The sequence below is a fragment of the Bos javanicus genome, chromosome 24 (genome assembly GCF_032452875.1).
Source record: "Bos javanicus breed banteng chromosome 24, ARS-OSU_banteng_1.0, whole genome shotgun sequence".
Lineage (NCBI taxonomy): Eukaryota > Metazoa > Chordata > Mammalia > Artiodactyla > Bovidae > Bos > Bos javanicus.
The window spans coordinates 19,244,015-19,388,193 of record NC_083891.1 but is presented as its reverse complement, the minus strand read 5'-3'; the positions used below and the strand labels follow the sequence as shown (position 1 = coordinate 19,388,193).

Below are 144,179 nucleotides of genomic sequence, written 5' to 3'. Positions count from 1 at the left end.
CACTTTGTGATAACTACTGGTTTGTTCTCTGAATCTGTGACTTTGTTTCTGTTTTGTTATATTTGTTTTGTTTTATAGATTCCATATGTAAGTGAAAATAGTTTTCTCTGTCCAACTTATTTCACTAAAGCATAATACCCTCTAGGTCCATCCATGTTGTTGCAAATGGCAAGCTTTCATCCTTCCTTATAGATAAGTAATACTCTATTGTGTTCAGTTCAGTTCAGTCGCTCAGTCATGTCCGACTCTTTGCGACCCCATGAATCACAGCACGCCAGGCCTCCCTGTCCATCACCAACTCCCGGAGTTCACTCAGACTCACATTCATTGAGTCAGTGATGCCATCCAGCCATCTCATCCTCTGTCGTCCCCTTCTCCTCCTGCCCCCAATCCCTCCCAGCATCAGAGTCTTTTCCAATGAGTCAACTCTTCGCATCAGGTGGCCAAAGTACTGGAGTTTAAGCTTTAGCATCATTCCTTCCAAAGAAATCCCAGGGCTGATCTCCTTCAAAATGGACTGGTTGGATCTCCTTGCAGTCCAAGGGACTCTCAAGAGTCTTCTCCAACACCACAGTTCAAAAGCATCAATTCTTCGGCGCTCAGCCTTCTTCACAGTCCAACTCTCACATCCATACATGACCACAGGAAAAACCATAGCCTTGACTAGACGGACCTTTGTTGGCAAAGTAATGTCTCTGCTTTTGAATATGCTATCTAGGTTGGTCATAACTTCCAAGGAGTAAGCGTCTTTTAATTTCATGGCTGCAGTCACCATCTGTAGTGATTTTGGAGCCCCCCAAAATAAAGTCTGACACTGTTTCCACTGTTTCCCCATCTATTTCCCATGAAGTGATGGGACTGGATGCCATGATCTTCGTTTTCTGAATGTTGAGCTTTAAGCCAACTTTTTCACTCTCCACTTTCACTTTCGTCAAGAGGCTTTTTAGTTCCTCTTCACTTTCTGCCATAAGGGTGGTGTCATCTGCGTATATGAGGTTATTGATATTTCTCCTGGCAATCTCGATTCCAGCTTGTGCTTCTTCCAGCCCGGTGTTTCTCATGATGTACTCTGCATAAAAGTTAAATAAGCAGGGTGACAATATACAGCCTTGACATACTCCTTTTCCTATTTGGAACCAGTCTGTTGTTCCATGTCCAGTTCTAACTGTTGCTTCCTGACCTGCATACAGATTTCTCAAGAGGCAGGTCAGGTGGTCTGGTATTCCCATCTCTTTCAGAATTTTCCACAGTTTGTTGTGATCCACACAGTCAAAGGCTTTGGCATAGTCAATAAAGCAGAAATAGATGTTTTTCTGGAACTCTCTTGCTTTTTCCATGATCCAGCGGATGTTGGCAATTTGACCTCTGGTTCCTCTGCCTTTTCTAAAACCGGCTTGAACATCAGGAAGTTCACGGTTCACGTATTGCTGAAGCCTGGCTTGGAGAATTTTGAGCATTACTTTACTAGCATGTGCTGCTACTGCTGTTAAGTCGCTTCAGTCGTGTCTGACTCTACTCGACCCCATAGACCGCAGCCCACGAGGCTCCCCCATCCCTGGGATTCTCCAGGCAAGAACACTGAAGTGGGTTGCCATTTCCTTCTCCAATGCAGGAAAGTGAAAAGTGAAAGTGAAGTCACTGAGTCTTGTCCGACTCTTAGTGACCCCATGGACTGTGGCCCACCAAGCTTCCAGGCAAGAGTACTGGAGTGGGGTGCCATTGCCTTCTCTGAGATGAGTGCAATTGTGTGGTAGTTTGAGCATTCTTTGGCATTGCCTTTCTTTGGGATTGGAATGAAAACTGACCTTTTCCAGTCCTGTGGAGTGTATATAACCACAAATATGCAACATCTTCTTTATCCATTTGGATAAACTCAAAATGGATTAAAAACTTAAGTGTCAGACCTGTAATCATGAAAACTCCTAGAAGAAAACAGATACTACACTCTGTGACATCGGTCTTAGCTATGTATTTATGAATTTGTCTCTTCAGGCAATAGTAACAGAAGCAAAAATGAACTGAAGTCTAACAAAACTAAATAGCTTTGCACAGCAAAGGAAACCATCAAGAAAACGAAAAAGCAACCTGCAGAATGGGAGACAATATTTGCAAACAATAGGTCTAATAAGGGATTAAATCCAAAATATATGAAGAACTCCTATTATACAATTCAATATCAAAGAAAAAATCCAATTAAAGTATGGGCAGAGGACTCAAATAGGCGTTTCTCTAAAGAAGACGTTCAGGTGGTCAATAGGCATAAGAAAAGATCTTAAGACTGCTAACCATCAGGGAAAAACAAGTGAAAACTACCATAAGATATCACCTCACACTTGTCAGATTGGCTATGATCAAAAAGACAACAAATAACAAATGTTGAGGATGAGGAGCAAAGGGAACAATAATGTGGGTGGGAATATAACATGGTGCAGCCACTGTGGAAAACAGTATGGAGGGATCTTAAAAATATAAAAATAGAACTACCTGCGATCCAGCAAATCACTCCTGAGTATTATCTGAAGAAAATGGAAACACTAATTTTAAAAGACGTATGCGCCCTAATGTTCATAGCAATATTATTCACAATAGTCAAGATACGGAATCAACCTAAGTATCCACTGACAGATGAACAGATACATATAATTTTAATTACTTTTGCAGATCTTTTAAAAACATATTTGGATAATGACTTTTTCTGTGTCACAGTGTTGTTAGTCTCTCATGTCCGACTCTTTGTGATCCCGTGGACTGTAGCCTGCCAGGCTCCTCTGTCCACGGTATTTCCCAGGAAAGGATACTGGAGTGGGTTGCCATTTCCTTCTCCAGGGGATCTTCCTGACCCAGGGATCGCACCCAGGTCTCCTGGATTCAGGGAGATTCTTCACCCCCTGAGCCACCAGGGTTATACTTGTAACACCACTGTGCTGTATTTGGTGACGGTATCTTCTCCCATCCATTATTTGCTTTTGGTTTTATATGTATGCTTAATTTAGATTTAGTCCATTTGTATTACCCTGTTCTTTAATGACTTGCTTTTGTGTCCTATTTTTAAGTATACTTTCTCCATCCTCAACATCATAAACACATTTTCCAAAATTTTCTTCTATTTATAAAAAGTATTAAGTTTTTCATCCATCTGGGCTTTCTTTTGTAAATGATGTAAGATCTAATTTTTTGTACTAGGCATTGAGCTAAGAGCTTTATCTGTGTGATCCCAGTCATTCAAACTATCTGAAACATTAGGCATTCTGACAGTCATCTTACAGATGAGGAAAGAAACTGAGAGAGATGCTGTAATTTGCCCAAAGGTCCCAAAGGCCAGTGCAGAGCAGCCGTCTGAAATGACGTCTATCTGTGGGATGACACAGGTCGACTTTGCATGTCCAAATGCCTCCCTGAGAGCTCCCAGCAGGCTGAGCACTGGGTGATCTCACTAAAAGGAGGAATTTGGATCAGGCGGGGAATACCCTCTTTCTTTTAGGACCTGAAATCACCGAGCATCACTGAAGGCCAGGAAGACAAGCACTAAAGGGCAATGGACTTAAAAAGCGTGAAGAATGCCACAGCCTCAGCAATGCTGCTTATGTGAAGCATCTTTGGGGTGCTGTCCTCTAGGATATGGGAGGGTCTCGATGGGCATCCTGCCCAGGCCGGTCCTGTCCCCCATTACCAGGACACTGGTCCAGGCTTTGTCCCTTTCTCCTTACGGCAGAGGGTCTAGGAGGCTGGGGGCACAACCTCTTCTTTGTTACCCACTTCTGTTGTGCCCCTTAAGAGGAAGGGTGAGTATGGGGTGGGGGGCCTAGAGAGGGGCAACAGAAGGAGGAAGGGAAATGCTCTTTCTGGTTTTACCCTGCGAATCTCACCGCCACCATTCACTCACCTGTGTGGGCTGGAAGCCGGGCTCAACTGCTCCATCTCTCCCCAAAGAGCTGTGAACCACACACTTAGCAATGCAGAGAGATGGCTCCAGGCACCCTCAGCATTTATTATAAATCACTGAGACAGGAAAGATATGAGTCCCCACCTGCAGAATCACTGAAGCAGCGACTGTGGGCATATCTTACCTGAAAACGATTTCCCTGCTTTCTTCACAGCACAGGAGGCTTCGGGGGCCAGACCCAGAGGAGCTGTTCCCTGGAGCAGCATTCTCAAGTCCTGGGACAGTTTTCTCCATATGATCCTTACAGCAAAACCCTCCTAAATGCTGGCTTTTCCTGACCTGCTTCAAACTGTCTCCCCTTAAAATACAGCCTCGGAGACCCTCCTCTGGTCCTGTGGTTTCACCTTCAGGCCTGAATTAGGATACATTGTTGTTATCTGCTACCTACTGATAGCTTTTAAACCCCTTAAGGGAAGGAGTGGTCTTCTTTGTGGAAGATCAATGAATGGTATTTAATTTCTTTGTTAAAAAGTACAGGGGGAAAAAAAAAACCCCGCAATCTTCTTTTGTCTAATGAAAAAGCAGCTGATATTCAAATCAGCTGATTTCTTCTCTGTCCCTAGAACACAATACAATCATTCGCCCCTCAAAATCTTTGTCAAAATAGTTGACAAAGCGATGCCCTCTTCTATGCATGCATGTCAGGCTTTTCTGTCCCTGGAATTATCCAGGTAAAAATACTGGAATGGATTGCATGCCTATCCTCCAGGGGATCTTCCTGACCCAGTGATCGAACTTGCATCTCCTGTGCCTCCTGCACTGGCACATGGATTCTTTGCCACTTGAGGCACCTGGGAAGCGGGCCCTCTTCTATGTCTGAGCTCAGTTGTGTTGACCCAGCTGACCTTGATTCATTCCAACCCTAAAGCACATCCTGTAACATGGGCAGTGGGCAGAAGTGACCCTCTCTGTGTGGTTTGCCCTGGCACCTCTCCCTTGGCCCTGGAGCTGACCCTGTGCATCCCAGCTGCAGGGGAGGCTGTGCAGAGCCCTTCACTGGGCAGGTCTGGCCTGTGGTTTGGACCAGCCGGTGCTGCCCTCTGCTATTCAGATCAAATCCCATCATCATCAGGCGAGGACGCCCTCCAGATGGCCCCGCACGTGCACAGATGCTGCTGCGAAGGCGTGCATCAGCCCGTTAGCGCATCGGCCCAGATCAGTTCACCAGACTAACTAGTGCATCTTATTGGCTCTGTCACTTCTTGGTGGGCAGCTTCCTACCCAGTTCCCTTAGCCTCTCTTTCTCAAACCCAGACTCACACAATAGAGAGGGTCCCCCAGTACTTTGGATTTAGCAAAACTTCTTTTAAAAAAAATATTTATTTATTTTGATTGGAGGATAATTACTTTACACTATTATGATTTTTGTCATACATCAATATGTATCAGCCATAGGTATACAAGTGTCTCCTCTGTCCTGGACCCCCTTCCCGTCTCCCTCTCCACCCTAGCCTTCCAGGTTGTCTCAGAGCACCAGCTTTGGGTGCCCTGCTGCATGCCTCAAATTTGCACTGGCCATTTATTTTACATATGGTAACGTATATGTTTCAGTGCTATTCTCTCAAATCATCCCACCCTTTCCTTCTCCCACTGAGACCGAAAGTCTGTTCTTTTTGTCTGTGTCTCCTTTGCTGCCTTGTATGTAGGATCCTCAGTACTGTTCTAGATTGCATATACATATGTTAATGTACGCTATTTGTCTTTCTCTTGTACAGAGTGAAGTAAGTCAGAAAGAGAGAGCCTTCCCTCTTGATGGAGTAGTGGGAGAGATAGCAATTTTCCCTGTACTGAAAATGATTGAATGAAGAAAAAAATTATCATATGACATCCCCCACCTGCCTCAGGGAAGGCAGCTTCCTCTCAGATACATGGCTGCCCTGTGGACTATTGTAGTGTTTATGGTGGAACCTTGAGGTCACAGGTCAAGGTCACACGCTGGATCCCCTTTGCATTCCTGGCACAATAATTTCCCAAGTTGACTGCAGAGAAGTGGACCCTCAGCAGGAAATGGGAACCTTGATGGGAGTCCAGCGGGCAGTCTTTGTCTTGGCCACAGAGCATGTGAAGGTCTCACTGCACTTGACTTTATTGCTGCATTTGGGGAGTTGCGGGCAGCCTCCCAGTCGTGGTCTCGGCTGCCTCCCCCATCAACATCCAGACCGTCCAGGTGCACCACAGCTTATGTCCTTTAAGTGATCTCTGACTCATGGAGTGTTCCCACCTGGGCAGGATGCAGACGAGACTTGTGCTTCCCTCCCTAGGCTGTGGAGATGGTGGGGATGTGAGTTCCTGGAGGACCAGCTGTCTCAGTGGTGGGCGATGGTACACAAGAGCCCTTTTCTCCCTGTGCCCTGGGGGAGAGTTCCCAACTTTGCCAACCCTGGTGGATGTGTTTCATGTCAGAGAGGAAGGTGGTCTCCCTGTCAGTTCCATAGAGGGTGCTTTCAGTGTGGTCTCCCTCGATACAATTAGACTCCATTTATTCCTCAAACTTGAATGAATGATCCTATGGGAAAACGTGGCGGAGACCTTGTTTTGGGAACAAAGTTGGCCAAGGTAATCAAAGAGGACTTTAGGAGACTTCAGGTTTGATTTTGAGTTAGAATTTGCTAACGAGAGAACAAAAAGAGCACTTGGCTTTGATGTTGGAGAGTGGAGAGCCCATAGGCTGTGCATAGAAAAGAGCCCAGCAAGGCTGAGGGTGGTCAGTGGGAGTGGGCTGGGCTGGCTGGGGAACAGGTGGGAGTTGAGGGAAGTGAGAGGCCAGCAGGCTCCAGTGGCATGTGAAGCCTTGAGTGTGACTGGTCAGCGTGCTGAGTCATGTCCGACTGTTTCGTGACTTCATGGACTGTAGTCCGCCAGGCTCCTCTCTGCATGGGAATCTCCAGGCAAGAATACTGGAGTGCATTGCCATTTCCTCTTCCAGGGGATCTTCCTGACCCAGGGATCGAACCTGCGTCTCCTATATTGCAGGCAGATTATTTACAGCTAAGCCACTGGAGAAGTCTTGAGTGTGACCAGGAATCCAGATATTGTCTGTAAAGGAAGAGCACTTCTGAAGACACTGCAGGCTGGCTTGATTTAGAAAAGGCACGTTGCACGTGGCTTTGGGGAACAGAGTTACGCCATACAAACAAATCCAGCTGCACAACCAGAGGGTTACTGCATGTACCTTTAGATCAGACTGAGCTCGTCCCTGAGGGAGGGTCTATAGGCACTGAGGGCCAAGGGCCACTGCTGTCAGATTTCAGAATTGACCCTCATAAAAAGGTCCCTGGGAAGTGGATTATAGCTATGCTTCAAGTCAGGCCAAGTAGAACTTCCGGAGTTCATGGTGAGCCCAGCACACCTTCCTTCCAAGGGCAGAGACCATGAGCCTGCCTGGGATCTCTCCTCTGTGCAGGGGACATAGTCCCAAATCTCCGGCAATTTAACAATCAGGATGGCAGTGTGGGGTTGCCTCAGACTAGCAGGCAGTGCTGGGGGAGGGCAAAATCAGGGATCAGAAGGAAGTTTGACCTCTTAGAGTGGGGAGAATGGGCTAGGACAGGGAGGGGTGAGGTACTGAATGATGGGGAGGACAAAATGCAGTCATCCCTCAAGAGGAAACCATCCAAATCACTTTTGCGAGTGCATCAGCGTGAGTGAACATCTTTATGTGCAAAACCATGCTGGGGGCAGGTCAACACCCAAAGTGAAATAAATGGAGCCCTACTCTTTCAAGACCTACCTTCCATGAAAGACACCATTCATTCATTCATTCATCCCACAAACACTGAACTTCTGGCGTGTACCAGCCCTGTGCTGGTGCTGCGAACATGGCCCCAGTGGGAAGAACACACAGTGAGTCCACTCGAGAAAGGTCCAAACCATCTCAAGAACGCCTTTGAGGTTCTAGAGGGCGGGGATGATGAGGCTGAATTGCGTTGGGCCAAGAAGAAGGCCTCCCCAAGAAGAAGACTGATTGAAAGAAACAAGCAATCAACGTTTATTGGCTCATAGGGCTGGAGGTGGTGCATGGGGTGCCCAGCCAGTAAACACATACTTGTGCCATGATGTGGGTGACAGTCAAGTATGAAAGAGTGCTGAGAACAAGGGATGAGGGAGGGAGATGAAGGCAGGAAGGATCCCACAGGGTCATGGGGAGGAGTCAGTGGTGTGTGTGTCGGAGGGAGCCTCGGGCACCCAGAAGCAGTCCTGTGCCCCCTGTGCTAGGTTCTGTGGTGCTGGTGCTCTGAAGGCACACAGACCACAGAAACGAGAAGGAAGAGCTTCCGCTCTCATTCCTGTGACTTCCCCTGCGTCTTAGAAAAGGCATGTGGAACATGGGGAAACCGCTTTCTGAGGCTGATGCTGCAGAAACGGGCTTCCTGGGGACCCATGTGCTTTCATGCCCTGTTCACAGAGGAAGGGGTGTGAACCGAAGCTCTGAAGAGTTCTCCAGGCCTCTGCTGAGACCCAAACCCCATCCTGCAGGAGTGGACCCAGGAGGGGAACCCTCCCCAGCGTGCAGCCCCTGAAGGCAGAGGGGCAGGTGGGCGGGGACAGAGGGGAGGAAGGGAGATTCTGAGGCCTGGGAATCTGCCTCCCTGAGGGGCCCTGGCTGTCTCAGGTCATGCTTTTTCGTGCGGTTTACACAGCCTGCTTGCAGGGCCATCTTAAATATCCCCAGAGCACACGGCCGTCTGATAGCAGGACTCCCCATCTTTCTTTGCGGCTGTCTGCAGGTCTGCCTCAGGTGCTTTTCTCGTTTGGCTTAAACATTATATCATTTGGGTTAAACATTGCCCTCTTTGGGACCCTCTTTGGGTCTAATATGCCCATTTGTTTTCCCTGGAAGATTTCTGGAGCTTCCCTGCACTGTGCCTGGGGGCTTCTGGCCGCCTTCTGGGGAGCGTGAATATTGCACTGAATGGACTGTTCAGGCTGGGATGCCGCAGCCCTGTGCCTCCCACCTCCATATGTGGTTCTCCTCCCAAGGCACCCAGTGTGTGTGCCCCCGGCTCTGGGACCACTCTGAAGGCTGGCTACTTCTCACCCCAATACTGCTGGCAGTCCTCGGTTGGAGCTGGCTGAAGGCCCCAGGACAGAGAACACATTCAGGTCCAGCTCCGTGGATGGGCTAAGCTCTTTGCCACACTTATTTCCTGATAGGAAGATAGCATGAACACCTGCAAACAAGCTGGATTCTTAAGGACTGGACTGAGTGGGACAGTGATTATGTAGCGTTAGTCGCTCAATCGTGTCTGGCTGTATGCAATCACATGGACGATAGGCCTCCAGGCTCCTCTGTCCCTGCAGTTTTTCAGGCAAGAGTACTGGAGTGGGTAGCCCATTTCCTTCTCCAGAGGATCTTCCCCACCTGGGGATCGAGCCCAGGTCTCCCACACCGCAGGCAGATTCTTTACCAACTGAGCCCCCAGGCCTTAGTCCATTTGGGCTGCTATAATGAAATACCACAGACTGGGTGGCTTATGAGCAGCAGAAGTTTATCATTCACAGTTCCAGAGGCTGGAAATCGAAAATCAAGGCACTGACAGATTGAGTGGCTGGTGAGGGCCTGCTTCCTGGCTCATAGATGGCTGTCTTTGCTGTGTCCTCATAGGGTGGAAGGGACTGGGGAATCTCTGGTTCTCTTTATCAGTGCACTCATCCCATTTATGAGGGCTCCACCCTTGTGACCTAATCACTTGCAAAGGCCTCACCTCTAAATACCAACACAGTAAGAATCAGGGAGAGGGAGCACAAACATAAGAGTGGTGCTGGAATGAATCAGAGAAGAAGCAAGGGCCACCAGTTTCACCAGCTCTTTAATTTTATACCAAGATTCTGTCTCCCAGTAGAGCCGCCATAGTCTCTTGCTGGCAATAAGGGGTTTATATGTAGGGAATGGAGAAATGCCAAAAGGATTTCTCTCCAGGGTCCTTCCCTGTAGACCCATTTGCCCTATAACACAGAGGAGGTCAGCCTTCAAATGGGGTGCTGGCATAGGTGACCCAATTCTCCCCATCTTGGTCAATCAGAGAGATCAACCTTGAAAACTGCAGACATCCAGCCTTGGGGAGAATAGAATATAAATACCTACAGTGGTCTGATTTCAGGGGGAAGAAAGACTCCTTTATGCTATAAAATTCAGCTATGATTTTTGACACATTTGATGAGTATATTAACTCCAAGCTCTTTGAGAAGAAAAGACAATATAAGTTCTTCTTTATGGATCCTCACATCCATTGTAGTGCTTAGTACATGATACATGCTCAGTCAGCAATTTTTGGATGACATGTTTTGTATTCAGTTTTGTTTAATCTGCAGTGACTTAGGTGAGGCCATGGCTAGGGCTTAAAAGGGAGAAGCCTTGGAATTAGATTGGCCCAGTTGCATGAGGCAGACCTGAGGGGTGGGGAGGGATCCAGTGCAGTAGACAGAAAGCTTGGTGCTCAGCGGAGGTGGCTGATGAACAACAGGAATATCCCAGAGGGCAAGCAACCCAAAGTGAGGAGCAGCATATAAGGAAGCAGACAGCTGCCATACCTCCATGTGTCAGGCACCCTTCTTTACACGCCAGCCTGTGAGGCAGGTAACACGGCTCTTCCTCTTATGGATGAGGAAGAAGAGGCAGATAAACCCATAACCTTCTAGGGTAGCTCAACTGATAAACCATCCAGGCTAATTCACTGCAGGTTTCATGCTCTTTACCACCTTACTCTGTGATTCTCAGCAGAGTGGGGGCTTCAGGGTGGGCAGTGCCAAACTGAGGAACCCAGCAGTCAGTCGACTTAGGGAAACTCAGGGATCAAGCATGGGGTTAGTGATCAGCAGGCTGTCCTGTGGGGTCTAGCATGGGTTGAACCACATCCTAGAGGGGCTGGATGTTGGGCTGATGCTGGAGATGGGGATTCATACACAAGAACCAGGCAAGAAGACAGTGGCCAGAATCAGGTAAGGAAGTTCCCTGGCTCAAGAGCTAGTCTACCTTCACTAAAGCCAATAGCACTGAGTCCCAGGATCTTGTGAAACACCTTTGAAACACTCCTTCTCCAGGCTTGTTGTTGGCCAAATGCTAGGGCCAATCCGTCTTAGAGCGTTTTCTTAAAATGGGAATTACCTGAATAGGGGAGGGGGAGAAAGCAGAAGCCACCCAGCCTCATCCGATGCACCTACTCGCTCAATTACTTTTCAGTGAAGACATTACTTTAGGCCCATCCTGTTTTTTTCAGGCCATACAACTGGAGCTGGTGCTGATTTCCAAGGTTGTGTTATATGATGGGGAAAAGTTCTCTGGAGTAAAATTCTGGGGCTCATTAAACAGTGGGTAGAAGAGGAGGAGAGAATGAGGGAAGGAAGTAAAGAGAAAATTATGGCAGGGTTATGTTTTCTTTTCCTGTAGGAAAGGACCTAAAATAATTGCATCTCCTGTTTGGAACATTTTTATTTTCCACACTTCATTCCTGTTTATGCAAAGCAGTGGGTAAGGAGAGTACATTCTTCAGGGAAATTCTCCCTGGGAAATGCCGTACTGTGTTCACAGGACTTTCAGGTCATTGTGGGAATTGTTTAGAAACCAGAATTTACTTACAGAGGAAAATTGACCACAAGTTCCTTCTACCCCCACCCCCCTCCTTGTAATTTAAACATTTTGTACTAATGTTTTTTATTTGGACAAATCAATTGGCCTCCTTTGGAGTGTAACTGGAGAAACTCGGGAATGCTTGTCCAAGTTGGTTTAGTACAAGCCCACGCTGGGAAAGTTCCCTGTGTATTTGTTGGGGTGCCTTCTGAAAAATAAGAAAGGAAATGGTGCTTTCTTTAGAGCGGCAGCCTTTATGGGCAGCAGGCCTTCCGCAAGTTCATCTTTCTTTTCTGTGGCCAATGCCTTAATTTTTTCCTCCAACAACTATTAATCAAACCAGCTCATAGGATACAACCTCATAGCAAATTGACCCTAAAATATAAACAGTATATACTCTGTCTTTCCATCCCTTTGGCACTGATATTAAAGCAAAGGCCTTGACTAATACTCAAGGAAGTTGTGGATGGTTGAATTTCAGACACTGGCCACAGGCTGGCTTTCCTCAAGCTCTTTGAAGAGCACCACCACTCCACATAAAAAATAGCCTTCTCTACAAATGCCCTCTTACTCATCTCCCTCCATGATTTTACTAAGAATGAGCCCAAGGGGCTGGATGTTTTGGAAGGACTTTGACCAACTCTGTCTTCATTGATGGACTGGAAAGAAAGGATAGGAGGATGTCAGGGAACACATCTGCAGAGATTTCAACAATTTTTCACGGGGATGGAAGTTTCCTAAGTTCTGTCGTGTGATAACAGCATTTAAGCCTGGAGGGAAAGGCAACCTTTGAGAGTGTTTACGAACTCTGATCTTGGAGGAAATGGAGAAATAAATTGGAGAAAGAAATTGAGAGAAGGCAGAAGGATTTGGGGTTGAAGTGTGGCTTAAACAACAGAAATTTATTTCCTCCTAGTTCTGGAGGTGGAAAGTCTGAGATCAGGTTGTCCATCGGGTTGTTTTCTTTCAAGGCCTCTTTCCTCAGCTTGTAAATGGCTATCTTCTCCCTGTGTCATCACATGTCTATGTCCTAATTTTCTCTAATAAGGGCGCCAGTGGATGAGATGGTTGGAGGGCATCACCGACTCAATGGACATGAGTTGGAGCAAACTCTGGGAGATAGTGAAGGACAGGGAGGCCTGATGTGCGGCAGTCCATGGGGTCACAAAGAGTCAGACATGACTTAGTGACTGAACAACAACAACATATTGGATTAAGGTCCATTTTAATGATCTCATTGTAACTTAGGCTTCCCTCATAGCTCAGTTGGTAAAGAATCTGCCTGCAATGCAGGAGACCCAGGTTTGATTCCTGGGTTGGGAAGACACCCTGGAGAAGGAAATGGCAACCCATTCCAGTATTCTTGCCTGGAGAATCCCATAGACAGAGGAGCCTGGCAGGCTACAGTTCATGGGGTTGCAAGAGTCGGACACGACTTCGAGACTAAACCACCAACCACCACTGTTGTAACTTAATTGCCTCTTTAAAAGTCTTATCTCCAAATACATTCTGGTACTTGTTCAGAGAAGGCGATGGCACCCTACTCCAGGACTCTTGCCTGGAAAATCCTGTGGATGGAGGAACCTGGTGGGCTGCAGTCCATGGGGTCGCTGAGGGTCGGACACGATTGAGCGACTTCATTTTCACTTTTCACTTTCATGCACTGGAGAAGGACATGACAACCCACTCCAGTGTTCTTGCCTGGAGAATCCCAGGGACGGGGGAGCCTGGTGGGCTGCCGTCTCTGGGGTCGCACAGAATTGGACCTGGTACTTGTTAGACTTTAACAAATAATTTTGAGGGAACACAATGCAGTGCATAAAAGGGATAAATTTGGAGGAGTTTGTGTAGCTAGAAGTCAATTTGGTTCTTCTACACATAGGGGCCAGATCTTGGCTACAGAGCATAGGCAGTGGAAATTAGTATATAGATATTAGAAGTCGATCCAGAAGGGGCCCCAAGGACCATGCATTATCCTTTGGTTCTCCAACTCGACTGCCTATTAAAATCACCAGGAAGTGTTAAAAATAAAACACAACTCTGATGCCTGGGCTCTTACTCTGGTATGTTTGTTCAGCTGGTATGAGGTGGGAACTAGAATTGGGTAATTTTGAAAAACACCTCAGGAGATTTTACTGTGTATGCAGTAGTCATAACCACTGATGTAATCCACATCCATGATTTTTACAAATAAAGAAATAGCTAGAAAGATTTGATGACTTGTCCAAGATCAGAAAACATGTGTGAACTAGCATACAGGGCTCCTGACTTGGGTCCCAGGATACTTCTGCTAGTACATTTCTTTCAGTTCCCTAAATGCCAAACCCCCTTGAGGTTTCTGAGGTTGTAGATCCCCTGTCCAATGCTGAAGGACTCCTCCCCCAGCCGCTGGCAGTGTTGGAAGCCCAGGCTAGCCCTCCTGCAGAGACTGGGGTATAAAGATCGGATATGAGCTCCAGAACTCCCTGCAGTGACTGTCCTGCAGTTCAAGTCCTCCTTCTGCCCAATCCTACTCCTCCCACTGACTCACCAGCGTGGTCCCAAGGACATCTCAATAAACCTGCTGTCGGCCAGTCTTCATCTCAGCATCTGCTTTCTGGAGAATCCAGCCTATAACAAGTCCTCCCTGTGTTCACAGGTTTTTCGTTAGGACTCATTGAGAGCTCACCACATTGTGCTCTGTGTTAGGTACTTGGAAATGAAGAGACATAAGACCTAGATCCTCTTCAAGCTGCTTGGCCATCTACCAGAGGTACCGGTGGTCAATGGCCAGCTCCAGTGCCCTGTTTGAGCTGCTGTAGTAGCCTGTAGTGAATGTGCCATCAGAGCACCCAAGGAGGGGATGCAGATGCTCTGAATGGAGGAAGGGTTTCTCTTGCCACCTTTACAATCTTGCCACTTCTGGATACTCTTTATTATACTTTAGGTGGGTGACAGAGGGGAAGGTGGTGAGCGGAGGAAGGATAAAAGAGTACAAGAACAAGGATAGATAGAATATAGCATGAAGGTCTGGTTGGGTCTCCCATCGGTTCCTGGAGGTCGTGTCCCCTGCAACCATCGTCAACATTAGGCCCCCAGAGCTCTTGTACTTACCCTCTCACTCAAAGAGGCACTAGAATCAGTTACTGACAGGTTAGAGGGAATAATGTCAGAGTCAGCATGTCATCTTCCAAGGGAGACTTGCCCTCTGTGTTTTATCCCCAGTGATGGAAGAGGAAATGATCATTAACCAGCAGATGGGCCAGGCTTTGGAGCATCCAAAGGGTCTTTCTGGTGCTTCTGAAACTGGACCCATGTGGACAGATGGTCATGTAGGCCTGTGTTAGCAGACCTGGTTGGCACAGATGAGACTGGGCCCTCATGTGTGCTGGCTGAGAAGAGGCCTGAAAAGCACACCAGTACTTAGGAGGAGGGGGTCTGTAATGCCTCTGAGCTCAGGCAATCTCATGCCTCCTACAGGGCCCCTGCCATGTCTAGCCCTGACCTGAGCTGGACAGAATACCTGGTGAAATGGAAGTGAAGAGCTCAGTCTTGGAGCAGCCTCCAGCGTAAGTGGGTCAGCAGGCATGGCGTCACCAGGTGTCTCCAGTCTGGTGGAAGACAGTCTGTACCCTTGGGGAGCCCCAGGCCTCCTGGCCTCATTTGAGGGATGTGGTTTCTGCCACAGGCCAGTATTTAGGACATACATGCATATTTAAAAGGCCTAAGAACAGACACAAAGAAGACATTAACATGTGCAAACGGTTACAGATGACTGGCTAGAGCCGGGGAACAGTTCAGGGAGTCAGACTTAGAGCAGAGGTCCAGAACACATGGGGTCAGCCCATCAGCCCCCAGTCAAACCAGGAGACTACGGGGACAGGAAGAGCTCTCCGCAGCACCAGGCGCATCATAGACACCAATTGGTAGGAGACTTGGTCCTCCCTTTTTGAACAAAGGCCAGGTTGAAAATGAACACTGCACAATTGTGTGCATGTGTCTGTAGAAACCTGGACATTATCAAGGGGCGTGTCTGGGGGCTTCTCATAGCACTACTGGAGGGGTTTGTACACTCAAGGTCGTGATTCGTGAACATGACTGTGTGCGTGTAAAGTGTGCATATTTATGTGTGTATGTGTACACACCGGTGGGGCTTCCCTCACTTTGGGATGAGATTGAAGATGCCAATGCACAAATTATCCAATCCACTCGCTCTCTTCTGGGAAGCTTTCCCTCTTATCCAAGGTGGCAACCTCCCCGTGTCCCATGGGGACTGGGTCCTCTCTCTTGTTCATCTCCCTCTCCCTACACTGGCATTTCTGTTTCTCTAAAGCTCCAGGGTTGTGCTTCCTCTGGTCTTGGGCGCTGGCTGCCTCCTGCAGCGGGATGCTCTTCCCCTGCCTCTTCAGGGGCTGCTTCCTTCCGGTCAGGCAGGTCTCAGGTCAGATGTCACGTCCTCCGGGTGGTGCTTCCCACCACGTGTGTAAAGCAGCTCCCTTGTTTTAGTTTCTTCATCTCGCACACCACAACTTGCCGCCGTGTTAATTGTTTACTTGGTTTATTTTGTCTTATGTGTCTCCCACCCCCAGAGCATAGCCTTCATGAGGCCAGAAAGCCTCTGTGACTCACTCCCTGCAGTATCCCAGCTCCCAAACCATGCCTGGCACAGAATAGGTGCTTGGTGAGTCTCGTTAATGACTCAATAATGAATGCACCCCAAAGAGAGAATTTGCAATATTTTGATCTGCAATACTTTGCTTTCCTTGAGAAAGCATCCGACCCTTGAGAATGGGCTCTAGCTGACAATAATTTTTATTTGAAAGGATTCTGTCTGGATATTTTTTCCCAAACAACATACACTGAAGTTCTTGCCCTTTCCCTAATATTTTTGAAATGGCTGTTATTATTAATTATCACTTTTCTGCTGAAGAGAAGGACCATCCGTATTTTGGTGATGGCTCTCAGGCATTTGGAGATCTGTGTCCAGCATGCCCCTTAGGCCTCAGTAGCCTGGTGAAGAGGGGCTATTGTGCCAGAGAAGCAGCACCCCAGGGAGAACCACAGGGTGGGGGACTCCAGACTGACTTTACCACAGATGAGTTACAGCCCAATGGGAAAAGTTACAGATCCAAATCTTGTTTTCTAGCTTATAAAATGAGCTTAATAACTTCAGTCCTACTGGCACCCCACTCCAGTACTCTTGCCTGGAAAATCCCATGGATGGAGGAGCTTGGTAGGCTGCAGTCCATGGAGTCGCTAAGAGTCGAACACAACTGAGCGACTTCACTTTGATTTTCACTTCCATGCATTGGAGAAGGCAATGGCAACCCACTCCAGTGTTCTTGTCTGGAGAATCCCAGGGACAGGGGAGCCTGGTGGGCTGCTGTCTACGGGGTCGAACAGAGTCGGACACGACTGAAGCGACTTAGCAGCAGCAGCACACAGACATAGAGAACAGACTTGTGTTTGAGGTGGGGTGAAAAGGTAGGGTGGAGGGGGATGGATTGGGAGTTTGGGGTTAGCAGATGCAAATGATTATATATAGAAGGGATAGACAACAAGGACCTACTGTGTAGCACAGGGAACTATATTCAATATCCTATGATAATGGATAAGAATATGAAAAAGAAAAAATATATATATATATATACACACAAATAACTGTAACTGAATCACTGCTCTAAAGTAGAATTTAACATAGTATTGTAAATCAACTATATTTCAAATAAAATAAATTAAAATAAGAAAAAACAAGCAAACAAAAAATGGTTGCAGTCTTTCTGGCCTTATGAAACTATTGACAGATGGAGATAGCAAACATATATACTTAAAGGGGAGGTGGCTGTCACTCCTAATTTATATTTTTCACTCTTTCATCCGTCGACTATTTCAGACAAGGAGCCGCATGGCTAAAAGGACAGTGGGATGTGCACTTACATTGCCTCATGCATCTGGTAGGGTTGATGCCCACAGATGGTGGTGGCCGGAAGGGACCAGATTACATCAGAGAGGTGCACCCGGGCTGTGATCTCAGCGAGGATGCTCCTCAGATCAGGGAAGATGACCTTTTGAAGAAGCTGGACCTTACTGAAAGCCCTCCAGGGTCTGCAAGAGAGCCAACCAGCAGTCAGCACAGCCCGGGCAGGCTGCTCGGAGTGAGGTGACCGCTCCCGGCCCAGGCCACCCACCATGACCCTTTCAGAGTCTCTTCAGTGATAAAGCTTGAATTTTCCTGACCAGCAGGTCCTGAGGGTCTGGAGCAAAGATTTCTCTTCTTATAAAGATTTTTAAATTCATGGAGAGATGGAAAAAGGAAAGATACAATCCCTGATTGTCTTATATTTACTGATAATTGATTCATTCGGTGCTCTTTTGGCTTTGCTTCAGTGGGGGTTCAGCTGTGTCTTCTCTGAGGGAGCCGAACTGGAGTCAGACCCTGAGAGTTTCCCAGGGGTCCTTGGGGCTGAGCTTGCCTAGAGCTACTGTTTCCAGTTGGCGAAATCTTTTGCTCCAGTTAGCACCGTCTCTGCCGCAGCCCTGTTCCCTCTGTGCTTGTTTCCCTGACTGAGTAAAGCTCCCCAAGCTTGGGGCAGGCAAGAGCCTGAGTCCAAGGCCCTTCTGGAGTTGCTGGGGGAGAAGCAGCAGGCGGGTGGGGGCGAAGCAGCAGACGGGTCGGGGCTGAGGGGGTTTCTGCCAGTCCCCACTCAGTTCTGTCTTCACGCAGTACCCCCAGAAAGGGAAGGCATCGCCTCATTCCCTCCCTTTCAGGTCCGAAGGACCTGTGACAAGGAGGAAAAAGGCCAGCGTGATGTAAGGACCATGTCCCCTGGAACAAAAAGGAAATGTGAAGAAGCTTGATTTTTTTTTTTTTATTGTTATTTTTCTTTAAAGGACAAGTTCTATTTATTGGGCAAATGGAATGAATGTCATCTGAAATAACATGACTGCTTTTCTTCTCTTTCGCATAAACAAATTTTCATGACACAGTGGGAGGCAGTCAGGGTGAATACCCATCCCCCAGCCCCACACAGCCAGATTCAGCAAATGAACATACAGGGTGTCCAGTTAAATTTGAATTACAGATAAATAAGAAACAGTTTTCAGTATAATCTTTGGGACATACTTATACTACAGAATTTTTCATTATTTATCTGAAATTCACACTGAGCTGGATGCCCTGTGTTTTATGCAGTGACCTGCCTTCCCTTCAATTTGGCCGTGAGCCACCCAGAGTTTGGCTGTAGGGTGGTCTCTTGCCCGGCCCCAGGGACTGGTCCTGCTTTCGCTTCCATTCCAGGGAACCTGCACTTTCTTTCTTCTTCTCTTTTCTTCTCTGGGAGAAGTCTCCTCTTCTTAGGACCTAGGCCAGAGTCCCTGGCTCCTGGTGTCACCTAGGGGAAGATCACTGCTGTGTGTGGTCTTTGACCCAGAAATCCAGTAAATAGTGTTCTCTGTGTCAGCTGCACATTGGAAATGTCTGTGGAGCTTAAAAAATAGTGTTGGAATCCGCAGGGATTCCAGATTACTTGGTCTGGGGCTTTCTGGGTGTCTCAGTGGTAAAAAATCCACCTGCCAATGCAAGAGATGCTGGAGACACATGTTCGATCCCTGGGTTGGGAAGATCCCCTGGAGAAAGAAATGGCAACCCACTCCAGTTCTTGACTGAAACATCCCATGGACAGAGGAGGCTGGTGGGCCTCCTGGGGTTGGTAAGAGTTGGCCACGACTGAACGACTGAGTATGCATGCATGTGGTCTATCTACTGGGAATTTCAAAATCTCCCCAGGTGATTCTAATGAGCTCCCAAGGTTGATATCCAGGCCTCAGAACCATCAATGAGGAAAAGTGCAGGTCTTGCCTGGGGTCTCAGGCGACAGAGACTTTGAGAAAGTCACTTATTCACTGAGCGTGCTCAGGGTTCCAAGAGGAAGAGAAGCCAGGTATATTTCTTATTAATAGTAACATCAGGATCTACTAGTCTTTTTTTTTTTTTTTTTGCTTTTTTTGGTTGTTTTTCCTCTATGTTTGCAATTTCCCTTTTTAAAAAAAATTATTTTTATTTATTTATTTTATTGAAGAGTAGTTGGTTTACAATACTTTGTTAGTTTTGTGAATAGCAAAGTGATTCAGTTTTACATATATTTATATATATGTATATTGAGTTATATATAACCCAACATATATACATAAAAACCCAAATGAAGTTTTTGACCAACCCAATATATACATATATACACACATACATATATTCTTTTTCAGATTCATTTCCAATATAGGTCATTACAAGGCATTGATGGGACCTACCAGTCATTTTTTATGGCCCTCGTCCTCAGACAGGTGTGGCAATTCCAGGAAGTGAGAAAGTGAGATCTGAAATGTCTCTTCTCTATTGTCCAGGTGCTCACTGGGCACCTGGAGAGAGAAGTTTCCTCCTGCCTTCCCAGCACCTCTGAAACATGGCCTCACATGGAGCCCTGAGCATCATGCATGTGCGTGTGTGTGTGTGTGTGTGTGTGTGTGTGTGTGTGTGGTGGGGGGACAGATCAGCACAAGAAGATTCGTATGGGAGTAAGACCAGTGGGTAATGCGGTACTCATCCTCTGGGTGGCTGTGGTTTGCTTCGGTCCCTCCTGTGGGGTGGGGACGGTGCAGGGAGGAAGTGGGTAACTGAGAGTGGGGAATAAGGGGGCCATGTGAATTCACCACTGTGCTCACACCTGTGCATGCTAACAGGCAGGGAGCAGAGTGTAAGCAGAGCAACAAGAGCTGTAACACTATGACCTCATCAAACTGTGATTGTCATTATGACAAACCATATAGTCTTATTTTTGTGATAGAAACTGTGTATGCTAGTAGTTACACTGGCATACAGCTCCTTACCCAAACCCTTGGGACCACGTTTGTTTCAAACCATGACTTTACAGATTTCTGAAAGGGAGAGTGATAAAAATCGTTTAGAAGCAGAATTCTGGTACAATGGGCAGTTAATGGCCCACACTGAGTTCTGCAGCAACACTTACTAATATTGACACCAAACAAGGTAAATAGCACCACAAAAGTCTCAAGTCCAGGTGAAATTGTGAAAATTCTTTTGATTTTTGAATCTTTTTGGATTCTGTGATTAGGAGGGTGTGGGCTTGGACCCACCCACCTCGTTTATGGAATGTGAGGTGTTCTGTGGGCTTTCCAGGTGGCTCAGTGGTAAAGAATCTGCCTGCCAGTTCAGGAGATGCCAGTTCGATCCCTGGGTGGGGAAAAACCCTTGGAGAAAGAAATGGCAACCCATCCAATATTCCTGCCCAGGAAATCCCATGGACAGAGGAGCATGGGGGTGGCTACAGTTCATGGGGTCGCAAAGAGTTGGACACGACTTAGTGACTAAACAACAACAACAGGCAGGGTGCCAAGTACTGAACACTTTAAACGCCTTACCCCGTTGAAACCTCACAGCAGCCCTACCCACATTATTAACCCCATTTTGCAGATGAAGAGGTTAATGAGGTTAGACATGGCTCTGGAGAGGAAATTAGAACCGCAACTCAAGTTCCATTCTGTCTGACTCTGGGCCTGAATGGTGCTGCTTCAGGGGCTGCAGGGGGAGAGGCGGGGAGAGGTGCACCCAGCACTGGGCAGACGGGGGTGGGTGACATTGTCTGTCTGGTTGGGCAGATGTGTGTCCGTGTATATACGGAATGTGCATGGATGTTACTGTGAGAAGCTGCATGTGCATGTATGTGTCCCATCATTTGTGTGTCTTTGTGAGTGCAGAGGGTCTGTTTGGTGTGGAAAATCTCTGGGTGTGTCATCGTGTGCTTTTGTGTGAGTGCTGCCTTTTGTCATCTCCGTATCAGCGGTTCTGGAGCTGGGAGAGTGGCCCTCATCACATCTCTGATCTCACACAGTGTGCAGCCCAGGGGCAGAGGCCCAATTCAATGAATTTCTGTCATTCTCTGGGTAGACTGAGCCTTCAGATGGAGGCCTGGTGAGGGAGACTCTTCCTGCGGGGCCCCAGTGGACCACTGATGCAGAGCGGCCCACAGTCACCCAGTAGCCCAGGGAACCCCCAGGGGCACCTCGGCAGTCAGTGAACTCCATCTGGGTTCATTTATTTTTGAGGAGCTGGTTCTCTGGATAAATGAAAGAAATTCAGAGTTTCCAAAGGTTCCTCAGGGAGGTTGCTTGTTTCCTCGATCGAGTTTTTGATTTGTATGGTTGGTTGGTCCACGTACTGGCAGCCAGTTGCCTGCAGTTTGTGGGGAAGACTGGTGGACAACTGTTTACTCTTCTCCCAGACTAAGCTGTGGGGGTGACTGTGATACCCCGTGCCCAGGAAACAGGGCCAAGCAAGCAATGACCTTGAAGGCTGGGAACGCCATCCAGGTCTTGGGGCAGCTAACCTGCCCATTGTCAGATATTTTTGAGTTCCTATCTTGCCTGGAAAATCCCATGGATGGAGGAACCTGGTGGGCTGCAGTCCATGGAGTCGCTAGGAGTTGGACACAACTGAGCAACTTCACTTTCACTTTTCACTTTCATGCATTGGAGAAGGAAATGGCAACCCACTCCAGTGTTCTTGCCTGGAGAATCCCAGGGACGGGGGAGCCTGATGGGCTGCCATGTATGGGGTTGCACGGAGTCGGACATGACTGAAGCGACTTAGCAGTAGCAATAGCAGCAGTGTAGGATGAAAGAGAAATGATTTTATGGGTGTCACTACTGAACTGAACTGGAAGAAAGGGGAATAGGGAATTCTAAATGAGAGAATTGTTAATAACTGTTAACACCCGATGCACCTCCCCATCACTCTGCCCAAGCTTAACATAAATCTCCTATACCTACAGTTAATGTTGCCTCCAATTATGTGCCTTAAATTTCTCCCCAACAGGCATGCACACACACACACACACACACACACACACACAACTGCTTTCACCTGTGGTTTCCATTTCATTCCTGTTTGGGATTGCAAAAGCATATCAACCTGCTATAATTCAGGACATATCTCTGACACTTTCAATTTTTTCATCAAGTATGTATAAGGGGTTTGGATGTGACTGTGAATAGCTGAGGTCAAGGTCAAGATGATAAATGGGGGAAGGGCCTAACCCTGAGATTTAACCCACTTTCTGCTGGGTGAGATGGACTCCAGAGGGCAGGTCTGGCTCCATGGAGACTGAGTAGAGAGGAAGTCCACCTTGCCCATGTACCCAGGATGGGAATTCATAGCCTTCAAGATGGACCACCTCCTGCCCTTCCTCAGCCTTCTTCTTCTCACTTTGCTCTTTTTTTCCCCCTGGCAATCCCATCCCCTCATAGACTCTAGTTACTAACGTTGTACTGACAATTGAATATATATATGCTCTATTTCAGTTGTCCTGAGTTTAGACTGTGAGTCCTGAATTGCAGGTACCACAAACTCAATTTCTCTAAACCAACCCCTTCTCCCCTCAAAAGGGTCCCCTACATCCTTCTTCACACTCATCCAGCAATGCCTGAGAGAAACTTGGGATCACCCTACAGTCTCCTTGTCTCTTACTTTAACATCTAATTGGTGAAGGCTAAAAAAGAAAAAAAAATTAAATTAGTCCATTTTTATTAAAACACAACAAAAATGCAAAAGGTTTCTACAAGTGTGTAGCATGATGGGATTTTTAAAAAAGTGAATAATCACCGTGCAGATCAAAGAACAGAACTTCACCAGCATAGTAGTCTACCTGCCACTTCCCAGTCACTGCTTCCAGTGGTAACCAGTCCTCTGACTTCTAAGATTGGTGACTAGTCTTGTCTGATTTTGGACTGTATATAATTTGATGCATACAGTGTGCATCTTGTAAGTCTGGTTTTCACTCAACATTATGCTTGTGGGATGCACCTAGGCTGTGACAGGTTATCAGTTTTTATTTCTCGTACCATGGAGTATTCTCACTTCATGGTAAGGGAATTTTGTTGTTAAGTTTGTATTTTCATAAGGACATTTGAAGACGTCGTGACTGAAGTCACATCATGGGAAGTGTCCTTTCATAGTGTATGTCTTTAAAAGCAGAACATATCTATTTGTGATATTCGAAGTAGATCAGTAAGGAAGGTAAGTGACTCTGGACAGGACCAGACAGTCAAGGAGGTAGTAAAAGTAAAAGTGAATTTTTTTCCATCTTCCAGAGTTTGTGCACTTTGTTGTAGTTTTGAAAGAAAAGTCATCCTTCAATTAATAACAGACAACGAAGTCAATATGATGGGAGCAGAGACAATGATGTGATCAAATGCCAAGAAATGACTGACGGCTGAAAAAATATCATGTGAGCCAAAGCAATTTCTCTTGACTTCTAACTTTGTTCATCCAACGAATAACATTTCATCACAGTTTTATCAATGGAACGCAATTCCACCCAGATCATTCTGTCAGTGACAAGAAACAGCATCAAATCATTTTGTCCACACAAATAAATCAATTGTTGATTATTATTTTCTCCCATTTGGGATCCAAGTAAGAGAACCAAATGTCTTGAGTAAAAACGAAGGAAAGAAGAAAAAAAATGATTTCTATGTTGACACATCAAGTTGGGTAAATGCAATTTAAGCCTTTTTTTTTTGACACATGCTGATGTGAGGAGAGATAAGCAGTTTTTAAATTTAGAGCGGAGACAAACTGTAATAATAAACACATGGAAAGAGAAGGCAAACATTCTTTGTTCCCTTTGGATACAATAGCATTTTGAGTTCTTCCTTTTTGCTCGTGCAGTTCTCTTTACTGTGATTTCTCTCTTATTTTTTGAATGGATAACCAAGTTTTGAGAAAAATTAAATTACAAGGTTTTACAAAATCTAAAAGGGGAAGTGTCATCATTAAACGACCAGCTTGTGTGGGGAGCTCCCTGGCTATCCATTAGGCTACGATTCCTAGTCCTGCTATTCAGTCTTGCCGTCCCATCTCCATGCTCCTTCAGAGTCCTTGTCGGTGTCCACTACGGGGTGGGTGAAACACATTTTGTTTTACAAACTGAAGTTCATATTCATGCTATACAAGTTAGGCATCAGGATTTTTCAGTCAATAAAATAGATTGACCATTTCTTTCCCACCAGTGCACCTGCTAAAATCCAAACTTCCAGTGTGAAGGTACTAAGAGGTGGGGTCTTTGGGAGGTAATTAGGTTATGAGGGTGGAGCCCTCATGTATGGGATTAGCACCATCATAAAAGACCCCACGGGCTTCTTAGGTAGCTCAGCTGGTAAAGAATCTGCCTGCCATGCAGGAGATCTGAGTTCAATTCCTGGGTCTGGAAGATCCACTGAAGAAAGAATAGGTTACCCAATCCTGTATTTTTGGGCTTCCCTGGTGGCTCAGTTGGTAAAGAATCCACCTGCAATGGAGGACACATGGGTTCCAACCCTTTGTTGGGAATAGTCCCTGGAGGAGGGCATGGCAATCCACTCCAGTATTCTTGCTTGGAGAATCCCCATGGACAGAGGAGTCTGGTGGGTTACAGTCCATGGGGTCACAAAGAGTCGGATATGACTGAGCGACTAAGCACAGCACAGCAAAAGACCCCAGAGAGCGCTCTCACCCTTTCTACCATGTGAGGATACAAACATAACTCAGTGGGCAGCGGTTGGAAAGATGGCCCTCACCAGAACACGACATGCTAGTGCCCTGATCTTGGACTTCTAGCCTCCAGAATTGTGGGCAATACATTTGTGTTGTTTATAAGCCATCCAGTCTAAGGTATTTTGCTTTAGCACCCTGAGCGGATTAACATATGCATTATATCGTGAACATGTCTGTTAAATTTGCCCAGGGAGGGATGAAGATCCCCACCAGGATCTTGTGTGGAGAAGTGCTTGCTCTTTGGGCCAATCGAATGAAGCTTGACCCTTGTCATAGTTCCCTGGGCCACAGTTCTCTAATTCTACTGGCTCACTCTCATTTCTGACCATCTCCTAAGGCCTTAGCTGTGGTGTCAGAAGGGGTTCTAGCATCTGTAATGCTGTTTCTTCCCCAGCCCCCACCCCAGAACCACCAGGAGGGGAGGAACTTTCTCTTTGTCAGAAGCACAGAAACAGATGGTCTACACACTGCCCTTCCCTGATGATGAACTTTTTTTTTGCCACTGAAAGTGAGTCTTTGTGCCTGTATTGTGATTTATTCTCCTAAGGCACACTAATATTATTTCTAGTCCAGAGAATGAAAAATGAATAGGATAAATACAAGACAGGTTCAATGGGGCATCAAGTTCCACATGCGAGGCCAAACTGGACTTCAAATCCTCAAAGTTGGTGAATTTATTATATAATCTGGGTCTCTAATACGTGAGGCTTCCCCAGTGACTCAGCGTTAAAGAATCTACCTGCAAAGAAGGAGATGAAGGAGACAGGGTTTGATCCCTGGGTCAGAAAGATCCCCTGAAGGAGGAAATGGCAACCCATTCCCGTATTCTTGCTGGGAAAATCCCATGGACAGAGAAGCCTGGCAGGCTACAGTTCATGCGGTCTCAAAGACTTGAACACACCTGAGCAACTGAGAGTGCTCCAGTACCTACTAGCTTCTCTGAATTAAAGAAGGGCTTAACAAAGGTGTTTTTGAGCATGAAGATGGTGATGCTTATTTGTGGGCACAACATTTAAAGCATAAACAGAGTTCAAGGAGATTTGACATAGTCCAACTACTTCCACCTGGTGGCTCAGAGGTTAAAGCGTCTGCCTGGAATGCAGGAGACATGGGTTCGATCCCTGGGTTGGGAAGATCCCCTGGAGAAGGAAATAGCAACCCACTCCACTACTCTTGCTTGGAGAATCCTATGGAGGGAGGAGCCTTGTGGGCTACAGTCCATGGGATCGCAAAGAGTCAGACACGACTGAGTGACTTTACTCACTCAAATACTTCCACCTAAATAAGGGCTCTGATACAAACAATGACTATTTTTAAAACAACCTCCTTTTTATGAAATTCAAAGCAATGCTTATTCATTAAATTAAAAAAAAAGCAAATGGGAAGATGTAAGAAGAAAACATCATGTAAGAAGAACACAGCTATATTCCTACCTCTTTGTTAAGTTTAGTCTCTCTCTCTCTCTCTGCCTCTCTCTGTCTCTCTCATCTACCCTTGTTTTGTTTTACAAATTTAAGTTCATGTTTATTCAATACCTGATAAAGTTACTTAGACTGTTTTTACTCAATCTATTACATAAGTACAATTGTCAGTTGTGGAATGTAAACATATTTTAACAAAGCCCTATTTTGAAGGCATGAAGGTTGTTCTTTGTTAATTTACTAAGTTAAAAATAAAGCATTTGTAGGCACATTTAGACACATATCATGGAGTAAGTCTCAACTTAATTTCCTTAGGAAATATCGTTAAAAGTAAATTAAAAAAATTTAAATCAATTATTGATACTTACTAGTATATTATCTTCCAGAAAGTCTGAACCAATTTAGACCCCCATTAATAATATTTGGAGGGATATGTTTTCTAGTGTAAGCTTGTCAGAATTGAAGAATGGATTTTTAAAAAACAAAAAGTAGTATTTTAGTCTACATAAACTAATGAATATTTTTTCTTGTTGCTTATTTTTTGTTTCCCATTTGAAATTACCTGCTCATATTCTTTGCTCATTTTCTATTGATCTTATTTCTTTAAAGAACTCTGATACATAATACAAATACCTTCCACAAATATATGCTTTTGCTTAAAAATTAGTGATTCCTTCTTTCTCTCAAAAAAAAAGAGGTTTCTGATTCTTATATATTAAAATTTTTTCGTATTTCTTTTAACACTGTTTTTCTTTGTTTTTAGGTTTAGATCATATTTTAAAATGACATGCATTTTCCATGTGGTAGTGTCTATGCTCCCATGCTACTGTCTCCATTCATCTCACCCTCTCCTTCTTATCCCCGCCCTTGTCCAAAAGTCTGTTCTCCATGTCTGTGTCTCCATCACTGCCCTGCAAATAGGTTTATCAGTACCATCTTTCTGGATTTCAAATATATGTATTAATATATGATATTTGTTTTTTTCCTTCTGACTTAACTTTGCTCTGAATAATATGCTCTGGGTTGATCCATCTCATTAGAACTGACTCAAATGCATTCCTTTTTATGGCTGTGTAGTATTCCATTGTATATATGTACCACAGCTTCTTTATCCATTCATCTGTTGATGGACATCTAGGTCATCTCCATGTCCTAGCTATTGTAAATCATGGAGAAGGAAATGGCAACCCACTCCATTGTTCTTGCCTGGAGAATCCCAGGGACGGGGGAGCCTGGTGGGTTTCCGTCTATGGGGTTGCACAGAGTTGGACACGACTGAAGTGACGAAGCAGCAGCAGCAGCAGCAGCTTTGTAAATAGTATTGCAATGAACATGTGTCTTTTTCAGTTTTAGTTTCCTCAGGGTATATGCCCAGAAGTGGGATTGCTGGCTCATATGGTGGTTTTATTCCTAGTTTTTTAAGGAATCTCCATACTGTTTTCCATAGTGACTGTATCAATTTACATTCCCACCAGAAGTGGAAGAGGGGGTCCCTCTTCTCCAGAACTTCTTGTTTGTGGAGGTTTTGATGATGGCCATTCTGACTGGTGTGAGGTGATATTTCGTTGTAGTTTTGATTTTCATTTCTCTAAATAATGAGCAATGTTGAGCATCTTTTCATGTGTTTATTAGCCATGTGTATGTCTTCTTTGGACAAATGTCTGTTTAGGTTTTTTTGCCCACTTTTTGGTTGGGTTTGTTTTTCTGGCATTGAGTTCTATGAGCTACTTGTACATTTTAGAAATTAATCCTTTGTCAGTTGTTTCATTTGCTGTTATTTTCTTCCATTCTGAGGGTTGTCTTTTCACCTTGTTTATAGTTTCCTTTGCTGTACAAAAACTTTTAAGTTTACTTAGGTCTCATTTATTTTTGTTTTTATTTCCATTATTTGAGGAGATGGGTCATAGAGGATATTGCTATGATTCATGTCATACAGTGTTCTGCCTATATTTTCTTCTGAGAGTTTTATAGTTTGTTGTATGACGCAAGGAACTCAAACTGGGGCTCTGTAACAACCTAGAGGGGTGGGAAAAGGTGGGAGGTGGGAGTATGTATATGTATACCTATGGCTAATTCATGTGATGTATGGCAGAAACCAAACCAATATTGTAAAGCAATTATCCTTCAATTAAAAATGAGTAAATTTAAAAAATATACATTTTCTTCTGTTTTATCCCCCTTCCTCCTTACTTCCTTCTCTTCATTTTATAATTAAAGGGTCAGTGCCTCTGGGGTATGGTATAGGACAGAAATTTAACATTTTCTTTTCATATATGTAATCAGTTGCTTAAGAGCTATTTATTGAAAATTCTATTCTTTCTCCCTGATACTGAGTGTGATCTTGGTTGAATACTGAACTTTAATTTGTATTAGAGTCTATTTCTGAGCTTCCTAGGTGGCTCAGTGGTAAAGAATCTGCCTGCCAATGCAGAAGCCACAGGAGATGTGGGTTCTATCCTTCAGTAGTGAAGATCCCCTGGAGGAGGAAATGGCAACCCATGCCAGTATTCTTGCTGGGATAATCCCATGGACAGAGGAGTCTTGTGGGCTACAGGAATCCATGGGGTCACAAAGAGTCGGACACAACTGAGTGACTAAACATGTGTGCACGCTATTTCTGGAATTTCTTCTCTGTGCCTTTGATTCATTTGGCAATGAATTCAGCACCACATTGCTTTAATTACTGAGTTTTATCATATAAAGTGTTAATATATAAATGTTAGTATCTGGTGGTGTTAGTTTCCACTCATTAGTTTCTTTTCATGGGTTTTTTTGTTCATTCTTTGAGATGGATTTTTATACTACCTTTTCAAGGAATTTTGGCATTTGGTTAAAAAGAACTGAAACCAATGGGTTATTTTTGGAGGAAATAATATGCTGAAAATACTATTTCAAAGAAAATATTTCTTTGTTTTCAGAAATACTATTTGTTCTTATTTATTCAAGACTCTTGTATGGCCCTCAGTAAAGTATAATAGTTTTCTTCATTAAATGCTACTTCCTGCATTTATTGCTAGATATTATATATATATATATTTTTTTTTTTGGTGAAAGCCACTGTGGGGTGTATGCATGCATGTGAGTGTGTGTGTTTTGTATCTGTTCATAAATATTTTGTTTGCTTCTCTTAAGCTTTCCTTTTGCCCTCTTTATTTAAATATAAGAATTCATCAGATTTTCTTGTTTTGTTGCATTGGCTACATCTTCCAAAGTATTATGCAAAAACAGTCATATCTGGTATCCTTTGTAAAATTGCTGCTTACTCTAATGTGGACTCCCCCTGTGTTTCATCATTTAACTGAATGTCCACTACTATTTTATGACAGAATTCATTTTTAAAGGAAAAAAGCTTTATTCTTAGTACCCTTATATATATAAGGAGTATTATTTTTTTCTTTAAAAATTGAAATATCAGCAGATTTAAAAAAACTCATAGCAATTCTTAAATTTCAGAAGTCACATTTACCTGACCATGTGTATTTTCAGTATACTTACATTTTTGATTTGTGTTGATATTCTATTTGATATTTTTGGATTAGTATTGTCAGTAAGTAGCATTTGTAGGTGTGTATATGGCGAATATGTGGGTATATAAGTGTGTTTTCTCTATCAAGTTTAGGCATCAAGGTTATGGAGAATAAACTAGAAATATTCCATTAAAAATAAACTCGAATAGTTTATATAGCATGGAAATTGTCTGTTCCTTGAGGACTATAAAGAACTCACATATTTTCCTGTGCCATTTGAGATATAATAAATATTACATTTTGAGATTGTTTTCTTATCATTTTTCATCAGTTCAGGTCTTCTTTCTCTTTGATTCACTTATATTTTCCTAGAAAATTGTCCCCATTTCATCATTGCTGTTTATATTTTTTAAAAAAACTTCTGGGTGTATTTACTTTCTCATTTCTAATTTTTTTTTTTTTGTGTGTGTGTCTTCTTTATTATTTACTTGAATGTACTTCCAAAATATTAGCTATCTGGGTTTTTTCTTTCAAAGCCTTATTTCTAGAATTTATCAGTTTTCTCATTTCTAATTCATCCTTTTTCATTAATTTTTAAATTTCTGCTTCCTCTGGGTTTATTTTATTTTTCACCTGATAACTAAATTGGATGTTTTGTTCATTTTCATATTTCATTTTAAATTTTACTTAATAAAATTAATTTTATAGTCCTCATAATTATCACTAAAATTTGTTGGTTGTGACACAAATGATTTTATTTATAATTTTCCGTTTGTTATGATCTTCTGAATAGTCATTTAAACATTTTAGATCTAGTGTAATTTAGGAATGGTTTCTCATTTTCCAAATAGTTGTATTTGTATGTTTCTGCTCTTTGTAATTCAATTACAAAATGTTACCTCTTAGCATCTGATTCAGATTTTATCATGGTTAATATAGCATGCATTTTCATAGTGCTTCATGAATATTTGAAAAGATACAGCATTCTCTGCTGACAGTGTATAGAGTTAGCTACATGTCTGTATAGGACTGGAGAAGGCAATGGCACCCCACTCCAGTACTCTTGCCTGGAAAATCCCATGGACGGGGGAGCCTGGTAGGTTGCAGTCCATGGGGTTGCTAAGAGTCGGACACGGCTGAAGGACTTCACTTTCACTTTTCACTTCCATGCATTGGAGAAGGAAATGGCAACCCACTCCAGTGTTCTTGTCTGGAGAATCCCAGGGATGGGGGAGCTTGGTGGGCTGCCGTCTATGGGGTCGCACAGAGTCAGACAGATACTTAGCAGCATCAGCAGCATAACTGAATCACTTTGCTGTCTACCTGAAACCAAGACATTATAAATCAACCATATTCACAATACATTTTTTTTTTTTTGTTTTTTAAAAGAAAGGTCTCCTATAGTCTTCTGTAGAGAAGGAAAGGGAAATGAGGCCTCTGCAAGGGGGATGGGCAGCGGAACTGACGCAGGTGCAACAAAGATGGCGGCCGGACAGCTGGAAGAGGCAGCCTGAGCAGACGGGCGTGAGGACTTGGTCTTCTATACTGATGCGACAGCCCTGGGGGTAAGGAGCCCTGAGGGACTGTGGGGAACAGCAGAGAGGCACGTCAAGGTGTTACTGGCTGTCTGGGCAGATGGGTGCCTACAATGATCCTAACTGGCGCCATCAATTGAATTTTCTTTTAAGCCCAGACTAGAGCAGTTCGGAGACATTTCAATTATAAATGTATTACATAAACGTTATTAATTATATTATTTGGAACCTTCCACTCTTTGCTGGCAACATGATCAGCCAAAACCTGGTAGAAATGCGTCCAACTTTTCTGTGATTACTGCGTGGCTCTCAAAGTTCTCATTTTCAGAGATTCTGCTTTACATTTTTAAAAATCTTAATATTTTGGTTCATTTTTGGCTAAGTCGGGTCTTGGTTGCATGCAGCATGTGGGATCTTTTCATGTGGCACACGGACTTCTCTCTAGTTGTGGGTACAAGGGCTCTTCGGTAGCTGCAACGTGCGGGCTCTGTACCTGGGGGCTCTCTGGTGGAGGCGGCTGGGATCGGTAGTTGCAGCCTGTGGGCTTAGTTACCCTGAGGCATGTGAGATCTTAGTTCCCGGCCAGGGATGGAATCTGCATCCCCTGCATTGGAAAGCAGATTGTTAATCACTGGACCACCGGGGAGGCCCTTGCTTTATGTTTTATGATATGCAATGAAGATACACATTTGTTGTATCCTAATCGTAAACACCTACAATCAATTTAAAATGCCCCTCTTGGCCTATTTAATGCTTTGTTTGCAATTTCTATCCCTGTTCCCTTTTTGTGTACATATATCTTGGCTAAGCATTTAACCTTTATTTCTGACCTTGTCTGAGTTGTATCTTGTGTACTGTGAGCAAACATAAAAAGCTTTTGTCTATTAATGAGGGAGTTAATTGGATTGATAGCTTTTTTCCAAACTGATACATGTAGTGGACATTGCTGTCCTCTGCTCGGTATCTCTTCTCTCTTGCTTTGTCCTAAAGGACACCAGATCTTTCCAGGAAATCACCCGCGGTTTGGGGAGAACCTGACTCCACCCTCAACGAGATGGGCTTGACTGGTGTAAATGTAACCCCATCCCGTGCCAGTGATTGGCTCAGGAATCGGTGGGTAACTCAATTCTGGCCAAGACTCGGAAAAGGAAATGAAATTGAGGGTTTTTCTGGAGAAAATGTCTTTGTCTCTAAGGGAGCCACAGCAAAGGGCAATCTCTTGTCTTCTGTGAGTCTTCATCACGTCTGGATGCTGCACGTGGAGCTGCCATAGGGCATGGGCTGTCGTCTTGCTGTCTGCTTGACAACGGAGCCCTCACAGGAATTGCAGAATAAAGAGATGAGAAGAACCTGGGTTCTTAAAGACAATCCCAAACTTCTGACTCAATGGCCCCGTGGCTGTCTTATGTCTTGCATTCCTGTCACATAAAATTAGGCAGATCTTTTTTGTTTTTGTGCTTCAAGCCAGTTTACATCAGAGTTTCAATATGTGTAGCTGAGAGCACTTTACTGACACATGTGTTCATTTTTCATCTTTTTACCTTTTATGTTTCTATTTCTTTCTTTCTTTTTTTTTTTTTTTTTTGGTTTTCTGTCATTGATCTTTATGCTGTATTTTCTTTGGTTTTGTTTTCTCTTGAGAATTGGTAAGTATGCATCTGGTTTTTAATTTTTCTGAAAATTGAGTAGCTGGACATATTCCTGTATTTTTACAAGTATCAAAGTCAACATAATAATGATCATTATGGTATTATGATTATAGCTAATGTCTGTTGATCTCTTAATAGATGCCATCCATTTTGCTAAACAATGTATGTGTATTTAGTCATTTAGTTTTCACCGTAAGAAGCACAGACACAGAAAGTTGAAGTAGCTTGCCCAAATGAAGCATAAACGGTAGATTGCCTACTCTGCAGATGAGGAAATTAGTGCCATTTACTGCATGCCATGCTTTTAGCTTTCTATTCACTTCCTGTTTTTTTGTGGTTACTGGGGAATTTCAGAACCAGAATATTAATAATTAATTCTTTTTATATTATATATTCTTTCAATTAAAAATGTTTTCATTTTGCTTGGCATCCACATTTCCTACAACCATTTAGACCTGATTCTACATGCAAATGATTCTGATACTCACTTCCATCCCTTTCAACTCCAATTTTTTTTATTCTGAATTATTTAACATGGTTTATTACTGGATTAACTGACATGCTTTTGAACCATTTCATTCAGAAGATATGTCATTTTCATATAGTTTGTACAGAGTGATTGCAGAATTTCCCCAGAAATTTTATGTATTTCTTTGATGTGTTCTCATACTTAGTGCTGAGTGGAAATTTGAACCTGTTTTTTTTCCTCCTTATAGTCTATTTGGTTCACTTCTTACCAGATGATAGAAGTGTGTGTATGTATAGTGCTGTGTGTGTGTTCTTTTTTATGCAGTTAATTTTCATTGCACAAGTAATTCTTGAAAACATTCTCCTTAGAAATATAAAGATCTTACATTTAGAAAGATCCTATTTGACCAACATTTCCTGAAGACCTTTCTGTTGAGGGAACATCTCTGTGTTGTTTGAATCCTTCCAGAAAGTTTTCTATGAATTTGCAGACATAGATCCATAACTACAGCCAGCACATGGCTTTACTTCAGGGAAATGCTACTCTGAGAATATATGTTGAAGGCATCAGTGAGGGGTTTGTGGTGGGATGAAGTGGGGTGCAGAGCACCCTCATTACCTAAGAAAGAAGACCCCTCTTTGCAACAGTGAGTGTGTGGTCCACTGTCTGGTGAAACTGAGCTTGGATTTCTGATTTAAGATTTATTCCACAAAAGCAAGACCGTCGCCTAAAGCCTGTGGCTTTGTTTTCCTTGTCAAACTCATCTGCCAATTAACCTGCACCTTAGCTCCAGACCTATGTAACCAGTGGAGATTCCCCCCAGATTCTGACCAAGGTGTATTTATTAGTTAGCACTGTTAAGTTTCTCATTTTCTCATATGATTTCAATAGAGTTTGACAAGAGCAAAGTCCCTGACTTGTCTAGCAAGAGGCCACCTTGGGAAGAGAGCAGGCCAAGTGGCTACAAATGGGCAGGTTGTCTGGAACTCTGGAGAAAATAATGTAGATATCAAGTCCTTTACCAACACCTGTAATCCTTTGATTAGAAAGAGCTAGGTCTCTTTCTATGAGAACTTTGTCCAGTGAGGGTGGTGCTCTGGACCCTGAACCAGGGGAGATCTGGGGAGTGAGTGGGGACCCTCCTTGATCTGAGCTCTAGAAAAACAAGTTCCAGATTCTGCCCACCAACTAAACCTACTGTACCCAGTTCCTTATGGATTGCATTAGATTTGTTTCTCAAGTGAATCAATTTAGTAAAAATTTCCTATTTTAATTACTCTCATAACTTCCAAAGAGAAAGTGATGCTCCAGATTACCACCCCAGTGTAAAGGAGACCTATGAGCCCACCACCTATGTGGCGGGTAGATAATCTGCTCAGGCTTTCAGAATTCTTGAAGATGGAGCAATTGAGTACCTTTATATGACATATAATTTGGTGTCTTTCATGTCTATAAAAAAGGAACAACCAAAGAGACTGAAAAGGAAGTGCTGACTCGTGCATCTGTTGGGTTGGCAGCTCTCAGCCTCACTTTAGTTAGTGAGTGCCTCCTGGAAACACTCAAACTAGTGGTCCTCTCCCCACCCACATCCCACTTCATCTTGCCATCTGCTTTATTTCCTTGTAACATTTCTGGTCTGAACTTATCTGGGGCACGTACTTCTTGCTTGTTTATTTTCCCCTCTGGAATGTATCCTTGATGGGAGTAGGAGTTGGAGTCTTGCCTGTCTCATCCACCACATAGCCCCAAGTTTTGGAGAAGTGTTTGCTGTAGAGAAGGCATTCAACAAGCATGCATTTAACTTATTGAACAAACCCATACATTAAATTCCTAATGGTGGAAATTTAGATGCTGGAGTCCCAAGTGGGGAAAGAAAACATGAGGGAGGAAGATCTCAACTATATGGGATCCTGCTTATCTTAGAAAAGCTCCTAGATTTGCTGTATGGTTGAGTCTTGAAGCTCATGGCCAAGGAAGGGTATTTTCTTTTACCACCATAAAACATGATGCTTATAGGTTGGACTAATGAGCCAGAAGATAAACACAAATACAGACAAATTCTGAATTTGGATTCAAATTATAAGTTGTACAAATAGAAGACAGGGGAGATGTTTGCTAGTTGACAACTGAAACAAAAATTTGCAATTTGGCTGACATCTTTTGTGAATCAACAGAATGATTAGCTGTTAAAAATTTTACAGTTAATGGGATATCATGTCTAATAATAATGCAAAAATACCAACATTCATTTCAGTTCAGTCACTCATTTGTGTCCAACTCTTTGCAACCCCATGGACTGCAGCAGGCCAGGCTTCCCTATCTGTCACCAACTCGTGGAGCTTACTTAAACTCATGTCCATTGAGTTGGTGATGCCATCCAACCATCCCATCCTCTGTGGTCACCTTCTCCTCCTGCCTTCAATCTTTCCCAGCATCAAGGTCTTTTCCAATGAGTCAGTTCTTCATATCAGGTGGCCAAAGTTTTGGAGTACATTCATTTCAGCCACTGTTTATTTTCTACCAACCATGTGTGCCAGGCATTGTGCTTAAAGCTTTTTATACATGACTGAACCTTCTGATAACATTATTATTATGCCCATTTTATGGATGAGCATAATCATAATTTAGGTTCTGAAAGTTTAACTTGTGCCAGGACACAGAGTTAGGACATAGTGGAACCAAGGGTATCTCATTGAAAAAGCCTCCTGTTCTTAACCACTGGTTACCTTGCTGTTCTACATTGTCTGAACATATCTGGGGCATTGGATTCAGCTCCAGGAGATGCATTTTAAGATACACAATAACCAAAGTGGCTTCACAGGGAGGTCACTGGCTTGGTAAAGGGTACAGAAACTATAGCATGTGGGAGAATGTTCAAAGGAAAGGAGGGTTTTCAGTGCAGAGGAGGGGCGATGGGAAGTGGGGGTCAGAAATGAAAGGGTATCTAATGGAAGTGAACACATCCGCTCTGCCCAGCTCTAAATGGCAGAACTGGAACAGCAGATGGAAGTTACAGTGAAGCAGATTTCAGCTCGACACGAGAACTAACTTTCTAAAGATTAAAGATGTGGGCTGCAGCTCTTGAACCCACCCTCCTCCGCCCTCCAAGCCTATATAGCCATCTGTCCATGGTTCTGAATTTCAGGAAGGCTTCCCTTCCACCTCTGAGAGTCTGGGATTTTCTAGATAGGTTTAAATTTTATTTAAAAGAGAAGTAAAGACCATCTGAGCTTATTTGAGGTGAATTTTGTCTAGGGGCAGGGGATTATATGACTCTCTGAGTTCCTTTCAGCCTATCGAGCATGTAACTCTTCCACTGAGTGGTGACTGGGCACAGCTGAAGTCAGAAAAGGAGACTTGTATTTGTTTTGAATCACAATCCACTTTTAAAATAATAATTCTTTTATTGCATACTTGTATTCAATTCATTTCAAAGGGTCTTCCTTATGTATCTGTATTCAGTCCTGGGTAGGTGCTAATTTTTAAACCACACCCCCTCCCTACCTCACTCCTTCCTAATCCCATCCAAGGTCAAGACTATGCCCCTTCCTGCCTCCTGTAGCCCTTTCAACTCTTCTCATCCCTAGATATGCACAGAAACTGCAGATAAAAAGTACCTGTGTTTATAATTCATGAAATCCAAAAAGCAGTGTGAAAAAAGGGAATGAATTCTACATGATTACAAGGCAGGAGAGGGACAAAGCCAGCTCCAGGTGCATTTCTACAAGTCACTGTGGGTTGAATTTCCTCCCAAGAAGGTATGCTTATTTGTGGTTCCCCACCAGCCCTTTGGTGCAGACAGCATCTACAAAGTACTAGATGAAACGGGATTGTGTGCAATCTCACAAGATGTTCAAAGGGGAGATAGAGTCTTGGGGTAAGATTGGAAAAGTCCCAGTCCCTGAAATTGTCCTTTTATGGGCCTGAACTCTTACAGTCTGAGTTTTGGTTTTCAGAGTTAGTATTTCCTGTGGCATGCTTCACCTGGAGATGAAAAGTCTTGGCTCTTGGTGTCATCACCAGGAATGGGGTCCCAGAGGTAGCAGTAGTTTATTGATTATTTGTTGAATACCAGGCACTGTCCTAAGCCCTTGGCATATTTATCTAATCTAGCCTTCATAGCAGCACTGTGATTATATAAAATGCACTATTACCATCTGCACTTTACATATGAAGAAACTGAGCCTTAGAAAGGTTAATATTTTGACAAACTCATACAATTAGTAAATGGTGGCTATAAATTGAATGTTGATGTCCTCTCAAAATTCACATGTTGAAACCAATGTGACAATATTTGGAAGTGGGGCCTTTGGAAGGTGATTAAGTCATGAGTCCTCATCTATCCACGGAGTCCTCATGAATGGGATTTCCCCTTATTTTTCCCACCATGTGGGGACACTGAGAAGACCGTCATCTATGAACCAGGAAGCAGCCCTCACCAGATGCTGAATTTGTCCAGTGCACTTGGACTTCTCAGCCTTCAGAACTGTAAGAAATCAATACCCATTGTTTATAAGCCACTTGTATAGGACTACTGTGCATGTTTAGTTGCTCAGCCATGTTTGACTCTTTGCAATCCCATGCACTGTAGTCCACTAGGCTCCTCTGTCCAGGGGATTTTGCAGAAAAGAATACTGCAGTGGGTTGCCATTTCCTTTTCTAGGGGATCTTCCCGACTCAGAGACCAAACCTGTGTCTCCTGTGTCTCTTGCATTGCAGGCAGATTCTTTACCTGCTGAACCATCAGGGAAGCCCTTTTAAGCCACTTGCATGTGTGCTGAATTGCTTCAGTTGTGTCCGACTCTTTGTGGTCCCATGGACTGTAGCCCACCAGGCTCCTCCGTCCATGGGAGTCTCCAGGCAAGAATACTGGAGTGGGTCGCCATGCCCTTCTCCATGGTTTAAGCCACTCAGTCTATCGTATTTTTGTTAGAGAAGGCTAGATTCAGACAATGGTGGAGGTTGGATTTGACTTCAAAGCCTATACTCTTAACCAGCATATGATACTGTTGCTAACACTGTAAATGTAGTAATTATCAGACTCTAAGAAATAGGAGACAGCCCATCATAAGGACATTATGCCTGCATGCATGTGTGTGGGAGGGTGGCAGGAGGTGTCTAGTGTGAATGAACTCTAATCCTAACCGAGTTAAATTACTAATCTGAAATTTATCTGAGATGGTTAATGTAATTTTGACTTCTGATTTGGTAAGGTCATTATTAGCATTTTATTATTTGCCTCAAAGTCAATTGAAGGTACATAGCAGGAAGTGATTACTTAGTAACCAGCTACATTCTCCCTCTCTTCTCTCTCCCTTTATCCCTCCATCTCCTCCTCCCTTCCTCTTATCCTCTTCTTTTCTTCCTTCTCAATTACTCAATTATTTCTGAGTGTTTTCTGTGTGCCTGGCACTGTGCTATACACTAGGGTTACAAAGATTAGTAAATCTCAGTCTATATCCTTTGGGACTTCACAGCCTGGAAAGAGAATTAAAAAAAATAATTACTATTCAACATGGCAATGTTTATAAAGGAGTAGACTTTCTAAACTAGTGTTTTAAAGAACACTCTTTGGCAGAATGTTAAGTAAGGGTATCACAGAAAGGAAGTATCTTGAGTTATAATAAGTTTAGGAAATGCTGGGTTAAAGAAAATCAAACAAGTTTTTTTCTTACTGGGGAATTTTCAGTAACTTTGATTTGCTAATGTGTGCTGTGAATCTCCAAGAAGGAAATAGAACTTATTTTCCAAACCCTCTGACCTCAGATAACTTTTTTCATTGTATACTTAATGAGTCCAATCGTTCTTAACCTCCCTCTCATCTTTCCCTCTCTCAGTTATCCATTCACCACCCATCCATCCATCATCTACCCATCTATTCATCTACCCATCCTTCACTCCTTCCATTCATCATTAATCCACACCTCCAACACCCATCCCTCCATTAGATATCCACCCATCCATCCATCCTTCCTTTCATCCATCACCCATCCATCCATCCATACATCCATTCATGTATCCTTCCTTCCATCCATCTTGAGTGCCCACTATGTGCCAGACACTGTGCTACATCCTGGGAATCCATCAGTAAACATATCTGTGGAGTTAGTATTTTAGTTGGAGAGATAAATATAAAACAAACAAACAAATTATAAGATTACAAGTGTGTGGTAAGATTCGTGCAAGAAATAACCAGGATTCTAAGGTGAAAAAAAAAAACCCAGTAATCTACTTACGTAGGCAGTAAAGAAAGCCCTCTGTGAGCAAGAGCCATTTAAAGCAAGTACCTGGAGAAAGAGAATGAGCCAGCTCTGCAAAGAGTGAGAGGAAGAGCCATCCAGGAAGAGGAAACAGCAAGTGCCAAGATCCTGGAATGCAGAAAGGCTTGGCAAGCTTCAAGAATTGAGCTTCCTCCAGGATTGTAGGTCTGCTTAAAGCAGAAGCTGAACCTGACACATTTTTAAGATTTAGAATCTCATCATCGTGATATCACAGAGTTGGAGGAGACCCTGACACCATCTCTTCCAAGTTTCTATTCCATCTTTTAAGATACAGGGCTGCCTTCTCTGCTTGGCTCTCTTTATAGGGTTTTCTCCTTAGAAGGGGGATTAACTTCAGCCCTAGAATGTAGCTGGGAACAGTGTTGCTCGTGATATTTCTCTTTCATATGAAATGAGGACCAGTGAAGATTCAACAAATTTCTGTGTTTTTAAGGAGAAAACCTCTTAGAGGTAAAAATCCTGACCAGTTCAGTTCAGTTCAGTCACTCAGTCATGTCTGACTCTTTGCAACCTCATGGACTGCAGCATGCCAGGCTTCCCTATCCATCATCAACTCCCAGAGCTTGCTCAAACTCATGTTCATTGAGTCAGTGATGCCATCCAACTATCTCATCCTTTGTCATCTCCTTCTCCTCCTGACCTCAATCTTTCCCAGCATTAGGGTCTTTTCCAATGAATCAGTTCTTCATATCAGGTGGCCAAAGTATTGGAGCTTCAGCTTCAGCATCAGTCCTTCCAATGAATATCCAGGACTGATCTCCTTTAGGATGGACTGGTTTGATCTCTTTGCAGTCCAAGAGACTCTCAAGTCTTTTCTTCCAACACCACAGTTCAAAAGCTTCGATTCTTTGGTGCTCAGCTTTCTTTATGGTCCAACTCTCCCATCCATACATGACCACTGGAAAAACCACGGCTTTGACTAGATGGACCTTTGTTGGCAAAGTAATGTCTGCTTTTTAATATGCTGTCTAGGTTGGTCATAGATTTTCTTCCAAGGAGCAAGTGTCTTTTAATTTTATGACTACAGTCAACATCTGTAGTGATTTTGGAGCCTCCCAAAATCCTGATACAAGTAATTATAGTCAGTAACCTTCATTCCATTCCAGAAATAATACAGCAAGACTGAAGGGGGAATATGACAAACTAGCTGTTTATTCTTGACTCAGTGGCAGAGTGTGGAACCAGGATAACTTTGATTCTTGAAGACGAGTGCTCTTCTCCCAAAGCTTTCATCATTCAATTCTCTCTTCAAGATTAAGCATTCCCAAACAGTGCTTTTATGGTCTCTGCCCTGGTTCAAGGAGTTACAGTGGATCTTCTTTACTGTCAAATGAACTGAACACCTCTCTGCTAGACATTCAGGACTATCTATTATTAGCATAATTTTCTTCGGAGCTTCTTCTTGTTCCCTTACCTCCACTTTCTAATAACACACACACACACACACATGCATAGGCATAGCATGCAACTAGGGACTCAAAGGAATAAAGAAGATAATTCAGGCTTGTTTCAGCATCATAGCCTTAGTTTGACCTTCTGCCATGTGCTGGCTGCCTGACTACGTTTCATCTTCCTCATCTGCATTAACAAATAGCAATGATATTAATAATAATGATATTTTCTAGGTAATAATAGTACTTGTCCTATTAGGTTGTTATTATCTGAACTCAACTGTCACCATATCTTCCCTACTATAGGCTAGAATGGAGAAGGCAATGGCACCCCACTCCAGTACTCTTGCCTGGAAAATCCCATGGACGGAGGAGCCTGGTAGGCTGCAGTCCATGGGGTCGCTAGGAGTCGGACATGACTGAGCGACTTCACTTTCACTTTTCACTTTCATGCATTGGCAAAGGAAATGGCAACCCACTCCAGTGTTCTTGCCTGGAGAATCCCAGGGACAGGGAAGCCTGGTGGGCTGCTGTCTATGGGGTCGCACAGAGTCGGACATGACTGAAGTGACTTAGCATAGCATAGCATAGGCTAGAAAGTGATCCCTCCTCTGCAAATAAATTCTTCCATCTTGCTTGCTCTCTGCCAGGGTTCCTGTCCTTTGATTCTTCCAACCTCATCTAGACTGTATGGCCTTTCCTTAACTACTCACAGTTGACCTTTAAAACACAGATTTTTGGTTCCCATTTGCTGTACCTCTCACAACCAGCTTTTTTCCATTCACAGTTCTTGTTTGCAAGTAACCAAGCATGGTCACAAGCCTTGTTTGTTTGGGAGGGAAAGTTGGAAGGTCATTCTTTGAGGTTCAACCTCAGAAAGCTGTGACAATTAAGGTCAGTTTCCATCCTCTTGGCTGGCTTTTGCTCAGCCAAAAACTCCCCTGGTTGGCTGCAGAAGGTACTCCCAGGGTTTCTAATCTCTTTCATGGTTTTGTGACTCTTATCAGTCACTGATGCATGCTCTGTGGCTTGAGATGCCTTCTAGTTCCCTGACTAATTGTGGCCTAAACAAATTCAAAGTGAAGATCGAAGAGTTTCTTCCAAACCTAGAACCCAGCATATCTTACTTTTCACCATAGCATTCATCATAGCTATTGCTATGCCTACAGAGACTCTTGAAGATCATCCGTGTGCCCTCCCTCCTCTCTACTGTAGATGTCACAAGTCCATAGGTGAGTGAAGATGGGGTGTGGACACCTCAGATCCCTTTCCTGGTGTTGCTAGTGGTTGGGGAAGCAGTGGAGTAAGAGTTGCTTCTTCTCCTGTTGCCCAGGCTTCCTGGATGCCCTGGCCAAATAGGTGGCAGTAAGCAATGAACTGGTCTAGCAAGGGATGGTCATAGCACCATCTCAGGCTCCAGCAGAGACATAGATCAGTGGCTCCAGCATTGAATAGGTCTCTTTTCTTGTCAGTAGCTGGAGAAGAACCACCAGGAAGAACTCATTCTATATTAAGACATGTTTGAGGACGGTTCTTTTCCATGAAATGGTGATTTCAGGCCTTTTGCCTTTACTGCAAAAAAAAAAAAAAAATTGTTTGGAACTTGGAAGTAATGAATAATGCAAGAAGATGTGTTTTATGTGTATCTCCAGAAGAATTTTACTAATATCACATTGTTTATAACTGTATCACATAGTCATTAATAGCAAGAGACCAGGGAATGATCTTTGAAACGGAGCACATCATGTCCACAAATTACATTCTGATTCTGTTTGTAGAAAGGAAAAGTGGTAACATTTGAGAGGCAACTACAGTGTCCATCACTCAACATCCCTGGTCAACCTATCCTACCTGTCATTTCTCTGGGCTCATCCTTCTGCAGCCTTTTATCCCATAACTGCCTCTTCTCTGTGCTCATTCATACCACTGGTGCCCAGATCAGGACAATGGATGGCAGGCCACTCCTAAGGAACTGTGGAACACTGTCTCCTCTCATGGTTACCGGTCTCATGTAAGAAGCATTCTGACCAGTTCTGGATACCAGAGACTATCAGATAGGGAAACAATGACTAGCTTTTCTTCAGGACAGATGACCATTTGGAGTCCTTTAAACTGATAGGAGACAACCCAGTGGTGTGACCTGCATCTTCTTGCTTGCTCACCAAGACATCTCCAGTGTCTTCTTTGTTCAATTGATCCTGACCCCCAGATCCTAGGTCATAAGCTGCTTCTGAACAGAGCCATGACTTAGACACCCTCATAGGTACAAAGAACATGTGTGCATTAACCATTCTGTGGATCAACTGATTGGAATCCAGGGGCTTTCCAGGTGGCCCAGTGGTAAAGAATCCGAGTGCCAAGGTGGAGACTTGGGGATTCGATCCCTGGGCCAGGAAGATCCCCTAGAGAAGGAAATGGCAACCCACTCCAATATTTTTGCCTGGGAAATCACATGGATGGAGGAGCCTGTAGGGCTACAGTCCTGGGGGTTGCAAAGAGTTGGACATGACTTTGTGACTAACAACAATAACAACAGAGTAGAGTAGAATTTTACCTCTTTATGGAAGCATTTACTGGTTAAGAAAAGCTAGGAGATGCATCCTCCTTCTCTGCCTTCTTCCACACTCACCTTTCTCTCCACTCAACCCCATGGCCATTATTCCTTTTACTATAGCACTCTGGGTAAGGTTCTGCTAGGTGGGTTAGTTAAGTGGACTGGCACATGGATCAACTGAGGCCAACATCAGGGCCTCAATTTTCTAATGGATCATTTTCTATAAAGTTTTTTTTTTAAATAATCTTAAATCATTTTAATAAGCCTATTGAATTTGTTACAATATTGCTTCTTTGTTTTATGTTTTGACCATGTGGGATATAATGGATCATTTTTTAAAAACTGAAGTGTAATATAGAGGATGAGATGGTTGGATGGCATCACTAACTCAATGGGCACAAGTTTGAGCAAACTCAGGAAGACAGTGAAGGACAGTGAAGCCAGGTGTGCTGCAGTTCATGGGGTCGCAAAGAGTTGGACACGACTGAGCAACTGAACAACAATAACAGTTGACTTACAGTGTGGTGTTAGTTTTTACTCGTGGGGTGTGTCCCTCAGTACAACCCCTGACTGCCCAGTAAAGCTTCTGCCCTCCAATGAGTGAAAAACGTGTCACTCTCTTGTCAAATGATGGACGTGTCTTGCCTGTGTTATGGTCAATGTATCTACTTACTGTTGTTTTCTGACGCAGGGTCATGGCAATGAAAGATGCAACGAAACAAACCATGTCTACATATTAAAAACCTAAAATTACACGCATAGAATAATCCAGCGCTGTCCTACTCGCTGTTTGTCTGGTTCTGACAATATGATTCACACAAGACAGGATTCACAATCCAGAGAGGTGACCACTAAGAGGGACTGTGAAGGGGGCCAGGGTCATCACTTGGAGAAGTTTTGAGAGGGAAAGGGGTTGGAAGTGAGGAATCATGGAGAAGCATCCAGACACTAACTCACTCTGGAAGAGAAGGGCTCTAATGTCACCCTTGCCAGGCTTTGGTGGTGAGGACTTGACTGTTTTTCAGAGCAGTGAGTTGTCCTCTGAGTTTTTGAAGCACTTGGTATGATCAGTGTTGAGCATAGCAGAAACAGCATCTTCTGCAGCTCTGTACTGCCTTCAGAGGAATGGTGTTCCAGCTTCTTGGCTGGTATTCAAGTCTCTGCCCATCATTTCCCAGCATATTTCCACAGCCACAGCTTCCTCTTTTCTCCTACTGGAATCTTCTCCAGTCAGACTGAGCTTGCTGCCTCCCAAACAGGCCACGTGCTTCCTCCTTCCTCGCATCTGTGTGTTGTTCCCACTCTTGGAATGTGCTTCCTTCAGCCTCCTTGAGCACACGTGGTCCCAAATTCAGGATGACACCTCTCAGGCCTAAAAGCAATGGTTAGGAAGCAGCAGAAGATGGAGTCAGCTTGAATATAAAGTAAAAGAAATACTAATTCGAATGACCCAGAGCTTGGTATCAAAAGGTTCCTGGATGCCTGAAGAACCAGTAGAAGAGCATGAGCCATGAGAGATGTCACTCCAACCTGGTACTCACACTAAGGCTCAACTCATCCAAAAGGAAAGCGTGATGAAAACATGTTCAGCAAAATTATACATGCTCATTTCTTAACATAGTTCTCAGATTTAATCGTAGGGAACGTTTGTTTTGGTTTGAATTTCTCTCATTTTTAGATACCATTTTCTCTCGCAAACTAGGTCATTTGAATTATCTGCTGATAGTTCAAATCTGTAGATAATTTGCTTTTACTCACATTCCTAAGAACTAATTACCTGTACATATAAAATGATGAAATCTCATTATATTTTCTTTTAAAACTCTGACATGCATTTAATTACATTAGTCAATTATTACTGTACATGCTGAGGATTTGCTATTGACCAGCTCGTGCTGGAATATTTACTGCACAGATGTGTTACTTTAATTAAACAAATGTGATTACACACATATCAATTTTTATTTGGTTTCAAAGCCCAGAATCTAAAAGTGATGCAGTTGGCAGAGCTGTAAGGTATGGTGCTGGTTCCCAGGACGCGGCGAGAGGCTCTTTACTGAGGGAACACCAAGTGCCTGCAACTCTGCATGGGAAACTCCAGCCACAAGTGGGTTTTTGTCAGTGTGTAAGTGCCACTGAGTGAACCCAATAAGGGAACAACAAACTAGCTCTGGATCTTCCTAGAACATCTTCAGCTTTGTTCCCTTATATCTAGAGCAGTGAGGGACTGTGCCTGGAGAACCACAGGAAAATGAATCTAAAGGTCAATCTACCTGGGAACGGGCATGGTTTGGGATTGGTGTTTTGTTAATAGGTGAGTTGGTATTTGTTTATAAAATCAGAGGAGACATGGAACAAACATTTGAACATTGTACCTGGTCTCTTGGGGTTCTTCCTGTCATAAACTACAGTATATCCCCCAACCATGTGGCTAGCATCAAGAAGGATGGCCATCTTCTAAGGCTTAATCCCAACCACACAGTTCTGAGTAACAACAGGAAGACTTAGAGAACCAGAATGTGCTTTATGAACTGGAGTGACGTAAAATTCTCTATCCCTCCTGGTACAGTGACTGCACATATCAGGTACTTAATTGTAAGTAGACTTGGAAGCTGTTAGTCAATTCAGCAATCAACAACCAGCAAGCACTGTATGAACTGGTTGCTGGTAGACACAAACAGAAGGGAGGGGCTCTGTCCACAGCAGTGCAGATTGCTTGTTTTCCTTCATCTCACACTGCGTTTTATTTTAACTGAAGCCTAGCTAATTTCCACTGTTGTGTTAGTTTCAGGTATACAGCAAAGTGATTCAGTTACATACACACACACACATTCTTTTTCAGATCCTTTTCCAGTATAGGTTTTTATTATTATACGATACTGAATATAGTTCCTAGTGCTATACAGTAGGTCCTTCTGCTGACCTATTTTATATGTAGTAGTGTGTATCTCCTAACCCCAAACTCCTCATTTATCTCTCCATCTCTCGCCCTCTGGTAACTATAGGTTTGTTTTCTACGTCTGTGAAGCTGTTTCTATTTTGGAAATAAATTCATTTGCATATTTTTTTAGATTCTACATGTAAGTGATATCATATGGTATTTATCTTTCTCTGTCTGACTTACTTCACTTAATATGATAATCTCTGGGCCCATCCGTGTTGCAGCAAATGGTATTATTTCATTCTTTTTTACAGCTGAGAAGGCAATGGCACCCCACTCCAGTACTCTTGCCTGGAAAATCCCATGGATGGAGGAGCCTGGTAGGCTGCAGTCCATGGGGTCTCGAAGAGTCAGACATGACTGAGCGACTTCACTTTCACTTTCATGCATTGGAAAAGGAAATGGCAACCCACTCCAGTGTTCTTGCCTGGAGAATCCTAGGGATGGGGGAGCGACGACTGAAGCGACTTAGCAGCAGCAGCAGCAGCATTCCATTACACACACACACACACACACATTTCCCACATCTTCTTTATCTATTCATCTGTTAATGGACACTTAATTTGCTTCCACTTATTGGCTATTGTAAATAGTGCTGCTGTGAATGTGGGAGTCCATGTATCTTTTCAAATTAGAATTTTTGTTTTTTTCTGTATATACGCTTAGGAGTGGGACTGTTGGATCATATGGTAACTCTATCTTAAGTTTTTTAAGGAACCTCTGTATTGTGTTGTTTTGCAGGGATGTCTCTGTCTGGGCCTCATAGATATGGCCCCTGAAGAACCAATCCAAGTAGTCAGGTCAAGCCAGAAGTTCCATCCAGGTGTTTTGGATGCGGACAGCATATCCAAGGATGAGGTTGGGGAACAGATGAAATTGGGATATGCTTGGGTTCCCCAACCTTCCTGAGCATGTAGAATGCACTGAAATGCCACTGAGTGTGCCATCAACTCTAGGTGTACAGAGTTTTGCTAAAGGAGAAGCAGCAAGTTGTTGCAAAAAATAGAGGGCCCAGGCTTCAGGGTGAGACAGAGCTGGGCACCCACATGAGACAGACCACTCGACTGTGTGGCTTTAACCCCTTGTGATGGTTTCCTCATCTGACATCCTATAGTGCTGTTAGATGGATCAGAAACCATGTGTAATGGCCAAGACTTAGGATGTTCCCAGGAAATTGTTGGAAATTTGGGGAGTGAAAGAAGCAGTCTGGACCAGCTGGGAGAAGATGGTTGTTGGAAAAACTTGTTTTTGGTCATTTTGCTTGTGTTGGTCTTCCTTTTAGCAGGTTACATCGTATCAGTGGTTCTCTCCCACCTCAAGAACAAAACCCACGATGCAAGCATTTGCAGAGTTTTAAGAGTATGACAGTTCTCTGGTCCAGTTCCCTGGAAGGGAACACATAAGCTCTTTCAGCTGTTAAGTGGCAGAGTTAGGAAACAAATGCAGATCAACTTAAAGATACATGCTCCTCGTGTTACATTTCTTCATGGGGTGAATGTTATACACCATCCATAGAAACATGCATCTATGAAGAGGGACTGGGGAGGACAACGATGAATCCAAACTAACAGAAGCATTTCAGGCACTTCTGTCTCACCCAGTGCGACGCTGTTGGGGTACACCCATCTTCCTGGTGGGTCTCAGATTATCTCTACAGGAGGCCACCGTTTTTTCCCTAGACTTTTTTGGACTAGACTTTCCGACCCGTCACGTGGCTTGGAATGTTAATCCTCTCACCCAGTTGGGGTGAGCTGAGGGTTATGCAGACTTCTCCAGGTTCCAAGCGCCTCTCCTTCACCTGGGGTTCCAGTTGACCCTTGAAGAACACAGACTGGAACTGTGCAGGTCCACTTACATATAATTTTTTTTAAGTGATGAACATGACAGTACTGCAGGATTCCCAGTTGGTTGAAGCTTCTGAAGTGAAACTGTATACGGAGGGCTGACTGTAAATTATATGTAGGTTTTTAGTTTGCAGAAGGTCAGTGCCTTTGACCACTGGGTTGTTCAAAGATCAGTTATATTATCATTTTCCATGTGTGCCATGGAATAAGGAAGTTTGGGAAATACTGGCCTAACTAGAATGCTTGGTCAGAAGACAGCTTGGTCTTGGCTTTGTCTCTGAATAGCTAAATAGCCTAGCACAGCAAATTACTTGAGCCTCAGTTTCCTCCTCAGCAAAATGGACACAATTTTATCTTGCAGTTTCGCTAGGGTTAGGATTCAGTGGGACTGTCTAATAGAGTCTCTGAAATATCATAAGTGGTCAATAACAGTGAATTGAATGTGCCACTTTTTTTTTTTCCAATTTATAATCTAGCTCGCTGAAGTAACTTATGACTTTCCACTACTCACAGCTTGGTAGTCAGAATCAGGAGATAACTTAGCTGTTGGAGCTTGGAGTTTTGGCTGTGAGCCACCCCTGCCTCATTCCTTTGCTTAGCCAAGGTTCTGGTCTGACATGGTCACCTTACAGCAGAGGCTGGGAGGAGGCTCTGCTGGCTTCATCTTCCGAAGGAACCCAGGGTAGACCCAGCCCTGCACCCCCAACCCATCCAGCTCCCTGGCTGCTGATCTCATCCTTTTGCCAGGGAGAATTACACTTAAAACCAGATTTGTAGGAAGCAACGTGCATGCACACACAGCCGAAGCCTGGAATTGCTTACCCCCAAACAAGTTCCCTCCTCCTTCTGCTCCAGTTCTTCCTCTTACCAGCAGCTCCTCGGGTGGGGGCGGGAGAAGAAACGGAGTTTGCACCGCCTGTGCAAGGCGGTTTTCGAAGTCCTCTTCCACCTGACCCCATCCTGGAGCAGCTCCGAATCAGAAACTCCAAGTTCACGGTGTGGTGCGCAGCCTTAACCTCACTCCTTCGCGGGGGTCAGGGTGGGTTGAATCCAGCTCTGCAGGGGTGAGGGCTGGGCTGCTCGCCCACTGTACCTCATTATGTATTCCTTCATTGTTTCCTATGCAAATTAAGTTAATGAGAATTAGGAACATAATGGAGCCCATTCACCGTTCTAGTCGCTAGAAAATGGGTTTGACTACCAATTTTCCATTACAGCTGTTTTGTAATTACCGTGGAATACTCTGAATTCTAATGGAGACGCGGAGCTGCCTGACAGCCTCTCAACTACTTTTTTTTAAAGGAAGTTTTTTTTTTTTAAAAAGGGAACCCAAGCTCTGTAACAGAAAAACCTTTCAATCAGAGTGGCCCAGTGTAAACCTCCTCTGCTATTGCAGGAAGGATCTGCTTCTACTGGTGGGGTTACCTGACCTTTCCTGGGGTTAGAATAATGACCTTGCAGTCCCCACATTAATCTGTTCCCTTGGAAGCAAGGAAAGCAGAGTTTGGGGTCACATTCAGCCAGGAGCTGCATTCTGAAGTGGTCAGAGCAGCCCAGGGCTAACTGCAGGCACTGCCCTGGGGCTTGATCTGACCTCCCCGCGACCCCTCCCCAGGCAAGCCCCAGGACCACAGACCTTAGTCACCTGTTGCTAAGTTCTAGACACTTATCAATGTATGGGTGAGTATAGGGGTATTCCTTGACACCAAACGTCCTTCTTTTTTGGGCACTGAAGACTCTAGGGAAAGAATATGTTAAAAGTTCAAACAGTTCAAAATTTGCCAGTAGTTCAAAATGACTGGAGCACAAGAGGCAAGGGGGTGAGGGTGGGGCAGAGGACTGTGAGCGCTGAGGGAAGAGAGCAGGGAGGCCGTGACCTCAAGACTTGTGCTTAAGGTCTCTTAAGCATGGGGGGACATGTTGAAAGCCTCAGTTTAGAAGAATATTCTGGTTACAGTATAGAGAAGGGATTTGAACATAGGCATCTTGGGGTGGGGTTGTCATGGTTACAGAACACGTGAAACCCAGGTAAGGGGTGATGGCAGACGTGTGCTGCTGATGATCACTGGGGGAATCGTGAAGGACTGAACTAAAGATGTGACAGTTGGGTTGGAGAGAAATGGATGGATTCTGAAGGCATTTAGGAGTTAGAATCAAGTGTGATGGTTAATTGAAGAGTTGGGTTTTGCAGGGCAATCTAGGGGTTCAAGGGCTCCTTGGCTTCTTGGGGGATACAATTCATGAAGACATAACAATATTGAGAGCTAAACTTCATGGAGAACATAATCTGTGTCAGCCACTCTTTTCTTTTACATGTGGAACTCACATTAGCTTCCCAAGAACCTAATGATGTAAGAACTATTATTAACCTAAGAGAAGCTGAGACAAGAGGAGGTAAAAAATAAAAAGTTCTCGTCCAAGCTATCACGGTCAGCTACAGTCAGGACTCAAATGAGGTGAACTAGTTCCAGTCTGATGATCCAGTTTCACAGACTAGGCGGTAACTCTTAGAAAAGGAGATCTGCTCTGGTGTGTGTGTGTGTGTGTGTGCAAGAGAGAGAGAGGGAGGGAGAAATCCGTGCTGGATGTGTGAGGTGTGGGTGCCATTAGAACATTATCGCATAGATTTCCAGTAGGGAGGTTGGGTAGGTAGACTATATTTTAGGAGGGAGGACGGGGCTGAATACACATTTCAGGTGCGATGTCAATGTGCAAACTGACATCTGAAGCATGGGATGATACAAAATCTCTCAGGAGAGGAGAGTGAGGACCTCTGGTAAATACCAGTTTATGTGCTGGACTTGAGAAACGGACCCCACAGAAGGCACTGGTAGACAGAAGGGTGATAGCTGGGAGAAAGTGATGGCCCAGGATCTGAGGGAGAGTGTGGCTAAGCTTCAAATCCTTGGAATTTAGAAAAAAAAGATGCATATAGATTGGTTCTTGAAAAATTCTTGAGCATGAAAAAAGCTTATCAGGGATGATTCAGGAAGCTCTAGGAAGGGAGTGGCTTCATCGTTAGATAGGACTTCTACTCTATGCCCTGTTTTCCTGACGTGCTCGGAAGCCGTTTCTTAGTTTCAGCATCTTTTGCCACCTGGAGAGGCTGAGAATTTTCAAAACCATCAAGTCCTGATTCCTTTTTATTTAACAGTATTTCCCTCAAGCTCTGTCTCCTCTCACATGTTACTGTAAGCAGCAGGAAGAAACCTGGCAGTGCCTTTGCTTGGAACTCAGCTAGATAACTATATTTGTCCTTTGTAAGTCCTACTTTCCCCTTACACAGATGACAGTTTTGCTAAGCTTTCTGTCCACCACATACCAGGGATCCCCTTTCTTCCAGTTTCTATTAACAAGTTCTTCACTTCCTTCTGAGCTCTCACTAGCACCCTCCTTTTGAGTGTGTCTACTAACAGTCTGGACTTCCTTGGTGGCTCAGATGGTAAAGGATCTGTCTGCAACATGGGAGACCTGGGTTCAGTCCCTGGGTTGGGAAGATCCCCTGGAGAAGGGAATGGCTACCCACTCCTGTATTCTTGTCTGGAGAATTCCATGGACAGAGGAGCCTGGTGGGCTACAGTCCATGGGGTGGGCACCACCAAGCAACTAACACTTTGGGGGCTTCCCAGGTGATGCTAGTGGTAAAGAACCAGCCTGCCAATGCAGGAGGCATAAAAGGAATGAGTTTGATCCCTGGGTTGGGAATATCCCCTGGAGGAGGGCATGGCAACCCACTCCAGTATTTTTGCCTGGAGAATCCTATGGACAGAGGAGCCTGGTGGGCTACAGTCCATAGGGTCACAAAGAGTCGGACATGACTGAAGCAACTTTGCACACATGCATTCACTAACACTCTCCTCAAGGTAATTTTCAGGCTTTCTCCATCATGCTCCTCAAAATTCTTCCAGTCTCTACTCTGGTCCTAAAGCCATGCTCACATTTTAGGTGTTTGTTGCAGTAGTACATGAGGATTCTGTATATGTTCAGGATTCAAGCAGAGGAGCAAAACCAATGAGAGAGATATATATGTATATATATTAAAGGTTTTGTTGCAGGCTTACACAATTGGAGCTGGTTAAGCAGTTCTATGAGGCTACTGTATCCTCATCTGATACTGGAGATTGAGTCTGAAGGCAAGTGGTCAGGACAAGAAGATCCTGAAAAGGCTGCAACCCATAAGCACAAGCCCCATGATCACAGGCTGAGACCTGTGCTTCAGAGGCTGGTTGCCTCTGATTTTGATGATGACACTATCATGCAGGAGCAGGATGGGGGAGGGGTGGTGGGTGTATCACAAAGCTGGGCAGGAGCCAGAGGTGTTGAAGGAAGATCCGAGGGAAGGTGATGAAATTGCCCTCCTGGCTGTTGCTTCACTTCTGCCTTTCTACCTGCTAAATCTCCCAGGAATGTCCCCAGTGGTCCCTCTTGACCATAAATATACAAGAAAGGGAATTATGGGAAATGTAGTTCAGCCTGTCAGTGGTGCACGCATTACAAAGCTATCATGTCTATGTTCCAGTTATCCAAACATCTCTGTGTAACTGAACTCTTTTCCTGAAATACTTTTTTGTTCCTCCTATCTCTACCCTCACCTATGCTTGGCCCCAACAGGACCTCCACTCTTATTATCCCCATATATCCCCATGCTATTTAATACTTTCATTATAGCACCAGCCAAATGCATGAGTTTTATTTATTTGTCTGTCTCTCCTAGTGGACTCTGAACTCCTTAAAGTAATATGCCAAATTTTCTCTTATATTCTCAAAAGTTATTGCCTAGCACATAGTAGGTGCTTTGTAAATGTGAAATAATGAAAGAAATCACAATGTCTCTGGTCTTCAGTGTGTTTTGGATAAAACAGTATTCCAAGTCAGAAGGCCATTGTGAACATGAGCACTGCTAGTGCCCAGTTCCTGGTAGGTTATTATGGAATTTCCAGAATTCTCTACTGGTTTAGCCCTAGGGTGAAGCAGATGGCTGGGACACCCCTGCCCCTCACACACATACACCTTCACATGGGACTCTGTCAAACTTGTCATCCTGGAACCACCCAGGTAAGGGAGATGGTAAGATCTTGAAGAATGCTATATGTTTGCAAAGCTCAGGGAGGAGATGAACTGATAATTCCCCTTTTTGAGGAAAGACACATATGATACTTACATATGAGGATTCTCCAGTTAGCTAGAGAGGAAAGGATCCCAATCCTGGGGAACCATGGTCAAGGGGACATGTTGTCTACGGAAGTGAAGAGACACCACGGTCAAGGGGACATGCTGTCTACGGAAGTGAAGAGACAGTGCAATGTTTGACCTAGCTTGCCCAGTCAAGGGGATTTGCTGTCTACGGAGAAGAGATACCATGGCTAAGGGGACATGCTATCTATGGAAGTGAAGAGACAGTGTGATGTTTGATGCAGAGCTTGCCCAGGTAGTGAGCACATCAGTTTCAGATCCAGGTAAGCAGGGTGTCAGCTATTCTGTCAGCATATTTGTTTATTGAACACCCACTTATTGAAGACCTACAATTTATTAGTGCTGCATGAATGCTAGGGATAAAGAAGAGTTAATACATGTAATATGCTTAGCATAATACTCAGTGTCTATAAACTCAAATATGCTGATATTATTATTAAGTGATATATATATAGGTCTCAATGTATGCTCTATCTTTGTAAACATGGAGTTGTCTATTTTCTATCTTCCTCTGTACTTGGTTGGTTCCCATGATGTGTCATCTTGACTAATTATCCAATTCTTGACTAATTGCTATAATTTATTGAGTACATATGTGCCAGGAACTGTGCTAACTACTTTAATTTTACAAGAATTATGATTAGATTCAGCTGCATAAAATGTAAAAAACTCATCTGATTTCTTTCTCTCATCTAAAAGGTACCTGGAGGTAACAGCCAGGGCTAGTAAGGTGGTTCTACCATGTCGTTAGGAAACCAGGACTTTTTCTATCTTTCTGTTTCATTAGTTACAAGAGAAGCTGGGAAAGGTAGGCTTTTAACTGGAGGGCATGATTGCCATGAATAAAAATTGAACTCTGTTACCAAGAAGGAAAGGGAGGATGGCTATTGAATGAAGTCATAGTGTTGCAGACCCAAGCATCTGAATCTATCAGAAGTCAAAGAATGATCTCTCCTCTGCATCAGAGGTTCTTAGGAAGCCTGAGAAAAAGATGTCCACAAGTACCGCAAAGGTAAAATTCTTGCTCAAACCTGACTTAGAGGGGAGGTTGGGCCACTCTCAGACCCGTGATAGGGAGTTTAGCAAGATGGTGCATTGATCCAGGAATGAATTTTCGGAGACTGACTTGTAGAAATATCAAGGGTCTAAAGATGAGGCATTTTTCATACCTGGTATTTCTGTTTACTTCTGCTTCAGCCACTGAGGGAGTACATTTCTGCTCTGTGTCTAAAGGGAGACAGATGTCAGTTTGAATAGAAAAGAAGCAGAGGGCCAGTCCCCACATCTCGTGGGGACCTAATTCACACTCAAGGAACATTTGATCCTCTGGGCTCTGAGGGAAGTTTAATTGAAATGCAAAAACCAAAGGTCAAAACCATGTAAAATTTAAAGGCCATTTTTACTATTTGACAAGGAACAAATTGTAACTTTATATTGCTTTTAGATGCAATTTTGCTCAGTGAAATTAGATTATGCTCAACGAAAGCACCTTCTTTAGAGCTTTTAGATTAAATATTAGAACTTATTAGAAGGACCTTGATTTCGTCAGTAAATACCAAGGAAAATATTTGGTGGGAAATGCAGCTGCCTAATTTGCATTAATACAAACGAGAGAACTATTAAGCTTAGTTGATTAGCATATTCATATGTACTGTAGTCCCCGTGTATTTAAAATAGATTCTGCTAGATTCTGATTACAAAATCGGTGTATGTATAACGCTGTGAACCAGCAGTACATTGCACACGGACTGAGGGCGAGGGCGCCGGCGGGAGGTAATTTTTGGATAGAATACTGGTCTCAAGATTGTTTCCATAACCTGGTACCACGCAGAGCCAGCCGCATCCTGAAGGCTCTGAGAAACAAATGAACTTAGGGATAGTAACCCAGGATAGAGCCTCAGGGAGCACAGTTATGTCCGAATAGATACTCCTGAGTACATGTGTGTTTCATTTATTTCCTTGTTTCTTCCTTCGTTAGTTCAACACCCATTTATGATGCACCCATCCCATTCCGGGCCCTGGTGCTGGTGCTGGGATGACTGCTGAGAACAAGGCTCACCTTAAGAATAGGGTTCATTTCTTCAAGGAGCTCCAGGAAATGAGCAGATCTACAGTCTTCCCACAGGATTCTGGGACCGGAATCTTTCAAGGCAGAAGTGGGAGGAGCCAGGGGACGCAGGGGAGGGGCAGCCTGGAGCAGTGGCTGCTCTGGCCCTGGCGGCCTGCAGATGACTCCCAATCTACCAAATGCACTGAGGAAAAGGCCCAGCGCAGGAAGCTGGGAGGGGACCATTCGAACCTGGCCTTGATGATGAACGGGATTCCAGAAGCCTCTCAGTGGGCATGAGGGCAGAATGTGAATGAGCACAGGTGTGGAGAGAGAGCTTAGGGTCCGGGGGTCTGGGGACTGCAGAGAAGGAGAGACCAGAACAGACGAAAATGACTGCTGGTACCAGAGATTGACCTGCTTCCCTTCCTGCCAGCTCCCTGATGCTGGGATCTGAATCAGCTGCTTGAAAGTCAGTTTATTCTCAGGTTGTGTAAACTGATTTTTTTGTTTGTTTTTGCGAATATATTAAAAATTGGACTTAAAATTTGAGATGATTAATTGAGATGATTAATTGGGATGATTTCTGATAGATTTTTTAGGATCTCTGTACCCACCCCATCCATATCCGGTGGTTATCATATATATATATATGTATGTATATATAATAAGTATCCTATATAATATATAATATGTAATAATATTTTATGGAATCAATAATCATGTCCCATCTCTGACCTGGGATTTCCAGGTTTCTGAGAGCAGAGAACGAGGTTGGGCCTCCAGGAAACCTGGAATGGTGACGGGTGTGACAGCAACACTGAGGTAAACATTCCTGGTGAGCTCTTTCATCTCCTGTCCTGCCGGGGCCCATTCCCCATGACATACAGGACCCGTACAAATGGGGACCTTATGCCCACACCCCTCCCCAGGAAAGGCTGGGGAGGGGTGTGTTCTCTGCTCCCCCAAATGCATTTCTTCTACTTTTCCTGTTTCCAAAGCAACGACTTGAGGTGATGGAGTTGGTCAGTGAGCAGCTAGTACACTTGAATGGGTTGTTGCATAATTCATTGACAAATAAGGTCACTGTCCCTTAGTGTATTAACAGGCCTCCCTCTGGGGAAGGCAGCACTCTAAGGGACATCGGCACTTCCTGGTCTGTGTGTCTGTCTTGGTCCCAGGGCTTCCAGAGCACGTACGTCGTGCCAGGTACCATCTTCTGAGATGGTGAGTGACGCCGACTTCTCATGGCAGAGCAAGAAGGCAGCGGTCATCACTCTTCTGATGATTCTGTTTATTTTTTCTGTTCTTTTGTTCTGTCATCTTTCTGGACCCCAGCCTATGGAATCCTGGATTTTTGGTGCCAGGAACAATTGTAGACATTATTTTATTCTATACACAAAGAAGTGAAGGTTCGGGAAGTCCTGAGACACACCTCAGTGATCCAGGCCAAATGTCACATCTTCTGAATCTCAGTCCAGAATGGCTTACTGACGATTTCCAGCATTTACTTGGTTTACATTGATCCAAGCTGCCCTGTGTGCATCGTAACTAGAGGTAACAGGCTCTGAAGCGCCCACAGGAAGAGAAAGCTCCACGCTATGTGACTTTCCTTGTTCTGGACATTCATTCATTCTTTCATTCTTCGAACAGTACTTACTGAGTACCTCCCAAGTTCTAGGTCCCAGAGATGAAGCTGTGAACAGCAGGAAAAAGCCCTGGGCTCAGCAAGCTTGCCTTCTAATGAAGGGAGCAAGATAATACAAAAATAGTTGCCAGGTGAGGATACCTGCTCTAAGGAAGGATCTGGCGGGGTAAAGGGGGTGGATGGTGAGCAGGATCTTGTCCTGAAGAGGGCAGTGTGTGAGGCTTTATAGTGAATCCCCTTCATACAAATGAGCTGTGTTCTGAGAGTGCGTTCATAAGTGTGATTTGTTTGTAAGTCCAGCAAAGTTAGCCTAGGTACCCAACTAACGCAGTGGGCTATATAGTACTGTACTGTAATAGGTTTTAGTACTTTTCACACAAATATATGTACATAGAAAACAAGCACAGAAAATAAAACATTTTTAATCTCACAGTACAGTACCTTGAGGGCTTCCCAGGTGGCACTAGTGGTAAAGAACCCCCCTGCCAATGCAGGAGATGTAAAGAGACGTGGATTTGATCTCTGGATCAGGAACATCCCCTGGAGGAGGGCACAGCAACCCACTCTAGTATTCTTGTCTGGAGAATCCCCACAGACAGAGGAGCCTGGTGGCTGCAGCCCATGGGGTCACAAAGAGTCGGACATGACTGAAGCTACTGAGCACGCACGCACGGTGCCTTGAAAAGCGCAGTAGTGCAGCACAAGAGCTGACATCCAGGGGCTGGCACGCAGGTGCACATCCTTGAAAGTTTGCAACTTGAAGGTTGGTATGTAGGGGGCTCCCTGTATTAGGAAGCACCTGAAGACACCAAGGAAGGGGACAAAAGACTACGTGGGGGGAGAGGGTTCCACATAGAGGCAGAAGACACAGCTGGTCAGGGAGAGACAGCGTGACCTGGGGAGGGGAGAGACGGAGGGCCGAGGACACTCCGGAGCAAGGACCCGATCGTGCGTGTGCACGCGGGGGACAACACATGGTACGTTATCCATTTGGCACCGTTTGATAGTGAAACGTGCTGCTTGGAATCACCCCAGGACAAATGTAAATGAGGGGGCCCTGGACAGGCTAGGGTGGGCAGCCGTCTGCTCTGAAAGGCAGTGTGAGTCACCTGCCCCTGCTGTGGGTGCCTGAGGGGCTGTCATCCTAACAGGCTGAGGCTAGGTGAGGGCAGAGGCAGGGAGAGTCAGGGTCATTGCAGTGATTCAGGTGGGAGACGGGGGGCTGGGAGCAGGCAGGGCCATGGGGGGCAGGTGTGGCTGGATCTCAGATACATGAACATGTGAGGCAGATGGGATTTACTGGCAGGTTGGATGGAAGGCAGGAGAGAAAAGAAGAGTCAGGGATGACTTCATGCCTGGGCAACTGAAAAGACACTTGCCTCTACTGAGTCACCAGGAGACTGTCCAAAAACCAGGCTTAACGAGAAATGAAGAGGTTATTTTTCTCCAATACAACTCACTCAATGTTTGTGTTCCCTCTAAATTCCCATGTTGAAACCTGGTCCCAAATGTGCCAGTATTGGGGGCCTCTGGGAAGTGATTAGGTCATGAGGATGGAGCCCTCATACATGGGATTGGTGTCTAAAGAGGTCTCTTGTCTCTTCCATCATGTGAGGTTACAGCAAAAAGACCACTATCTGTGAACCAGGAAGCAGGCTTCTACCAGACACTGAATCTTCCAGTGTCTTGATCTTGGGCTTCCTGCTTCCAGAACTGGTGAGCAATAAATTTCTATTGTTTGTGAACCACCCAGTCTGTGCATTCTGTTACAGCGCCTGAATGGATTAAGACCTCCATATTATCTCTGATGTAACATCAAAGTGAAGGTGTCAGAGGTAAGAGAAATAGGAGTTATAAAGATATATGTTTGGTATAAGAAGTCCCTGGAGACTGCATGATGCCCCTGGGTGAGTGAGTCTGGACAGGAAGACAGAAAGGACTGGCCTAGGGCCCTGCAGAGTTTAGAGGTTGAGATGTTCAGGATGCCCCAGAAAAAAAGACTGAGAAGGAACAGAGACAGAGGTGAGCAGGAAGCAGGGGTGTGTGTGTGTGTGTGCTAAAGTCAAGTGAGGAAAACATTTCCGGTCTCTATCCTAACCTATTCCCTCTGGCAGGGTTCTCACCAGGACAGTGACTGGGGACGGGATTTAGTTGGAGGAGGAGGAAAGCATTGAGGAGTCAGCCCTGAACCCCAAGCTGGTGGCCGTCCTGTGAGGACAGGGGCTGCTGTGTCATGAGCAGTGTGTGCATCTGGGAAAGGAAGGCTGGAATAAAAGAAAGTGCCCTGAGCTGACCTCTCCTGGAGCAGCAGGAACTGTGGGTGTGGAAAGTGCCATCTGGTCAACCAGGGACAACCATTCCTTGTTCTGTGGGCCAACAGCACATCCTATGATCTGACCCCACCTGCACCTCTAAGGTGTGTCTGGCTGAGGATGAGAGTTTGTGAGGAAGAGGGCAGCCAGACCTCAGGCAGTTTGAAGTGACTGGGGCATCGCTACACTTGACTCTCTGGAATAAAAGAGCAGAGGGGAGATGGTGTCAGGCCTCTAGGGGTGGGGCTAAGAAACAGCGCTGGGAATTACAGACAAGCCCTAAAACCAGGAACTTAACAAAATAAGGAGAAAGTGGGATCTGAATTCAAGGATCAGGTCTAGTTTTGCCACATCATACTCTGGCCTTTCTGCACCTTTGTCCCTTTGCCTCTAGAATTGGGTATATTCCTGCCTCATGTGAGTTTCTGTAAGAGTTAAATGGAATAAATGATACTAAAATCAATCTATGTAGACTTAATTCATTATAAAAATAGAATCATTTATCTTCTTTCTTTGTAATTTGTGTTACCCCTTTCTGTTTAAATTGAAACAGATGTGGGGGCTTGTTTTCTAGGGAATAATACAAGGAACAGGGGAAGTAGTCTTTGTTGGTGAATAATGGAATCTTTGGGCTTCCCTAGTGGCTCAGTGGTAAAGAATCCACCTGCCAATATAAGACACATGGGTTCGATCCCTCAGTTGGGAAGATCCCCTGGAGAAGGGAATAGCTACTCACTCCAGTATTCTTTCCTAGAGAATTCCATGGACAGAGGAGCCTGGTGGGCTACCGTTCGTAGGGTCACAAAAGAGTTGGACACAACTTAGCGACTAAACAGGGGCTTCCCTGGTAGCTCAGCTGGGAAAGAATCCACCTGTAATGCAGGAGACCCCAGTTCAATTCCTGGGTTGGAAAGATCTGCTGAAGAAGGGATAGGCTCCCATTCCAGCATTATTGGGCTTCCCTGGTGGCTCAGATGGTAAAGAATCCACCTGTAATGTGAGAGACCTGGGTTTGACCCCTGGGTTGGGAAGATCCTCTGGAGATGGGAACAGCTACCCATTCCAGTATTCTGGCCGGAAGAACTCCAGGGACAGAGGAGCATGGCAGGCTACAGTCCATGGGGTTGCAAACAGTTGTACACGACTGAACGACTGTCAATTTTCACTAGTGACTAAACAACAACAATGGAATCTCAGGGGGGAAAAAAGGAAAGTGGTTGCAACTCTAATAAGATCACTTTCGGTGCATCCCTGACAGTGGTGGTGAAGACGTCATATTAATATTTAGCTTCATGACTGTCAACAGGTTCCCTTACACATTGTCTCATTAAAGAAGGCCAGCTCTAATCTGCCCTTCCAGAGAGCCTGTGATGGAAATAATGGTGGGCCTGATGCCAGAACAGCTTGCTGAGCAGACGTCTAGTTCATTCCCCCATGCTCAAGAGGGCCTCCTAGATGCCCCTGACTCCCTCCTTTTCTAACAACACCATCTGAGGCTGCCTGTGAGAGGTGATGGTCCTGGGAGCCCCAGCCTTGCCCTCTGTCCCCAGGGGCACAGCCTATGTAGTGAGCATCCCCTGGCGCATGTGCCTGAATGCAGGGACACAGTATGGTGATGGACGTCCCAAATGTCTGCTCCCCGTGGTCAGACCACGTCCACATCACACGTTAGAGGATGGCATGCAGCCCTCTATGGACTCTGCCATGGACTATGGACTAGCCCACCTCTGGATCCTGTGTCTTCCTTCTGACACCAGCAGGGTCCCTAAGGAATATGATATCCAAGGCAAGGTTCTGACTCAGGAAGGCTCAGATTGGGCCATCAGCCTGCCCCCAGTCCGGGGGGAGGGGGTGGGTCCAGACAGGTGAGTTTCCCTGTGGGGAGAAGGGAGGGGCCTCAGCCTCGGGCCTTCAATCTAAGGCTTGAATGGGAAGGTAGAAGGTCAGGCTCACTGCAGTGGGCTCCCAGGATGGTGGCTGAAGCAGGCGTTCTCTGACTAGCACCTGTCTTGCCCATGGCAGTGCCCCGAGGTCTAGACTTCCCCATGAACCTAGGGCTCTCCTTTGGTCCTTCTTGTTGGAGCTGTATGATGCTCACAGCCTGCAGCGTGTGCCCCGCCCCACGCCCCTGGGGCTGGCCTTGTAACCTCTTTTGGTGCAAAATTCTGCATGGCCTCACGCACATGTGTAGTGATCTCCTGGGTCAAACTCAGCTCTTGCAGCGCCAGAGGCAACAAGTGTGTCTCCCCCATCTTCCCCCTCCCCTGTTTGTGGCTCCCAGCAAGAGCCTGGCTCAGGGCACAGGAAGCAGCCAGGAACCTGAAACCCTGAGCCTCAATGTGGTGAGGCTCCACTGTGACAGCGCGAGCAGCTGCGAGCAGGTGGTGGTGGTGGTGCCAGGGGGAAGGGAGATTTTAGGCTCCACGATGTCAGAAATCGGCTTTCGTAGCTCCCTCTTCCCTTTCACCTGTATAGCCGGGAAGGCTGCGGCTTTGCTCCGCGCAGGCAGGAGAAAGCCCAGGCGGGGAAGAGACTGGTCCCCTTCCCAGACAAGACCACCAGGGGGCAGTAGAGCACACTCGCAGGCTGCCTGTGGCCGCCGCACCGGGAGCCAGGAAGGTCCGCAGAAGCTTCTGGTGCGGGCGAGACCGGCCAAGGGCCCTAGGGTCAGAAACCATCCTCTGGGCACCCTGCCCCTTTCCGAGAATGGGAAAGCTGTGCGTGGGCTTCAAATCATCCAGCTTCTTCTTCTTTTTAAAACAGAAAGTGGACAATCTTAATAGCCTTATCAACATTTCGTTCTGGACGGTCACTCTTACTTCCTTGGCCTAAAACGCCCAGAGAGGTTGTGTAACTAAACTGAAGACACACAGCTATCAAAACTCGATTTTTCACGGTGGGGTTTTGACATCCCCCCCTCCCCTACCCAGGACCTACCGCCTTGCTCCTCAGCGATGAATCCAGTCCTCACCTGGGAAGCTGATGTCCAGGCTCCACTTTTAGAACTCTATCAGAAGTTCTTGGAGGGAGGAAATGCTTGCCCGGAATTTGCATTTTTAGCGAGCTGCCCAGGTGACTCTGATAAACATGCTAAATGGAGTCCTCCCCTTGTGGGGGAACCTCACCTGAATCATATTTTAAAGAAAGTGATTTTTTCCTTTGTCTTCCTGCACCCCTTCCCCACTCATGCGGGGCTTGCTCTCACCCTGCTCCTGTCAGCCCTTGCTGGGGACTGCTCACCTCTGAAATTGCCCTCTGTCACCTGCTTGTCTCCACCACTCCCGGTGCCCCCCCTCCCCCGCAACTGACGAAGTTGACACTGAGCTGCCTTATACCAACACCCCTTCCAAAGTGACAACAACTTAATCTGATTAGAAAAATCAATTCTAGTGGGATTAAGATAGAAAGTGGCCCCAACAGCTGCTCAATCCCAGTTATCGTGGGAACTGAAAGCCGAGCTTTCTGGACAGAACATCACAGTCTGGGCTCTTAATCCACCAGTGCTGCTTGACATACAACAATACAGTAAGGATGGGAATTTCAGGGACTCGTGGAGAGATGCTTTCTGAGAGCTAGAGACACCTGGCAGAGGACTGGAGTTTGAAGGGTGTTTTACCTGCATCGCAGAGGCAACTGTTGTTGAAAAAGGCAGGTATTGTTGTTTTTTTTTCGTTATAGAAATAATATATGTGCATACAAAATAGCCACACAATATAGGAAATTATAGAGAGAAAATTAAATACACACCAATTGCTGACACCCAGCTGGGTTAAGATATGAGACATGTGTCCAGACATCTTTCTGTCAGTTTGGACATGATGAACAATGGCTGGACCGTAGGGAGTACAGACTGTGCCAGACATTGTGCTAGGTGCTTTCCATGCGGTCCATCATCTGTAATAATCCTCACATGACCTAGGGACTGGAGGGGATTTTTTTTTAACGCATAAAGAAACTTGAAATAGAGGAGTTGACTCATCTCTCTAGGGTGAACAGGAACCTAACCCAGGCTTCCTTCACACCTGAGTTCAAGTATTTATTCACCTCCTGATCTTGCTACCTCCTGATCTTGTAGGTGTGTGCACACCCTGTAGACCCACGCATAGAACGTTCACAGCCTGGCAGATGCACACATGGGCCTCACACACACACCCTGATGACACACCCTCACCACAGACACACAGAACTCACTTGCAGATACACCATGCATCCACACACATGGAACTCACAGCCCCCACATACATGTCCCACAGGCAAACACACACATCCTGCGGACACACACATACCACTCACACAGCAAACACAGAGAATTTACACACAGACACTCCAGAAACATACAGAGCTCCCAAACATGCACCCAGGACACACACACGCACACACTGCACACAATCATAGAAAACACACACACCACAGATATACACATAGGACTCACACATTGCAGACATACAAGCCACACAGACACACCCAAACCAGACATGGTTACATCCACACAGAGATGCATAGACCCACACACACACACACAAGCTCCTCTGAAATCCATTTTTTTAAAAATATTCAGTATGTATATGGAGCTTTCATTCTTTTAAAAGCCTGCATAGTATTCTATTGCATAGATCTATCTTAGTGTTTCTGATCAAATTCTGTTGATGATGATCTATGGTTAGGAAAAGTATTTGAATTTCAATAAGATGAAGATAATGAAAAACTACTGAGTTTTCATTATGTCAGATTACAATGCATTTTATCATCTAATCTTCACAATACCCTTGTCTATACCTCCATTTTACTGATGCAAAACTGAGGTTCAGAGTGTTTTAGAGCTTCTAAGTGACAAAGCCAGGAATCAGAGATAGAAAATGTTTCCATACTTACCCACAGTATGAGCTGGCTTCCAACGAGCACCTTGTTCATACATGTCTCTGTTTGAACAGCTCCTAGAGGAGAGCTTCAAGTCCAGGTTATATGCATTCTCCATTTTTTACATATTGCTGAATTGACCTTCAGAGGTGGACTCCCTGAGCCCATATGCGAATACCTTATTTCCCTTAAATTTTGCCAGCACTGGGCATTTTTAATCTTTATCTTTTAATTAGGTGAGAAGTTATGTCTAAGTATCAGACTAATCCTTTTAGGAAATCAGATTTTCACTGACATGGTCAGAGAAGGATTTGTGGTGGAGGAAGAATGTGTGGACCCTGAAAGATGAGTAGGCTTGCATTAGTAAGGATATTTTTCTTGGAGACAGGGGCAGAGGAATTAGGCAATATCCTAGGGTTCTTAGTGGTCTTAGCCCTTAGGTCTTGGGGCTTCTAACATGCTGAGGTGCACGTAGAAGCTGTTGAAGCTGGCTTTGTCAGAGGGATACCCTGCCCTGAGACTGAGTGCTTGGGAATTTGCATCCTGTAGACAGGGACCCAGTGAGTCTTAGAAGGTGGAGGAGAGTGTGTGAAGGGGCTGCGCCCCTCCTCTGTGATGCTACCCAGATGTTTCCTGGTCAGTGGGGGGTGACAGAAGAGGCTACCTCATAGGTACCCTGGTGGTGATTTTGGGCTGTTTATTCTCAACTGCTTCTCAGGCCCTTCTTGCACAGCAGGCATTACCAGAGCGGGTCCGTGGTGAAGCAGTGAAGTGAAAGTCACTCAGTCATGTGTGACTTTTTGCTACCCTATGGACTGTAGAACGATAGGCTCCTGTGTCCATGGAATTCTCCAGGCAAGGTTACTGGAGTGGGTTGCAATTTCCTTCTCCAGGGGGTCTTCCTGACCCAGGGATTGAAACCTGGTCTCCTGCATTGCAGGCAGATTCTTTACCGTCTGGGCCACCAGGGAGGCCCAGGATAGCTCCATGGCACCAAATGCGTTTGCCCTCCAGCCTGAGCTGTTTGCTACTGGGAGATCACGTCGTGTTATGTGTTTCAGGCCTGGATCTCACACAGGTAGCTGCTTGTTGCCTTACAAATGATGACTCTCCAGGTTCACGTTTTATTAGACCATGATAGAACGTCAGGCAGCTCTGCAGGTACAGCCGGGTCTGTGTCATATCCCCCGCCTGCCCCTTGCCTCCACGTCAGAAGCTGCCCGTGCTCGTCCTGCCCTGTCTCCATCGCCACCTGCCAACCTCTTTAGCTCAGCTCAGTGCCCCTCGAGCTGGGCAGCGCTGGGTGGCTCCTGGAGTTCACTCAGCCGTTGCAGGTTTGACATACGATCAAAATTGCAGCTATTCCCACCTCAAATTCTACCTTCCTGGGCTTTATTTGCAGCTTTTTCTTTTAGCTTTTTCTTGCCCGAGAGATTGGATTTCCTGCTTCTGTTGTAAATTTACTTCTAAGTGGGTGCCTTTGCTGTGGTGGAAGAGAGAGCAAGAAGGGAAAGTAATTGCCACAGGCAAACCATCCCACTGTAGTCCAGGTGGCCTGAAGACTTGTGTTTCTGCACAGAGAGGCTTTTGTCCCCAAGAGCTGGAGCCCCAGATGCCGCTGCTGCTGCTAAGTCGCTTCAGTCGTGTCCGACTCTGTGCGACCCCATAGATGGCAGCCCACCAGGCTCCCCTGTCCCTGGGATTCTCCAGGCAACAACACTGGAGTGGGTTGCCGTTTCTTCAGGAAAGAAGTTAAATTAGACAGGAGAGAGAACATGCTTTCTTTCTCCAGGAGTCTGAAGAAACATTGACTACAGAGAAGTAGGCAGCAGGAGTACATAAAAATAGTTGATTTTCCTTTCTTCTCGGACTTGTCTCAGGAGGGGCTTTGCAGCCCTTGACTCCAGAGGGTGATCCAGCCTGGGTACTGAGAGTGGCTGTGTCCACTGCACTTCTGGCCACACCAGTGGTTCCATAGAAGGAGGTCCCAGAAAGCATGGAGTTCAGTATTTTTGGTAAATACAATAGACTCTGTTCATTCACATGAATGTTATTCTCAATTTCTGTTTTACATGCTTTGTATTGTTTTATCACACATTTTGCTTTAACATACGTTGTAATACAATTCATTGGTCCTACTTTTGTTTTAGACAGTAATCTATTACAGCTATTAAAATAAGAATAAAGAAATATTTATCATACTGGTATTAATTCCATTTTCATCCCCCTTCATTTTATTTTGTGTAGAGCCCAGTTTCTGGCTGGTATCATATTCTTTCTGCTTTTATGACTTTCTTTGATCTTTCTTCAAATATAGGTGTTTAACAATGAGTGTTCCTTTTTTTTTTTTTTTTTAAGAAAGTATGTCTCATTGATTTTTGAAAGACTTTTTTTTTTTTTTTGGCTGAGTATAATGAATTGACAGTTTTTTTTTCAATACTTTAAAATGCCATTTCATTTTCTTGTGGTTTCTGATGAGAAGTCTATTATAGTTCTTATCTTCATTTCTCCTTAGATAAGATGTCATATATCTCTGGTTGTCCTCAAGATTTTTGTCTTTGGTTTTTAGTAGTTTTGATACGGCATGTCTAGTTTTATTTTTTCCCCTGCTTCGTGTCATATCACTACTTTTGGGAAATTCTCAGCTCTTCTTTTTCCACGTATCTTTTTCTGTCACGTTCCCTTTATCCCCCTTCTCTGTGCTCTGTTTTCAAAAAAGCTTGTTTTCTGTTTTACTCTTTCTCCTCCTCCCCGTCTTCCTCCTCTACTTCCATGACTACTTCTACTACTACTATTGCTGCTACTGTTAGTACTACTATTTTATTCTCTTTCTGTTTCAATTTGGGTAGTTTCTATCTTCATGTTCACTTATTCTTTCCTCAGCTGTGTCAAGTCTGCTGGTGAGTCTTTCTTCATGTCTGTTAATGTGTTTGCATTTCCAGCATTCCCATTTGATTCTTTTTTTCTTTTTTTTCTCAGTTCCGTTTCTCTGCTAAAGTTATGTGTACTCAGTTGCTCACATGTCCAACTGTTTGGGACCCCATGGATTGTAGCCCACCAGACTCCTCTGTCCATGGAGTTTTCCAAGCAAAAATATTGGAGTGGGTTGCTATTTCCCACTCTGGGGGACCTTCTTGACCCAGGGATGGAATCCACCTCTTCTGAGTCTCCTGCATCGGCAGGTGGATTCTTTACCACTGCACCACTTGGGAAGCTGCTTCGTTATCCATCTTTTCATTAAGATAACCATTAATTATAAATTTAAATTCCCTTTCTGATGGTTCCAACATCTGTGTCATGGGTGTTTCTGCTTCTGTTGGTTGCATTCTCTTGATGGTGTTTTTTTTTCCCCTTGCTTTTTGGAGAAAAGATATATATTGTTGAAAGACATATCTCGTGTAGGACACTTGAGGCCGAGGTAAATAGTTTGGATGCTTGAACATGGACATGCCTTTCCTTTTGTTTAAACTTTAGTTTGGGGATTTGCATGAATGCAGTTAGTTCCTCTGGATTTACAATTCATTGTTGCTATAGTTACCTTCCATGCAGCACATGCATCTAATTCCTCGAGCACTGTTCCTGTCTTGAGTTTGGGTGTTGATTTCCCACAGTTTTTCTCAATATCTCATCTACTCTTAGCTTTAGGCCTTCCCTTTATGCTTTGCTTTAAAGAGAGTTTCTTTTCATGCTCTTGTATCTCTGCCAGCAGGATTCAACTATCACCTGTGACTTGAAAATTCTTGGCCTGTGGTGGGGAGCAGGTGTATACTCTGTTCTTCTCATTAAGAGTCAGCCTTACAAAGGCAGTGTATCGCTGGGCCTCAGGGCTGTGGTCTTCTCAGGGCTCCTGCCGCTCTGTAAGGGGGCAGTTCTGAGCCCATTTCAGATTCTTGCTCCTCTCCTAAAGGAGAATTTGTTTTGTTTTCTCTCTGCTCTTCCCCCAGGTGTAGAGGAAGACTTTCCCACTGCTCTAAGTAGGATGGTGTGTTGTCTTCTCCCAGCTGTTTGGCTTTTATTATGAAGAGGTGGCAGGCACGAATCTGGCTGGGGTTTTATGCCTTTCCTGCAGCAGCTGCTGATCTCTTTCTCAGGCTTGCACTACAAGGGAATGCTTCTTCTGGACGCTCATCAATCTTTTTTGTGGTCACTGGTTAAGTGTGTGCAGCAGAGCCCACGAACAGGTGCATGTTTCCCTTATATCTGCATCCTCACGAGTTCTGTATTCTCTTGAGACCCATCACTTCACCCTAACAGTTCAATAACAATTTCAGCTGAATTCTTACCCATGTCTGGCAGCATTTGCCCCAGGTAAGCAAGTGCTCATGTTCTATCTCTCCTTGTACACACTTGTATTGACTTAGATTTCAGATCAGTTGTCTTTTCTGCAAGCTCAGATAGCTGACAAGTTCAAGCAAAGTTATAAATTTGTAGATTGTACAGCATTTTTTTGTTGTTGTAAGAGTGAGAGTTACAAACTCTTTCAGCCTCGTACATTTCAAGCAGAAGCCAGAAGTAGCACTATTCTTAATACTCCTAAACTGGAAACTACAAAAATGCCCATTCGTAGTCAGATGGATAGATATATGGCAGTACATTCACCCAAAGGACTACTATATAGCAATGAGAATGAGTGCAGTATAACTACGTAAAACAATGTGGATATAACATATATAATGTTGAGCTAAGGAAGTAAGTCGTGAAGGAGTATATACTGGATAATTCCACTTATATAAAGTACAAAACTAATTCACGCTCTTAAAAATCAGGGGAGCAATTCATTTTGGAGGGCCAGAGGCTAGGAGGGGACAGGGATCTTCTTAGACACCAACAGTGTTCTGTTTCTTGATGTGCTTGTTGTTTCTATAGTTTTTACATTTCTGAAAATACAATAAGATATACATGTATAATAACTACTTTCTGTATGTATCTTATACTTTATAAAATATTTTAAATATTTTCTATAAATATAATCGAGCTTCCCTGATGGCTCAGATGGTAAGGAATCTGCCTGCAATACAGGAGACCCAGGTTTGATCCCTGGGTCAGGAAGATCTCCTGGAGAAGGAAATGGCTTTCCACTCCAGAATTCTTGCCTGGAGAATTCCACGAACAGAAGAGACTGGTGGGATAGTCCATGGGATTACAAAGAGTCAGACACAAGTGAGAGACTAACGTTTAACTTTCATAAATATCATTAAAACATGGATTTATAACTTTTTATTTTTATTGACTTATTTTTAACTTTTTAGATAGCTAGAAAAATAAAAACAGATCACAATTCAGTAAAAGATAGGAAATTAAGTGAATGCTAAGAAATCTTATAAAATCATAAAGCCTAAGGACATCAATTATAGCAATAAATATAAATGCTTGTAAATGTTACCCATTAAAAGATAATAAAATACAATGAAGCTCATATGTTTTTAATGATGTGAAAGTGTAAAAAGGACTATAGGTGAGCAGTTTTTTCCCTAGTTTCCATCTTCTCTTCTTAAATTATAATTGTACTATCATCGTGGTCTTCTTAAGACAATGTACCTAATGTGTATTAAACAGTGGATGGTGCAAGGATATTTGAAGACAGGTGAGAAACAACAAGTTAGTAAGGGTAATGATGTGGGACAGACAAAAAATATATATAACCCTTGCAGATCAAGCTGATTCTGAGCTAGACCACCTTCAGATTTTCTGCAGGAAATCATTTTTGTTAATTTAGTAATGACCTCCAAACCTCCTGATGCTCACCTCAATTCTCCACCCTCCAGAATACTACCTCCATGACTCTCAGAAAATTTTAGCTCTATGAATGAGACTGGGCACCAGAGGATAAAGCCACTATTTTCTAGACCCCAGGAAGGGAGCATCACATAGTGACTATTATGTAGGGAAGTGTAAGGGGAGAGATGGAGAAGTCAGGCCTGGAAGATTTGACTCTAGGAAGATGGAGGCTTTATAAGGAAATTAAATAGAAGAATTTGTTCACCAAGTCAAGAGAGATCATGGAAATGGATATAGCAACTATTCTTATCAGAAATTGTTCTGTGAAGAGAATGTGGATTTGGGGTGTTTTCTTACAGTAATTGTTCAAAGACATTCAAGAAAATGGAAACATGTAGGTGAGGACTTGAGTAATAAATGGATCCTAGAATTCAATTGCTCCAGTTTTTAAAATAGGAAAGAAGTGATTTAGAGAATTTTTCAAGACTTATTAAAACAACTTGCTTTAAAAAAATGATCATTATAATTTTCTAGAAATTTCCACATCCACAATCTAATTGAAGTTATATGAATTATCTGTTTAGGAATGTACAAAGTAATGTGCATCTGAGATTTTTCTTAGATCAAATGATTATTATTCAACAAAGACATTTGAGATTGCAACTGTGTGTCACACACTAAATAAAGAGCTCCAAAACAAGTCTCTGTTGTCAAGAAGTTCAAAATCTAGTGACAGGGATAGATAGTCATGGGGATAACAAGAACTCAGGGTTAACAATATTGCTATTGCAGAAAGTTGTGTGTTGGAAAATAGTTCTCCATGGGTCTCTCAAGTTCCTGCATGTTTTTAAAATGAGGCACTCTCTCTTGTTTTGTACTATATTTTCAAGGATTTTAGTATAATGAACAATCTTGGAAAATAGAGAATTTCTCCCTTTGGTTCAAAGGGCAGGTGGCTTTACAGTCCATTATAAAATATTTTGCTTCCTTCAGTTTGAATTCTTCTCTTATAACATCATCCACTAAGTTTGTAGATGCCTTGTAGCCCATTCTGGGGCACTCTACAGAACTGGAAACTGGAGCAAATGCTGATACTCTGGCTACTGCGATGTTGTGAGTGATGAGCTGTCTTTGTTACTGACTCAAAGTATGTCTCTTCCCAGCATCCATGAAACTGTGGCAGGCTAACTTATTAGTTTGTAGATAGGATAAAATTTAATATCCTTCACAGGTCTGAAGATGTACTTATTTTGGCTAATACAGTAGCAATAATATAGTAGGATATGAAGGATGTTAGGAAAATTGAGTAGTGAGAGTGTGGGTGAGAAAAAGCAAGAAAAGAAGAAAAGTAAAAATCTAGGTAGAGGAAATAGTATAAATAAGGGCCAGGTTATGGGAATAGGGATGTTGAGAGCTGTTTCAATGTTAATCAAGAATGTGAATGTTTTCATGAAGGAAATATAGTTGAGGGATATTAAATAGAAGATAGTATATAAGATTTTAGTTTCGAAAATGTCATTTTGATAGTAGAGAATGAACTGGCAGGGCCAATATGGGGGCAGAGATCTCTACAGAACAGTTGGGAACCACTGGAGTAATCCAGATGAAGCACAATAAAAGTATAAAATAAGGGAAATAGATAAAGAGGAGAAAAATTTCACAAAATATTGTGGAAGTAGAATCAACTGATTGTGTTGACAGACTAGATTTTAGAATTTCTTTAAGCTAAATCTATCTCTGATACCTAAGTAAAGAGAGGAGACATCTAACATGGTATATGGTTGAAGAATAAAGGGCTGTATTATCCATAGGGTGTGGTGGTGGTGGTGTTAGTTGCTCAGTCATTTCCAGCTTTTTGTGACCCCATGGACTGTGGCCCACCAGGCTCCTCTGTCCAAGGGATTCTCCAGGTAAGAATACTGGAGTGGGTTGCCATTCCCTTCTCCAGGGGATCTTCCTGACCCTGGGATCGAACCCAGGTCTCTCACATTGCAGGCAGATTCTTTACCAATTAGCCACCAGAAATACTTGGACTTAACAAATGTATGTAGGTATTTGGTTTAGAAAGAATGACCACAGTAGGATGGCAGAGTGAATATTACTTGTTTTATAATTAAGGAAATTGTGGCCCTGAGGGTTAAGTGGATTTCCGGGAGCTATAGATCAGTGAGTTAATAGTGGAACCTGGATAAAATGAATAATCCAGTGACCTTTTCATCTTGTTTACTAGAGCCAGTTGTCAGCACTGTCACAAATTTCTTATCCATTCACAAAGGATATTGACTTTATCTGGATGAAGGAAGCAGAAGGGAGAGAAATCTGGAAAGTATACATTTTTCTTTTGTTTGAGAGATACATTAGACCTGTTGGTTCATTGCTAAAAGAAAGGGAATAGAGGATTTGTGTTTGGCAATGTGGGCCAAAAAGAGTCTGCCTTATTAATGAAATAGCTCCCCAAATTGTATTATTAGGAGTACTGATCTTAGATGGCCCAGGAAGAAATATGTTCTGCTAGAATGCAGATACTCATATTTGAACATCTAATCACTAGACTAAACTTGTTTACAATTGAACAAGGCTAGAGCATTGAGTCTGTATCTGTTTTTGTTGTTTAGTTGCTAAGTTTGTTTGACTCTTTGTGACCCCATGGTCTGCAATCTAACAGTCTTCTCTGTCCATGGGATTTCCCAGGCAAAAATACTGGAGTGAGTTACCATTTCCTTCTCCAGGGTATCTTCCCAACCCAGGGATGGAATCTGCATTTCCTACATTGGCAGGTGGATACTTTACCACTGAGCTACCAGGGAAGCCCAAGTCTGTGTCTACACAGTCTTAAAATGTCCATTCAAACAATTCAGTGAAAATAGTGAAAGGCCATGTAAGTCATACTTCTTGTTTGAGTTTTGCTATTATGGGCGGAGATTTTATCACAGCTTCCACAACTGAATGGAGGTACGAATTCAAGAAAATCAGCTATTCTTTTGGGACATTGGAACTGTAAGATATGTTTTATCATTCTTATACTCTAAGAGTGGCTAAAAGTTCCAGAGAGGAGTATGCAGAGTATAGACAACGACCAAGGTCAGAATATTAAAGACATCCACATTTGGTGAGTAAGAGGACAAAGAGGATCTTAAAAAAGAAACAGTGAGGAAATCAGAGGAGCACTGAAAAGAGTATTTCCATTTACCTATTTCTTAAAATGTTTCTTTCTAGGTGTCAATGAATTGGTTGTTTTTCCATGTCTGCAGAGTGATGTTGAAAGAAAATTAAAACCTGGGAAATTTTAGTTGGGTATAAAACATTTAAATTTCTGTTTAACATAAGAAGAATAGAAAGTCTTACTCCTAACTCTCTGCAAAATAAATCATTAAAAACAAGATAATTTCCAACTCTCTGTAATATTAGTTACCTTAGAATTTCTTCATCTGGCTATATTCTTCTCTCATTGGTTATGTTTTCATTACTGGCTTTTTTTTTTTTTTTTTCAATCAAGATGTCAATTTCTTAAGAGCAGAGTGCCAGCAAGTATTGGGTGAGTGATAAGTGTGTTTTAACTTATTTGTTTGGAAAATTCTGTCTTCTGAGAGTGATGGAGTTGAAGATTTTAAACTTGGAGTTGAAGACTCAAGAGGAGTGGAAATGTTTAGAGTTCACTTGACTAAAGACAAAGTGCTTTCAAGGTCCTTCAGACTCTGAGAACATCTGAAATATCTCAAGTGGACTTGGAATTCCAGAGTCTTAGCTTGCTGCCTGAACTGCCTATCACCCTCTTGCCTTCTTTGCATCACTTATCTGAGAAAGAGGCAGCCTGCTTTTTCAGTTTGTAGGAAATACAGTCTCAGAAAACAGCTGCACTCAACTGTGGAACTCTAATGGTACACATCACTCTTGGTCATTGGCAGGAGATGTCCTTGTCTCCCAAAATAACCTTAAACACAGGGTTAGATTGTCCCATAATTGAAGAGTACTGAAAGAAAGAATCAAATGCATGAGGGCTGATGGACATTTTAATCTCAGTGTACTTAACAATTTGGGCTTCATTTGTAGTCATATTGGTGATGGCAGCCAGGTCTTAACCTCTCCCACCACAGGAACATAAAGGATCCTACAGAGAGCTGCCACTTTGAGAGAGGTCTCAGCCAGTGATGGATAGCAGTCATATGGCAGAGTCAGAAGGTAGGGCTGTAAGCCATGTTCTCATACTTGGATCATTCCAGCACCTTGAGTCTTAAGGTTTATTGAAGCAGGACTTTTACATTAGTGAATGCCATTAAGGTCTCCTGGGTTCCTGCTCCTGGACCCCCTTTTGACATATCTCTCTCTTTTTCTTCTTGGATATTTGGTAACTTATACTCTTCTTTCCTACTCCAAACCTCCTTCCACATTTATCCTAAGAACAAAAGCCTGGAGCATCATATAGCATTGTTGTTGTTCAGTTGCTGAGTCATGTTTGACTCTTTGTGACACCATGGACTGCAGCATGCCAGGCTTCCCTGTCCTTCACCATCTCCCAGAGCTTGCTCAAACTCATGTCCATTGAATTGGTGATGCCATCTAACCATCTTATCCTCTGTTTTCCCCTTCTCCTCTTGTCTTCAATCTTTCCCAGCATTAGGGTCTTTTCCAATGACTTAGCTCTTCGCAGCAGATGGCCAAAATATTGGGGCTTCAGCCTCAGCATCAGTCCTTCCAATGAATATTCAGGCTTGATTTCCTTTAGGATTGACTGGTTTTATCTCCTTGCAGTCCAAGGGACTTTCAAGAGTCTTCTTCAACACCACAGTTTGAAGAGTCAGTTCTTCAGTGCTCAATGTTCTTTATTGTCCAACTCTCACATCCACACATGACTACTGGAAAAAACATAGCTTTGACTATACAGACTTTTGTTAACAAAGTAATGGCTCTGCTCTTTAATATGCTGTCCAGGTTTGTCATAGCTTTTATTCCAAGGAGCAAGTATCTTTTCTTTTTATGGCTGCAGTCATTATCTGCAGTGATTTTGCAGCTCAAGAAAATAAAGTCTGTCACTGTTTCCATTGTTTCCCCATCTGTTTGCCATGAAGTGATGAGACTGGATGCTATGATCTTAGTTTTCTGAATATTGAATTTTAAGCCAGCTTTTTCACTCTCTCTTTCACCTTCATCAGGAGGCTCTTTAGTTCCTCTTTGCTTTCTGTCATCTGAGGTTACTGATATTTCTCCTGGTAATCTTGATTCCAGCTTGCGCTTCATTCAGCCCAGCATTTTGATGATGTACTCTGCTGCTAAGTCACTTCAGTCGTGTCCGACTCTGTGTGACCCCATAGATGGCAGCCCACTAGGCTCCTCTGTCCCTGGTATTCTCCAGGCAAGAATACTGGAGTGGGTTGCCATTTCCTTCTCCAATGCATGAAAGTGAAAAGTGAAAGTGAAGCTGCTCAGTCGTGCCCGACTTTTAGCGACCCCATGGACTGCAGCCTACCAGGCTCCTCCGTCCATGGGATTTTCCAGGCAAGAGTACTGGAGTGGGGTGCCATTGCCTTCTCCGTGATGTACTCTATGTAAGTTAAATAAACTGGGTGACAATATCCAGCCTTGACATACTCCTTTCCCAATTTGGAACCAGTCTCTTGTTACATGTCCAGTCCTAAGTGTTGCATACAGGTTGCATACAGTTCTGCATACAGGTTGAGAGCATCATATAGCAAACCTCCATGCATATATTTGCATTTTAATAAATAAAGTTTTGAGCAAAATGAATGCCTTGGCTTCTGGAGTTGGAATAATTGTCATCAGAGAACTAGTCAAGACATCTTGGGTAGGGGGGCTTCTCAAATGCTTACTAACTTATTTTCTTAGCTTTCCCCCCACCCCTATTATTCTCCTATAGGTATCCTATGAACACATATTGGTTTCAGATTTTAGTGCTTTTGCTGGAACTGTTCTTTGGAAAACTGTTCTCATAATTGCTAACTTCTACATTTTCCCTTTCAAAAGAGAGTTCATTATCCAACCTTGTATCAAATGCCACCCTGATCAATTTTCAAATTTCTGCATTTGGACTTCCTCATTTCTTTCCACACCAATGTGTGGAAAGAAAATTTAGGAAAAAGTCAGGAAAATTTCTTTCCTTACTTTCCACACCAATGTAGTCCTCTCTCAAAGCTTGCATCTTTATCTACCTGCTCTTTCAATTGTTTGCATTATTATTTTTTGGCCCTGCACTTACAGAGTCGAACACACTGTCAGGCACATAGAAGCAATTTCACTTTGTATATAAAATTATTATCGAGCGTAATGTGCTAATCATTGTCCTAGGTGCTTTTGAATTCATCATCTACCAAATGTGTGTTGATTGGGGTTGAATTTCTTTTTTTTTTTAAATTTAATTTTATTTTTAAACTTTACAATATTGTATTAGTTTTGCCAAATATCGAAATCATTACCGTGTGTGCATGTGTGCTCAGTCATGTCCGACTCTTTGCAACCCCATGGACTGTAGCCCACCAGCTCCTCTTCCCATGGAATTCTCCAGGCAAGAATACTGGAGTGGGCTGCCACTTCCTCCTCCAGGGGATCTTCCCAGTCCAGGGATCAAACCTGCATCTCCTGCATTGGTAGGTGGATTCTTCACCACTGAGTCACCTGGGAATTCCATTCCTTATCATTAGGAATCCTCTTTGTGTTATAAGTGTTTACATTTGTTTGTATTTAAGTAGATAGTCATGCATTAAGAAGGTGGTTAAATGGACATACAAATTTGTTAAAGCTCATCATGTTTTATGCTCAAAATAGGTGCAATATATTTAGGTAAATTAATGGGCTTCCCTGGTGGCTCAGAGGTTAAAGCGTCTGCCTGCAATGCGGGAGACCTGGGTTCAGTCCCTGTTTTGGGAAGATCCCCTGGAGAAAGAAATGGCAACCCCCTCCAGTATTCTTGCCTGGAGAATCCCATGGATGGAGAAGCCTGGTGGGCTACAGTCCATGGGGTCGCAAAGAGTCAGACACGACTTCTAGAGTTAGTAAAGTAAAGTATACCTTAATGAAGTAGCTTTCTAAAATGGAGATAAGGGACTTCCCTAATGGTCCATTGGTTAAGACTCCATGCTTCCAATGCAAGAGGTGCAGGTTCAATCCTTGTTCAGGGAACTAAGATTCCACATGACACGTAGTATGGCCTAAATAAATAAACAAATAAAATGGAGATAGGCTATTCCTTTGTTGAGACCAGCTTGTGAAAGATCAGGAGATCATTTCCTCCTGACAGTCAACCCACCAGTTACCCAGGCAGGGGACATACACCTCTCGACTTGGCCACAGGGAATAGAATTTCAGAGATTAGACTTCTGCCTGAGAAATCTTTGAATCAGACTGGAAGCAAAAAACCCCTCAGGTTCAAGCATCTGAAATGTGCAATGGTTAACTAAATCACATGTTTGTTTATGATACCAGAACTGTTTTAGTTTATAGTGTGCATTCTATATTATATATAATGATTATAGTTGTAACCATTTAATTTTATTGTAGTAAGACAATTAAATATAAATCATCTGTTTTACTAAGGATAATTAAAATTATCAAAATAATTTATTGTTATAATATATGGAATCTGTGTTTTAACCATTGTGTTATCATTTGAAACTCAGATTGTATTTCTCTATAGAGAGAACAAAGTCCTAGTGGAGAAGAACCTGAGTGCTAACTCAGTAGTGGAGTGCTGCTCAGGGTATCTATTCCTTGGTCTGGGCCATCCTTCAGGGGCCAGTTGAGGTTATTGCATCTGTGAAGCATCTCTGATTCCTGTGCTCCTCCCTTAGGGCAGCATCTGCTGGCCTGCCTTCAAATGACTTGCTGGATGCATATCTAGACTTCTCAGTGTCTGACTTTCTGTCCTGTTTCCTATTGTTACTCACCTCAGCAAGAGCTCCAATCACCTGCCCATTCTGACTTATTTCTCCAAGTTCTTTCCCAATTCTCCTTTTTAGCTTGTTTCCAAACTGTCAATACCTCCATTGATCCCCAGTTTAAAATAATGCATCTTTCTAATTTCATTGACTATAGATATCTACTCAAACTACCGCACAATTGGACTCATCTCACACGCTAGTAAAGTAATGCTCAAAATTCTCCAAGCCAGGCTTCAGCAATACGTGAACCGTGAACTTCCAGATGTTCAAGCTGGTTTTAGAAAAGGCAGAGGAACCAGAGATCAAATTGCCAACATCCACCAGATATCGAAAAAGCAAGAGAGTTCCAGAAGAACATCTATTTCTGCTTTATTGACTATGCCAAAGCCTTTGACTGTGTGGATCACAATAAAATGTGGAAAATTCTGAAAGAGATGGGAATACCAGACCACCTGACCTGCCTCTTGAGAAACCTATATGCAGGTCAGGAAGCAACAGTTAGAATGCAACAGTTAGAACTGGACATGGAACAACAGACTGGTTTCAAATAGGAAAAGGAGTATGTCAAGGCTGTATGTTGTCACGCTGCTTATTTAACTTATATGCAGAGTACATCATGAGAAATGCTGGGCTGGAAGAAGTACAAGCTGGAATCAAGATTGCCGGGAGAAATATGCAGATATTTCTCTGATATGCAGATGACACCACCCTTATGGCAGAAAGTGAAGAGGAGAGTGGAAAAAGAAAAGTAAAAAGCCTCTTGATGAAAGTGAAGGAGGAGAGTGGAAACAATTGGCTTAAAACTCAACACTCAAAAAAAAAAAAAAAAAAAAAAAACCTCAACATTCAGAAAATGAAGATCATGGCATCTGGTCCTATCACTTCATGGGAAATAGATGGGGAAACAGTGGAAATAGTGTCAGACTTTATTTTTGGGGGCTCTAAAATCACTGCAGATGGTGATTGCAGCCATGAAATTAAAAGATGTTTACTCCTTGGAAGGAAAGTTATGACCAACCTAGATAGCATATTAAAAAGCAGAGACATTACTTTGCCAACAAAGGTCTGTCTAGTTAAGGCTATGGTTTTTCCAGTGTTCATGTATGGATGTGAAAGTTGGACTATGAAGAAAGCTGAGCACCGAACAATTGATGCTTTTGAACTGTGGTGTTGGAGAAGACTCTTGAGAGTCCCTTGGACTGCAAGGAGATCCAACCAGTCCATCCTAAAGGAGATCAGTCCTGGATGTTCATTGGAAGGACTGATGCTGAAGCTGAAACACCAGTACTTTGGCCACCTCATGTGAAGAGTTGACTCATTGGAAAAGACTCTGATGCTGGGAGGGACTGGGGTCAGGAGGAGAAGGGGACAACAGAGGATAGGATTGCTGGATGGCATCACCGACTCGATGGACGTGAGTTTGAGTGAACTCCAGGAGTTGGTGATGGACAGGGAGGCCTGGCGTGCTGTGATTCAGGGGGTCACAGAGAGTCGGACACGACTGAGCAACTGAACTGAACTGATAGATATCTACTTGGTAGAAAGAAATCCTAGCACTGTTGTTTATCAGCCATGTGGATGGGAGCGAATGACCTAGCCTCACTGCTGCTGATAATATTAGCTCCCTTTAAAAAAAATGCTTATTTATTTTAATTGGAGGATTATTACTTTATAATATTGTGATGGGTTTTGCCATTCATTAACATGAATTGGCCATAAGCATACATGAGTCTCCTCCCTTCTGAACCCCTCTCCTACCTCCCTCCCCACTCCATCCCTCCAGGTTTTCACAGAGCACTGGCTTTGGGATCCCTGCATTATACCTCAAATTCCCACTGGCTATCAGTTTTACATATGGTATGTAAAACAGAAAATGTCGTTTCAGTGCTATTCTCTCAAATCATCTCACCCTCTCCTTCTCCCACTGAGTCCAAAAGTCTGTTCTTTGTGTCTGTGTGTCCTTCGCTAGTTCTCCTTTTAAGGTTTATTGTGCAGATTATATGGGTTGATCTTTGTAGTTAGGACAGTGCCTGGCAGCTAGGAAGTGCTATGCAACTGTTTGTTGTTCCCATTAATACTACTATTATTATTAGACTCTGTGGCTCATTATTAAAGATAAAACACAAAATATACACCTCACCACTGGGGTGATGAATAAACATTGGCATTCATTATGTAACAAAAGTTATTGATGCCTTTCTGAGGTTGGTTACATGAAGGTTCCGGGAGACCTTAGGAGACAAAAAGGAGGGGGTGAGACAAACAGGAGGGGGTGACTTTGGAGAATGGGACACCAGAAAAGGGGGTGCAGACAGGGGTGATGCCACAGGGAGGGAGAGGGCATACAAGTTTTATGATTTTGTTTAAGGTCTTAACTTCAGTTATTTCTTATATCAGCGAGACCATTTTTCTTGTCACTTTCAGCCTTTGGGCTGAAGGGTTGCTGATGCCAACTGCTCCTTGGCTTTTGTGAAAAGTTTCTTCTCCAAATTCTGTTCTTGACCTTGAAGGGCAGGTCTCCAAATTGGGCCTGATCTATGGCAATCAGAAGTTGTGAGAAAAAGGTTTGTGTGATATTCACACATGGCATGATATTCATATATGTTATGTAAAGTGCAAAGCCAAAGCTTGAATGAAAAGCCAGAGTACAAGTTAGCCTAGAGAAGAGGAGGGGTCAGCTGGGAGTGACCAGCTGGGTTGAGAGGCACTTCAGTCAGCCCACTCATGTTTATTGTATCCTTAGAGGAGAATGCGTGTCCTGGGAGGGACTGAATTGCCTTTCTTTGGGTGTCATTGACCAGTGAGTTGACTCACGATGCTTCCCAGCTACCAGCAGTCTCTGTAGGGGAGAAAATTAAAGGCAAGCTCCTGTTGGCAAAGATATTTGGATACAATCCAATGATCTACTACTTGAGTGCTAAGTCACTTTAGTTGTGTCTGACTCTGCAACCATACAGACTGCAGCCTGCCAGGCTCCTCTGTCCACGGGAATTCTCCAGGCAAGAATACTGGAGTGGGTTGGCATGCCCTTCTCCAAGGGATCTTCCCAACTCAGGGATCCAACTTGTATCTCTTACATCTCCTGTATTGGCAGGCAGGTTCTTCACCACTAGTAGCACTTGGGAAGCCCCAGTGATGTACCAATTACCTCCTAGGTGGGGGTCGGTCTGTGGCACTGAAAAGAAGAAAGCATGGCTTTTTCCTCCAGTGGGAGCTGTCCTTACATAAACACAGAGTGGCGGAAACATATAGTGAGCATGTAGTAGTCAAAACTCCATGGTTTTCCAGGGAATGAAACCACGCCCAAAGTAGCTTAAGTGAAGAAGCTTAATTTATTGGCTTCCAAAACTGGGAAAACAGGAGTGGTTGTCTTTAGGGATCCAGGAGATGCACATAATTTTCTCTCTTTACTTTCCCGAGTACTCTCCTCCTCCTATTCTGATCTGATGGTCTATTGCCATGCCCTGGGGTGGCCACCACAGTTTCAGGTTGGTGTCATGCCACCTTGGCAACATCAGAGGGAAGAGAAAGCTCCTTTTCCTTAGAGTTGATATATACAGTTCCAGAGAATAGCCCATACTGGAGTAGTTTGGGTCCTGTACTCATTCCTGGTCAGTAAGTGCAGACAGCTTGTTGAACTATGAGGGTAGGTGGGCCTGGTCATGGAAACTATGAACTGGAAAGTAGGGTCCTGACCTGCAGAGTCACCTGGAATGAGAGAAGGACAGCTCTCTAAAATAAAGAGTGGGGGGACTTCCCTGGTGGTCCAGAGGTTAAAAACCTGCCTTCCAGGGCAATGCACTAAGATCCCACATGCCGTGGGGCAACTGAACCCACGTGCAACACTAGAGAGCCCATGCTCTGTGATGAGAATTCCCTAAGTGCCGCAACAAAGACCCAGCACAGTCAAAATAATAATAATCAATAAAATAAAGAGTGAGGACTCTCCTAGGAGGAAGGGATACAAGATCCGGCACATCCTGAAATGGCAGGTGCTCATCCCCAGGTTGGGGATGCCCTGTGAGCCCTGAACCTAAGGCCATGAAGGCTGGGTAGGGGGAGCACATGGTGAGCTAGTGAAGGCAGAGCAACTCCCTGTGAAACGCGGCGCCTGGGAAGGAAAGCTGCGCTCCTTCTCTCCTGCAGGGATTGCAGAGCAGGAGCAGGGAAGTGGGCCCTCTCAGCGAGCGAGTGGTGGTTATCTAACAGGGGCCCCTGATGAAGCCATTTAGCAGCACTCACGCTAAGGGGTGATAACCTCCAACCCTGGAGCCGGGGCGCCCTGGCAAAGGCAGCCTGTCACCACCCAGAGTGTAATTTGTCAGGGACACGAAGGTTAACATTTTTCTTCACAAAAAACATCTTTAATGACCATCAGCAATCAGGACCTCCGATTTCTGTCTCATTTGAAAGCTTTTAATGCTTTCAGAGGGATAGATGGGGTGACCCAATAGGTCTCTTCCATCTCTGATTTTCTATGATTAATGAAGTTCAATTGTGCAGAATAAAATGGTGAGTTTCTCGTTGTCAGTTCAGCTGTATTCCCTTTTCTCCTCCCTCTTTCTTTAACCATTTTTTTTTCTCCCCAGGCAGATGATAATCACACACATTTTCTCTTAATGCTTCAGGGGAAAAAAGGACTTTTTCTTCTGGGCCAGGCTCTGAAAATGTCAAGGTGGGTGTATTTATCCATGGTGTAAATTGTTGCTGAATGGCACAAGCCACCCCTCAGTTCCGCACCCCCAGGAGAGACTGGGGCCTGCATTAAGGGTACTAGGAGCAGTGTGAGTGTGAAAACACGTTGTGTTTGTAGAGTTTGTTAGGCTTTTTTCCTAAGGACCTTGGTAAGGTACACATAATAACATGCTGACCTCTTCTGGGATGCGCGTGTGGGACTTTATTACCTTCTTCTGTTTGGGGGAAACTGAGGCCCCGAGCAGTGATGGGCTTGTTCAAAGCTGCCCCTTCCCACTGCACATGCAGAAGTGCATGCCTCCACGTGTCCAATTCCACTCAGCTGAATCTGGGGATTTTGGTGCAATTTTTAAAAGCATCTCTGGAGAGAAATTCTAGAGGAATTCAGTGAGGCTTGTTCTCCTCTTTGCAGCATGAAGATTTTTCTAGGCTGAAAGTCCTCTGAATTATGAAGAAGCAGACATCTAGAGAACTGTCTTGGGAATTAGAGGTTTTTCACCCTCATACACTCCTTGCTTTGGGAAGAAAAGCCTTTTAAGAATGCAGTTTCCTCGGGTTTGTGTGTTTAACTTCTGTTCTGGTTAAAGGCACAGATTGGGCTCCTCGGAATAACTGGATATGCTTCTGAACATGGAAGGCAGTACAATGACCTCAGACAGAATTCCCTCCCAGGAGGAGCAGAGATCCACTGGCTTTACATTTCTGCCGCCAAGGAGTCCTGGGAACATCTCATAAAGATTTGACATCCTGATTTGTAAAAGAAACAAAACAAAAAAAACTCCTATTCATACAAACAGCCCAAATGGCTGACTTAGATGACTTCCTTGATTCTGAGATCCTGGAAAGTCACAGGAGAAAAAAAAAAATGCCTACCATCTCATTAGTCAAGGTATTATGGCAAGAGTCATCATAGATTTCAAGCAGCAGGGCACATGTCCTGACTTTTTAGTTCTTTTTGATATGTATCCAGGAGTGGAATTACTGGGTAACTCAATGTTTATTTTTTGAGGAACTGCCATACTGCTTTCTACAGTGGCTGCACCATTTTACATCCCCACCAGCAAAGCATAAATCTTCTAAATATCTCTACATCATAGCCAGCATTTTCTGTTCTTTTGATACTTGCCATCCTAATGGGGTCAAATGATATTTCATTGTAGTTTTCATTTGTATTTCCCTAGTGATTACTGATGTTAAAAATCTTTTCCTGTGCTTGTTGGGACGATCATGAATTTTGAACATATCTGACTTGATAGTTCTCAACACTGCTGCCTATTAGAATCTCCTTTGGAATTATTTTCCATCCATTAAGTCAAAATCTTGTGGAGTAAGGTTTAGGCATCAGCATTTTTGTAAGTGGCTCAGTTGGTAAAGAATCTGCCTAAGGTTGAGGTGCTCTGAGTCTCAAATCATACTTGAATAGTCTGGACCTATCATTGTTTGGGCAGGTATTATCCTATCAATGCAAAGAAATAGAGGAAAACAGTAGAATGGGAATGACTAGAGATCTCTTCAAGAAAATTAGAGATACAAAAGGAACATTTCATGCAAAGATGGGCACGATAAAGGACAGAAATGGTATGGACCTAACAGAAGCAGAAGATATTAAGAAGAGGTGGCAACAACACACAGAAAAATGATACAAAACAGATCTTCATGATCCAGATAACCATGATGGTTGATTACTCACCTAGAGCCAGACATCCTGGAGTGCGAAGTCAAGTGGGCCTTAGGAAGCATCACTACAAACAAAACTAGTGGAGGTGATGGAATTCCAGTTGAGCTATTTCAAATCCTAAAAGATGATGTTGTGAAGCTGCTGCACTCAATATGCCAGCAAATTTGGAAAACTCAGCAATGGCCACAGGACTGGAAAAGGTTAGTTTGCATTCCAATCCCAAAGAAAGGCAATGCCAAAGAATGTTTAAACTATTGTACAATTTTACTCATCTCACAAGCTAGCAAAGTAATGCTCAAAGTTCTCCAAGCCAGGCTTCAAAAGTATGTGAACCTTGAACTTCCAGATGTTCAAGCTGGTTTTAGAAAAGGCAGAGGAAACAGAGATCAAATTGCCAACATCTGCTGGATCATCAAAAAAGCAAGAGAGTTCCAGAAAAACATCTACTTCTGCTTTATTGACTATGCCAAAGCTTTTGTCTGTGTGGATCACAATAAACTGTGAAAAATTCTTAAAGCGATGGGAATACCAGACCGCCTTATCTGCCTCCTGAGAAACCTATATGGAAGTTAAGAAGCAACAGTTAGAACTGGACATGGAGCAACAGACTGGTTCCAAATCAGGAAAGGAGTATGTCAAGGCTGTATATTGTCACCCCGCTTATTTAACTTGTATGCAGAGTACATCATGTGAAATGGCAGGCTGGATGAAGCACAAGCTGAAATCAAGATTGCTGGGAAAAATATCAATAACCTCAGATATGCAGATATCTGAGCGCAGAAAGTGAAGAAAAACTATAGAGCCTCTTGATGAAAGTGAAAGAGGAAAGTGAAAGAGCTGGCTTAAAGCTCAACATTCAGAAAACTAAGATCATGGCATCTGGTCCCATCACTTCATGGCAAATAGATTGGGAAACAATGGAAACAGTGAGAGAGCTTATTTTTGGGGGCTCCAAAATCACTGCAGATAGTGACTGTAGCCATGAAATTAAAAGATGCTTGCTCCTTGGAAGAAAAGTTATAACCAACCTAGACAGAATATTAAAAAGCAGATACATTACTTTGCCAACAAAGGTCAGCCTAGTCAAAGCTCTGGTTTTTCCGGTAGTCATGTATGGATGTGAGAGTTGGACTATAAAGAAAGCTGAGTGCCGAAGAGTTGATGCTTTTGAACTGTGGTGTTGGAAAAGACTCTTGAGAGTCCCTTGAACAGCAAGGTGATCCAACCAATCCATCCTAAAGGAAATCAGTCCTGAATATTCATTGGAAGGACTGATGCTGAAGCTGAAACTCCCAATACTTTGGCCACCTGATGCGAAGAACTGACTCATTTGAAAAGACCCTGAGGCTGGGAAAGATTGAAGGTGGGAGGAGAAGGGGAAGACAAAAGATGAGATGGTTTGATGGCATCACCAACTCGATGGACATGAGTTTGAGTAAACTCCGGGAGTTGGTGATGGACAGGGAAGCCTGGCGTGCTGCAGTCCCCAGGGTCGCAAAGCTTTGACACGATTGAGTGACTGAACTGAACTGAAGAATCCTAGTTTGGGCCGGTGCTTTTGAACTATCCTTATTATCAAATGGGATTAATAATTACAGCTGCCTGGCAGAATAATTTTGAACTTTTAATGAGGTAATAATATGATATAACAATGAAGAACATTGCTTTTAGTAGATCCATATCACAGGGGAAAAGGCAAGGGCCACCTGTGCTGCTGATAGTAACCATGAGAGACAGTCATCTTTGAAGAGGGAGCAGATCACAGTGACACTGACAGGAGCCAGGAGTGGTGGTTCTCATCCTGGCTACACATTCAAATCACCTGGGGACTTTGAACTCGCCGTGCATTCCACAGAGCTCTAGAGTTCTGGCCTAGGTCCTAAAGATAGATGGGGCATCAGCTCCTGAGCCTGATGTGGGAAGAGCCTGTGTTCTCTGCTGTCACAGGGAGTAAACCTCACTGTTGTACTTCAGTCACTCAGTCGTGTCGGACTCTTTGCAACCCCGTGGACTGTAACCCACCAGGCTCCTCTGTTCTCCTCTGTCCATGGGGATTTCCCGGGCAAGAATACTGGAGTGGATAGCCATTTCCTTTTCCAGGGAATCTTCCCCACACAGAGATTGAACCCACATCTCCTGTATTAGCAGGCAGATTCTTTACCGCTGAGCTACCAGGGAAGCCCCAAGGAGTCAGAGAGGTTGCTTCAATCTCCCAGAGCCTCAACTTCAAACAGCCCAAAAATAACGTGAAGGGAAAACAGTGCTAGTCGCTCTCTAAATCTCCTTGGCTTTAATGTCTGTTAGTCATAAAGCAGGTTAGTCATTGATTTAAACATATGATTCCTCACTTGATACAACATTCTTTTAATTTCGAATTCCTATCTTGCAATGCTGACTCACATGATTGGGATAATACCATTATTATTATCCTTTAGCCTTTTCATATGACAAAGAACCAAATGGCTTGATTCAAATAAAAAATTAAGTTCGGGCCCTTTTTGTCTATTGCATGCATTCAAAAAGGATTTCCTTTGATCTCATAAGGCAATTATTGGGCTTTAATTATGTGACAGGTGATTATGAGAGCAGTAATTTTTGGAGTTGTATACCTCAGTTCTACAAAGCTTAAAAAATCTACAATGCTTTCTGGCAAACACCACATTTCATACCCAACCAATGAAGAGTCTCTCAGTTATATTTTTTTTTGGGACAACTAATCGGTAGTAATCAAGCAAAAATGTATTCTGAACTGTCTTCTTCTGTAGCCCCATTAGTCTCCTTTTTGTGTTCAGTTCTTCTAATTAAAAACAAATGTTTGTACAGATGGATTTGAATCAGAAAGATTCTGGAGTTAAAAGCTGTGCTCACAAACAATGCTTGTTTCCCAACAGGAAAATGGGACCTGTTGCCCTCAATCAAACTCAGCCACAGTCAGCTTCAGCACCCCTCTTTGTTCCTTGTTACCCACTCACTTTAGACCCATAGAGCCTCAATTAGTAGTTTACTGTTAAACCAGTTTTTTGAAAAGCAAACCCCCAATTTATAGTATTTGCAGATGTCCATTGTGTTATCATTACCAGTACAAGGGCTTATTTTAAGCTACCATCTTGACTTCCCTGTGGAGCAGGGAAGGAACATGTATATTTGGATTTTGTAATCAGATCCTGTGAAGTTATTACTGACAGTTCTTACTGTAGGAACAAGATTGTTTATCAGTCATTTCTATTTTAGTCTGAATTCCAGCTCCTTAGCTTCCTGTCTCAGACACAATGCCTTTCTGTTTTGAAAGAGAAAAGGTCTTTCCCTGTCAATGAGCAGGTAAAGAAGCTCGTCCAAGGAATAAGAGAAGACTGACTTTCAGATACACATATCCCTGCTGTGTGGAAGAAAGAACACACAAAAAGAAGTCATAAAGGCCAGGTTCTTGTCCTGTGGCTTTTGCCTCTGTGACCAAGGGCAAGGCAGCCTCTTGGTTCTTGGGTTTGTCATGAGGATATGAGCCAGCTGGCCTCCCAGGGTTCTAAGTGACCATTCCCCATGGCACCTGACTCCACCAGGCTTAGTCACAAAACCAGCAGTGGAAGTGAACTGTGGCAAAAGGGACCAACTGCATTATTTCATCATGCTTGTCTAACCAATCCAATAGTTTCGATGGGAAAAACAGTAACGAACTGTGTGAGGGAGTAAAGGGGAGAAAGTCCCAAAACTTTGCAACAGTTTTTCCCCTCACTGGTGTTTGTTAATGCTCAGAGAATCTCTTCCTTGGAATCAAGTGGTATGCATTTATCATACAGTCGTTACCTTATTAAGCTATAATAAATGCCTAGTTAAATGCATACAGGCCATTTCTGTTGCAATTTAATTACCAGCACAGTTAATTAGGCAATATACTCCATCACCATTTTTATTCAAAGGGTTTCTTGACTTTATTAAACAGTTTTGAGGAGGACTCCTGGACCTAAAACCCTTAGTTAGGAAAGGGAGAACCATTAACCGCCGCTGTCATCTACTGAGTGCCTACTGTGTGTCAGCGCCCTGTAGAAACCACCTGTACCTTCTCACAATACTCACTGAAGGCCCTTGCACAGGAAACGTGTGTGCGTGGTCCCTCTAGGGTCAGTGACACTTGCACCTCGTGTAATGGGAGCAGCTGTGCTTGTGAACCGCGGGGAGAAGATCCAGGTATCGGCTCCTCGTGGCCTCTACTGCCCCCAGCCGAGGCCAGAGGACACGTTTACAGGCTCCTTGGAGTTCCTCTCAGTGCCAGATTTCCCCGGGCAGTGTTTCTAGGAACCACAGGGAGAGTTCAAATGCATCAACACTTCTCATACAGATGAAGGAAAGCAAGTAAAATGGCATCATTAAAAGTTTTGGCCCTAGCTTAAAGTTCTGAAGGATGTCAAAAACATCTGTTCTGAGGATATTCTGGATTTTGCAGCTGCTATTGGGCTTCAGGAGAATGGATGAAGGACTTTAGCGAATAGATACGGATCGATAGGGAAGGAGAATGAAGATGATGAGCGATTGGGTAGGGGTGGCCGAGAGGAGAAGAGCAGAAAGGCAAATTTCCAGACTTCAGACTTGTGCCCATCTACTGTGCTGAAACACAGTGACAGACGAGCTCTGAATAGAAAAGATGAAAATTTGTGGCAGGACTTATGCAGGAGACTGGTAGAAGGCATGGGGCTTGGAATCTGACCTTCACCTATTTTATTCCTCACCTGATTACTAAAGGTAGGGGACTGCTTTCTGATGTTTGGCTCCTCATGGTGAAAGGAGCCTGGGGATTCCTTCCTTTTAAACCAGCATGAGGGTTAAAGGAGGCGACGTACACTAGCTAAACTGACTCGTTCCTCCTTCCAGTCCCCAGTGGATGCTCCATACACAAAGGATAGATGCCAGTACACACTCCCTGATTTGTCACTTTATGTGATGTGTGGTTGGGGCTTCCCAGGTGGCTCAGTGGTAAAGAATCTGCCTGCCAGTGCAGGAGATGCTGGTTTGATCCCTGGGTGGGGAAGATCCCTTGGAGGAGGGCATGGCAACCCACTCTGGTATTCTTGCTGGGATTATCCAATGGACAGAGGAGCAACTGAGCAGCTGAACACACACACAAGATGTGTAATTTTATAAGTACTGTGGAGTTCCTTACAAGGCAAGGGGCTGGCGCCTTAACACTTTAAAGCATTTAAGACAGTATTCTGCCCACATATGAGCCATATTTTAAACATACTTCAGTTTGTTAAATAATCAAATTAATTTGTTGATTAATATTGATGACTTCATAATATGATCTGTTATATAGTATTTCTTAAAAAAAACATTTTCTTACCCATTTAGCAGCAATCTGTCTCTGAACTATTAATTTTCTTGTTCAATTTCCTTGTGTTGGGAGGAGGAATTTGATAGCCATGAGGGTAGAGGCCTTGTGTAACTTGCTGACTATTGTGTTTCAAGCATCTGACACTTAGTAGATACTCAGTGCATGTTTGTTGAATAAACATACACTTTTTTCCCCTAGAATGACAATTATGTAAAGGTCATGAGGTCTTCAACTATGGGGAGAAATAATGTACATATTTGAACATCTCACCTGAAGCCAAATTGACAAGGTGAGGTGTTGAAAGCACTCGTGTGTCCCAGCTATGCCCTGGGCCCTGAAGACAGAGTGATGAGTTAATTAGACAAAAATCCCTGCCTTTTATGGCACTTTTGTCCTAGAGGGAGAGATGACAGCACAAGATCATTCTATGGAGAGGAAGTAAGGGGTGAAGTGGGATGGAAAGTGACGAGAGCATATGAAAGTGGACATTGCCATGTTAGATAGGGTTCCAAGAAAGACACCAGTCCATCCGCGGGCTTTAGAACAAACACCTGAAGGAAATGAAGGGGTGAGCCATGAGGATATCTGGGAAAAGAACATTTCTGAGTAAAGGAAGTACAAGGATGAAGACCCAGAAAGAGGGACATCCCTGGTGAGGATGTTGGAAGAAGTGAAGTGGAATAAGTGAGAGGAATAGTAACAGGAGAAGAGATCAAAAAGGTATCAGGAGACCAGATTCCATAAGTCCCTGAAAGGACTTTGGCTTTTACCTGAGTATGGTGGGGAAGCTCTGGATTTTGAGCAGATAAGTGGCGTCAATTTAACAGGATCACTCAGACTTCTGGGTTGACTGGATGAGAGGGTGGAAAGGATAGGCTCAGTTAGTCGGGTTTCGAGAGGGTAATTGAAGTACGAGGTGAGGTCATGCTGACCAGCTTGTCATGATGGAGATGGTAAGGAGTAGTGATCATCTGGATAGACTTTGGAGGTGGAATGAACCGGATGCTCTGATTTTTTTGGGGGGGTGTGATTGAAAGAGAGGAGACAAAAAGGATCCCAGAATTTCTCACTTGAATAATAAGAAGGGTGTGTTGCCACTTACTGAGCTGGGGAAGATTGTGAGAGAAGCATGTTTTGGGAAACTGAGGCATTTTTTGGATTTCAGTTTTAAACCTTTAATTTTGAAGTGCCTTTTTAGTATCAAAGATGTCAAGGTGTCATGTAGATAGTTGGGTGTATAAAATTAGAATTTAATGAAGAGCTATGGACTAGAGATAAAATTAGAAATGCACCAGTATTTAGACATCATTTAGCTATGAGACTTGGCTTGCAAGGTCACCAAGGGGAATAATTATAAATAGACAAGGAAAGTGACCCAGGGATTGGACCCTGGGGCATATGAGAGAGTTGAGGAGAAACCAGGAAAAAGAAAAATCAATAAGTGAGGTAGGAGGAAACCCATAAGAAATCCATTACTGCTTCAAAGAAGTGGGAGTGATCAGTTGTAAGATGGGTCAAGATGACTGAGAAACTTCTGTACTTGTATTTAGCAAAGAGGAAGGTACTCACATCCTTATCAAGAGCATTTTTATAGGAATAGTAAGAATAAAATCTTGATTGATGTGGGTTCAAAAAGTTGAAGAAAGGAATTACAAATCAAGTTTTCAAGAGGTACTGATGTAAATAATTGTACTGGTACAATTGGTTTTCCATATGGAGATAAAATTGATCCCAATTCCATACCAAGAAGAAACAAAAAAAAGTCATGTGGATCACAGAGAAAATGTAGAAAGCAAAGTTTAGTGCTTATAGAAGAGAATACAGAAGTATATCTTTATGACAAAGAGGTAGGTAACAACTCCTTAAATAAGATATATAAAATATAAGTCATAAAGAAAAATCTTACATTTTTCTAACACTGAATATTAAATCTGAATGACTGAAGACACTATATTCAAAGTTCAAAAATAAGTCACACATTGTACAGCATTTATGGAGAACAGTATGGAGGTTCCTTACAAAACTAAAAATAGAGCTAACATATTATCCTGCAATCCTGCTGCTGCTGCTGCTAAGTCGCTTCAGTCATGTCAGACTCTGTGAGACCCCATAGACGGCAGCCCACCAGGCTCCCCAGTCCCTGGGATTCTCCAGGCAAGAACACTGGAGTGAGTTGCCATTTCCTTCTCCAATGCATGAAAGTGAAAAGTGAAAGTGAAGCTGCTCAGTCGTGCTGACTCTTAGCAACCCCATGGAACTGCAGCCTACCAGGCTCCTCCGTCCATGGGATTTTCCAGGCAAGAGTACTGGAGTGGGTTGCCATTGCCTTCTCCCATGGATTTAGACAAAGAACTTATGATTGCCAAGGGAAATGATGGGGGCAAGGAATAGTTTGAGAGTTTGGGATGGCCAAGTACACACTGCTGTATTTAAAATGGCTTACCAGCAAGGACCTACTGTCTAGCACAGAGAACTCTGATCAATATTATGTGGAAGCTTGGACGGGAGGTGAGTTTGGGGGAGAATGGATACAAGTATATGTAGGAATAAACTCTGGGAGTTGGTAATGGACAGGGAGGCCTGGCGTGCTGCAGTTCATGGGGTCACAAAGAGTTGGACATGACTGAGTGACTGAACTGAACTGAACTGAGCCCCTTTACTGTCCAGTTGAAACTATCACAACATTGTTATTAGCTATATTCCAATACAAAATAAAAAGTTAAATAAAAAAATAAGCTGCAGAGAGGAAGATGGTTGTGATATCTTTAATCAACAACAAAAGTTGGTAGTCAGAATATATAAAGACGTCCTAAAGCCAATAAGAAAAATTAAACCGTTTAATAGGATAATGTGCTAAGGAAATGATCTAACAGTCAATTAACACAAGAGGAAACTAAGAAAGCCAGTCCACATGAACAGGAGTTCAAATGCATCAGTGATGAATAAAAATCACCTTAGAACAAATTCTTCACAAGTCAGTCAAAAGGTTTAGTAAATCCAAGTCTTGATGAAGATATGAAGGCCAGGGATTTTTTATACACTATTTATAGGAGAATAAATAGGTAAAGATTTTGGAGAGCAAATTTAGCAGTGTGCACTAAAGTCAAAAATACTTTACAATGTCACAATTCTACTACTTTGAGTATACCTTAGAAAAACTCAGACTCAGATGTAGAAGTAGATGTCTACAAGGATATCTTTTCCAGGATGACTTTAGTAGCAAAAGATTGGAAACAATATATATGTCTATCAATATGAGAGTGGATAAATTGTATATTGTAAATTATGTGTTTACCTAATACACTTTCACATCCATCACAAGGAATGTCCTGCATACATATGGATGATCTGAAACCTTAATATTGTGTAAAGAATGTGATACATAAAGATGAAAAACTTGCAAATAATGTCTATGTTTTTATGGCTAGGCACTTGCAGTAAAAGTCAAGGTCCAGAGAGAGCGATGTGGTTATATCTGAGGATACATTTAGATGAGTGGGGCTGGAGGAGGGTACACAGGGCCCTTCACTCGTGTCTGCAACCATCTATTTTCTCAGAAGAAGAACCATCTGACACAGTTCTATCAAAATATAAATATCTGTAAGTTTTGGATGGTGAGAATACAAGTGAAATTTTTTTCTTCAATATATCACAATTTGGATAAAGATATGGTGAGTGAATAAATTATATAGATTTTAAAAGAAAAAAAGAACCAGTGAAGAGAAGTGAACATCCAGACAATTTAGCCTTGTTAGTGCTTTCTCACAAATGAATGAATTTGCTGTCCCTGTTGTGGGTGGCCAGAGAGGTACTGCTGCTGCTGCTGCTAAGTCGCTTAAGTTATGTCCGACTCTGTGCGACCCTGCAGACAGCAGCCCACCAGGCTCCCTTGTCCCTGGGATTCTCCAGGCCAGAACACTGGAGTGGGTTGCCATTTCCTTTGCCAATGCATGAAAGTGAAAAGTGAAAGTGAAGTCGCTCAGTCTTGTCCAACTCCTAGTGACCCCGTGGACTGCAGCCTACCAGGCTCCTCCGTCCATGGGATTTTCCAGGCAAGAGTACTGGAGGTACTAGATGACCTTTTATTACAGATCCTAGTGCAGGGTTTCTTGCTTTGGGAGAGCTCCTTTTAGATGGACTGCAACTTTCCTTACAAATGTAAAGTGCTGCTCCTATATTTAAAACGGATAACCAACAAAAACCTATTGTATAGCACACAGAACTCTGCTCAATGTTAAGCGCCAGCCAGGATGGGAGAGGTGTTTGGGGGAGAATGGATAGGTGTTTGTGTATGGCTGACCCCCTTCCTGGTGGGCTGCAGTCCATGGGGTCGCTAAGAGTCCGGCACGACTGAGCAACTTCACTTTCACTTTTCACTTTTCACTTTCATGCATTGGAGAAGGAAATGGCAACCCACTCCAGTGTTCTTGCCTGGAGAATCCCAGGGACGGGGGAGCCTGGTGGGCTGCCGTCTATGGGGTCACACAGAGTCGGACACGACTGAAGCGACTTAGCAGCAGCAGCAGCAGAGCCCCTTCACAGTTCACCTGAAGCTATCACAACATTGTTAATCGGTTATACCCCAATACAAAATGTTTTTGGTGTTAGAAAAATTAAAAACATTAAAGGGCTAATAGTAGGTCTTTGACCAAAGACTATCTGAGGGTATTCCAGGTATGAACATGTCAGTGGCAGTACATGTGATTCTCTAGGCTGCTGTGAAGACCACAGCTGGCCTAGGGTGGGCATGTATGTGTGTGAGAGAGGGATCTATCAGGTTGTATGGGGCCATCCAGAGGAAAGGCTCTCCTTTGGTCCCCTCCTCGCTCACTGGTAACCAGAGCCTCTGTCCTCTGTGGTTCCCTCCGGAGCATCTTTTGTTGACCTCCATCCTCCCCACCCCCTGGTACTTTCAGGCGCCAGGTTGTATAGACCATCACTGTGTGTCACAGGTGAGGACAGTAAAGGCAGCTGAGTGAGAGACAGGAAGCTGTCTGAGTTACCGCCTCCAACAAGACTTTGACTGCAAATGACAAAATAAATAATAAAGAAAAAACCCAAACCCTCAAACCAGCTTACTTAAAAAATAAAATGTCTTTATGGGAGAAGGAGGTTGCTTCTTTTGGATCACATCATCAAACCACAGGGAAAGGCAGACCTGGAACAGAGCTGGCCTTGGGGATGACTGGACCTGGGGTCAGACCTCATCAGAGCCTTCCATCTCCTTTCTGATGTTTGGGTGATAGCCAAGCTTCTATGCTAAGAATTATGGCTACAGGCAGATTTTGACTTACATCCTGACAGCCTCACTCTGGAAAACGAAGAGAAAGACGCGAACAGACCCAAATGGCACCCTCACATTGTACAGCGCAGCCCATGCTTCTTTTCCTTTCTTGAACAAATCTGGAAACATTCCAGGAAAGGTCTCTGATCAGCCTGTCTTAGTGTATATGCCATATACTGGCTGTAAGATCATGAGTAGGTTTACCTAACTTCTCTTTGCTTTAATTTCCTTTACAAGGGAATAATAAAGGGGAATAATAATATAGTATTATTATATTATAATGGGTTTCCCTGGTGGCTCAGAGGTTAAAGCATCTGCCTGCAATGTGGAAGACCTGGGTTCAATCCCTGGGTCGGGAAGATTCCCCTGGAGAAGGAAATGGCAACCCACTCCAGTATTCTTGCCTGGAGAATCCCATGGACAGAGGAGCCTGGTGGCTACAGTCCACAGGGTCGTAAAGAGTGAGACATGACTGAGCGACTTCACTTTTTTTCTTTCATTATATTATAATAATCTTACATAACTCACAGGGTTATTGGGATGATCTAGGCAAAGCATTTAAAACCCTGCTGGGCTCAGAGTAAAGATGTTTTAAAAACAACAAGTCTTGGATTGATGTAATAAAGCTGGTTAAGAGCTCTGCTTTGTTGAGCCTGGTTGAAGATGCCCTACTCAGTAGCAGAAGGCTGCAGTCTATTCCAGAAGGAGAGGAGGCTGGGCAGATCTGAAGGGTGGCCACAGGCCACAGGTGCTCACCCTGGGATTTTCATCTTTTAGGCTCCATGTGTCCTCTTGGTTCTTAGAGAATATTCAGGGCTCTAATTCCACTCTTTCCTCTGGTACCTGTGCATTTATAACTGGTTTTGGCAAGTCATCATTTTGTTTGTTGTTTTTCAGTTGCTAAGTCATGTCAGACTCTTGAGACCCTATGAACTGCAGCACGCCAGGTTTCCCTGACCTTCACTGTCTCCCAGTTTTGCTCTAACTCATCCATTGAGTTGCTGATGCCATCCAATCATCTCATCGTCTGTCATCCCCTTCGCCTCTCACCCTCAGTCTTTCCCAGCATCAGGGTCTTTTCCAAAGAGTTGGCTCTTTATATCAAGTGACCAACTATTGGAGCTTAAGCTTCAGCACCAGTCCTTCCAATGAATATTGAGGGTTGATTACCTTTAGGATCAACTGGTTTGATCTCCTTGCAGTCCAAGGGACTCTCAAGAGTCTTCTCCAGTACCACAGTTCAAAAAACATCAATTCTTTAGTGCTCAGCCTTCTTTATGGTCCAACTGTCACACCTACACGACTACTGGAAAAACTGTATCTTTGACAAATGGACCTTTGTTGACAAAGTGATGTCTCTGCTTTTTAGCATGCTGTCTAGGTTTGTCATAGCTTTTCTTCTAAGGAGCAAGCATGGCTTGGAAGAAATTTCATGGCTGCAGTCACCATCTGTAGTGATTTTGGAACCTAAGAAAATAAAACCTGTCTCTGTTTTCACTTTTTCCCCATCTATTTGCCATGATGTGACGGGACTGGATGCCATGATCTTAGTTTTTTGAATGTTGAATTTTAAGCTAGCTTTTTCACTCTCCACATCCAGAGGGTTTAACGGGCCATTATCCTAAACTCTTTTGATTAGAGCACACAGCTCTGTGGGATCCAGCTCCTTACCTGCAGCAATGGTCATCAGATTCCAACATTATTAAGACATCTCTAGTTTGTAAGTCTCTTCTCCTAACCCTTAGCACCAGCTTCTAAGGCTTGGCAGCTTAGTGTTCTCTTAAACATACACCCCTGGGACGATAAAGCAAGACCACCACTTTTGGCAAGGAACTCTACGTATACAGGTATTCATTCAGTTAACCAGACGCGTTTAGACCTTGTCTGTGTACCTGTACTGAAAAAGACTGTGGAAAGAAAAAGGAGGAAAGCTGAAGGCGGAAGGCAAAGAAAGACATTAACTTGCAGTGTTCATTCTCACTGCACTTCTGCATCATTGTATTTGACTTTGCAAAGAGCCTGTGATGAAAGGATGCGTATTCCCATTTGCCAATGGAGAGATTAAGGCTCAGAGCAGATAAGTAATCTGCTCAAGTTCACAGACTGGAGGAGAAGGAGGAGAGGAGGACAAGAATGAGAATGAGGAAGTATGGTGGAGGTTGTATCATATCCTTGACTTTAATTAATTTTCAATTATTTATGCAGCTTTCATTAAGTGCTAACTATGTAAGGTCCAAAGGGAGGAGGTTAGCTCACCTGTCCCCCGGGTCCCATCTGGTGACTGGCCTCTGTGGGTCACAGAAAACATAAAAGTGGATATCCACTGTGGTACATGCATTCAATGCAACACTGCTCAACCATAATAAAGAATGAAATAATGCCATTTGAAGCAACATGGAAGGACTTACAGATTATCATATTGAGTGAAGTAAATCTGTAAGAAAAAGACAAATACCATATATCACTTATACATGTAATCTAAAATATGACACAAATAAACCTATTTACAGAACTCTAACAGACTCACAGACATGGAGATCATATTTGTGGTTGCCAAGGTGGTAGGAGGGGGGCGGGGTGAAGTGGGATTAGCAGGTGCAAACTATTTATAGAGAGTGGATAAACAACAAGGACCTACTGTAGAGCACAGGGAACTATATTCAATATCCCATGAGGAACCGCAATGAAAAAGAATATAAAAAAGATTGTATATATGTGTGTGTGTATATGTATATATATATGTATATCTGACTCACTTTGCTATACAACAGAAACTAACACATTGTAAGTCAACTATATTCAATAAAAAATAAAAATAGTCATAGTTCCTTTATAATATAAATAATATTCTTATTTCTTTAAAAAAAGTAGACCTCTACTGTGCTGAACTATTTGACTTTACAGAAGATCCATCCCCTCCCTTGCTTCCCTTCAGTGTCTCTCTGGATGCAGCCCCCGTCTCACAAAGCCAGGTTCTTGAATCCCAGGAAAGAGGGGGAAGAAGGGACGGACCTTCCATTTTTCATTCAGATTCAAACTTCTGTTTTGCAAGAACAAAGGTCAACTTCCATGGACCAAGAGCTATTATTTTGCTGAGAAAGCTGTTCTTGAGACTAAAGATGCTGACATTCTATGGGAAAAAAAGCCAAATTCATGCCTGGAAGCAAATTTGTAAGAAATATACTTTTGTGTTGCCAAGGCAGAATTTTCTCTCATCTCTCCCCCAACCCAGTCAACCCCATGTTTTCACCAGCATGCATATTCTTTTGGGGAAATAAATGTAACTTATCCCAGATCTAATTAATGACAGGCATATTTTTAAACATGCCTCATCATTTCTGGTTGCACGTATGTCTTTCCTATCTTCTTAATTTAGGCACATAATCATGCATAGAACATGACCACCGTGGTAGCCAGAACAAACTCTTTACATTGTTAATTAGCTATTTATTTGGGGGATTCACTTTTCTGGGTGTTTTGCCTCAGGTTTCCCATATGTGAAGCGACTCAAGTGGCTTTCAAACCAGGTTCTGCAGAGGCTTTTTTGGGGCCCCTGAGGGATGGGAGGAGATGCAGAGAGTGAAATACACGAAGCCTCTTTCACCCCTAAGCTCTGCTTTGGGCAGAGCACATGTGTTTTATCAGCTTGATAAAGTTATGCTTCCTAATAAGATTACATTTGAAGAAAGGATTTTGTTCATCTCTCCTTCCATTGTAACATCCCATGGCTTTAGTTCTCCAAACTGAATTTCTCTAATGTATTTGGATGCACCACTACTCTGAAACAGATTTTTCCTTCCTCAGCTGAATTCATCAGTTCATCACTTTTTCACTGAATTTGTGGGGGCTGTGGTGAAGGGAGGGAGTCTCAGTGTTCAGAGCTGCCCCTGGGAAGTCTTCTGAAAGATGTGGAGATGCGACTGTAGGAAGTGATTTAATAACACAAGTTGAATTCTCACCAGGGCCAGCTTAAGCACAAGTACAGCCCAGGTAGCCTGATGTGAGGGTTTTCAGAAGTCCACATTTCCCCAGAAAATGTTTTACCTTGCCCACCAATGTCTGATGATTGACATGCCACTGGTGGGAGTTGAGCTTATAAATTTAGATTTTAATCTCATTTAATGTGTTAATAGCCCTGTGGGTGAGTCCCTAGAGAGCAAAGCACACATGTGCTCTTTTCCCAGTTACTGGATAACTGAGAACAGGGTTTTCTGCAAAACTTTGTGGTCTTCCCTGGTGATTCAGATGGTAAAAAGTCTGCCTGCAATGTAGGAGACCTGGGTTCGATCCCCGGATTGGGAAGATGCCCTGGAGAAAGGAATGGCTACCTAATCCAGTATTCCTGCCTATATAATTCCACGAACAGAGGAGCTTGATGGGCCACAGTCCATGGGGTCACAAAGAGTCGGACATGACTGAGCAACTAACACTTTTTTTTAAGCTAGTAGGATATTATGGGGTGTGAGAGAGAACTGAAAAGAAGACACCAAACATGGTCAGTTCCCCAGTTTACTGATCCCTTCTCTACAGGCAAATTTCAGCAATCAGAGACTCTTGGACTCTCTAACAGGAAGGCCCCTTGGGGTATGTTCTCCAACCTCTGACCAGCACTGAACACTGTCCTGATACATTGTGACCCTGGTTTTGCAAATACTCTTGCGGAATAGAGTTCGCCATCTCACAATCAAGCCAAGTCCTTTTAGGGAGCGTTCTGGCTAAACGGAAAGTTTTTCTCTATATTGACTTAAAACTTTCAGTGTTCCAGTAATTTTCACCCTTTATTCTGGGAACAATGCAGGCTTAATCCACTGCTTCTCCCTAAATAGTCTACCCAGGGCTTAGAGGGAAGCATCCATCATGGCCCCCCTTGACTCTGCTCCTCCATCTCATCTGGCTTTTCCACTCTAGTAAAACCTTCCAGTTTTCTTCTATTTTCTCTCCTAACCAGGCTTCTAAAACTAGCCTCTCTGGCCCTGAATCTGAATTCACTTATTTTGGGCTGTCAGAGTCTCTTCTTAAGTTCCAGGCCCAGAACTCAGCATAATAACCCAGAGCACAAGGAATGCCGGGCTCTTCCTCTGCTGAGGCTGACGTGCCAGTTACGCTTTTCTTGACCAGGACGCCATTAGCCTTTCTCTAGCAGTTGCCTCCAACTGTTGTTAAGCTTGCACTCAAGATAAATGTCTCAGTCTTTCTTTATGTGAATGGCTCTTATATTAGTTTTCTCTAATCATGTTCCCAAGGGATTGATTTTTTAAATTTAGATGGAAGGGGTGATGGTTAACTTGACTAGGCCATCACACACCTAGTTATTTGGTTAAATATTATGTTGGGTGTATTTGGGAGAGCCTTTCTGGAAGAGATTAACATCTGAATTGGTGGACTGAGTAAAGCAGATGACCATCCCTAATATAGGTGTTCATCATCCAACCCACTGAAGGCCTGGAAAGAACCAACAGGCAGAGGAAGGTTGAATGACCTCTGTCTGAATGCTTCAGCTCAGGCATCCCTTTTTCTCTTATCCTTGACCTTCCTGGTTGTCAGCCCTTCTGACTCAGACTGGAATCTAAACGACTGGCTCTCAGGCCTTCATACCATACCACTGGTTTCTCCAGACTGGAGATAGCAGGCTGTGGGATATGACCCAACATCTTATGATAAATTATTAATATCTCCTATTGTTTTTTCCCCTCTGGAGAGCCCTGACTGATACACATTTCTCAACATTTTCTCCTATCAATCTTAGTATTGTTAATATCAGACAGTGTCTTCAATGTAGGGTGCCAACCTACTCACTGCATGGATTCATCTTAGGCAGATGCCTGAAGAATTCACTTTCTATGAATTTGATCTGGTTGCTATACCCTGGGACCTTATAGCAGTGCCTGGCCCAGGACAGGCCCTTAATAAGTAACTGCTGGAATTATAAACAGATGAGCGATTGTTTGACCCATTCATCTTCACCCAAATGAAGGACTGGGTCAGGAAGAGTCTTTATGATCCAACAATCTGCAGGTGCGGTCAATACATACAGCTGTGAATTCACTTCTTGCATCCCTGGGCTATGCTATGCTATGCTAAGTCACTTCAGTCGTGTCTGACTCTGTGTGACCCCATAGACGGCAGCCCAGCAGGCTCCCCCATCCCTGGGATTCTCCAGGCAAGAACACTGGAGTGGGTTGCCATTTCCTTCTCCAATGTGTGAAAGTGAAAAGTGAAAAGTGAAGTCACTCAGTCGTGTCCGACTCTTTGCGACCCCATGGACTGCAGCCTGCCAGGCTCCTCTGTCCGTGGGATTTTCCAGGCAAGAGTACTGGAGTGGGTTGCCATTGCCTTTTCCGGAAGAGTGGTTTGAGGATTTGTTAATTTCTTCTTTCTATCTTTTTCTTTCATTCCAGTTGCTTTATTATGTGCATGAGTTACTCATTTTATAATGAGACATAGGGATTTTTAAAAAGTGAGTGTGTTTACCACCATCCTTTAACTTATATTGGACTTTAATTCCTTCTTAGTTACATTATCCTACCCCTCAAGTTAGTTTATTAACGTTGTGAGAGGAAACAGAGCAAAACAAAAAGTTAAAGACTAAGATTTCTCACTACTCTCTCTTAACCTGATGTTACCTTCCCAAATCTACACACTTATCCTCTCCTATTGTCTTTAAAATCACACTTGCTGTTTTTTGGGAAAATTTTAATATCTTCAGTCTCCTCCAAGCTGTAGCCTTTCTGACAATAGTTTACCAGTTACATAGTTTCATGGGATTCACAAGACGCTTAGAATGCATACATATACATATGAAAAGTGAAAGTGTTAGTTACTTAGTCATGTCCAACTCTTGGTGACCCCATGGACTGTAGCCTGCCAGGCTCCTTTGTCCATGGAGTTCTCGAGGCAACAATATTGGAGTGGGTAACTAGTCCCTTCTCCAGGGAATCTTCAAGGCCCAGGGATTGAACCTGGGTGTCCCACATTGCAGGCAGATTCTTTACCATCTGAGCCACCTGGGAAGCCCAGTCACACACAGGCACACACACATACACACACATCTGTATGAAATTGGTCTGGGGACATAGTTATGGAGTACGAGGTCTGCAAAGCTCCAAGTTTATAGAAGATTCAGAAAAAGCTGTGATCTCTAAATTCAGAAAGCATCTAGATTAGTTGGGTGGTAGGACTTCCACTGGAGAAGGCGATGGCACCCCACTCCAGTACTCTTGCCTGGAAAATCCCATGGATGGAGGAGCCTGGTAGGCTGCAATCTATGGCGTCACTACGAGTCGGACACGACTGAGCGACTTCACTTTCACTTTTCACTTTCACACATTGGAGAAGTCAATGGCAACCCACTCCAGTGTTCTTGCCTGGAGAATCCCAGGGGCGGGGAAGCCTGGTGGGCTGCCGTCTATGGGGTCGCACAGAGTCGGACACGACTGAAGCGACTTAGCAGCAGCATCAGTAGGACTTCTGTATTGGGAGCTGTGGTGGGCCATCCAACAGGGTAAATCAGATGTGAGGTTGTGTAAGAAAACTATATCAATACATTTACCCAAGAAAGCATAATAAAGCTCAAGGAAAGAAATATTAAAGCTTTAGGTCATCATGAGCAAATTTTGGAGAGGGTTCAGGGTCTTTCCCTAACATCTTGATGAGATAGAAAGAGTAGCTTGGTTATTCTGATGCATTATATGCAGAAATGTAATCACAGAGAAAATACCTTAGTTGGCCAAATATTACCCACTGGCATATGTGGCACTAGATAGAAGTCAGGATTCCTAGGGTGGAACTGTTACCACTTCTTTCTTTCTCCGTGTCATACACACACATGCAGCTCCACCCCCATTCCCAATTCTGCTGCTTCTCCTTCAAGTTCAATGCCCTCCTGCCAGAAGTTGTCACCTGTCTTTTCTCAGAAGGCCTTGGTAAAGTTACACAGCTGAGCCTGGCAGGCGACTGCCCCAGGCCAAACAAACAAACAGAAGAGAAATCTTTCAGGCTGGGCACCAGGGAAAAGTGATCTTGATGCCGTCCGTGGCGTGAGCCGAGGCAATTGATGACTTGGCATTCTGTCTCCGAGTCATCAATCATACAGAATCAATCTCGGCTCCCTCAGGAGCTGGCCCCCGGCTCACATAATTCTCTCTCCCTGCCACCAACCTGAACAGTCTGATCCCAGTGGTGGGAACTGTTTTGTTCTGCGTTCAGCATTGATTCACTTGGCCTTCAGTAGTATTTTCTACATTCCCCAGAAATGTCACTTAATTTATTCTCTCCAAGGTGGCTAAGTTGCCTGGGTCTCACGGCATCAACTGGGGCAGGCGAGCAGAGAAACATGTCTGCTTTTTTGTGTCAAAGGCACAGGCCTTGGACCCCTAGCCTGAAAGTCAGGACTCTGCTCCCAGGCTCCTGTGTTCTTCTCTGAGGATGGGCAGGGGATCAAGCCCAGGGGATATGGCCTGTTATGTCCCACAGCCTTGCGTGGTTTCCGTGAATTCTAATACTTCCGAGCTGTGTGATCTTGAACATGTTACCTAATCACTTAATGCCTCAGTTGTCTCTCCTGTTAAATAGTGATAGGAATAGCATCTACATCATGGAGTTTTAGAATTAACTTAGATCCAGGCAAAGTTGCTTTGTATGGTATAGGGCAGTATGATCAGTGAGTGTAAGTTATTAATACTGTGATTATTAGGAAACAAGATGTATAGGGTTGATTGTATTTATTATAATGTCAGTGGCCATGAGGGGAATGACCTTGAGAAAGTGACCTGTGTAGAAAGAACTATTCTTCTTCTTTTTTTTTAATCACAAATAAGCCTTTTCATTATTTAGCTTCTTGCACTATTCACATAACAGAAACTGATAAACCCATGTTGCTGCTTAATCACTAAGTCATGTCTGACTCTTTTGCAACCCTATGGACTGTAGCCTTACAGGTTCCTCTGTCCACGGGATTTCCCAGGCAAGAATACTAGAGTGGGTTGTCATTGAACTACTCTTCTAACTTATTTCAGAATCCAACGTCTGGCCAGCACTCACTTAGCTCAAAAATCTCAGAATAAGAGCCTACCATAGACTAACTTCCTCTCAGAATTCATATGTTGAAACCTAATCCCCAATGGGGTAGTATTTGGAGGCAGGGCCTTTGGGAGGTGAATAGGTCATGAGGGTGGAATCTTTGAGTGGGATTAAATTCCTTATAAAAGGGACCCTACACAACTCCCCAGTCCTTTCCACCATATGAGAACACAACGAGAGACAATCATCTGTGAAGCAGGAAGCAGGCCTTCACCAGACACCCAACCTGCCAGCACCTTGATCTTGGACTTCCCAGTCTCCAAAACACTAAGAAACTTTTGTTGCTTGTGAGCTACCAAGTCTGTGGTGTTTTATTATAGCAGCCTGAACAGACTAAGGTAGTCTTTCTCTTCTAAACAACAGGTAGAGGGCCTTATAGAAACCGGCTGAACAGTTTGTGGCATGTGCTGGCTGGATGGACCAGAAGGAGGTGGAAGAAGTTAAACTTTGTGAACTTCATGAGTTTTGTTCAGGAGAGCTCAGAGGGGTGTGCACAGATGAAGGCCTCCACATTCCTTCCCAGTGAAAGCCTCCACTTTATCCCTCTATGTAAAATGAGAAGAAGGAGGAGGAGGAGGAGGAGGAGCCTTGCTGGTAGGTGTTGGGATTCTTTTCCATACCAAGTGGGGAGCAGAGGAAAGACAACAGGCCCAGGAGGGGGTCAGGCTGCAAACCCCTGGCAGGGGCAATGAGTTCTTCCTTCACAGGCTAGATCTCAGTGTGTCTTTATGTCTGTGCCTGTCTTCTAGCAACTCGAATCGTCTTATTCCAAGAGATTCTCAGGCCTGCTTTATTTGTTATGAGACAAGGAGGCACTAATAAATTCCTCTGTGTGAGGTATTTAATTACATAATAATGTGTACACTAATCAGGGTAAATGTGTTTGTGAAAACACCTTGATATGGGAACAGTTAATCACCCAAGGCATTGCTTCTTAACACACCTTGGAAGTTAACTTAATTAAATTAATTAGAACAATGAAAAAATTGAACTGTTTATTGGTCCACAATGGCCTGAAGAAACACTCCCCCCCAAATGCAGGAACATCTCCCACACCGCAAACTATTTTTCCCCAAATCCTCAGCCCTTATGGTTATGGTTACACCCCAGAGCTTGCAGCTGGCCCAGCCTCCCCCGGTGCCTTATCTTGGAGTCATTTCCTGTTATAGACAGAAGGCAATCCATTTACGTGTCTGCAGGCCTGCAAGTACATATGCACCCACAGGCATGTGTACACGTACATACACAGGTGCACACACACACGCACACACTTACATGCCTCTTGTGCACTTTACCAGAAGCTCAGGGAAATCAGGTAAGCTTTCACCCGGATTCCTCAAGTGTATGTTTTGCAGTCAACCACTGAACAGGCCAGCCTCTGCATTCTAAAGTGAAGGAAGGAGGAATGTTTTCTGAGGGATTATTATAATCATCATCATTGCCATTCCCATCATCTTTATTTGTTAATGATGATGGTGTTAATAATCTAAATTTGCATAGAGTTTTGGAGAAACCTCACTGTTTCTTAACCCCACCTCCCTCTCTACTTGGGCTTTGTATGAGGTGACAGAAAACACAGGATGCCTGCCCTGAGGAATGTATAAGCTGTGGCATCTAGCTCCTTATGTTAACAAACGTAAAAGCCATTATGACAACTGAACAAGCGTTGAACAGTTTGCCCATGAAATCAATCAATGAAGTGAGCTTGCACAGCAGAGACACCAAAGGCCACAGGGGGTGGGAGTCTTGTGTTGGGAGAGGAGTTTTCAGAATAATGGGCATCCTGAGACCCCCAGAGATTGCCCCTCAGATCCAGGAAGAGGAGCCCCCAACCATCTGGTGAGTTGCAAACATCATAGTCAGCTTCTAGATAAGTAGCATCTTTGGCCTTGACCCTGCCGTAAAAGGACTATGGGAACATTCTCTTGCAAAACTGCCTCCCTAATGGGCAACAGCTAAATGAGCTACTTCTGTAGCCTAAATTTCCTACTACAAGATTAAGAGACTTCATGTGTATGGCCTAGAATTACTTTTTACATGTGTATTCTGGTTTCCTGTTTCAAAATTTAGAATAGCAACAAGTAACAAAGCTCTCATGGGTTCAACACAAGGCTTCCTTTCTGAAAAGTCTATTGGCTCCAGGATAAGAACATGGACTGAGGAGGGCATAGATAAGAGACTTCCTCCCATGAAGTGCAGGGCCTAGGAGTTTGTTTCCTCTGAGATTTTCTACTGTGCTCATCATAAACTTACTGATGCAGCTTTCAGGATTGCATTTGATAAGTTAAGATGGAGGGTTCACAGACTCAGGAATAGGGAGAACAAACTAGTGGCTACCAGTGGGGAGAGGGAAGTGGGCAGGGCAACATAAGGGTAGGGGAATGAGGGCTTCAAACTACTAGGTATCAGATAAGCTACAACATGAGGCACATAGCTAATATTTTACAGTAACTGTACAACATGAGGAATATAGCTAATATTTTATAATACCTGTAAATGGAGTATGGGCTTTAAAAACTGTGCATCAGTGTATTGTACACATGTAACTTATATAATGTACATCAATAATGCTTCAATAAGAAAAGATGGAGGCTTCAGATTCTGAACAAGTTATAGAGGCAAGCTTCCAACCAGCTCAAATACCCAATAGCCCAGTGCTGCTATGTATCATCTCAAAAATCAGGTTAGTCCTGGATCATCCTTTTTCTCCCTGAACAATGTTTGGGTCAGTGGGATCTGCTGTCAGTCAAGGTCCTTTGAGGAAACAGGGAGACGAAGCACCCAGATGGGGTGGGTGGTTAGGCAGCATTAAGGAAATTCAACAGAAGTTGTTGAAATTCCTCAGAGCTGTCAAGATCAGGGAAATACCAGCATTAGTGGCTCTGGCCAGAGGAGCGGAGCAATTGCTAGGTCTAGAGAGACTTGTAGTTGCAGTTGCAGAGAAGGTTTGGGGAAACACAACCACAGCCAGTGTGTGGAAGACAGGGAAGGAGCTGGAGGAATATGCCTGTCTGCTCTCCCATCCCACCCCCTCATCTCTTGCCAGGGGCCCAGGAAACCAGAGTGCTAGAGAGCCTGAGTGATTTGGTCCATGCAGATCAGCCTGGGGCCAAGCAGTATGAGTGGAGCTCAGACCAGCTGGTATTCCAGGAAAATGGGGAGTGAAAGAATGGTCATGACATCCCTGGTCTCTGATGAGTCCCTGGGATGAGCCCCCATGGAAGGGTCCTTGGTTTATGCAGGAAGGCATTTGAGAGCATGTGGAATAGAGGGAAAGCAGATTTATTCAGGAGGTACATGCTCCACAGACAGAGTGTGGTATGTCTCAGAAGGCAAGAGGTGGCTGCAAGGCATGGAGTTGTCCTGGAAAACCTCGAGATATGGGGTGGTTAGTTTATGGGCTGGGTAATTTCATAGGTTAATAAGTGGGAGGATTATGCCAACTATTTTGGAGAAGGGTTGGGGATTTCCAGGAACTGAGCCAATGCCCACTTTTTGGCCTTTTATGGTCAGCCTCCAGCCTTGGAGCAGTGGGGGTGTCGTTTAGCATTTGCTAATGAGATGGTTGTATGGCATCACTGACTCAGTGTACATGAGTTGGGTAAACTCTGGGAGTTGGTGATGGACAGGGAGGCCTGGCATGCTGCAGTCCATGGGGTCACAGAGTCAGACACGACTGAGCGACTGAACTGAACTGACTGAACTGAATGTATTACAATGAATGTATAATGAGGTTAAGGTGTGCTGAAGTTGAATCTTCTGCTATCTTGGGCCTAATTGGTTCTAACCAATATATGGTTAACCTCAACTGCTATGTCATTCTTTTAAGGGTTGTGCCCTGCCCCCTTCCCTCCTGTTAGATTATGAGTAGAAGAGAAGTATTCCATAAAAGGGAAATTGACAAAAAGTGCATCATGAATTTAATTTATTATTTATCATTATATTATTTACATATACTATTATACATCATATATTATTATATTATATAATCTATTCTTTCTACATTAGGGTCATAAGTTTTCTGTCCTACAATATTATTTAAATGCTCCATATATTGAAATAGATGCTAAAGTTTAAGCTACTGCCAGGCCATAACTTCAGCTTTACTACTTCTCTCCAGACAGTTCTTTGGGGAGGAGCTTGCAGATAGAGATCTGCAGTGAACCACTAAGAACGCTGGCCCCAGACTCGAGTCTGCAAGACACAAAATGAAGCGAGAAACACACTATGTAGAGTGTGCTAATCAGCAAGGCACAGGGGTGATGAGAATTTTGCTCTCTTTAGATGCTTTGGTTTTCAAGTTCCTGAGTTAGATCATACCTGCAAACTATAGTCAGACCTCCATCTCCCATGCCTGCCAAACATACCTACTTCATTCAATAATAGGTTAATTATCCAACTAAGCTCGGCCAAATTTCTAATCTGGGTGAGGCACATATTAGGGACATTGTGCATATTAGGGTCTAGGAAGGAATTTCAGTGAGGGAAGTAAATAAACTCAGCATAAGGCAATATACACTGCAATGCACACCTTGAAAGGCATAAAAGCAATGTGCTACCAGAGTTTAGAGAAAACAAAAGACATGCCTAGCAGGGATAATGAGGAAAACCTCCATGGGAAAACGAGTATTTGAGGTCTCAAAGGATGGAGGTTGTCAAAGGAATTTGCTCAGCGTTCCCTCTCTTTTGAGGCTCCCTTCAACTTGCTTGCCTTTGTTCATTCTATCATTAAACCACCTGGAAAGCCAGCTCTGGGTCTTCTTTTTCAGTTTTCAGGGACTAGATAAAGTCTTTCCTATTTCAAGGAGCATTCCTCTATTGATCCAGGTCACACTGATGTCCCACTGCCCAAGGCTGAGCTCCATCCTTGCTGTGCTGACCCCTTCATGGGCCGAGACTGGTTTTTGTCAACCACACTCTGAGCAAGCAGCACGCTTCCTTCATAAGTAGCTTCCATGTTGCCTGTCTGTGTTCTGGAAGACAGTACTGTCCAAATGGAGTCTGGAGGGGGACAGACAGTTCCGAGTGCTGTCTTGCATCTCAGTGATACACCCCAGATCCCGGAGAAGCACAATCATAGGAAAATCGGATCTTCTGACCATGAAACAGGGGGTGATGGATAAACTCAGCTCAGGGGCAGGGACTCCACACCCACTGGGCTGATGATCTGAGTTTCTGGACCGTTTATCCATCTCCAAGTTAACTTTTTTCTCAAAGATGATTACAGAGGAAAGATGTGAACGTAAGCGGAAAAGGTCCTCCGTGCCTCGTTAGCTCAATCCTCCTGTAATTACAGTCCCATCAGACGGGAAGGACAAACGTGTTCCAGGAACGTGATTCTTCAGCACAGCATTCCTCATTCGTCACCAACGCTTGGCCCCAGACTCCCACCCTTTCCCCGCCCCCCCTGTTTCCCTTCCCAGATCTCATTCTGGTTCCCTTCTGGCTTTTTCCAGAAAAGGGCCCAGGACCTGGAGCCCCCAACCCTTCCTTTATGGGAAAAGTAGGAGTTTAGGGCTGTTGGTACTTTTTACTGTTCTTTTCTGCATGAATTCTTGATAGTTCTCCAATACGCTTTGCCTCTTTAGGAGGGCAAAAGGCAGAAGGCAAGGAAAAAAAAGAAAAAAGGAAAAAGGAGAAAAGATCTTTCATTTCTTCCACACAGTTGGATGCTTTCCCCTGAAGTTCATACATAAATCTCGGAACAGCATGTGGTGCCGACAGATAACACATGCCCAGAGGGGGCTGCGGGCCAGCACAGGGAGGGACTGACCCTGGTGACCCCAGATGGTGTAGCTGGCAGTCACACGCCTTTGCATGCCTTCCACGATTACAAAAATTGTTGGATAATCCAGATGTATTTGACATACTACAGCCCTAACTGGGCCAAAGCTGATCTGAAAGTTTGTGTGGAATTTCCTGTCTCTTTAGCTGGACTGGATCCATACCTGTTTGCATGCCGTTTATTTCCATGTTGCAGATCAGTTCTGTTCATCCCATTTGACCCTATTCAATCCAAATGTGGACAAGTGTCTGACACTGAGAATTTTTCAGGACTTCCCGGTTAGCCCAATGGTTAAAACTCTGTGCTTCCACTGCAGGGGCTGTGGGTTCAATCCCTGGTTGGGAAACTAAGATCCCACATGGTATGTGGGGCAGCCAAACAAACCCCATTTTTCATGTATTTTCATTGTTGCCAAGAAGTATGGTAGCAGTGAAGGCTGTCTACCACACAACCTTGTTCTTCTCTGAGTCTTGGGTCCCTGCCTTTCCTACTAAACTAGAGAAGTGGCTGAACAAACACAAGGGGATCAGAATCCTTTTGGTTGACCTGTCTTTCAAGCCTATACCTACAGTTGGTCCAGAATTCATTCATTGATTCTCAGCATCCATTAATTGATTGCTCATGGCTTCATAGACCCAGGCAGCTCACATTTAGTAGTGACAGTCAATATGCTAAGTGCTAAAGGTATAATGATGAATGTGAAAAGGTTTTTCCTTCATGGAACTGGGACAAATCCATGAATTTTTCTTCTTTCAATCAACAGTTCCCCTCTACCTCTCAAGGGACTTTCCCAGCAGCCCCAACATCTTTAGCCCCTCCAGTCCTCCTGGTCTGAACTTTCTTCTTCCTCCCTGAAGTTGCATGTCATGGTCACAGGTATAGAGTTACCCTTGGGTGGAGGAGTGGATGAAAGCTCTCCCTTCCCCTAACTGAGGATACAGCATTTTTTTCCTCTTTAAATCTTAGTTGATTGACAGCCAGCTAGAACATCTTTTCTCTTTCTGAGTTGAGCTTCTTATATTGTCTTCCTCTCTGTGGGCCCTTGATTATTTCTAGGTTGCATGGAAGTTCAGTGAAGCAGTGAAGCTCTGGGGTTACAGTTACTCTTTAATGAGTGTGTTTTACACCAGGGACAACTGAGGGGCCATGCCAGAGGTGGGGTTTGAGGATAAACAGGGCCCAGACTCTGCCTCCAAGAATCATATGGTTTAGGTGGCAGAAGTCATGCACACACCAAATAATTTAAAAAACAAAAAGGAAATTAGTAATATGAGGAATATAATTGAAGTTCTATTTCTGGATGTATATTTATATATGAGATTTAATGTATATATATATATATACACATCAAATATTGATTTGATATTGATTCTCAGTATCCATTAATTAATTACTCATGGCTTCATAGCATATATATATGCATATTATATATATATTCTCACTATATATACATATATTCTCATATATATATACATATATTCTTTTATATATATATATATACACACACACACACACACACACATATATATATATGAAATTCCTTGTGGCTCAGACAGTAAAGAATCTGCCTGTAATGTAAGAGACCCAGGTTCTGTCCTTGGGTTGGGAAGATCCCCTGGAGAAGGGAATGGCAACCCACTCCAGTATTCCTACCTGGAGAATCCCATGGACAGAGGAACCTGATGGGCTGTAATCCATGGGGTCTCAAAGAGTCGGACACAACTGAGTGACACACGCAAGCACACACACACACACACACACACACATATTTTTAATTGAACTACAGTTGATTTATTAATACAATGTGTTAGTTTCAGGTGTACAGCATAACATTTCAATTATGCGCACGCACACACACACACATATATAGTTATTTTTCAGTCGCTAAGTCGTGTCCATCTCTTAGTGACCCCATGAAATGCAGCATGTCAGGCTTCAATGTCCTTTACTCTCTCCCTGAGTTTGCTCGCACTCATGCCCTTTGACTCTGTGATGCCATCCAACCATCTCATCCTCTGTCCCCTTCTCCTCTTGCCCTCAGTCTTTCTCAGCATCAGGGTCTTTTCAAATGAGTTGACTCTTCATATCAGGTGGCCGAAGTATTGGAGCTTCAGCACCAGTCCTTCTAATGAATATTCAGTGTTGATTTCCTTTAGGATTGACTGGTTTGATCTCACTGATGGCCAAGGGACTCCAGAGTCTTCTCCAGCACCACATTTCAAAAGCATCGGTTCTTCAGTGCTTAGCCTTCTTTATGGTCTAAATCTCACATCCATACATGACTACTGGAAAAACCATAGCTTTGACTATATGCACCTTTGTTGGCAAAGTGATGTCTCTGCTTTTTAATACACTATCTAGGTTTGTCATAGCTATTCTTCCAAGCAGCAAGCGTCTGTTAATTTCATGGATGCAGTCACCATCCACATTGGTTTTGGAGCCCAAGTAAATGAAACCTGATACCGTTTCCACTTCTTCCCCACCTATTTGCCATGAAGTGATGGGACCAGATGCCATGATCTTTGTTTTTTTTTTTTTTATGATCTTTGTTTTTTGAATATTGAGTTTCAAGCCAGTTTTTTCACTCTTCTCTTTCACCTTCATCAAGAGGCTCTTTAGTTTCTCTCTGCTTTCTGCCATAAGGGTGGTGTCGTCTGCATATCTGAGGTTATTGATATTTCTCCCTGCAGTCTTGATTCCAGCTAGTGCTTCATCCAGCCCAGCAGCTCGCATGATGTACTCTGCATATGAGTTAAATAAGCAGGGTGACAAGCTTTGGCATTTTGACAAGCTTTCCCAATTTTGAACCAGTCCATTGTTCCACATATGGTTCTAACTGTTTCTTCTTGACCTGCATATGGGTTTCTCAGGAGGCAGGTAAGGTGGTCTAGTATTTTGATATATTTAAGAATTTTCCACAGTTTGTTGTGATCCACACAATCAAAGGGTTTAGCATAGTCAGTGAAGCAGAAGTAGATGGTTTTCTGGAATTCTCTAGCTTTTTCTATGATCCAACCGATATTGGCAATTTGATCTCTGGTTCCTCTGCCTTTTCTAAACCTAGCTTGTACATTTGAAAGTTCTTGGTTCATGTACTGTTGAAGCCTAGCTTGAAGGATTTTGATCATTACCTTGCTAGCATGTGAAATGAGTGGAAAAGAAGGCATTGTCCTTCTTTGTGATTGGAATGAAAACTGACCTTTTCCAGTCATGTGGTCACTGTGGAGTTTTCCAAATTTGCTGGCATATTGCATGCAGCACTTTAATGGCATCATCTTTTAGGATTTGAGATAACTCAGCTGGAATTCCATCAGCTCCACTAGCTTTGTTCATAGTGATTCTTCCTAAGGCCCACTTGACTTTTCACTCCAGGATATCTGGCTCTATGTGAGTGATCACACCATGCTGGTTATCTGGGTCATTAAGATCTTTTTTAAAATAGTTCTTCTGTGTATTTTTGCCACCTCTTCTTAATACCTTCTGCTTCTGTTAGGTACATACTGTGATACACTTTCTTATAGCAATTTTGAAATCATTGCTACTAATCAAAGAACATAAAACTCTTCAGCAGAAAATGCAAAGCATAATTAGGATGGGTTATGTGTTGAGGTGAGAAATCAGTCAATGAAAGGAAGGTATAATGTGTGACGTTTGTAGTGTTCATACCACAGAATAATGATGGATGAGCCCAACACGTGTTTGCATTTCACTACCAACCTGACCTCTTCCTTGGTGTTCCTGCCCTACATAGCAGAAGGGCAACAGTATTCATAGTTTAAAAGCAAAACACAGCAAAATACAGCAAGAAGTAGCTAATTTGGCCAATTTTTCCAGGCCTAGAAATCTGGAGAAGATGACCTACCAGAGGCAAATGTTATAGACACAAAGAGTAGGATGAGGCTTTTGGACCTCTGGAGTCTGCCTGCATCCCTTTGATAGTTTTGGATCACATACTAGCAACAGATCCTGGTGACCTCACTGTGATTAGCAGCCATGGTTTGTTACTACCAATCTTTACAGTGCTTGATTTGTGGGTTTATTCTTATCCTCTTACATATGCTATATGTAAGGAAAGTTGAAAGAAAGGGATCTATTTAATAGGAAATAGAAAAGACCAAGACAGCAGGAAAGCTATAATGAAATTATCTGTCATCGTATGGAGAAAAAGACAGAATGGGTCTGTATATGTTTAAGTTAATTTTTTTCTTTTCCAGTTGAAAAATCCCAGCACACATGGAATAAGTTCTAGGGGCTTTGGAAGGATCTGTATAGATTGTAGCCACTTGATGACAGCTTTGGCTTTTGCTGAAAGAATATGTGTTCATTGTCATGGATTTCTGGGGTTTGATGCTGGCTTGGAATGGCTAAAGGAAGGGTCACAGTGTTCTAGTGGGGAGATTGGAATTCTGGAGTGGATTTCCAAACCTCCTGAGTTTCCATTCTGGGCATCCTTAGCGTGCCTCTTTTGACTGAAAAAAATGCACAATCTAAAAGTTGAGAATTGTATTTTACTCAGTGGACTCTGAAGACTTAAGCCCTGGAGACAGCCTCTCAGATAAGCTCTGAGGATCTGCTGAGAAGAGTTAAATGGGGAGCCAGGATACATAGGAGTTCTTGCAACAAAAATCCCAGATAGTCAGAAAGTCAGAAGATTACTGCTAATTAAAGAAATTTGACATCTCAAGTTAATGAATTTATCATTTTTCTATATATGAAATGATGCAAGCATCTGGCCTCATTGAAACATTCCTGTGATATACACCTTAACTATCTAGGGTCAATATCCTGCCTTTTTCCATTGTGAATTCCCTCTGGTGCATGGTCTGGGGCAGCTGCAGGAGCTTGAAGCCTGAAGGCTGATGTCCTTTGTTAACTGATTTGGCAGGTAAGATTCTTCATCCACACCTCTTCACCTCTATAGTTATGCCCAATGCTGAAGTGAGCATACAATAAAAGTTAAAAATTATTATTGACTAATAATGTATGTTCAATAACATTTCAGTTGAATGAATGGATAGTATTCTGTATAAAAGAAAAGAAAATTGCAAAGGAAGCAATAATCTAGTGAAGCCATATAATTCATTCCAGAACTCAGAATTAGTAACTTTGCAGTTATCCACTTTTATTGGAAAAACCAGTACCTACTTCTTCTGTGGGTGTTGTTTACTGCGAGGGTTTGTATGTACTGAGGCACTACTATGTGGTTTTCTGTGGGAGGATATTTGCGATGGCATTATGAAACCATGAAGCTGTGCTGCTGTATACTGCACACGGTAGGGTTTGCTTTTCATCTGGGGGTGGTGTGCTGAGCCCTGGCAGTCCATAACTGTGTGTGTTTTATAATGAAATCATGTACAGATGTAAGAACTGTTTAATTAAAAAGGCTGAATGCTGAAGTATTGATGCCTTCAAACTGTGATGCTAGAGAAGACTCTTGAGAGTCCCTTGGACAGCAAGGAGATCAAACCAGTCAATCCTAAAGGAAATCAAGCCTGAATATTCATTGGAAGGCCTGATGCTGAAGCTGAAGTTTTGAACACTTTGCCCTGATGCGAAGAGCAGACTCATTGGAAAAGACCCTGATGCTGGGGAAGATTGAAGGCAAGAGAGAAGGGGACAATAGAGGATGAGACAGTTGGATGTTATCACTGACCCAATGGACATGAGTTTGAGCAAACTCTGGGAGATGGTGAAGGACAGGGAGGCCTGGGATGCTGCAGTGCATGGGGTTGCAGAGTCAGACACGACTGAGTGACTGAACAGCAACAACAAATGGTCACATGGTCATGTTGGGTGAAATCAGAGTGGGAAGGTGGTGACTCTCACTCAGGGCTACCTTATGAAGGGAACTCATGCCTAGTTCACTCTGAGTGGGCAAAGGAAGTGCATCTCCACTACAACATGGGGTCTAAAATCAGATCACAGTTGCTCTATCTCTCTGGAATGTGCTGAAGATTAAGGAAACTGCTCTTCTGTTGGTTCCGGATGTGCTCAGGGGCCCTTGGCAAAACTCGTAATGCCCAGCTCCTCTCTCTCTCCCATTTCAGCCCTCTGCTGCCCCAGATTAAGTGCTAGGACCTCATGGGGAGATCTCTCATTGCCCAGGCGTGTGATCATTCCTCTCTTGACCCCAGAGCACTGCAGCCTCTCACTTGCCTCTTTCTTATGGCTCTCACACAATTCCCTGTCTGTGGGGCACGTCCTATGCTGAGAGCTCCCCTGATGACCAATGCATTACCTCCTCCCTGAGACATTGCTTAACCCAAGAGAAGGTGTTATCTCTCCTTCTGTGAAATTGAAAGTGTTAGTCACTCAGTCATGTCGGACTCTTTGCAGTCCCATGGACTGAGGTCCGTCAGGCCTCTCTTTTCATGGAATTCTCCAGCACGAATACTGGAGTGGTTGCCCTTCGCTTCTCCAGGGGATCTTCCTGACCCAGAGATCAAACCCAGGTCCCCTGCATTGCAGGCAGATTCTTGACCACTGATCCACATGGGAAGACCCAAATGAGAGTTCTCTGGGAAACCAAACGATCCTGAAGGATCTATGAGAATAAAGCTCTTATGATAGAAAGTCCAGGAGGGGATTTTTTTTTTTTTTAATGAGAGTTTCAACTTTAATATGTAGTTTTAAGATGATTCCCTCCACCTACTCCCAAATGAAAGAGCCTAGTAGGCAACGTGGCCCTGGCCCTATCAACATTTCTCTGATCTGTAAGCATTTGAGTCATCATGCAAGTCACCCTGCTTGCCTAGTGACTCTGCCCCGCATCTTGGAATCAGCATTAACCCCTCCTCTCCCTAGTAAGCGGCCATTTGAAAACTACTTTCAGTGTTACTCCTTCAGCGGCTGTTCTTTCATCCCAAGCCTGTGTGGAATCCCTCCATCCAGCCCACCATCATCAATGCCTCCCTCTTTTCTCTGGATCTGCTCTCTCTTTCTTCCAGGATGCCAGAAAAGCTAATGTTACTCTCCTCTTCTGCAAGGCTGACACGCTTGTACCCTTCCTTGACTGAACGTTTGCTCCAGTCACTTCAGATGCCACAGATTGAACCTCTTGCTCTGTGGGTCATGCCCATATGGGGGATTCCCTAGTCTGACCCCATATTTCCAACTTCATTCCCCATTTCTCTGCTTTGCACACAGAAATGCATTCCCACTGTACCAACACACTGCACACACACGCACATGCATGCATGCTCATACACACATGTACATACATGTACACACTTGCACACATATACTCAGACACACGTACAAAACAGATGCAAATGCACTCTCACATAACCATTCTTTGAAAAACACACATTGTGCTTATCTGTCTTCTCCTGAAAACTTTCTATTCCCACCTCTGCTGGATCAGTCACGAAAGTCTAGTTTAGGTGTTACCTATTTCTAGAATCCCCCATTGACTCTTTTCCAGTATAATCTTATGCTATTTGCAAACTACAAAGGAAGGTTGGAGGGGAGAGTTATTATTTACTGAATATTTGCTTGTAAACAGTATGTTTTACATTAAAATTAATTTTTACAATAACTTGTAAAAGAGATACTACTGTCCTCCTTTTGCAGATGAGAAAAGAGACAGTAAACAGTTGGGTCAATTTCTCTCTTTCTTCTAAACTTCACTCAGCCTAGAAATGGCAGGGAAGGAGTTAGTGCCTTGTATTCCTTTTTTTTTTTTTTTCAAGCTCAAATCCATACTTTGAATCCTTTTCCAAGAGGTCTTGCTAAAGCTCCTCTAAAATTTTGTAACACTGTATTTTTGTGTGAAACATGCCACCTCTCTCCTTATCTTATCTCCCTTAGATCTTTTAGAGTGTGAGCTCCGTGACTTGCCCACTGTGTAGACTTCAGAATCAATGCTCTTGAGAAGCATCTGAACCTCATTTTGGTTTTACATCTCCAAAATGGAGCTAAGATATGGATCCTTTTCACTTCAAGAGTTGTTCTGAAGAGTGCCTAAATTTTTCTGAGATAGTAAACATAAAAACACTTTATAAACTACAAAGCATCAAGCACACATACTTGGTTCAGCACAAACATTTATTAGGCACCTCACATTGCTGGGGACATAAAGAAGAGGAATGATCCCTGCTGTCAAAGACATTGCATCCCAGGAAGAGGATATATGTAAATAGAAAACAATCTCAGGATAATGTAAAGCGCATGGCCATGAAGTATGACCACTCTATAAAGACAGGCAAGTGGGTGAATGGAGGTCAACGGAGTGTCTGGTGCTGGAAGATGGATCAGATGGACAAAACTTTACAGGATAAATGGGAGATAGATATTCCAGGCAATGGGGTCAATAGAGGCATGTACTGGGATGATTCTTATTTATTGAAGGAATAAATGAATTAATGTCTGGAAAGGCTCTGCCCCTAGGTAAGACAATCCTGAAAGTGACTCACATGGATTCTTCTGATGATTTTCAAGTTCCAGCTAGGAAGTATCTTCTGAAACTTTGTCCCTTGCCTTTGTTCACCCATCTTACTCCACCAGAATTTATATAGAACTTTTGGCACTCACTGACAACCTTTTCTTTTAAAGATTTAACTATTATAAATAGGTACCATGTATTATGCTTTTAATAAACTTGCAAGTGGATATTACCATTTCCATTTTTAGAGATTAAAATAACTGAGGTTCAGAGTGATGAAATAATGGCATCAAAGTCAAATATCCATAGTGTTAGAGGAGGAATTTGAACCCCTGACCTACACATGAAAGAAGCAACGTGCTCTCTGCCTGTGAGCTGAAGCATGTGACTAGGGAGGGTCAAGAGGGAGCCTGGAGTAAGTGGCTGGGGTAGATTTTGTTTTAGGATAATGACCTGAGTGGTTAGTGGAAAGATGAGACAGTTTTCAAGAGAAACAGAAAATATCACTTGTTTCTTCTCAAAGTAATGGTTTCCAGGGTCAGGGAGGGAACTTTATCCCCTATCAACCCTTTAAGTGTACCCTACAAGTCTTTCCGCTGCTCCCTATCTCCAATCATAGAGTAGCTTCCAGGCCAGTAAAGCTTGACTTTGTGCTTGAGTATAAGGCAAAGTCATAAATTTGTGTCTGATTCCTCCTAGCTCTCTTTTAAGCCTACCATAGAGTTGTCACATTTTAGAAGACCAATCAAAATTTAATGAATGGATGGATGGATAAGTAAATGAATAAATTTAGGTCTCAGCAGCATGAGTGATTTTCTGCAAATGCACTTCTTCTGAGTCTAAAAGCAAATGCTCTCCACCAAAGAATGCATCTAACATAAAAATGATTTTCAACTCCCAGATCAAAACCCATGGCCTCCAGAAAGGCCTCCCTAATCAGCCTTGAACTTTCTCTTACCTGTCCAGTCTCATTATCTACCATTGTTTACCTCAAACCTTTCCCTTCTCCAACAGCCTCCTTCCATTCCCATTGAACACTTTGTTCCAGTATTACTGAACTATGGCAAGATTTCCATCAGTCCTGTTAGATGCTCTTCCTTGGGTTGGAACACTCTGCTCTCTGTCATTTCCTCCTTTTCCTCAGATAGGTCTTGATCTAGTAGCCTTCTCTTATCCTCTTGTTCCAAGTCTGAGTTAGATGTTCTTCATTTGAACTTCCAAGCCTCATGGATTTCCCTACCCTCAATTGCCTATTTGCTTCTTCATTTTCTCCCATAAACTGCAGGCACCTTAAGAACAGAAAATTTTATTTATAGTCCCAGGAACTAGGATAATGTCTGGCACACACTTAGTGTTCAAAATATACCTATGACAGTAACGAACAAATGGACAAATACAACCATGCTCTGTGAATGTGAGAGTGGGTGTCCCTGTGCTTGGGTAGCACCTTCTCACATAAAGGCTGCTCTAAATCCATGAAAAGTGACTGAGTAAGAAGATAGGAAAGATGCTTATGAGGCTTCTGTGTAATTTTAATGGGCTTTTATGCATCCTACTTCATTAATAAAGGAAGAATGGAATACTCCAGCATTTTTTATCTCCCATCTGTATTCAAATACAACTGAATTTCTCCCCAGCAAAATTTCAGGATAAATTAATGATCTTCATTTTCTCAGAAAACTCATTTTTCCTGAATGGATAGACTGTTGACACAACATAAAAATGTGATTTCCTGCCTAATAAAGGAAACTGGCTGATATAGTGTGCTGTAAAATGACCTTTGGTCTTGCCATGAGTGTATGCGCTTTGGGTTGAGTGGGGTCATCCTCTGTAGGGGAGACTGTTGGACTGCGGTGAAGGTGCTCCTGCCTTGGGGTCACCATTCCTGTGGCCTGGTCAGTTCTGGCTGGGTTTGACTTTCTCAGTCAGTCCAGGGTGAGTGGGGTCTCAGCTTAATCTGTTGAGTGACTGTCCTTTTGCTGTTTGTCAGCTGTAGGTGGCTTGGTCTTGACACATAAGACACTGGCCTTGAAGGCAGCTCTCTGTAACTTTGCATAAGCATTTAACATCCCATCTTTGACAACCAATAAATTTAATAAATGCTTCTGGAAGACACAGAGAAAAAGGGAGAAGTAGGTTGAATGGAGAGTTTACCATAGATACCTATGAGAGAAAGTTGAGAGAGAGGGCTGCCCCATGAATGCTGGGTACTCCGGAGACCAGATCAGAAAGTACTTTCCCCTGTAGGAGATAAGAGTCTGTGAGAGGCCCACAGGGAAAGACAATGAAGCCTGGGGCTCCTGGAGGCAGTCTCTAGCCAGGAGAGGAGCCCTAGCTGGGCCTACAGTTGAGACCAGGAACTCTCCAGATGTTGCAAGGTCCTCATCTCATTCTATCTCCATCTTGGTACTTTGTTAAATGAGGTGGGATTGAGGCAGAGGGATGGAGATCTATGGCTAAGAGGGCTCTGCAAACCAAGCTGCCTTTGGCCAGTAATTACACTGTTGTTAACACCCCTTGTTGTAATTGTTCAGTTGCTAAGTCATGTCTGACTCTTTGCAACCCTATGGACTGCAGCATGTCAGTCTTCCCTGTCCTTCACTATCTTCTGGAGTTTGCTCAAATTCATGTCCACTGAATCAGTGATGCCATCTTCCAACCATCTCTTCCTCTATCACCCCCTTCTCCTCCTGCTTTCAATTTTCCCTAGCACTGGGGTCTTTTCCAATGAGTTGGCTCTTCACACCAGATGTCCAAATTATTGGAGCTTCAGCTTCAGTATCAGTCCTTCCAGTGAATATTCAAGGTTGATTTCCTTTAGGATTGACTGGTTTGATCTCCTTGCTGTCCAAAGTATTCTCAGTTTGAAAGTATCAATTCTTTGGTGCTCAGCCTTTTTTTATGGTTCAACTCTTACATCCATACATGACTACTGGAAAAGCCATAGCTTTGACTATACAGACATTTGTTGGCAAAATGATGTCTTTGCTTTTTAATGTGTTGTCTAGGTTTGCAATAGCTTTCTTTCCAAGGAACAAGATTTTTAATGTGTCTTTTAATGTGTCCCACTGGCTAGATCCAGTTAGAAGCCTAATTGGCTAGACCAAATTCGATGACACAGAATGCCAGAGTGGGTTGCCATGCCCTCCTCCAGGGGATCTTCCCAACCCAGGGATTAACTCAGGTCTCCTGCATTGCAGGGAAGCCCTACTAAGCACAGAATAGCGAATGACTAGACCCAGTTCGGAGAAGGTGATGGCACCCCACTCCAGTACTCTTGCCTGGAAAATCCCATGGACAGAGGAGCCTGGTGGGCTGCAGTCCATGGGGTCGCTAAGAGTCAGACACGACTGAGTGACTTCACTTTCACTTTTCACTTTCATGCATTGAAGAAAGAAATGGCAACCCATTCCGGTGTTCCTGCCTGGAGAATCCCAGGGACAGCAGAGCCTGGTGGGTTGCCGTCTATGGGGTTGCACTGAGTCGGACATGACTGAAGTGACTTAACAGCAGTAGCAGCAGGGCTTAGAACAAGAAGGACAGAGAAGGATGCAGAATGTATCTGGAAGGGAAATGGGAAATAGTCCACATGCTTGTACTATTTCATTTAATTCTAACAGAAATCCCACCAGGAGGGTATTATGCCCACTTTACAGATGAGAAAACTGCTGCAAAATGTGGTTAATAACTTGCCCATATATACACAGTAAGCCGTAGAATGAAGCTTTGAACACTGGCAAAACCCTGGGGCCTAACCACCTAGCGACTATTCTAAGGTACGGAATCAACTGTTGAAAGAATTCCTTTTGGGGGAATATGTAATGTTTTCTTTTCCTTCATTTCTGAGTATCATATTTCTGAACATGCCAGACTTGTTTTGACTGTGTTTGCATGTGACTTTGTTTGGGCCTGGCTTCTCTTGTAGCTCAGTTGGTAAAGAATCTGCCTGCAGTGGAGGAGACCCGGGTTCGATCCCTGGGTTGGGAAGATCCCCTGGAGAAGGAAATGGCAACCCACTCCAGTATCCTTGCCTGGAAAATCTCAGGGACAGAGGAGCCTGGTGGGCTACAGTCCATGGGGTCACAAAGAGTCGGGCATGACTGGAGCAACTAACACTTACTCACTTAACTCTTTGGGCCTGGATTTCTAAGAGATAGAGGTAGGCAGGTGTGAATGTGGGCACAATCTTTTTGTTTAGAATCCTGATGGGAATGGGAGTTCTGTACTACTCAAGTTGAGGCACGTGGTAAGAAAAGATATCACAGGTGACAGTAAAAAGAACTGGCACTCATGCCCCAGGTGTCCCTAACTTTGCAGTTCAATGATTTTCAGTAACTGGCTATAGTGGATTCTGTAATGGTTATTTCCTCTGAAGATCCTCAGCCCCAGGCATATACACACATTTTCTTAGTTATTCAATTCAACATCAATTTAAGTACTACTGTGAAGGGATTTTGCAGATGTTTCTGGTCCAGAGATCAAATTGCCAACATCCATTGGATCAGAGAAAAAGCAAGACAAAACAACTACTTCTTCATTGACTAAAGCCTTTGACTATGCATCACAACGAACTGAAAAATTCTTAAAGAGATGGGAATACCAGACCACCGTACCTGATCGCTGAGAAACCTGCATGCAGGTTAAGAAGCAACAGTTAAACCCAGACATGGAATAATAGACTAGTTCCAAATTGGGAAAGGAATATGTCAAGGTTGCGCATTGTCATCCTGCTTATTAAACTTATATGCAGAGTACATCAGGTGAAATGCCAGACTGGATGAAGCACAAGCTGGAATCAAGATTGCTGGCAGAAATATCAATAACCTCACATATGCAGATGATACCACGCATATGGTGGAAAGTGAAGAGGAACTAAACAGTCTCTTGATGAAGGTGAAAAAGGAGAGTGAAAATGCTGGCTTAAAACTCAACATTCAAAAAACGAAGATCATGGCTTCTGGCCCCATCACTTCATGGCAAACAGATGCGGAAACAATGTAAATAGTGACAGACTCTATTTTGTTAGGCTCCGAAATCACTGCAGATGGTGACTGCAACCAGGAAATTAAAAGTCACTTGCTCCTTAGAAGAAAAGTTATGACAAACTAGACAGTGTTTTAAAAAGCAGTGACATTACTTTGCTGACAAAAGTCCATATGTGGTTTTTCCAGTAGTCATGGATGGATATAAAAGCTGAACCATAAAGAAGACTGAGAGCTGAAGAACTGATGCTTTTAAACTGTGATGTTGGAGAAGACTCTTGAGAGTCCCTTGGACTGCAAGGAGATCAAACCAGTCAATCCTAAAGGAAATCAAGCCTGAATATTCATTGGAAGGATTGATGCTGAAGCTGAAGCTCCAATATTTTGGCAACCTGATTAGAAGAGCTGACTCATTGAAAAGAAACCTGATGCTGGGAAAGATTGAAGGCAGGAGAGAAGGGGATGACAGAGGAAGAGATGGTTGGTTGCATGACATCACCAACTCAATGGATATGAGTTTGAGCAAGCTCTGGGAGATAGATGGTGAAGGACAGGGAAGCCTGGGGTGCTGCAGTTGGTGGGGTCACAAAGAGTTGGACATGACTGAGTGACTGAACAGCAACAACAGCAAAATTATGTTCCAAATCATAGTTGGAACCTTAATAATAGTTGACCTTAGGATATGGAGATTATCTGGATGTGTCTGACTTCATCATACGAGCCTTCAAATCTGGATCACTGAGAGCCTTGACAGAGGAGGTCAGAGATTCAAATGTATGGGATTCAGTCTAAGGGAGATTCTCCACTGTGGGAGGGGCCACTTGGCAAGGAATGTGGGAACCTCTAGGAGTTGAAAGTAACCTGGGTTGATAACAAGGAAACTAGAACCTTAGTCCTACAGCTATAAGGACCTGAATTCTGCCAACAAATTGAATGAGTTCAGAGGCAAATGCTTCCTGAAGCTTTCAGATAAAGGTGTAATCTAGCTGTCACCTAGCTTTCAACCTTGTGAAACTCTAAGCTGAGAACCCAGCCAAGCCCAACCAAACTTCTGAGCTACACAACTGTGAGCCAATAGATGTGTGCTGTTTTCTTAAATTTATTTTATAGAAGTATAGTTCATTTAAAATATTGTGTTAGTTTCTGGTGTACAGAAAACTGAGTTAATCATATATATTATATTCATTATGGTTTATTATGGGATATTGAATATAGTGAATATATTCCCTGTGCTATATAGTAGGACCTTGCTGTTTATCCATTGTATATGTAATAGTTTGCATCTGTTAATTCTAAACTTCTATCTCAGTCTCCCCCACCCCAAATGTGTGCTGTTTTAAGCCTCTAGATTAGTGCATTAATAACTTCTTATGCATCAATAGGAAACTAATACAAATTTCAAGTCACTGTTTCTCCTGGCTGTATGGAGTACTCAGTTCAGTTCAGTTCAGTCAGTCATGTCTGACTCTTTGCGACCCCGTGAACTACAGCACGCCAGGCCTCCCTGCCCATCACCAACTCTTGGAGTCCACTCAAACCCGTGTCCATTGAGTCGGTGATGCCATCCAACCATCTCATCCTCTGTTGTCCCCTTTTCCTCCTGCCCTCAATCTTTCCCAGCATCAGGGTCTTTTCAAATAAGTCAGCTCTTCACATCAAGTGGCCAAAGTATTGGAGTTTCAGCTTCAACATCAGTCCTTCCAATGAACACCCAGGACTGATTTCCTTTAGGATGGACTGGTTGGATCTCCTTGCAGTCCAAGGGACTCTCAAGAGTCTTCTCCAACACCACAGTTCAAAAGCATCAATTCTTCGGCGCTCAGCTTTCTTTATAGTCCAACTCTCACATCCATACATGACCACTGGAAAAACCATAGCCTTGACTAGACACACCTGTGTTGATAAAGTAATGTATCTGCTTTTTAATATGCTGTCTAGGTTGGTCATAACTTTCCTTCCAAGAAGTAAGCGTCTTTTAATTTCATGGCTGCAGTCACCATCTGCAGTGATTTTGGAGCCCCCCAAAATAAAGTCAGCCACTGTTTCCACTGTTTCCCCATCTACTTCCCATGAAGTGATGGGACCGGATGCCATGATCTTAGCTTTCTGAATGTTGAGCTTTAAGCCAACTTTTTCACTCTCCACTTTCACTTTCATCAAGAGGCTTTTTAGTTCCTCTTCACTTTCTGCCATAGTTCCTCTTCACTTTCTGCCATAAGGGTGGTGTCATCTGCATACCTGAGGTTATTGATATTTCTTCTGGCAGTCTTGATTCCAGCTTGTGCTTCTTCCAGCCCAGCGTTTCTCATGATGTATTCTGTATATAAGTTAAATAAGCAGGGTGACAATATACAGCCTTGAAGTACTTTTCCTATTTGGAACCAGTCTGTTGTTCCATGTCCAGTTCTAACTGTTGCTTCCTGACCTGCATACAAGTTTCTCGAGAGGCAGGTCAGGTGGTCTGGTATTCCCATCTCTTTCAGAATTTTCCACAGTTTATTGTGATCCACACAGTTAAAGGCTTTGGCATAGTCAATAAAGGTCACGTGCAAATCGGAACCACATTTTTCTCCAGAAATCAGACTGGTAGAGGAGTAAGTCTTGGGCCTCTTGCCTCCATTTGGAACAATTCTGAAGAAACGTCCCAGGTTTTGAGTTGCCTGTAGGAAGGTCTGGAGCATCTGGTCTCATGTAGTTTAACTTCTCTTTCTGTCCAGTTCTGCTTCCCTCACAAATTGTCTTCCTGAGAGCAGGACCCATTAGGCTTTTGCATGCAATGTCCCATTGCAGACTCCTTCCTCATTGAACCAGATTTTAGGCAATGGTCTAGATGAATGTGAAATTGTAGAGGAGAAGTAAGATGAGCTTTGTCCCATAGGAGTCCAACTGGGCAGAGAAGAATCCTACAAAGAATGGTAAAATAACAATGTCAGATACCACATGACCCAAACTTAGAGGGACCATGTATTTGAGTTATATCAGAATAGACTGTGTATATGGAGACTGCAGTAATGAAATTAAAAGATACTTGCTCCCTGGAAGAAAAGCTATGACAAACCTAGACAGCATATTAAAAAGCAGACCTTACTTTGTTGACAAAGGTCCATATAGTCAAAGCTATGGTCTTTCCAGTTGTCATGTATGGATGTGAGTGTTGGACCATAAAAAGACTGAGCACCAAAGAACTGATGCTTTGGAACTATGGTGCTGGAGAAGACTCTTGAGAGTCCCTTGGACTGCAAGGAGATCCAACCAGTCCATCCTAAAGGAGATCAACCCTGAGTATTCATTCAGGACTGATGCTGAAGATGAAGCTCCAATACTTTGGCCACCTGATGGGAAGAGCTGACTTATTAGAAAAGACCCTGATGCTGGGAAAGATTGAAGGCAGGAGGAGATGGGGATGACAGAGGAAGAGATGGTTGAAAGGCATCACCAACTCAGTGGACATGAGTTTGAACAAGCTCTGGGAGATAGTAAAGGGCAGGGAAGTCTGGTGTGCTGCAGTCCATGGGGTCACAGAGTTGGACATGACTGAGTGACTGAACAACAACAAATACCTCTTGTCCTGATGGTTATAATTAACAGTTACCTGTTTGATTCTTAAAAGTGTTCCAGGTTGGATGGTGAATTGCATGGTCCATGTTCCCAGATACCATGACTGTGAGAAGGCAGAGGATGGAGGGGGCAGTGTGGGCTGGGGTGTGCTGATGAGTAGAGAAGTCCACATTAGGTAGCTTCTGATCTAGACCTTGAGGGATCAGCAGGAATTTTTTTCCATAGAAGAGTTCAGGTATCCTTGTGGGTAGAAAAGTTAGAAAAGCATGAATAGAGAAAGACCGATAGGAATACATACAGGTGTGACAAGTGGGGGAGCAGTAATGGGAAGGGGGGCTCTCCTTCTTGGAATGACTTAAGGAGCTAGTCAATGGTGTCATTTGATGAATATATAAGACAAGGACATCAGCACACATTGGTCATAGAGGAGATGAGTGCCCACATACAGAGTCATGCGACATTTCCTTATGTCTTGGAGACAATCCAAAGAAGGAAAGGAACAGATGGCTTGCCTTCCACCGTCTAAGGCCAGACCCTCTGCTTGTCTGGACAGCACTATTCTTTTGTCTCTAACCTGGTTTGCTTATTTGTCCTGTAAATACCTTTGTGAATTGATGATGGAAATCAGGGCTTCCCTGGTAACTCAGTGGTAAAGAGCTTGCCTGCCAATGCAGAAGTGGGCTCAAGCACTGAATCAGGAAGATCCCCTGAAGAAGGAAATGGCAACCCACTCCAGTGTTCTTGCCTGGGAAATCCCATGGACAGAGGAGCCTGGCAGACTACAGTCCACGGGATTGCAAAGAGCTGGACACAACTTAGCGACTAAACAACAATAGTGTTGATAGTAATGATCATTCCTTACTTTTGCAGCGCTTAAAACACTTTTGAAGCTGTTTCACACTCATTATTTGATACAATCCAAGATTTTCTCTTGTCTTCAGCACTGTCCTGTGTAAAGGCAAAGCAGGTATTATTTTTCTCTCATTTGACTGAAAAGATGAAAAGTCATTGGTTGAAGGAATTCTCAATGATGATAGACGTGGAGCTCCCCTGGAACCTGAGTATGGCAGCTCCTAAACAGCAGTCTTTTGGTCACATTGTGAGAAGGTAATGGTGGGTCTTTGGCCAGTGGTGGCTGGTAAACCCATCACTGTGCCGATCCTTTCCTTCATTGGGCCCACCACTGAATGGCAGCCTTGCCTCCGCAGATGCACACAGCAGAGTTTACTGAAGTATACACTGAAAGATTTTTGTAGATGTGGGTGAAGGATATGTCTCTGCTGAGTAAATGATGCTATTTTATTCCAGAATAGTTTTACTTAGTGCCTGTTGTACACTTTATATCGATTCTTGGCCACACCCTGGAAAGAAGGAAGCTGGCAAGAGGACATTGACCTCAGTGGGGCAATTCCCTGCCTACAGCCACAGACAGTACAGCTGGAACTAGGGTCTTCCCTGGTTCTGCCTGTGTCCACATTCAACACCTCTTCTGCTCAGTCACCTTGGCTCTTTGGACTCTGATGGTCTCAGGGGGAGTCAAGATAAGGACTCTGAGGGCTGTGGCTCTTTATGCAGGCTTAGAGCCCTTTGAGGATGTGATATTTTAATTATAGACCTTCTCCCTGGACAAAATGCACACTTATTGAATATTTTGTTTGAAATTTTATGGAGCTAACGGACTGCCAAAACCACTCTGTAGTTTCCTGATCAGGAACTCCTGCCCTAGTGGAAGGTAAAGCAGAGGAAAACAGGAACAGAAAATTTCAGTAGCTCACCATGGCCACCTGGAGCTTCTCATTTTTAAGCTCATCTCTGCTGGGGCTTAAAGGGTTTGGGTCTTTGTCTTCATAAAACAGGTTATTACCTGAAAGGCAATGAAAGCAGCAGGAGGGAAGGCTGAGCCAGCTGCTGGGCAGAGTGGCAATCCACTCTCTAGAAAGCCCAAGATCTGGAGAAGTCTCAATTCGGGGCACTGGAGTTTTGTTCATTTAGAGTAAGAAATGTTGAGCAATGATGAAATTTGGGCATTTTTTGTGACTTGCACCCTCTAACCTTCTCCCTTTTTAGATTAATGGTCTGAAAGCGGTCAACTTAAAGCGGTCCACTACTTCCTGGATGAGTCTTCTGTCCCAAGGCTGTGTCAAGATGATGAAATGCAGCCAATCGAAAAACAGTGAAAATGGCTTTTTAGGACCTCTTAAAAGCTGACCTGGATCAATTTTTAAGATGGCCAGAAAAAAAGCTTATCTATGAAGAGTCTACAGAGGTCAATCACAATTTCACGAACATATTTTAAAATATTTGGATATTTTTATGGGGACTCTTCATGGCCACATCTGATCTCATTCTAGCCTTCCTCACCCACTGTATCTGCCACTGCTTCCAGAGAAGCATCTTTGGTCCCATTCAGATCTGCTTTCTATTTGACTCCTGAAATGCCATCCCCCAGGCATCTAGAGCTCCCCTGCCCCTCTTGCCAATCATCGTCCATCCATCCAGCATTGTGAGGTGGGCCAGGGCCTGGACAATCTGTAGATCTTATGTGCCGCCTACTCTCTGCCTTGCTCAGCCTCATTTGCAAGAAGAGATGCTAGCTCCTGCATTGTATTATTGTATTGTGAACATTAAATAAGACAATATATATAAAGTGAATGTAAAGTGATAGAATAGGTAAAGGTACTATTTTCTCCCTTCGTTAAAGTCATAGAAAATACTGCCCGTTTCAGAAGATCCTCCTGAAAGCTAAGTCTAGAATTAGATTTCTTCCTCTCTTTTAGTCTGCTCAGTTGCCAAAACATAATAACACAGGCTAGGTGGCTCAGAGACTAATTTTCACACAGTTGCAGTAGCTGAAAGTTCCAGATGGAGGTCCAACGGGACAGGTTTCTGGTGAGAGCTCTCTTCCTGGCTTGCAGAGAGCCGCCTTCTTACCAAGTCCACGCAGGACCCCTCCTTAGCATGTGCTCCTGGAGAGAAAGGCAAGCTCTCTGGTGTTCTTTCTTATATGGATGCTAATCCATCAGGGCCACCCTTATCACTTTCTTAACCTTAAATTTAACCTTAATTACTTTCTTACTCCCCAAACAGCCCCCCTAGGTTCATTAGGGCCTCAACACACGAACTTGAAGGGAATGGTGTCCTTTCAGTCCATACCGCCCTCTGACACAAAACTTCCTCTGTATTTAAAACAAATGCCTTCACATTTTAACATTTAAATGTTTTCCATTACCCTCTTGCATGAAATGTGTATTTTCAGTGAATGGAGTAAGCCTCAGAGCCAGGGACTGTTTTTCCCTTTTATGTATTACTAGCATGAGACAGGGCATTTTTTAGGGTTTGTTGTTTAGTTGCTCAATCATGTCTGACTCTTTGAAACCCCATGGATTGTAGCCCACCAGGCTCCTCAGTCCATGGGATTTCCCAGGCAAGAATACTGTAGTGGGTTGCCGTTTCCTTCTCCAGGGGATCTTCTGGACTCAGGGATCAAACCTGCATTTGCAAGCAGAGTCTCCTGCTTTGCAAGAAGATTCTTTACTGCTGAGCCACTGGGGAAACCCTTTTTAGGGTTTAAGAAATACTAATTAATGAACTGGCTAGTTGTCCACCTAACATAGAGCCAATCACGACCTCTGTTTCATGTAACTGTGTGGATATCAAGAACAGATGTGTAATTAGGATTGGCTAGATTAAGAAATAGTCCCCAAATCTCAGTCCCTAAATAGTTCCCAAATCTTAAAATAGCAAAATGTCTTTCCTCCTCTTGCTACGTAGCCACCATGGAACTTTTTAGTGAAGAGAATGTATTCATTGTAGTCATCCAGGAACCCTGGCAGTTTCCACCCAGACACTGCTGGTTGCTGTGACAGGGAGCAAAGAGAGCTGTGCAGGTCTGACATCAGTAATCACAGGCTCACTGTCCACAATTCATTGGTCAAAACTGTGTGATCCCATCTAACTGGGGGAGATGCAGGCAGTACAACCCTACCACATGTCCAAAAGGTGGAGAGCTGCACATATTGGATGAATACCACTAGTGACCACCACAGTGGAGACACAGATGTTCAGTTTTCCAGGAAGCAGAAAAGTTGACAATCATTTTCTATTTATCTTCTGCATAAATAGGAAATTGGCTTCAACCTTCCCCCTTTTCCCATGCCGGATTAGCCTAGAAATTTCACCCTGTCTGGGAAGTCTGGGTTGGTAGCTCAGAGTTAAAGCTTGTTGTGATTAAACAGACCCTTACTTACCATCTAATCCAGGGACTTGCACAATGACTCTAAGGCAATCCATACCTGTATCTCCAGGAAAGCTGGTAAGAAGGGTTTGGTCAGAGTAGGAAAGACCCTGAATCCCTCTGTTACTTCCTCTCTGTCTGAATTATGAATAGGGCTTCCTTGTAATACATATTCTGTTCCAATTGTATTCTTGCCTATATAATAATAAATGATGCTACAGAAAGTATTTGTAAACCATGAATGTAGTTCAACCACATAAGCAAGATATATGTGATGCCACATTATTTCTAAAGCCTGAAGCCAGGCCTTAAGGACTGAATTGACACCTGTGTCCTTTGCAGTGCCTGGCACAGCCTCTCCCTTTGACTTCAGGACACTTTGTCCTTGTCTTGATGACTGTTGTTGAGCTAGATTTCAGGGTGCTCTCCTTGACTCGGGGGCCGCATGCACTGCAAGTTGGGCAGCCTCCTCTCTGATTTGTGAAGCATCCATTTGCATTGCAAATGGAGGTACTGCCTCTCTGCTTGGTGTCCAGTCCTTGGCTTGTTTGGACCAATCTATTATGCAAAGTAAACTAAAGAGGAATTAGAGTATTTTTGTCTGCGTGTCTTCAAAATCATAGAGTTCCCAAATGCTTAGGATCCTTTGAAGTTGTCTTTCTTTTGTTTCTTTAAAAAACTCTCTTTCTGAGCAAGTCAAGGGCTGATGAGCTGTCCCCACACTTACATGCAAATGTGGGAAAGTAACAAAGACCTTGATTACAGCTTCATTTGCTTCATGCAGGACTCCAGCAGCCAGTTAAAGTCACAGAAAACATGAGTCATGGACTCTAGCAAGTGACGATGGAGCCAGTGGAGCCTCCTGGGTAGTCAGATTCCCTGTTCTAGGGAGTGGGGTGCCATTACCTTCTCCGAGTTAGCAGCAGCAGCAGCAGGGAGCAGTAACTGATACCTTCAAACTGTGATGCTGGAGAAGACTCTTGAGAATCGCCTGGACAGCAAGGAGATCAGTCAATCTTAAAGGAAATCAACCTTGAATATTCATTGGAAGGATTGATGCTGAAGCTGAAGCTCCAATACTCTGGCCACCTGATGTGAAGAGCCAAATCATTATAAAAGACTCTGATGTTGGGAAAGATTGAGGGCAGGAGGAGAAGTGGAAGACAGTGTATTAGATGCTTGGATGGCATCACCCACTCGATGGACATGAGGTTGATGTCCATCTCCAAGCTCTGGGAGATGGTGAAGGACAGGGAAGCCTGGCGTGCTGCAGTCCATGGGGTCTCAAAGAGCTAGACATGACTGAGCAGCTAACAACAGCAACAATAGCTGGTAAGGGATCCCTTTAGTCCCCATTGAAGTGTCCCTCTTACTAGAAGAACTCCATGGTCAAGCTATGATCATGCAGGGTCTCCTCAAGGGGAATGAGTGTGTGGGACTGAGTGCCCCCCTGTGAATAGGAGGAGTGAGTAAGGGCTCTGAAGGGGGAGTGATTCAGGATCAGGTACAGGTTGGGAATGGGTGGGCTAGGTAGGATTAACCTCAAATGCACAAACTGGTGAAAACTCTTCACTTTGGGATCACTAGGTCCCATTCTTTTAGTGTAAGAACAAGTAAGTTCCAACTCTTTCCTCTAAATCTATTTATGGTAAATTTAGGAATCTTACTGAATAAAGCCTGGGGACTAAAGAACAGGGGGGTCTGTGCACCTGGAGTCCTCAGCCCCAAAGATGTTAATTCATTAATTTAATTAAACACACGGCCAAACAGCAGCCACACCACATACATCTTCCCTAATGAAAGTGCAAAACCCACTGCAAATTCTCCTGATTTATTAATCAAATTATTCAACTCAATCAGTAAAGAAGAAAAGCCCTGAGCTGGGAGGAGGGGTACTTCTGCCTTAAGATTAGGCCAGTCCAGCCAGGAAAATGTATAAGCTGGTTCACTGGGACTTAATGTCAGGGAAACAGGGAGTTAAAGGATGGCACCCTGGGGCCTAGGGCCGGATCGACTTGCTTGGTTCAGCTCTCCAGCCCCTTGCCCACTGTCTTGCACAGAGCTGATCTGTTTTCTAGGTGTGAAAACACAGGTATTGAAAAATGACCAAGTGAATGGTAAGCATGGCAGTGAGGTGGCCTGATGTCAAAGCCTCCCTGACCCCCAAACCCTGCAGAAGCCCATCTTGTTCTCCACCCTCAGGCTTCACCAGGAAGATTTTGAGAAGAGTTAAGACTATTTGCTATTCTTCTGCCAGAGTAGTTTTAATGACTGCAAAACTGAGTCGGGTTTTGGAACGTGAGAGGTTCCTACCAAAGGTTTGCCAAAGCAGTGAGGTTTACCTAGTGCCATCCGTGAAGACCTTATAAGTATTTCTTCGCCTGTGACTTGTTATTGATGAATATCACTTCATGGACTTGGAGGCCAGGTTGGGTGTATTGATAAAGAACAGAAGGAGAGGAAGAACCACAGCTACTTTTCTGAGAAGTGTAGTTAAGGTGACTGAGGACAGGTGGCCTGACCTGAGTTGTGGGCCTCAGAGAACAGGGCACGCCATCTCATAGCATCCTTCCGTCAATACCTCTCACAACCACTGCAGCCTTGAACTCAGTGATGGGCAAGCAACCTTGTTCCTCTCTGAACCCCACTCCCTCTGGACCATAGGAACATCTGCCTTTTCGCTCTGAGTTTCAATATGAAGCTTCCTTCCTTAACATGGTGTGAGTGCTTGCAAAACTGAGTTCCCTGTGTATTTATATGAACTTCCAAGTCATGTTGTAACTGGGGGGCATGTCATTAGGCTGCTAGGGAAGTTTCCCTGGCCTCTTCTAGCCCATCTGTGATTTGGATTAGCAATGCAATTTACTAACCAATTCCCCACTGGGTCCAGATGAACACTTTGAGAGTAGCTTCAACATATAATTATCTGAATTAGCTGAAAATAATGATAAAATAATTCCTACAGTTGTCTCCTTCTTCTCCTTCTCCTCTCCTCTTCCTCACTTCCCCACAGCTTCCTCCACCTCCTCTTTCTCCTCACTATTTTACTACTAAAGCACTGAATAGTTTTGGAATTCTGTTTACTGAATCCTCCCATCTTTGCCCACTTTCTCCAACGTATTTCACTCAATCTTTTATCCCTAAAGTTATATTCCTGTTATCCATACATTTGAAGTAAGTCTTTTTTGCTGGGGAAGAGGTGGCTTTGGCAAAGCTTTTTACTGCAGACTTGCAATAGAAATTGTGCCCATAGAAAAGATGCCCACATCCTCCCAGTGGTATTTTCTTTCTGACCTATCTCTCACTTCAGATACCCTTATTGTCATTTTAACAAGATAAGAGTTGAGGGCCATCTCTTTTACCCACTCCCAAATCAGTGGCAGCACCAAGATTGGGCTGGGAGATCTAGAACCTTCCATTGTCTCCATAAATCACTTCTAAGGTTACTGCTTCAAGAAGTTTTCACTTCAAGGCAAATATATGGGGAAACAATGGAAACAATGACAGACTATTTTCTTGGGCTCCAAAATCACTGCAGACGGTGATTGCAGCCATGAAATTAAAAGATACTTACTCCTTAGAAGAAAAGCTGTGACAAATCTAGACAATTTATTCAAAAGCAGAGACATTACTTTGTAAGCAAAGGTCTGTATAATCAAAGCTATGATTTTTCCAGTAGTCATGTATGGATGTGAGCGTTGGACCATAAAGAAGGCTGAGCACTGAAGAATTGATGCTTTTGAACTGTGGTGTTAGAGAAGACTCTTGAGAGTTCCTTACATGCAAGGAGATCAAACCAGTCAATCCTAAAGGAAATCAACCCTGCATATTCATTGGAAAGAATGATGCTAAAGCTGAAGCTCCAATACTTTGACTACCTGATACAAAGAGGTGACTCATTTGAAAAGACCCTGATGCTGGGAAAGATTGAAGGCAGGAGGAGAAGGGGATGACAGAGGATGAGATGGTTGGATGCTATCACCAAATCAATGGACATGAGTTTGAGCAAGTTCTGGGAGATGGTGAAGGACAGGGAAGCCTGGCATGTTTCAGTCCATGGGATCACAAAGAGTTGGACATGACTGAACAACAAGAAAAGTTGCTGCAAATCAATAGAAAGTTTAAGTGAATACAATATACTTGCAGAGCAATTGAAACTTCAAACAGGATCCTCTAGTGCCCCTCCACAGTTGGACCACAAGCTCCAATCCTTAGTGTAGTTTCTGTTGCCCTTCATTATGTTTACTTATGGGTTTTGATGAGACCTGAGATTCTTTGGGATTTACTTTGTAATAAAAATCCTTCAAGAGGCATGTGCATTTTCTCTGGGTGAGACATTCTGTCTCATATTCACTCACACATAAACAGGGATTGATTTCCTTTATAAATAATTAGTGGGCATGCAGCACAGAGCAGCCTCTGGAGGGACCAGACACAAGGCGTGTATAGATGATGGGGATGGAAAAGGGAGGAGGCAAAGAAGATGGAGGAAGAAGAGAAGGGTGTCTATAGTGGAGTCTGCAGGAAGGTTAAGGGAGAGTTTCACAGGGATTTCAATTGTCTACAGCAGGAGATTCAGGATGTTCTGAGGAGAGGGCTAAGCCCATCAAGTCTGTGGGCTTTGTTGTCAGGGACTGGGCTTCATTGAAGTCTTCTGCTAGGTGCTCCTGGGGATGGCCAGATGAGCAAGACCAAGAGATAGAGAGATCCATCAAGTTTCAGAGTGGACAGAATCTTAGCATTCATTTAGTATAGTTTCCATCTAAAGTTTGAACTACAACCAGGGCAACCAATATCCAGCCTCTGCTTCAGCAGAACTCCTTGGATAAAAAAGGTTTCCAGGGAGAATTAACCAGTTCTGTTTTTGTTCCAAATATCAAAATGAATCCTCCACTATACATGTGCAGTGCACCAGCCCCAAGCATCCAGCATCATGCATCGAACCTGACTGCAACTCGTTTCCTACATGATATTTTACATGTTTCATTGCCATTCTCCCACATCTTCCCACCCTCTCCCTCTCCCACAGAGTCCATAAGACTGTTCTATACATCAGTGTCTCTTTGCTGTCTCGTACACCGGGTTATTGTTACCATCTTTCTAAATTCCATATATATGCGTTAGTATACTGTATTTATGTTTTTCCTTCTGGCTTACTTCACTCTGTATAATAGGCTCCAGTTTCATCCACCTCATTAGAACTGATTCCTTTTTAATGGCTGAGTAATACTCCATTGTGTATATGTACCACAGCTTTCTTATCCATTCATCTGCTGATGGACATCTAGGTTGCTTCCATGTCTTGGCTATTATAAACAGTGCTGCGATGAACATTGGGGTACACGTGTCTCTTTCCCTTCTGGTTTCCTCAGTGTATGCCCAGCAGTGGGGTTGCTGGATCATAAGGCAGTTCTATTTCCAGTTTTTTAAGGAATCTCCACACTGTTCTCCATAGTGGCTGTACTAGTTTGCATTCCCACCAACAGTGTAAGAGGGTTCCCTTTTCTCCACACCCTCTCCAGCATTTATTATTTGTAGACTTTTGGATCGCAGCCATTCTGACTGGTGTGAAATGGTACCTCATAGTGGTTTTGATTTGCATTTCTCTGATAATGAGTGATGTTGAGCATCTTTTCATGTGTTTGTTAGCCATCTGTATGTCTTTTTTGGAGAAATGTCTATTTAGTTCTTTGGCCCATTTTTTGATTGGGTCGTTTATTTTTCTGGAGTTGAGCTGTAGGAGTTGCTTGTTATTTTTGAGATTAGTTGTTTGTCGGTTGCTTCATTTGCTATTATTTTCTCCCATTCTGAAGGCTGTCTTTTCACCTTGCTAATAATTTTTGAATACATCAGAATGAATGATGGAATTATTACAATATAATGGAAATCCATGTAATTTCCACCCAGAGGCTGTTGTTCTGCCTTTGGAACTGTCCCCAGTGTGCAGTGACCCTTCCCACATACTGAGTCTTCATTTTTTTGAGTCTAGAATATTCTTGCCAACCTGACACTCTCCCTGAACATCCTCCAGTCTCTCACTGTCCCTTAGAGTGCTAGGGAATTCTGACCAGCAGTTTAGTGGAGGTGGGAGTGTCTTTTCTTATTTATTTGTGCTTTAGTAGTTTATACTGAATAACCTCATATATTTCCCATCTTATATTTGTGTAGAACAGTTTCGCTATTAGACCTTCAGTTCAGTTCAGTTCAGTCACTCAGTCATGTCCGACTCTTTGCGACCCCGTGAATTGCAGCACGCCAGGCCTCCCTGTCCATGAACCAACACCCGCAGTTCACACAAACTCACATCCATCGAGTCGGTGATGCCATCCAGCCATCTCATCCTCTGTCATCCCCTTCTCCTCCTGTCCCCAATCCCTCCCAGCATCAGAGTCTTTTCCAGTGAGTCAACTCTTCGCATCAGGTGGCCAAAGCATTGAAGTTTCAGCTTTAGCATCAGTCCTTCCAAAGAACACCCAGGACTGATCTCCTTTAGAATGGACTGCTTGGATCTCCTTACAATCCAAGGGACTCTCAAGAGTCTTCTCCAACACCACAGTTCAAAAGCATTAATTCTTCGGCACTCAGCTTTCTTCACAATCCAACTCTCACATCCATACATGACCACTGGAAAAACCATAGCCTTGACTAGATGGACCTTTGTTGGCAAAGTAATGTCTCTGGTTTTGAATATGCTATCTAGGTTGGTCATAACTTTCCTTCCAAGGAGTAAGCTTCTTTTAATTTCATGGCTGCAGTCACCATCTGCAGTGATTTTGGAGCCCCCCAAAATAAAGTCTGACACTGTTTCCCCATCTATTTCCCATGAAGTGATAGGACCAGATGCCATGATCTTAGTTTTCTGAATGTTGAGCTTTAAGCCAACTTTTTCACTCTCCTCTTTCACTTTCATCAAGAGGCTTTTTAGTTCCTCTTCACTTTCTGCCATAAGGGTGGTGTCATCTGCATATCTGAGGTTATTGATATTTCTCCAGGCAAAATTGATTCCAGCTTGTGCTTCTTCCAGCCCAGCATTTCTCATGATGTTCTCTGCATATAAGTTAAATAAGCAGGGTGACAATATACAGCCTTGATGTACTCCTTCTCCTATTTGGAACCAGTCTGTTGTTCCATGTCCAGTTCTAACTGTTGAGTTCTAACTGTTGCTTCCTGACCTGCATATAAGTTTCTCAAGAGGCAGGTCAGGTGGTCTGATATTCCCATCTCTTGAAGAATTTTCCACAGTTTATTGTGATCCACACACAGTCAAAGGCTTTGGCATAGTCAATAAAGCAGAAATAGATGCTTTGCTGGAACTCTCTTGCTTTTTCCATGATCCAGCAGATGTTGGCAATTTGATCTGTGGTTCCTCTGCCTTTTCTAAAACCAGCTTGAACATCTGGAAGTTCACGGTTCACATAGTGCTGAAGCCTGACTTGGAGAATTTTGAGCATTACTTTACCAGCATGTGAGATGAGTGCAATTGTGTGGTAGTTTGAGCATTCTTTGGCATTGCCTTTCTTTGGGGCTGGAATGAAAACTGACCTTTTTCAGTCCTGTGGCCACTGCTGAGTTTTCCAAATTTGCTGGCATATTGAGTGCAGCACTTTCACAGCATCATCTTTCAGGATTTGAAGTAGCTCAACTGGAATTCCATCACTTCCACTAGCTTTGTTCGTAGTGATGCTTTCTAAGGCCCACTTGACTTCAGATTCCAGGATGTCTGGCTCTAGGTGAGTGATCACACCATCGTGATTATCTGGGTCATGAAGATCTTTTTTGTACAGTTCTTCTGTGTACACCTCTTCCTAATATCTTCTGCTTCTGTTAGGTCCATACCATTTCTGTCCTTTATGGAGCCCATCTTTGCATGAAATGTTCCCTTGGTATCTCTAATTTTCTTGAAGAGATCTCTAGTCTTACCTTATGCTTATTATTCAATTATCAAGAACTTCTTTTAGAAATGTGTTCTACCATTCATTCATTTATTTAGCAAATAGCAATATTTAGCCATGACCATGTGCCAGGCACTCTTTTAGGGATTGAGTGTGTACTCATCTTTTAGGGATGAGTATTACTTTGCCGACAAAGATCCATCTAGTCAAAGCTATAGTTTTTCCAGTAGTCATGTATGGAAGGGAGAGTTGAACTATAAAGAAAGCTGAGTGTTGAAGAATTGATGTTTTTGAACTGTGGTGTTGGAGAAGATTCTTGAGAGTCCCTTGGACTGCAAGGAGATCAAACCAGTCAATTCTAAAGGAAATCAGTCCTGAATATTCATTGGAAGGATTGATGCTGAAGCTGAAACTCCAATACTTTAGCCACCTGATGCAAAGAACTGACTCATTGGAAAAGACCCTGATGCTGGCAAAGACTGAAGGCAGGAGGAGAAGGAGATGACATAGGATGAGATGGTTGGATGGCATCACCAATTCAATGCACATGGGTTTGAACAAGCTCCAGGAGTTGGTGAAGGACAGGGAAGCCTGGTGTGCTACAGTCCATGGGATGGCAAAGAATCAGACAGGACTGAGTGACTGAACTTAACTGAACTGATGTGCCAGTGAATGAAACAATGTGCTTTCCTCCTTTATGCTTACATTAAAGTTGGAAGAGAGCGATCATCAACACAGGGAGCTCAGCTTGGTTTTCTGTGATTACCTGGAAGGGTGGGATGGGTGTTGGGTGCTCACAAGGGGGATATATGTATTCTTATAGCTGATTCACATTGTTGTACAGCAGAAATCAATACAATATTGTAAAGCAATTATCCTCCAGTTAAAAATAAATTTTAGAAAACAAATAAACAGTACACAGAGTGAAACAGAACAGATTAGGGTATTAGGCAGACCTGGGTGGAGTTGCTTCTCATACAAAGTATATATGTGTATGGCTATTTTATATACTGTACACTTCATTATTTATATCTTCTCCATGGCTTATGTTGTCATCCATAATATGGGAGACAATTTTGCATGAGATGGTGAAAGCTGTCACCACTGCTAATGCTTCCACAGCTCAAGATACCAGCACCACACACTCATGTCATCAGTCGTAGTACAGAAGCTCTGGAATGATCATGGGCTCCATGTGGCCAGTCCTAATGGATCTAGAAGCACGTCTTAGCTGTGTAAGGTGGCCAAAGTTTTTTTAACTTTGAGCCTCAGTTATTTGTAAAATGGGGCTAGAAATGATAGCTTTCGTAGTGAGGATAAGATGAAATATTGCACATTAAGCATATCTTAGTTCATAGCAGAATTTACTCTTAATAAGCAAAAGTTAGTTTCTCCCCTTTCTATGTTTCTATTCCATATGTGGATAAAACTGCCTATTCAAGAAAGGTTGAGAATTGAACCACTAGAGATCTTTCTCATATTGACCTTACTTAATAATTTAGGGTTTTTGAACATGGTAGGCAGGTTTGGAGTCCATCTAACTATGGTACCAGTTTCTCCATGCTTATATGTCTTTTTCCATAAGCACATCAGATTAGAAAGGTTACTTATTTCATTGTATATGGAATGGGCTAGCTTGGTAAGGATGTATAGGTTTTAGGTTGAACTGAATGGTAGACTACGGGATAAGACTGAACGGAATAGCTGTAATCAGCATATGAATAAGAACGAGACTGAGGCAAGATAGATTGAAAGGGAATTCAGTGGGAGAGGAGGAGATGAGTTGAAATGATTTGGAATAGTCTGAAGCAGAATAGTCTGGATGGGGAGTGGGTTGAGACCATGTGGACACAGAGCAATCAAGGAAAGTAATTTTTTAGGTTCTATCCTCTCCAACATAATTTTTTTTTCCTGCCGACTCTGAACATATCTGTCGTGAGCATCTTGAACCTCCGTGTGTTTTGCACTGCCTGATGCTAGTGTTGACAGAGACTTACTGCTGCCATCAAGGGATTTATGCTGCCTCTTTAATGTCCCCCTTCTGTGGTGGCTTTACGGCCCTGCTGTCCAACTTACTATCTGCAGATTGCCATTCGGCACAGAGTCTCTCTTTGTCCCAAATGCATGAGGAGGGGAAAGGGGTGTGAGGCCCCCTGTGTAAGATAGCTGTGTCTGTTTCTGGATTGGGTCTGGGCTGGGACTAGTGATTTTTCTGCTTTTAGTTCTTTTATTTTTTTTTTAAATAAATAGGGTCATTTTTTCAAGGGAATGCTGTGTGCAGTGTTTATACAAGCTAAAGGAACTAGGATGTCCATGAACACTGGAGAACACACGTTCTTTTGTAGGTGTTCTGACTCTTTAATAAAAAGTGGGTATATGGGGAGCTAATGCTTTTGCAACCCTCTTTAGCTCCAGCAGGGGCTACATCATACCCAAGTGTCTCTTTCCATGTGAGTGTTACAATGCACCTCCAGGAATAGTTCTAGCTGACAGTGATTCATTTGTCTTTATTTTCCTGCTCTGCCTTGTCTTCATGTCATCTGGGATTATAGTTAGCAGGCAGTTGGGAGCTAAGATTCCCAAGCCAGGGTTTGCTTGCAAATCATTTCTCCCTATAGGCTCCTAAGGGCTGATGTTACTGTTGAAAAGCTAGTTGTAGAGACTGTGTGTGTGTGTGTGTAAGCATATGGGTTTTGAAGCCAGACAGCCTTGTGGGTCCTAGCCACCAGAAATAGGGTGAAACACAGCACTCACTTCGGGGGCAGCATCTGGGGGTGAGGGCCTTCTAACGTTTTGCACCGTGGTTGATTCTCTTGTCTTACCCTACTTCTGCTTCTGCTTGCAGGGTGAAATCATGATTCAGCTTCTTCCAACCTGGGGCCTTCAGAGAATCATTTAACCTCATGGAGTCTCATTTTCCTCATCTTTCCTCATTTTCCTCATAGGATGCGTAAGCATCCTATGCTTACGCCTGAGAATTTCAGTGAGGAAAAGATGAAATAGCACAACTAAGACATCAGCTAAAGGAAATACTTGTGGAACAGCATGTCTCTGCCTTCGGTATCCACCCCTCCCTGAAAAACAACAGCACAACCAGTCAGTCAGTAAGACAGCAGCAAAGGTATGAGTGCAGTGGCTGAAGGGCTACAGTCGGTTTTCTCGTGAAGACTGTTTTTTCAACCTGAATTGCTGGACTTGGGCAGACCTTCATGCATAGTAGGAACCAATGGGCTGCAAAAGCTGGACTGGGACATGGGTTTCAGGGCTTGCTGTACTCACAGATAAAACCTTCCACCTCTTCAGGCAGACAGGGGTGTCATCGTGGAAAGCAGAATGCATCCATGATGCTGTAAGCTTCAACTCTAAAGTCTTCATTTCTACGAACTAATTGTGATTGCTAATGTTCCCCCAAAGGTATCTAAAGCCATCACTAATAAAGAGTTCTGTCTGATAAAGATTATTTGCAGTGAGGTTGATGTACTAGGCTCTCACCCAGCCTGCCATGCCACTGCTTCCAAATCCCACCTTCTCCTTCAAGTCCATGGTAGGTTCCTTCCTATCCCTGAAGATCTCCTGGCCACTACAGGTCATCGTCATTTCTTTGTTCACTCTGCTTTGGGAGGTGGTCATTTCAAGTCACTCTGGGGCTAGGAACTAAGATGCTGGTACTAGCCATGGGTCAGGCATTGGCTAAGCTCTGATCTCTCTCTTCTGATGTCATCAAGGGTGTTCTGAACTACCTCTAGAGGTCACCCAGTGAAAGCAGAGGATACCAGGCCCAGGGCATATCTTTGGACGCAAGTAGCCTCCAAGGTAGCTCAATGCCTTAATGACAAAATCTAGGCTAGATCCCAGACCTTCCTAACCATGTCCTCTTTCCACAGTTTCTTGGCAATCATCACTTATGTGCTGCTACCTTGTAAATATCCATTGCAGGGCTGGGTAACTGTAGGCTTCTTCCAACTAACTAGAGAGTGATATCTTTAAAGGTGGAGCCAGTGTTTAATCAATGTATCTGCATGATGCCCAGCACAAATCTGGTATATAGGAGAAGCTCTTAAAAAGATCACAAACAAACTCCAAGCCTCCAAATACTTACTAACTTGGTTTTACCTATACTAGAGGCATTAACATTGCAAAAACAATTCCTGAGTGAACAAGAACTGTGTTACCTCATGGGGTTGATTTCCAATGTTAGCCACTGTAGAAGTCCAGCTGGGTGTGATATCTTGGGGTCAGGGAGGCCTTGCCATGCCTTTCATATCCCATAACATAGATAGCAACCCGATCCTCAGTGTTGGAGTCTGCTGAAATACAGGTGACTAAAAAAAAATCTAATTAATATGGTTTTAATTATGGCAGTAATGATACCTGTCTCTCAGCATGAGAAGGTAGGATATTGTTAGTAATACTAAATTTCCCAAGGGTGCTGAGACCCTTTAAGATGAGTTAATTTGAAAGTTACTGATATGATTAGAGAACTGAAATAGGCATATTTGAAAGATTCCAAAAGGGTAATCAAATATCCATATATCAGTCAATTGTGCAGTCAATCAATCAGTAATCTAGACACTGTTAGGTTCTGGCAGTACCTAAATAGATGATATCCTGTTTGTTTGTTTGTTTGTTTTAACCATGTATAATTAAGAAGAACAGACAAAGCATGGGTCCCTGCCCCCTCCAAACTAGTTCAGTGGTCTTTCTTACATTGCTTATTTCAACCCAGCATGTGTTACCTTGCATTGTTCTGACTTACTTGCAAATGTGCCTTGCGCCTCAGATAGATTCATAGCCCCTTGCAGGCAAGAACTTACCCTGTGTCTTTTTGTATCCTCAGCTTCTAGGATAGTATTGGCATGGGGTAGGTACTCAAACTGTATTTCTTATAGTTGGAGATTAATCATGTAAAAAGTCATCCCTGTTAGGCTTGTTTCTTTGGAAGTCTTTACAAAGAAGGTAGGACTTGACAAAGACTGGTT

General features: G+C 43.5%; 1 long non-coding RNA gene across 1 annotated transcript; it reads left to right on the top strand.

Moving 5' to 3' along the window:
• Nucleotides 1-31,419: 31,419 nt before the first annotated feature.
• LOC133237377 (uncharacterized) lies at nt 31,420-142,707 on the top strand. The gene is made up of 3 exons (XR_009733165.1): nt 31,420-31,545; nt 82,898-82,983; nt 142,046-142,707. It is a non-coding gene; the product is annotated as an uncharacterized LOC133237377 (long non-coding RNA).
• Nucleotides 142,708-144,179: the final 1,472 nt, after the last annotated feature.